Below are 115,998 nucleotides of genomic sequence, written 5' to 3'. Positions count from 1 at the left end.
GTCCCTTCTACCTGCTGATGCCCTGCAGTGAGTGGGGGGCCAACACATGTCTCACCCATGGCTACTGTTGACACCCCTCTACTGTATCACTTTCACACACATCTCATTTTCTACTCTTTTGGGGGTTGAGGGTTCTCTCCCAAACAATGTTATAGTTCCTAAGACTATTTTCAAAAGGGGCCTGGCTGACTCTTTTTCCTATAGCCCTGTTGCTCAAGAAGCCAGGGACAAGCAGGGTCAAAGGGCACCCATAGGGCCCTACCTAGAATCCTAACCAAAAGTGCCTCTCCCCCCAGCATCACAAGGTCTAGGACAAGGGCCTCCAGTCTTTTCAACCTCATGGGGACTTTCTTCTCTACTTTATCAACTCCCTGATGGAGGGGAGGGGGCGATCTCTTCATCCACCTGGGGGATGTGCTCCAGGAGCCAATCACCCACTCCAAAGGCCACAAGGCCACCCTGTACAATATGCGCCAATACAGCCTGGGCCTACCAGAGCTGTCAGGTAAGCAAATGAGTCCCCCCAGGGATGCAATAAAGCGGCATTATAACAACCCCAAAAGACGACATACATGAAAAAATAATGTGTACTATTAAAGGCCTTATGAATAAAAATGATTAGTCTTCTTTGACTGACAAACTTTTTTCTCCACAATATGATCTTGAAGTGTAAATAACCAGGGAGAAAGGAGATACTGTGGTTTCCACTTAGACTCGCTTGCCAGTAAATGACTGATAACAGAAGCCTTGTAGAGGGTGGTTTATGGCAAAGCTTAAGGAAGAAATAGTAGGCCTCCCTGGTACCTCAAGGGAGGGGGTGGGAAGAGGGGCTTATGGGGAGTTCACAAAAGCTGAGTAGCTTCATGGTTTGTCAGAAGCTCAGAAGCCCCACCTCAAAGAGGGCAGAGCAATGAGGGCAACTGAACAAGGGGTGGGCCTGCTGAGGGAAGTCCTGCCCCTCACCACACAAGACAGGGCATCTGTGAGGGACAGGCCCACTCAGTTTGGTGGGGATAGGTTTTGGAACCAGGATGCTTCCTCAGGGCAGACCACCATCAGGCAGGGAAGTTACACAGAGGATTCAATCTCCAGAACAAAACCCACAGTGTAGGCTCCCAAACCCTGCTGCCTGTTGGCTCCCAGCCCTGTCTTCTTTGATAATAACATCAGCGGAGCCAGGGCTGGCCAACACTGTTCCAGGGCAGCCCCCGGCTCCTGGAATGAGGCCTCCTCTCTCTCCTCCTCTGAGGCTGCCATTCAGGTGACATTTGCTCTTAGCTTTTACACTCCGCAGTAGGCACTGAGAAGGGTACAGTCTGCTGCCTAGCGGGGAAGGCAGGGCTGGGGGACACAGAAGGGGAGAAGGCCATCTGTCCCAGCATACAGCATTGTAAGACAGGTATGCTGAGGACATGGCCACAGCTGTCCTGACTCCTCTGAAACCAAAGAGGGGAGCAGTCTTCTGGGGCTGACACTTGAGTCACCCAGGCCCTGGGGAGGCCAGCTGCTCCCTCAGCCCCCACAGCAGACCCTCAGTCAGGCCCAAATCCACTCCACATTAATCTGCATTCACATAATTTCAGGGTCAGCGTACTGACTAAACAACACCGTAAAAGTCAACTTTTGGTGCCCGCTTGGTGCTGAATTGAGTTTTACAGTGTGATGGGTTTTCCATTCAGACTGGTCTAGATGACGGTCCCTTTAAGCAAATTCTGGAACCCTCTGAGCACCAAACACCTTGAAACGAGAAAACAAACCCATCTAACTGCATTGATGGAAGGAATTGGAATGGTTATAAAGTGCCAAATGCAGTATCTAGCAAGGAGAGAGACATACAATGGATATCAGTTCCCCTTCTCCATCCCCTCCTCAATCCACAAGTTCTACTTTCCCTATAGGAAAGGAGCCACCCATCCTTCCATCCATCCACCCACCATGTATTTATATTACATCATGTATTGAGCACCTTCCACATACAAACCACTGCAAGTTGCCACAGAAGTAAATGTAGGGATGTACCATCTAAAGGCAAAAATTAAACATTAAGGCCAGACGTAAATAACTTGGCAGAAAGGGAAGAGTGTCATGAGGGAGGTACAGAAAAAGTGCTGGGAGATGAAACATTCCCAGGCCTCTCTTCAAGCTCCAATAGAAAGCAATTGGCAGGATTACATATTGTTTAATAAAACACTTCTTTCTCTAATGGAGACCACCAGGACAGGTTTTTCCCCCCCTTTTTTTTCCCTTGCCAAGGAAGAAGCCTCGAATTCTAATTATCCTAACCTGAGCAATGGCTTTGTCTTGCTTTTCATTTTACTCTTTTCATCTCTTAGTTGCTCCACTGAGGACAATGTACACAGCCCAGATTCCTTCCAAGATCTTAATTGAACCCTCCATGAGGGATTCTGAAACCAGCAAAATGAGCTAAATGAGAAGGTGATGGATATGTTAAAGACAGCTGCCTCAGGCCTGATGGTCCCTCCACAGCAGGGCGCAAGTGAGTGGGTGGGTGAAGGGTGGCTCAGCATCAGCAGCCAACCTCCACCCCCTTAGACACCTCTCCCCACAAAGGGAGTCTGGCCCATACCTAAGTCCTCAACCCCAGGAAGAATTAGAGAGAAAGTATCTTGCTATAAAAGTGCCCAGTAAACAGCCTGGAGATGCATTTCTCAAACATGAAAGAGGAAAATGTGACAAATTTTGTTGCCACAGTGAGAAAGAAGGACCCATCAGCATGATAAATCAAACACTCAGAAATCTCAGCAGACCACTACTCACCCTGCAGGTGGAATCTGAGTGCAAGATCTCTACAAAGACGCTGAGGAGCCAACATGGCCGCCAACCCTGCCAGCCAAGCACGTTTGGGCAAAGTCCTCCAGCTCTCAAATCTCTGTGTCCTGCTTGGTGCAGGGGGAGTGCAGCGGCTGGTTTCATTCTGACAGTGCTCTTCGGTGAGCACTCAGGGGCAGGAGGTATGGGGGGAAGCCATCCTTCCATCACTCAGCTCAGTGACCTCTAGCAAGTAACTTCCCTTTTCAGAGCCTCCATTTCTGCATCCGCATCAATTATAGGCTTGTGTGCAGAGTGCATGGCGCAGACTGGGTGCTCATTGGCTTTAGTTCCTTTCCTCTAGACCTTTATTGTCCACGCTCAGTTCCCCTCAGCCTAGGTCAGGGTCTCCCTGGGTCCCCCAGCTAAGGCCTTGAGTAACACCTCTGATGCCTTACACTGATTTCCACTTGGAAACCAACACAGGCTCAGTAGCTTTTGGCTTCTAGAAAGTGATTTTCCCAAACCCTTCCTCATTTCACTACACCACCAGCCAGAAATTCACACTCCCAATCAGCATTCCTTTACAAGATTTCAGAATCATTTTTCCAGCTCTGGCCTTTGTGAGTTCAGGGATTTTAGCTCTTTGTGTCCCGACACAAAGACACTTTTTTTCTTCCCCATTAGAGGCCATCATTGCTCATACAGGTCCTTTGTGGGAATGAGAAGGAGGCGGCCCTCCGAGCAGACAAAGCCTGGGCCAGGGCACAGTGCAGCCAAGGCTGGCATACATCCCACTCAGCCACCAGCTGGCCGCCCTGAAGCAAGGCACAGAGCACAGCAGAGCCCTGCTCCTGTTCCTTCCATTTCCTCCTTCTCCTCCTGCTCCTCCTCTTCCCCGTCACTGCCACCACCGCCGCCACCACCACCAGTCAGCAGCAGCTGATTGTTACTGAGGGCTTGAGACCAGCAGACACTGCTCAGTTTTTCTCCTGCCATATCTCTTCAAATCCTTGCCTCCTGTAAGGAAGTGTATGGACATGCTGTTCTCAGCCCAGCACCCCTTCTTCACTCCTTTGGGTCAACATGCTCCCCATTTCCTCTAGGGAACATGTCCTCCCCAAGGCAGGGAAAGGGGTGAAGCTAGACAGCAGGAGCCAGCCCAGGCAAAGCTGAGAGCAGGAAGCAGCTAGGCCTGGGCACAAAGGGAAGACTGAATTGTGTGTGGTAAGGAGAACTGGCCTGAGACATTCAGAGTGGTGAAAGTGCTCCAGGAACTCGGTCCTTCGGCTGCCTGGATGAGTAGGGAGCATTTGGGGCCAGAACAGCAGAGATCTGGAAGCTCCACAAGAGGAACCAGAGAGGGTAAAAGCTACATGTGGAGTGGAAGCAACTCAGCTTCAGGCCAAGGAGGTTGGGACTTTTCTTGCTTGGCCATTGGGCTGCCAGGGCCCAGGTGGGATATACAAGAGGACATCTTAAAGCTAATAAGAAGCTGAGTCCCCAGGGCTCCCAGGAAGTGGTTCCCTCTCTGAGCTGTCACCTGGGACCTCACCAAGTGTGACTACAGAACCTGGGCAGGAGTCATCATGGGACTAGCTCCAGGGGGCACTGTGATGCCCCTATAAGCTCACTAAATGTTCCCACTCATGTAGATGGAATTGCCCTCTAATCCCTGAGAGACTTGGAGGGAGGGCTGCCTGGGAAACCATGAGGCCAGCTGAGGACAAATAGGAGTCTACTTCATGTAAGAAGGAACCAAGAGACAGGCATGGATTGATTTCAAGCAGTCTAAAAGACAGTGTCCTCAAGAAAGCCACAGATATCTACTAAGAAAAGTCAGAAGAAAAAAGAAACGGCCTCAAAAAAACAAAAACAAAAAACAAAACCAAACCTATGAGGTGACCCTGGGCTGGGCTTCTGGGCTTCTGTCAGCAAGATTCTGGGAAGGCAGGAATTTGGCCAATGACTGTGTAAATCCCAAACCGGCCATTCTTCCCCTGGAGTTTGCTCTCCGGTTAGGTGTCCTTGAAGCACGATTTCTTCCCCAAGGGGAGGACGGTATTTACAGCACTGCCCTTTAGAAATATGACACAACTCCTAGAAAAAAGAAACTGTTCTTTCTTCCAGCTCATTTATGTTCTGGCTCCTCAGTTCTCTACACCAAGCGAAAAACTGGTGGGGGTGTGTGGGAGAGAAAAGGATCATCTTAATAAGTATTATCGTCTTCCAAAAGTCTATAAACAAGGTATAAGAACAGTAATTACCACTTAGACCTGGTGCTCAAAAATCAGTCCAGGTGCATTATTTCCAGCTAACTTAATCAATCCCAAGATGAGCGGAGGAGAGAAACAATTTCTGAATACGTAAAAATGTATTATCCATTTCTGTCTTCTTAGCGACCCTGTGGGATGAGGCTTTGCCTTGAATTCAGTGTTTGATGGAGTTCTGTGGTGGGAGGCGCCGCCTAAGGGTCAGGAGGCCCACCATCCAGGAAGCTCCGCCACCAACCAGCCATGAGACCCGGGGCCCATCACCCCAACTCTGCATGCTGGCTTCAACACTCTACCAGTCTGTTCTATGCAGGGTCATTTTGTTCCAGCCAAGCTGATGTCCAAGTCCTCCACAACCCTTCATGACAGCCCAGAGGGTGAGGTATATACACTGGGGCACACCAGAGTCCAGGCTCAAAGGTGTCAATAATAATCCAGGTCCCCCCAGAGTTCACACTCCGTGCATAGGTGTTTCCTAAAAACGTACTCTATGCCTACTGTGTTCAGAACTGGGGTCAAGACAGACAAAGTCCTGAGTTTGTAGGTTAGTTGGATTCAGTGGAAACAGGATTACGGAACAGAGTGGAGTCCAAAGAAGTTATTACATGGGAAAGAGAAGGAAAGAACTGAAGCCAAATGATGCTTTGAGAGGAAATAAATATTAAAGTAAAGGTGGGGCTACGAAGATGGTGGGCAGAAGCAGAAACATAAACACCAAATTAAAAATCCCTTGCCATGCCCAAAATGCACTTTACAGAATGAATTTTGCTCAATTGCCCTTTGGGGGGGGGTGGGCGGCAAACAGCTAAAAGACGGCATTTCCCAGCCCCCTCAGCGTGGGCATGCGACTCAGTTCCAGCCGAGAAGATGCTAGTGAAAGCAGTGCGTACAAATTCCATGTTTCCTTAAAGCTAGGAAGAACATCCTTACAAGCTCTTCCTTCCTGCTGCTTGAAATGTGGGTGCAATGGCTGGAGCCCTGGTCGTATCTTGGGCCATGAGGGGACCTTGAGAAGAGAAGCTGCACACGGCGGAGAAACAAGCTCAAGGGATCCAGGGTCCCTGATGTCCGCAGAGCCACCTACATTTACCTAGACTTCCTACCTCTGAATTTCTTTTACATGAAAGAAAGTTTTTAAAACCTTATAGTTTTAAAAGTTTTAAAAACTACATCGTTTTTAAAAAAGAAATTGTTGGGGCGCCTGGGTCGCGCAGTCGGTTAAGCGTCCGACTTCAGCCAGGTCACGATCTTGCGGTCCGTGAGTTCGAGCCCCGCGTCAGGCTCTGGGCTGATGGCTCAGAGCCTGGAGCCTGTTTCCGATTCTGTGTCTCCCTCTCTCTCTGCCCCTCCCCCGTTCATGCTTTGTCTCTCTCTGTCCCCCCCAAAAATAAATAAAACGTTGAAAAAAAAATTTTTTTTAATAAAAAAGAAATTGGATTATCATGAGGTTTATAATAGAAAACTGCAGTCCCTTTCTCAGTACTGCCCTGTTCATTGTCCAGAGGTAGCCACTCTCAGCTCCTGGAATCTGGTGGCATTTGTCTCCACATTTTATAATAACATGCTTACACTGCTACTTCTTTATTTTGCAACTTTAGACATTATCTTACAGAAAGCGTGGCGGATTTATGCTCTTAAAATATATGGGTTTTTTTTTTTTTTTACTATTTTTCTTAAATTGCTTGTTTATTATAACTGAGCAAAATTCATAGTTGAAGTGGGCAGTATTCTATCATATTTACTTTTTTAAAATTGAGTCTTGATGTCTCCAGAGTTGATAATCCAAGCCGCATTGCTTCTTTTTCTTTGTTGCTATTATTAATTGAAACCCATACTCCTCCACTATACTCAGACTCAGCAGGTCCACCCTTCCAGGGATTCCTGTCGCCCAGCTGATTGGTGTCTGGATTTGCTTCAAGCTACTATTTTTCCTTATTTTTTTAAATGTTTTTTTAAATTTATTTTTGAGAAAAAGTGGGAGAAAGAGAGAGAGGCAGACATAGAATCCAAAGCAGGCGACGTGGGGCTCAAACACATGAACTGTCAGATCATGACCTGAGGGGAAGTCAGACGCTTAACCAACTGAGCGACCACGCACCCCTCAAGCTACTATTTTTCAATCATGAAGGTTACTTAAGTCAGAGCCAATTCCAAAGGTTACAGCCTGCTTTATCTCCTCACCCCCCACTCTCCCCAAAGCCTGGACTTAAGCTCATGGAGACTTGGAGGTGCTGTTTTGATCCAGACACCTCGCCTTTCCTTTCACAGGTAACCAGACATCCTCCCTCATTCTACCTTAGAATTCACTGGGTCTTTTTTCTTTGTGTCTGATTCTAGTGAAGGGACCTCCAGAAGAGTTTCAGGGAAAAACATCATCAATGAATATTTCTACTCGACATACTTGGATGTTAAGATCACAGCTAGTCATAGAAAATAAAGCAGCCACGTGTGCCATTGCTGATGAGAGAATGGCCAGCTAGATTAGAAGCGTGGTGCTTAGAGAGAGAAGGATGAGGACAAGGACCACCTCAGGGTAGCTATTTGGATGCCAGCATAGACAAGCTGCAACAGAGGCTTGAGTCCTTTTTTAGCAGGTATGCAAAAATAATTTCATATCATCAGGAAATACTAGACCGCCCTAGAGGACACAAACTGGTGACCCTTGGACAAAGTCAGACCTACACACATATTCTCTTGGCCAGCAGTGTTTCTAAAGTTTTGAATGCTTTCACATTGGACGTTCACCATCACCGGGCTACCCTCCATACCCTGCACCTGCCTGGCCCTGGTGTGGCCATTTGACTCTAACAATGCAACCCCTTAAAACACAGAAGGGGGGGGGGAGGGTGGGAATCCAAGGTGGGGCGGTTTCAAGTCACGCAGCTAAGTGGTGAAGCAGGGACTAAGCAACCCAAACAGCCTTCCTGATATACCACACTGCCGCTCACTGTAACTCAGCCACATGTCCTGGCCTGTGCAGGCTTAGTCATCAGTTTACTCACTAGGAACATATTTAGAGCACAGCGATTGAGAGAACCTCCAGGGTTATTCCCCATAGGCGGGATAAAACATTCCTGGCTCAAGAAGGAACATACATAACCTCCAAGTCAAGTGATCAGAACATTTGAGGGCACCAGCTTCAGTGTCCTGCTATAAACACTGCTGACTTTTCATTTCATCCTCCCATTTTGCAAGCTTCTGGCTGATCATCTCTTTTCATTTAAACAATCTTTTGTCCAGAGTACAATGCAATCACTTAATTAGATGTCAGTATTTGGTGACCGGTAAACTTCTGAAAGAATGTAGCTTCTTAGCTTCTCGGCATCCTTTGGGTTAATAAGCCCCTGAGAGTCACCTTGTAGTAGCCAGAAACCAGGTGGGCAGCAGGGCCTCAGTGCTTGGACACCTCTTATTGTGTCTGCAGCAGCCCAGAGAGAAGCCTTCCACAGGAATGTCAGCTTCCACAACAGAATTAGAAATACCTAACATCTGCACCACACCTCCCTCTATTTTCCTTAACTCCTGTTCCATTGCCTACACCACTCATTTTGACACTAAATAATATTTAGAAAGATTAAATTTATCACATGTGTGCCTTTCAGATTCCTAACTATATTTTAAGGCTCTAAATGGAAAGGGGGAAAAGCACAGATTTTGGAGACACGTGTACTCCTGGGGTGCAAATCCCGGCTCTGCCACTTACTGGCTGTGTGACCGAGACAAGTCACCATACCTCCGAGCCTAGGTGTCCTCTGTGGAGTGCAGACTGAAGTGTTGACCTTTAAGAGCTTTGAGAGGAACCCAGCACAGTACCTTGTCCTTTTCAGATACTCACAAAGTATTCAATGTGGCCAAATTGTTCATCCATGTTGTAATACTAAGGATTCAATGTGTAAGGTCACTTTCATGATTGATTTGGCTGAGCCACACAATGTTTAACAATAAAATATCCCATGAAAATTGATACTGAATAGGAAGTCCTGATCATTATGTGAAGAGAGGATGGATAAAATACAACTCACTGGTTGGACAGTGCATATTAAGTTTTCAGATCAGCGGCTGAACTGAAAATAGTTGCACTGTCTTAGATTTAACTATGCTTAATTTGGTCTTAAACTACTTCCATTCAAGACTATTTGTAAAATCAAACTAACTGCTAGTTACGTGTCACCAAAATTCTAGGAAATAAACACACTAGTAATAGTATGATAATACAGGTTAATTGCTATGGTTACATTTACTGGTTGGTTCTGAACACCAAGGAATTCACTGCCATTGTTCTTTCTTTAGAACTAATTAAGTGTCCACTGACAGAATATTCCTTCCTTCTAAATTTAACCATTTAAAGGAGTTTATAGTTTCTCTTTACCTCTTTGAGGTGAACCAAAGGAAACAGCAGGTCTTCTATTCACCAAGTCTAGAAATAAGATCAGGATGGTCCAGTGAAGGCTGTCCAACATCTCATATTGTTCATGCCACTGCTGAATTTCCCACATAGCTGGATGAAAGATGTGTGTGGGCACTTCTGTTGGACAAACCACAAGCCAAAGCAAAAATATGCTAACATACATTGAATTTGGACCATGTTCTGAATGTTGTCTGACACCATGAAACACTGCTTCCAGGGACGCGGGGAAGCTGTTGTGTCAAAGGCAAGGCGAGGGCTCCCCATTTCCCTCTTCAGAGAAAGGGAGGCATCGCTACCAGCAATGTGACGTTTTCTACAAGGGACTACTTTCTCCGTGACACCCAAGCAAGAGAATTATCACAGACATCTGAAGGCAAAATGGGTAAATTCTGAAGCAGAATTAAGAGAAAGCAGCAGCTCTATCTATCAAGGAAAAGTGGAGTGGGGAGAACATCAGGCAGAAAACTATTATTTTAATTTGGGCTCCACTTCCAGTTTTAGCCTAAAACTATACGTACCATTCTGGGCATTTTCATCCCCGTCCCCAGCCACACCCTACCCCCTTAACCCAAACACACCCGCCTAGGAAGGCAATGATACATTTCCTTACAAAATCTTCTTTACTCATTTCTTCTTCTTCATAAGCTGATTAGCGGTGTTTAATTTATTTCAGATCAGGAACTGGTTTTTCTTCTGACTGTTCGGCGCACCATTTTGATCAACAGAATGTAGCTAACGAGCTTAAAAGAGCCACTCAATACTGAATCAGCAGCTCATACCATATGCTGTGGGTAAAAACATACTTCCCAAAAAAGCTAAATGCAGAAAGACCAAGGATAGAAGATGCATTTAATACTTAAGGAGTCTAACAGGATGTGCTTAGTATGTGGAACATTGAGATTTTAAGGGGAAAAAGTTATTCTTTAAATATATCTATCCTAAAACATCTTTCTTCTGTTCTGTTACAATTTTTATCCTCAAAACAGTATTTTAGGGAAAGAAATCAAATTAATTACAAAAACAATTGCATCTTGGATGGATTCTTAGTGCTAACTTTTAAAAAATGCAAAAATCATGGATTTTCTCAGAAACGTGGTTATGTGGCCAACAGATTTCATTTGGTAACAGTATGGCTGAGTTCTAAATCTTGGAAAATATATATTCGGCTTTACTCTGGTATTATCCAAGTTCATGTCTGAGGGAGGAAAAACCAAACCACATTACAATTAAAAATTTTAAGTGCAACTCTCTTTTGCTTTACATCCACCATTCCAAAAGGAAGGGGACTCTAATAGAAGGCCTGGTTGCTTCATTAGCATATTCATGTAATAAGCTCAGCTTAAGTCTGAAATATCTTAAAGGGCTCTATTATGTGTTTTTCATTTTCAAAAACATCTTACAACTAAACACTAAATCTCTTTTAGAGAAATGAAAGCAGCCTGATTTATCGGAGTTCAATAGACTCCGTTTTCTTAGCATCAACACCCCCCCTCCCTCCATTTCTTGTAGGGCTAACAACTAAAACCATGGGCTGATTTCCATTTTATGCATGTTTCTGTGTAGCAACCTAAAAACACTTTCAGGGCTAACTAGGGGGTGAAATATTTCACTGGAATTTTAGAATTGCTTTTGAATTATATAAAAGTCTTCCACTTGGAAATGACTAAATGCTTTTGTCACCAATAAAAATTTCCACGTTTAAATTTTTCCTCTAAGTTCACCTTCTTTCTAAGCTTCTGGGATCCAGAAAAAAAAAAAAAAGAAAAAAGAAAACTGATAGAACTCATTCTAAACTATCGATGATGAAAAAGAGCATGGTAAATTAAAATGAGCATTTTAAAGGGCCCACTGGCCTTAAATTTTCATTTGTTCTCACACCAAACATAATGGCAGTTTAACAAGAATTCTAAAGCAAGCACCTGTATAACCACCACCCAGGTGACAGAACGGCATAGCACTCTGGAAGCCCTATAGGAGCTGTCTTCCCATCGGCACCTGGGTCTCCAGAGACAACTACTCTCCCGACTTACATATTCAATGTTCTCAGCCTCTATGGATAGACAGTATTTTACCTATTTTTCACCTTCATATGAATGGGGAAAAACTATTATTCCTTATCTCTCATTATTTTGCTTACTGTTAAGATTCCGTCCATGTCATTTCCATAGCTGGGTTGTTTCCAGTTAGGGTCCATCACAAACATTCTTGTATACTCATCGTAGTACACGCACAAGCATTTCTAGAGTATTCACCTAGGAGGAGAACTGCTGGGTCACATGCATATTTTCAGCTGTACTAGAGAATTATTCCCACCAGCAGCGTTGTCCCACATCCTCACCAACAGTTGGCACTGTCACACTTTGAATGACTGTCAATCTGGTAGACAGGAAGGGGGAATACAGCAGTTTTCATTTTTCTACATGGTGAATGAAGAACCTTTCATGTATGGACCATTTATATTTCTCTTGGGTGAAGTGTCTGGATTTTTTTTAAACCAAGTTTTATGGAGGTAAAATTCACAAAGCATACAATGCACCCATTTGAAGTATACGATTCAATGGCTTTTGGTATAGTCACATATGTGCAACCACCACCAATTGTAGAACATTTTCACTTCAAAAGGAAACTATACCCTTTAGCTATCATATCACCTCCCTAGCTACCCATTTTCTGCGCACCAGCCCTGTGTAACTGCTAAACCCCTCTTTCCGTGGTATTCTACATTCATATGAATGGAATGATGTAATACATAAACTCTTGTGCCTGGCTTCATCAACTCATATCCATCCAAGGCTCATCCAAGTTGTAACATGTATCATTTTCATTCCTTTTATGGCCAAATAATATTCCACTGTATAGATATCCCACATTTTTTATGTTTATTAATTCATCCATTGGCCCTGGCTAATTGGGGTGCTTCTACTTTTTGGCTATTATGAACAATCCCTGCTAATAAACTTTGTGTACAAGTTTTTGTGTGGACATGTTTATTTCTATTGTATATATACCTAGGGATGTTAAAATGCTGAGTCATACAGTAACTGAGAAAATGCCAGACTGTTTTCCAAAGGGACCGCACCATTTACACTTTCTCAGTGTGTGAGAATTCCACTCCCTCATCAAAGTGTGCTATATGACTTTTGATTTTAGCTATCCTAATGGGTGGGAAGTGGTAGCACACTGTGGCTTTGATTTGCATTTTTCTGATGATACCCTGCATCTTTTCATGTGCTTATTGGCCATGTGCATAACTTAGTTGGAAAAAATATCTCTTCAGATCCTTTGGCTTTTAACTGGATTATCTTTTTGTTATTGAGATGTATTAAGACGTTTTTAGGTGAAGTAAGACAGACCCATTCTGTCAATCTGGGTTTTCACCCTGACTGTAGGTTCTTGAGCATACCTTTATCCAGTCCAAAATGGTATCCTCGGACTTCCTTTCTAAGAAAGCTTTTGCCCTCCTTCCCTAACTCATTCTCTGGTGTTTTAGTCTTTTGCTCCTCTCTCATTATCCTTGTTCCCCTTTCTCTTTCATCCCACTGTGCAAAAACATTATCCATCTAAAACCTGGCTTAGCAGGAAAGATCCACAGGAGAGCACGGAGGACAAAGGATAAGTTAAGAAACATACACTACCATCTTAAGTGTCTACTAGAGAGACAGGAGACTTGGCAGTGCTTTGATAGTCATGGAAACCACTACTAGGGAGAACTGCGAATAGAATTTGGTTGGGAAAGGAGGTAGTTCTGAGTAGAGCTCTGAAGAAGCCCCCCTTACCTCATGGGGGTTGGTAAGAACCACAAAAACCACAGCTAAAAGGAAAAAAAGAAAACTCCACCACCGGCTTTTTTCCAAGTGTGGCCGCCTTCCACTCAGCTCAGTGCCTGACACATGATGTGTCTGAATCCTTGAGGAGCAACCTTTGCAGGTGACCGTGCTTATGCTATCCCTGTCACCTCGAGCAACTTAAACTGCACCTCCTGCACTGGGGATAGGATCCAGGTGAGCGTAGCCACCAATGCCTCCTTCAATCCTTGTGCCACTGGACCCGGCAGCCCAGGAGCCCCACCAGCCACCACTGCTGCTGCCATCTTTCTTCCACTCAGCCTGCCAGCCCCAAGGCCGGACCTGCCCCTGAGCGATGGCTCCTGCACGACCGACTCTGTAATAAGACTCTTAAGTGCTCATGTTCTTAGTAACCGTATAGTAGTGCTTTATATATTCTGGTAATAAATCTTTTGATATCTTATGTAGTACCAACATATTCTCCCATCATGGATCTAAGTCTTTTCACTTTGTGATGACTTTTAATGAAAAAAAGTGCTTAGTTTCAATACAGCTGAGTGGGTGGTGTTGTGACTTAAGAAATCTTTCCCAAAGCCAAGATCATGAAAATATACTTCCCTATATTATTTTCTGTAGAACTACAAAACTAAACACTAAAAGCTTTGCAGTTTTGCTTGTACATTTAGATAAAAAAAATTCACTGGAGTTTATTTTCATATATGGAGTAGAGATCCAGTTTCACTTTGTTCTTTATATGGATACCCCATCATCCAATCACTATTTATTGAAAAGATGGTCCTCCCATCCCCCCCACCCATATTCAGCAAGCTAGCCACTGACTCTTAACCACTCCACCTCTTTCCTGTAAAATAAGGAAATAAGGAATTTGTAACAAATTCCTTGGCTAATGTGTATCCAGCTACCCTAGCTCCTGCCAACAAACAGACACTCTGGAGAATCAAGGGAAATAATTTCCATGGTTCCTTCTAGTTTGAAGATCCTTTACTTTTACAAAGTCTTTGGGTGCTACTTGTTTCTTCCATACCATTTGGGAATAAACACATATAGAAGCCCTATTACAGGGGCGCCTGTGTGACTCAGTTGGTTAAACATCAGACTCTTGATCTTGGCTCAGGTCATGATCTCACAGTTTGTGAGTTCAAGCCCTGTGTGGGGCTCTGCGCTGACAGTGTGGAGCCTACTTGGGTCTCTCTCTCTCTGACCCCCCCCCACACTCTCACTCTCTCTCTCAAAAACATAAATAAATGTTTAAATAGAAAGTCTTATTACAAAGAAATATAACACATATCAAATTTCACAAACTACATGATTTTATTTATAAAATTCCACACTGACTACTATTGCCCATGTCCATTTATGTATTCCTCAGTTACAGCTCTCATTCTTCAAAATAAAGATCTTTGAAATTGTACTCAAAGTATTACTAAATATTTTATTAAGGTGATATCCCATGGGCATCAAATTGCCAACACTATGAAAAAAAGGGTTAGTATAAAAACAATACAAAAGTATTACAGACCGTAGCTTATCAATATTATCTTCGTTCCTTTGATGGGATTTCCTCATGTAGTAACTTTGATTCGTGAAATGATTTCATTTACAAAACTATTATTCTTTGCTATTACCTCAGCTTTCAGCTGTTTTAACTTTTTTGTGATGTTTTCTTCTGACATTTCAGTAAAAGGCACTTGCTTCACCTTGGATAAAAATTCTTGAATAATTTTTTCACCTTGCTGAAAGACATATGAATGATCCATTAGTCTTTAAAATGTCTTTTTAAAAAGTCACATTGAACTGTAATGAATTGTTTCTTTAAATTTCAATCTAAACACACCACCCGATATTCAAAGAATATTCTTTAAACTACAAGTGTGCACTATCTAGAATACACACAAAGGCCTTAGTTGAGCATATTTCTTAATAGCAAGTTATTAAAAGACATTTATAAATATCTTTTCAGCTGCTAATGAAAGGGGCTGAATATTTTAATAGTTTCCAAATCCCTCACCTTTTATAATCGATGCATAAACAGTCTTCTGGGAGAAAAAGAACTCAAGGTTTATAAATACTGTAGGGCATAAATAGTCACTGAAAATTCAGTACTCATACACATACAGAATTTTAAAATCAGTATTATTTTACTGGCCATTTATTGCCATTCTAAAAAACATGGCTGTTACTTGCCATGTCATTTGTGGGCAAATCCCTTAACCCACATTCCTCATCCATAAAATGGGATGATAATATTACCAACCTCCACAGGGCTGTTAGGAGAAATGGAGAGTGAATATGCGTGCTTAGAAGTGCCTAGAACAATGCCTGGCAAAGGTAAGTACTATGTAAATGTTTATCATCACATATGAAGCAGAACTAAAAAGCCTGTTTTTCATACAGGGAGCTAGTTGGTGATAAGTACCTTAAGGGTTGAAAGGTAGATATTCAAATGGTAAGAAATGAAGAAATATTTCTCTATTAAATAACAAGTGCACTTTTTCAAGTAAAGATAAAATCTAGACTGAGCATCTTCTTTAGCTTAAAATTTTTTCAAAAAAGTGTAATTAATATTATCAAAAGTACATGGTTTCTGTTCTAATTGGAAACCAGGAATTACATAAAGGAACCTATGTAACCCCAGATCACCACTAGGTGTGCTGGTGACACCAAGACCATTTCACAGCAACCTTCCACACTTAAAACTGGCAACGAGATAGAATACGTTTCTCTTGCCAGTATAGGTACAACAGATGAAACTAGGCCTTTTCAACGCTTAAAAGTCATACACAATAATCTACTGTAACAATTATCTATGCTTCAATAAAGAACACCACCAAAAACTCACTGGTTAAAGCTAAAGACATGACAAGAAGTTCACAATGTATAAGTACAGTAAATGCTGCCAGGACCTAGCAGTGAATTAAGATTCTTTTATTTTCATTACTGCAGAGAACCCTTTAACGTCTAAAAAATACACTGGGCACATACTTGTACCTTCCTGTGCTAGTATCTAAATTTCACCCATCACTTAGAGATAAGGCCTAACTTAAGATGAACTTCTCCCATGAGAACTGAAACATTCTGCCCACAAAGAGCTTTCCAGAATAAACATTTGTCATATACCACTTAATTAATCTCTATGACATATTTTTCTTTTTAAGATTAAAAAAAATTTTTTTCATGTTTATGAGAGAGAGAGAGAGAGAGAGAGAGAGAGAGAGCGCGCGAGAGCACACGAGCATGAGTGGGGGAGAGGCAGAGAGAGAGGAAGACAGAACCTGAAGCAGGCTCCAGACTCCGAGCTGTCAGCACAGAGCTGGACACAGGGCTCAAACTTGCAAACCATGAGATCATGATCTGAACCAAAGTCGGATGCTCAACTGACTGAGCCACCTGGGCACCCCTAAGATTTTATTTTTAAGTAATCTCTACACCCAACATAGGGCCTGAACTTACAAACCTGAGATCAAGACTCACATTCTCTACCAACTGAGCCAGCCAGGAACCCTATGACATATTCATTATTCTTATCTCCCCAGCCAGATTCTAAACAACTGGAAGGCAGAAACTATGTTTCTTTCTTTGTTATCATCTTAACTAAGCACTGAGTAAATATGCAAATAACTGGATTTGATCTATTTGTTTATGAAGTAATCAAAAAAGTGCTCAGACATCTTTTACTCCTTTGAATTACTTACTTCAAACCTAGACTAGGGGTGGCTCAGTCAGTTAAGCCTCCAACTCTTGATCTCAGTCAGGATCATAAGTTCAAGCAAGCACACACACACATACACACACACACACACCAAACTTTTAAAGGGGGCGCCTGGGTGGCTGAGTCTTGTTAAGCATCCAACTCTTGATTTCAGCTCAGGTTATGATCTCAGGGTCCTGAGACGGAGCCTGTGTTGGGCTCCGCACTGGGCTGGAGCCTGCTTGAGATTCTCTTTCCCTCTCCCTCTGCCCCTCCCCAGCTTGTGCATACATGTGCACTCTCTCTCTCTCTAAACAAACACACACCTAGACTAATATTCCTGTCGTCATAGGTTTTAAATCTGGTACTTTGAAATGCTCTCCTTTGGTCATGCACATAGTGTAGAAAGAAAAATAATAGAGATGAATGAAGTCTTTGCCATGCAAAGAAATCTAAGTGAATGATCAACAAATAAATATTAGAATCACATAGGGAAGAAATAACTCATCTTGGTGACCTGACAGATATAATACAGGATTAAATAATTACAAAAACAATCTGACAAACCTCTCTTTCCAGATAGCACCTCTTTGCTGCTGGTTCCATTTCACCATAGTCTTGTGATTTTCCAATATTCTGAAACTCCTCTAGTTCCAGGGCTTTTTGTTTAGCACACTCTATTACATGCCTAGGGAAATTTGCAAGCTCTGCAACATGAATCCCGAAACTTTGGTCACAGACACCTATGAAATTTGGGGATCGTGAGGAACAGGGTAGAAAAAGACAGCAATTAATGTAAAGAGAACTTATCCATCTCACCCTGTAATTAGGAAGCTTAATTTTGTATTTCAAATACATTAGCCAAATGTTTCAGAGTAACTTAGATGAAGGAATTTTAATTAGGCCTTAATGGAAAGTAACTAGGACTTGGCACAAAATGTTATATTCTATCCTTAACAAATGTAGTAGGAAAAATTTCAGGGAAAAAAAGGTTGGTAAGAACCCTCAAAGGTCTACACAAATATCAGATTCTGAAGAAAAATTAATCAATTCAATCTTCCTGAGGTCTTCTCATTTCATAAGTGAGGAACTAAATAAAGTATTAAGAAAAAAAAAAAGATAAATGTGCATCACTAATTAAGAGCATTTAATTCAAAATATACAGACTTATTACTCAATGGTCTATCCTCTAGATCTCCCTACATCATTTTCTAGAGATAAGGACTTCAGAAAATTGGCTAGATAAATATAAATATTTACAATACTGGTCTTAGAAAAGTTACTTACCATTCTTACATAGTCTTATTCTGATTCTAAACTACTGCAAACACATGACTACTGATTCTAAACTACTGCAAAAATTCCAAAAAACGGAATTTTTGACCCAAGTCACTAGTAAATTTATTGATTAGGTAGCTTATCTTCATCCCCATTTGCAGAAAATAAACTGACTTAAGACATTCCTTCCGGGGGCGCCTGGGTGGCGCAGTCGGTTAAGCGTCCGACTTCAGCCAGGTCACGATCTCGCGGTCCGTGAGTTCGAGCCCCGCGTCAGGCTCTGGGCTGATGGCTCAGAGCCTGGAGCCTGTTTCCCATTCTGTGTCTCCCTCTCTCTCTGCCCCTCCCCCGCTCATGCTCTGTCTCTCTCTGTCCCAAAAAATAAATAAACGTTGAAAAAAAAAAAATTAAAAAAAAAAAAGACATTCCTTCCAGACGTTTAATACAAGTGATGCTCGCAGACAGTTAAGATGGAGATTCCATTTTTGCCTCAACTATAAAATTTTTTTGCCTAGTTACATTATCTCTGACGTTCTGGGGCTGGAGATGGATTGGATGGGTTTATTCCTATCATCTCCTCACATCATCTGGTCTTTTAAAATTCTGAACCCCTTTCTTTATCACACAAAACACAAAACGAAACCTCAATTTCATGCTAAATTCCAGGTCCAACTAAAAGTATCTTTATTTTTTATCAATAATAACTCAAAAGGATTCCCAATGAAGCATAAGCAACAAAGAATAAAAGAACCAAAAATATATCTCACTTATGTGCAACCCACTGATGCAGGAAAATGTGTTCCTGGAAAATCAGAAAGTCATCTGAAAAAACGATTCCAATGATTGGTGAAATGTTTAGGCAGCATGTTAATCTCATCAACCCTGTAAGCTCATTAGCTGCCAGACCCACAAATGACAAACTCTTCTGAAAGGATGAAATGCTAACAAATAAGTCATTTTGTATGTGAGAACTACCAACAATTTCAGGATTTGTGGAAACCCTACCTTTAAATGAACCTGTTCATGTAACACACTCTTTAGGGGCACCTGGGTGGCTCAGTTGGTTAAGCGTCCAATGCTTGATCTTGGTTCAGGTCATGATCTCACAGCTGGTGAGATTAAGCCCCGAGTAGGCTTCTGTGCTGACAGCACAGAGCCTGCTTGGGATTCTCTCTACCTCTCTGTTCCTCTCCCCCCGCTCCCGCCCCCATCTCTCAAAGTGAAGAAATAAACTTAAAAAAAAAAAAAAAATACAATTAGATAATTATAATATAATAAATAGTTTGTTAAAAAGCCTTGGAACTTCAAAGCTTATTATTGTCATTAGCCGTAGGTAATCCGATAAGAAATCATGCTGCCATGATAGAGATAGTACAAAACCCTCTGTGATAATGTTGAAGAGTTATTCTTTCTGCAACTGTGTTATGATGAATGTCTACTATGAGACACAGAAATATAAATAATGTACCACATCCTTGTACCCAGATTATGAATTCAAAGGTAAATGTGTTCTGTACAAATATCAACAATTCATACTTAGAATAAGGCAATCACTGATGATGTCAAGGGTAGTAAGTTTCTCACTGTCACACCTGAATCTACGGTACACTAGCAGTACACACTCACCTTTCTTCACCTGATACAGCATAGTTAAGGTCTCATCGGTAGTTAGTGCTGTGACATGTAGGTTATTAACAGTTGGTATCTGATTGGCCAAGGCAGTAAGTTCATGAAAATGTGTTGCAAACATGCAAAAAGCACCAATCTTTGTTGCAATGTACTCTGATATAGCCCAGGCTAATCCAAATCCATCGTAAGTAGAGGTTCCTCTTCCCAGTTCATCTATGATTATTAAAGAATCTTTGGTTGCAGACCTGAAACACATAATTAATGAAAACTCCCCGTTATATAGTATGTGGTAATTCCAAAAAAAAAAAAAAATTAAGGCAATGTAATAGGAAAGATGCGCCACACACATAACAGATTATCTTAATATATAAAAAATTTAACAGTGAATAAAAAGCACTGAAACTTAAAAAAATGGGCATGGCCATAAATAAACAACTATGGAAAAGGAAACAGTGAATATTTTTTAAATTACCAATCTCACTAGCAGTAATCAATTTCCAAATAAATCAGCTATCATTCATTTCTTGCCAATCAAATCAACCAAGATTTTAGAGATTAATACCACAAGAGGATGGGAAAAGGCTGTCAGCATATGGACACCTGCATGTACGCACAGCTGGTGGTCATGTAAATTCCTGTGCCTGCTGCAGCCCTACCAATCAGACATTAGCATTCTTTCTTTTCTCATTTTTAACTAGATGTAAGGAGGGGAATTTTTTTCCCTCAATCAGAGAATGTAACAGTTCTTCATGTGCTTACTGGTCATTTATTTTTCTGTGAATTGCCACTGGCATCTTTTGCTTATTTCTTTAATTTTTAAATTACAAATATTAGCTTACTGACTAATTACTATACCAAATATTTGTACCACCTCTCTAATCATCAATAGTAATTTCCTAGGGATCTACTATATGTGATGTACTTTAGAAGATACTAAGAAACAGAAGGCACAGCTTCCCTACCTTTAAAGAAGCACCTAAAAGTGAAACAAAGAGATTTTAGTAACCTCTAAAATAAAAAATCTAATAAAGTTAAAGGCATGTTGAAGAGTTCACAGAAGAAATATCCATGACCTGAGGCTTATGTGACAAGGAAAGACATCAGAGAAGTAGAATGTCTGTCACTAAGGCCTTTAAAGATTGGAAAGGACATGGGTAAACACTCCACATAATTTTGAACAGCACAAGCAAAAGCATAGTAGTGGCAGAGGTTATAAGGTGAACAACTGCCAGAAATCTTAAGAAGACAAATTTAAAAATCAAAGCTTTCCCCAACTATTACCAATCACCCTTTAAGACAAAAGTTCACAAGAAAACTATTAAACTAAATGAAGGTTCTCAGATGTTTTATAGATGAATCTGCAGATGCACTTCTCACAGGACAGGGACATTCATTTTCATTTTGAGGGGACTGGGAAATTCACTCACCTGAGAATAGAAGCAGTTTCTAGCATTTCAGCCATGAATGTGGAGACTCCTTTCAACTGACTGTCGCCAGCCCCTACTCGGGCTAAGATGCAGTCCACAATGGACACTTCTGCTGACTCACATGGCACAAAACACCCAATCTGGGCCATGAGAACTATCACCCCAGTTTGGCGAATATATGTTGATTTACCTCCCATATTAGGGCCTATAAAATAAATTACATCGAAAAGCAAGATCATTAAATTTATTTCTGCGAATAAATTTTTAGTCTTCAACTGCACATTTATGACTAATCACCTAGGTCATATGACATGGCATATAAGCAGCAGAACCACCAACTACCTAAGTAATGGTATTTTCTCTTCAGTCAAACCTACACTGCACCCTTCATCAAGAGGACCCATGAAAAATACACCTTACCTGTAATTTGCCTAGAAAAACCATAGATTTTCTCACAGCTCACAGAACCGCCTACGTGATAATTTGATGTCATCCAGAGAAGTAGTACACACCTAAATGATTAACTAAACACTATAACTCATTAATAAACAAGGCTATTAGTGAATGGATTAGTATGGTCAAATCTTTCAAATTACTTAAACTCCACAATAAAGCCCTAAGAAACAACCCCATTTTCTGCAAAAGTACAATTTCTTTGTTTGGGTTAGATTGTATTGACAACTTGAAAATCTGTTTGGGGAACTAGAATATTATCACTGACTATTCCCCCAATATATTTGTCCAAAGACTCCCACCCATCCTCCACTTCTGTTTTCTAGAATCTGGTTAAGATGTAAAAACACTTTAGTTTGAAACATGCTACATTAGTCTATAAGCAAACTTTTCTCAAATTTCACATGAATATAGTCCCATGTCTTTAAAAGAACTGCTACCTTAAGCTGAGGTCATTCAGCAGTCCATTCTACTTGACCTTCAATGACCTCTGGCTAACGGTAATCTTTAGGTTGAAGGGATGTTCTTTTTTTTAAGTAGGCTTCACGCCCAGAGTGGAGTCTAATGTGGGGCTTGAAGGCATAACTGTGAGATCAAGACCTGAGCTGAGATCAAGAGTCAGACGCTTAACTGACTGAGACACCTAGGCACTCCGGAAAATTCATTTTTAAATACACTAATAAACCCCTTGGAACAAAAGTTTTATATAAAGATGACATTCTCTCATACGGGCCTCCCCCTCCTTCCAAATCTTCCCTGTAACCCAAATGTGAATATATTACTAACCAGTATGATTAATGTTGTTTTTCTAACATCAAGGATTAGAATTTGCTTCATCAGTCTTAAATATTTCCACTCCAAAATAAAAAAAAGGAAACATTACCCACCCCACCCCCAAAAAGCCCATAAATTAGATGTTTTTTGGGGTTTTTTTTGTTTTACCAGTAATGATGTGGAACATCTGTTTATCTTTTTCAAAGTGAACATCATTAGGAATAAATGCAACTTCATCTTGAACTTCAACACAAGCATGTCTGGATGCTTTCAACGTAATTCTTCCTTGTCCTTTCTCCAGAATGACCGGTCGTACATATGGAACAGGTGCTCCATTTGACACATGTGCAAAGCTGACAACAGCATCTAGCTGAGCTAATACATCATTGAGTGTCTGCATTGGTTCTACATAACCTGTATAAAAACAGAAAATGAGCATAGGAATACTGAAAAAAAAAATACACATAAACAGCCACAGAAATATGTTTAACTTCCCTATTTGGGAACTTAAAATCCATTTTCTAATTTATATACTTAAAATATTAACAGAAGTTTGCCATGCTAAATTTGAAAGGAATACCTAAAACCTCACGAGTTTAAAACGTATTACTACATCTTCCCCTAGTATGAACGGATTTCAAAAATAGAATGTGATGCCTTCCCGTACCGAAATCCATTAAAATTAAAAAGCACACAGCTGCTTATCTTAGGAAACATACAAATACTAGGTTTAAAATATAATAATGTGACCATCAAGGCCTGTGCATGTATAAACTTGACCATATAACTGTTACTTGAGTTTTTTCTTCCCACCAGTACCACATGCAGTTGAAATTTAGCATAATTTAGATCCCTAATTGTCACTTAAAACACTTTCAATGAGATTCTCCTCTCCAAGAACATTAATACTAAAAGCTATTATGTACACTAAAAAGTCCCTGACACATGCCAGGCAATGCATGTTTAAGCAATAAAAATGGTCAAAACTTATAGAATAGGTTCTAAATTTTAATAGCTTGGAGGAGTTGGTGTAACATAACACACACACATTATGTAGAACTATCACACGGGCATCGGTGTGTCAAAAGCTTCAAAGGACATTCAAGAGAATAGTGTTTTAGAAAAACATTTATGAGTTTAATCAAATGGCAGGATATATAATTCATCTTTGATTCCCTTGTTTCCCATAAAAGTGATAAAATGTTTTGAAAATAAAAATTAACTTATGAATGGTTGAATACAAATAACTCTTACTGTTTCACCATTTTCAAATTTATTCCGTTTTACCTAACATGTACTTCTTTTAAAAAAAGAAACAGCTCACACTATTCTATAATGTAGGAACAAGAACCTGTGAAATTACTTAAATATTAACGGAGTACTTACTGTAATTACTTTAAAAAAGGAAAACCGAAGCCTCTTATTTAAGCCTATACTTGGTATCTTACATCATCTGGCTCTTAACAGCATTACCTTTTCTGGTGTAATAGCCAAGATAGAAAACTACAAAAATGATCCATTACATTTTAAAATAAAAATAATGCATATATTAGACAAGAAAAGGCTTCATTTAAATTCAAGGTAACTCTAAATAAAAAAAACCTTCCATTTAAATGTTTAAAGCTAGCAGCTTTAACCTAGTAGGTGCTTGATGAATAGGAGCTAGTAATTTTTTTTTTTTTTTAAGGAAGTGTGAATATATAGTATTTACAGCATCCTTAAAAACGCAATCTAGACTCAGGAATGTAATTCAACTGAGACTGTCATGCCACGATTATCTGATACTGCCAAGCAAAAATGTAATCTTTACAAATCTCACTCACCTCAACACCAATATATAAAGTGTATTAGAACCCTTTAAGCTTTATATTTCTGATTTACTATGAAAATTGCTAATAGTAAAATAATTTACAGAATTATATAAACACACAGTTTTCAAATGACTGTTTACTCCTAAATAATTCAGCATGAAAACAAGGACATCCTCCCACTTACTCAGAATACACACCCAAGAAATAGGACACCAATACCGTATTATTTCCTTTTAAACTTCGCCAATTTGTCTCAAGGTTCTTGATAGCTATTCCCTACCTCCAACTCCTAGTCCTGGGTCCAATCAAGGACTGTTTACTGCATTTGCTTGCCGTGTCTCTTTAATCTAGATAGAACAGATCCTGCCCATTCCTTTTTTGCTTCCACGACACACACATTTTTAAAGAGTACAGGCCTTAAAAGTAGTGTCTCACAAATCTAAATTTATCTAAGTTTTTCCCTTCTCATTCATTATCACGTTAAACATTTTTGTCAAGAATACCTCATGGGCAGTACCGTGCTCTTCCCTCTACATCACATCAGGAAGCATTATTTATGATGTCATTTGTCCCATTATTGATGATGCCAACTTTGATCACTTGTTTGAAGCAGTTCTTTGGTTATCTTTTTGAAAGGTACAATAAAGGTGTCCGTGATGACAGGCAAAGCCTTCCAGTTTAACATATCAGCCCTACCCTGTGCTAACCACACATTCATTCCGTACTACAGGCAATACCAGTGTCACGTCATGCAGTCTGCTCAACAGTGCCCTCTAGAATAAACTCTGGAAATCTGCAAAACGGCACACAAAACCCAAAAGAAGGTTTCTTGCCTCATGTGTAATTTCTATTTGTTTTTCAGTGGTACTTATTTCCAAAACTTAGAGCATGAACCCATTGATAATCTAACATTATTAGTGCCTTGTAGCCCTTGGTGTTTCTTTTCCTTGTTACAATAAATTTGTGCTCTAAAAACAAAAAAACAAACAAAACAATAAATTGCACTTTTATGTATATCTGTTTTTCAGGCTGTTCCCATTGCATTCCTTAGCCTGCACTAACTTATCTTTCTACTTACAAGAGTAACTTCCAGCTACTTGTCCCACCACAATACCTATAAAATACTTATACGCAGTCTAACATAATACAGTCACAACATTTAACAGCTGTTAAAAAAACCACTTTTCAAACATCCTGATGTTTCTATTACTAAAAACCAGATTATATTCAGAACAGTTAATGTACTGGTCTATTCAATTTACCTGAAGAAATATTGACAATTTCTTTAACAATTGCATCCTGGGCTTCCTCATACTCAGTTTTATTTTTGGTATACTCTTCATTGAGAGAAGTCAGTTTACTGCAAATCAAGATAATGATATTATTAAAAATATCAAAACATCTACTGGAGGTAATACGTACTACATAAAATATATACAGAGTATCTATCCTCTAAAGAACCAAAACAATAATTAAAATGAAAATGTGAGTAGAAAATGGGCAACTCATTAGGAGAAGATGTGGCTGGAATTCACTATGTTAACATTTACGCTGTTTAGAAGAGCCCTTCTTTTGATACTGAAGGCTGTCAAAGTAAGGAAAATGTTTTGAAAACCAAATCTCATTGAGTTAAGAAAAAATGAAACTATAGGTTGAAATAAAGTGAAGAAAGATAATAAAGTGAAGGAAAAACATTCACTAATGTCAAAGGAAGGGAAGGACATTGAAAACAAAAAGACAATGAGGTGCCTGAGGGGCTCAGTCGGTTAAGCATCCGACTCTCAGTTTCGGTTCAGGTCATGATCTCACGGTTTCGTGAGTTCAAGACCCACATTGGCCTCTGCGCTGAAAGCACAGAGCCTGTTTGAGATCCTTTCTCTCTCTCTCTCTCTCTCTCTCTCTCTGCGCCCCATCCCTACTCATGCTGCCTCTCTCTCAAAACAAATAAATAAACTTAAAAACAAAAAAACAAGATGGGGGGCACAGAAAAGACAAAAAGGGGGAAGCATTCACTAGATGAAGGAGGGCATCAACCAAGGCAGTAATTGTGAAGTTGATGGATTAGCCAATGGCATAATACACATACACAGCTCAAGAACAGTGCACAGGCAAGGAGCAGCAGCAGACCATGAAACAGGCAAAGAGAAAGAATTAAAGGAAGAAAAACAAGAGGCAAAGATATTATAAAAGTGAGACCACTATGTGAAGGAAGAGTAGCAAGAGAGGAAAGTGGAGGGGGCCAGGGACAAGACTGTGCAGGTTACAATACAAGTTCCAGATTTTTCTGGATGGCAGACAGACACTGGAAGTTTTTAAGAAGGAAAATCATAGAGGCGCCTGGGTGGCTCAGTTGGACTTCAGCTCAGGTCATGATCTTGTGGTTTGTGAGTTGTCAGCGCAGAGCCGGCTTCAGATCCTCGGTCTCCCTCTCTCTCTGTACCTCCCCCACATTCACTCTCTCTCTCTCAAAAATAAATAAACATTACAAAAAAAAAGGAAGAAGGAAAATTATATGATCAAAGACTCAGATACACAGCAACGTTTCATTTGTTGACCAAAATGAATTAATAAATTTTCCACAACTTTTGGAATAAATGCAATCAGTTCTATCTCTTCTACATATATTATAAATTAATCAATGGTGTGCTTCAAAGACGGTTATAACACCCCACAAGTTCTGCCTTATCTAAGCCAAAATATACATATATATTTCTTGAGTCAGGGATAGTTTACTGGAAAAACAACTACTACTAAATTTAGCGACAGAAGATCTAGGAGTGAGTATCTAATGTTGCTAGCTGTCTAACCCTGGGAAATTGGGAGTTTCAGCTTCATGTAAAAAATGAGAGAAATAAACCTATTTATTTCAGAATTGTAATGAGAAATCTAACAGATGGATTGTTTTCATTCCTGGGGTGTCTGAACACCTAGAATAATGTCTGCACATAAGAGGCACTCAAAGACTTGCTAAATAAATGGATAAAAGGGGATCACATATACAAAAACTACTTGTAAAGTACAGGGACTATTGAAGAGGGGTGGGTGTTAGGCTGCCATAAATTCTAATATAGTATAGAAGGAAAAAGATAAATGCCCCCACCCAAGTAATGGAAGATTTATTTTCTTTATGAAAACAAATTTTTTTAAGTTTATTTTTGAGAGAGAGACACAGAGAGCAAGCGTGGGGGAGGGGCAGAGAGAGACGGAGAGAGAAAGAATCCAGAGCAGGCTATGCCCTGTTAGCACAGAGCCCAACACGGGGCTCAAACTCACAAACCGTGAGATCATGACCTGAGCTGAAACCAAGAGTTGGACACTTAACCGACTGATCTATCCAGGAGCTCCACAGAAGATTTATTTTAAAATAATTCTTTTTTCACCCATACATAATTTGCCTCAGAAACTTAACATCAGTAAAGGAAAAGAAAAACTCGCAAAATCTTTTGTCCATGTTTATTTTTGAGAGAGAGACAGAGAGAACGAGCAGGGGAGGAGCAGAGAGAGAGGGAGACACAGAATCTGAAGCAGGCTCCAGGATCTGAGCTATTAGCACAGAACCTGACATGGGGCCCGAAGCCACGAACCACAAGATCATGACCTGAGCCTAAGTCAAACGCTTAACTGCCTGAGCCACCCAGGCGTCCCCAGAAAGAGAAATTTTTTAAAAAGCAATAATCTAATGAGTGACCTTGCTAAGGCTGGTAGGCATCTCCCTAAACTAATTTATAGATCCAATTGATATAGCAGAATTTTTTTTAATTGGTAAATTATAGCAAAGTTTTCTTAGAAAAACCAAACATGAAAATAACTATAAAGCAGAGATATGATGGGGAACTAACTCTAACAGATATGGAAGTATAGTATAAATAACTGTAATATAATGAATCTATTTCATATTGACAACAGAATTATGGGACAGACATGTGAAAGAATCTTAAAAACAGATCCAAAGTGTCCCTTCAGTCAATGAGGAAGAGAAGAGTTATTTAACACGGGGGTGTTGGAACACCTGACTAGGCACTTATAAGAAAATAATGTTTCACTCTTACCTTATGCTTTGTATCAATTAATAAGGTAAAACTTCCTTATCATACAGCATTCACGTTTCACAGAACAATTTAGTTCCATGGAACTACTGAAGACTTAATATTAAGTAATATAAATACAAACCTGTTGGTAAATTTAACACCATTCTTCTGGATATCTACTGTACTGAAGTTTTTATTGTTACGAAGGACTTTTTCTTCCTTACACGTTACACGGAAGTAATAACCAAACTGTGCACTGGAATCCAGTTTAATCTGTTTGCCAGGATCCAAGCCTTCAGGATAAGGAAATAAAGAAAAAGTATGTTACAGACGTCTAGAGCCATTTTTTAATAAAATGTTTAAAATAATTAACTCTAAATGGTGAAAAACATACTTTTATGGCAAGACAGTATAGCGGAAATTATTAAGATTAACTGGGAAAGAGTCAAACTTCACTTCATTCAAAAACTACATGAATGAAGGCTGTCTATAAAATCCTTAAACTCTTGCATTAATGTTATTAGCTTCTGATGTCGAAGTGCTTTCTGGGTATACCCATCCGAAGGTGCAGAGTACAGCAGTGGGCTAAGATATGGCCCCTTCCCTTGGAGAGTTCTGCACCAGGGTTCTTTACTTCACTAAAGCATTTCTCTGGAACTATTATAAAGGATGATTAAAGTGAACAAATACACTTTCCAAACAAAAACTTAAGACTCTTGACAATGAAACTCTAGAAAAACTATAACATGTATTTTCTGTTAAGGGTAGGAAACTTCACAAAATAAGCAATTATCAATCAGCTAGAGTTTGTACACCTAAGAATTTTAAGTTTCTCTAAGTCTGTCCTCATCATCTTGCACATCGATGTGATCTTAAGAGTACAAACCAGAAGAGAGATCATACCTACAAATTTAACTGCTAAAGCATGGCTATGAAATATCAGTAGCAGCAAACAACTAAAGACAGACCTCACTGGACTGGGGAGGAAATCACTGTCCTGGAGAGGAAAGAGACTGTAGAAAAAATGTAGACAGCGCTATGAAACGAGAAGTAAAGTAAGGCAAAGATTCTTTACCTAGGGTCTAGTCCATACATGAATTCTCCATGGAAACTATTTGCAAAACTTTTTGTATATGTAGGTATGGACATATTTCAGGAAAGAGGATTCATAACTTTCATCAGATTCTTCAAAAGTTTAAGTATTACTGCTCAAGGGGTCTTCTAATATGCTGATTTATTTATTCATTTAACATAAATGTGAGAGATGCTCAAAGCAAAGAGGTTTACAAATTCAGAACAAATCTGTGTGAATAGTCTGAGACTAATTGGGGGAATTAATAATCTGGTAGGGAAGGCAGCCATTAAAAAAAAAAAAAAGCTGAAGTTACTGAAGTAGTAGGGAACCTCAAAGCCAAATCAACGAACTATTCCTAGTAGAATTAGGCTTGTAGTGGAGGTGACATTTAATGCAGATCCTGTTTAAAGGAAATGATGCAAGGGACTCTTGGTTGAACTGTCTGGAAGGAATGTGGGATCATCCTTGGGTTAGCAGTTAGTAAGAGAGAAGTCTGGAAGAGGGTGTGGCTCTGAATGCAAAGTATTCCTGTATGTTAACCTGAAGTGTTTGTAATTTTACTGTGCAGAAGAAAGGCCTGGCAATTTAAACAAGGAACTGGCAAGATCCACTGTGTCCTCCTGGGAAGTAATTCCGGCACCAGTGTGGATACTGTATAGACAAAAACCTCCAATGAACCCTTCTTACCTAGATCTCTTGCTGCACTTACTAATGTTGACTGCATCTTCTTTTCCAAGTCATCCATTATTTCTCTTAATTCACTCAGATTAGGATCAAATGAAGGTTTTACAAGGAATTCATGGTTTTCCACCTACGGACAGAACAAAGAGCAGCATTTTTTTTTTAATGTTTGTTTATTCTTTGAGACAGAGAAGCAGAGAGAGAGAGAGAGACAGAATCTGAAGCAGGCTCCAGACTGAGCTGTCAGCACAGAGGCCGACGCGGGACTGGAACTCACAAACCAAATGTGGGATCATGACCTTAGCTGAAGTTGGAAGCTTAACCAACTAAGCTATCTAGGCGCTATCTAGGTGCCCCGAGAATAGCCCCAAGAATAGCTACATTTTATAAAAGATGGGTAAAGAATCCCAATGTATTTTATTTTCTTTCATTTAAATGTCACTGTGTTTTGAGTTAAACTTATGTTTTAAGTTACTCAGCCAATACTTTAAAGAGTTTCTATTTATTAGGAGATGTAAAATCCTGTTTATAAGGAGCTTATAGAGCTCTAGATGTCCAAAAGTTACTTGGATGAAAAAATGCAGTGCTTCTTTCACTAGCAGCATTCAGTATTTTTAATTACAGTTCCCCCTAAACAATGTTCACTACATTCTTCCTAAACATTACTAAACAATGTTCAATGTTCATAGCCTATAACAGAATGTGTAGTTTTTACCCAAACCAAGGATGCATCTTAAGATCTCAAAGTTTACAAAAAAAACTATAGAATTTTATTTCTTAAAATGGTAAGTTCAGGGGCGCCTGGGTGGCGCAGTCGGTTAAGCGTCCGGCTTCAGCCAGGTCACGATCTTGCGGTCCGTGAGTTCGAGCCCCACGTCAGGCTCTGGGCTGATGGCTCAGAGCCTGGAGGCTGTTTCCAATTCTGTGTCTCCCTCTCTCTCTGCCCCTCCCCCATTCATGCTCTGTCTCTCTCTGTCCCAAAAATAAATAAACGTTTAAAAAAAAAAAAAAAGGTAAGTTCATCAAAATCTCTCAAGTACTTTGTTTCCCCTAAATTCTTATCAATAACAGCCAGCAAGAAATCATAATGAAAGACAGATCTCACTTACAATGGCAAATGTATACACAAGGTATTTAGAAACAAAGTCTTAATTATATAAGACTTTTATGTTAAACTCATAATTTACTTATTTATATATTTTTGAGGGAGGGAGGGAGGGAGGGAGGGAGGGAGAGAGAGAGAGCGCGCGCGAGCAAGGACACCCATGCAGATTCACAAGTTGGGGAAGGGCAAGGGGAGAGAGAATCTTAAGCAGGCTCCATGCCCAGCACAGAGTCTGACTTCGGGCTATGATCTCACGACCATAAGATCATGACCTGAGTCGAAATAAAGAGTCCAACATTCAATGGACTGAGCCACCCAGATGCCCTATATAGGACTTTTATTTTTTTATTTTTGTTTATTTAGTTTTGAGAGAGAGGGAGAGCAAGCGGGGAGGGGCAGAGAGGGAGGGAGGGAGAGAATCCCAAGCAGACCTCGCACAATCAGCGCAAAGCCCGACATGGGGCCCAAACCAACCAACCTCAAGATCATGACCTAAGCCGAAATCAAAAGTTGTACACTTAACCCACTGAGCCACCCACACACCCCACTATAGAGGACTTATATATATATATAAACTGCTTATTGGAATATTTAAAACGATTGGTAAGCAAAAAGGTAAACTATGAAAAGAGGAAACTAAATCAAACATTAGCATTTCCTCATTCCTAGTGACAGTCCAATAGGAATCCCTTTTTGAAACTAAATGACTAAAAACCAGAGACAATTAGAATATTTTTAAAAATGAATGAAGCATATCCTTACAGCCATTAAGAACTATTAAAAAGGATTAGGGGAGGAGTGTGTGGCTGGCTCAGTTGGGGAAGCATGCAACTCCTGATCTCTGGGTTGTAAATTCAAGCCCCACGTTGGCTATAGACATTACTTAAAAATAAAATCTTAAAAAAAAAATTTAGGGGCGCTTGACTGGCTTGGTCAGTACAGCATGCGACTCCTATTCAAGCCCCACAATGGGTATAGAGCCTACTTGAAGACAAGGAGATATTCTTTTTTTTTTTTTTAACATTTATTTATATTTGACAGACAGAGTAGGCACACACATGGGGGAGTGGCAGAGAGAGGGAGACAGAGGATCCAAAGCAGGCGCTGTGAGTGCAGAGCTGGAACTCATGAACCATGAGATCATGACCTGAGACGAAATCAAGGGTCGGCTGCTTAACCAACTGAGTCACCCAGGTGTCCCAAGGAGATTTATTTTAATTTAGCAAACAAATTGGGTGCGGGGTTGGCGGAGTGCCTGGGTGGCTCAGTTGGTTGAGCATCCAACTCTTGATTTTGACTCAGGTCATGATCCCAGGGTCCTGGCATCAGAACCGTGGGTTGTCAGGCTCAGTACAAAGTGTGGAGCCTACTTAAGATTCTCTCTGTGTCCCTCTCTCTCCCCCTGACCCTCTTCCCCACATTCTCTCTCTCTCTAAAAAAACAAAACACCTTAGTACATGGGGTTAATATAATTTCTTTCCAATTAATGAGAACACGCCTTCCTCACATACCAAAGGCAAACACAAGAAAAAGGAATTAAAATTACAAAAAGCTAACCAAAAAAGTTAGCTTAATTTCTCAGTTTATCACATAAATTCACATAAATTTCTCAATTGAAACTGATAAGAGATTTAATTATATTTATAAAAAAATGTAAAAATAGAAAGGTTAAACACTTTCTTTTATAAAGGAACTTGGTTTTGCATGTATGAGAAAAATATCAAGGTCATTCAATGGGCAAATATGAAAACATACAACTCACAAATGAGAAAGTAAGTAGTAAAATAAGTAGTAAACTAAACCACAGGAAAATGCTAAAGCTCAACAGTAAAAGATATGAATATTTAAGCAACCTTAAGATCTTATTCTACAGCTATTTTTTTTTAAAGAAAAATATTACCATCAAATACTAATGAGGCTACAGTGAAATTAGTGTACTCATTCATTTCTGGTGAGAACCTAAGTTGTTATAACCTTTAGAAAAAAAGCAATATTCAACAAGATTCAGAGATATTTGTTACACCCTTTGACACAGCAATTCTACTCCCAGGAATTCAACCTAAGGAATAATGCAACAGATGCAAAGCCACACAGGGATGAATAAGATCTCTGCAGATTTATCTGTTACAGCAGAACCCAGAAATGATAAAACATCACAATATTTGCACAATGGTACCTCAGTAATATTATACAGTTTATTCAAACAGACAGTGAAGATGATGCAGAAACAAGAACTGAGAGGATAATTTCAGGGAAAATAATGCAACAAGGGTGGATTGACATAGCTAAAGAATTTGCCTCTTCCAATGAACTTAAAAAGAAGTGACGCAGAGCCAAATCATATTCCTTTCCTCACCCCCACCTTCCAGAAGCCCATTCATTGGTAAATTAACCCTGAGGATCATCACTAGTAATCCCAAATCTGGAGAGAAGAAAGTTGAATGGGTATCCTTCCATTTTCCTTCCTCGGGAAGGGGAAATACTGTTGTGAAAGCACTGCTGAGGAGACTGGAGTGAAACAGGGAAAGTGAATGACCGGGTCCTAATGCACTAAAACACTCTAGGCCAACACTCCAAACAGGGTACCCTTCAGCAAGACATCACCCCTCCCAAACAATCTGGGATATTAAAATATACCACCAAACTCAGTATTCTAACCCAGAACCAAGACATATGACCTTTAGTCTCTAGTTGTCTTTCCAACAACATCACCCACCTATCACCAGGAAAACCCACACACTCATTACATCAGACTACACAAAAAAGATGGAGGAAAAGAAACCCAGGCTTGGAACTCCAAAATGGGAAGATGAAATTCAGAAAAAAGATCAAAGAACAAAGAAAGAAAGATCCTCATACTATCATTTAAATATGAATAAACAATATACCAGAGAAGAGAAGAGATACCTTTGAATCAAATTACCTGTACCAGGGGCACCTGGGTGGCTCAGTCAGTTAAGCATCTGTTAAGCATCCAACTCTTGATTTTGGTTCAGGTCATGATCTCCCGGTTCTGAAGTTTGAGCCCAGTGTCAGGGTCTGCACTGACAACATGGAGCCTGCTTGGGATTCTCTCCCTCTCTCTCCATCCCTCCCCTGCTTGCACTCTCTCTCAAAATTAATAAATACACTTAAAAAAGAAAAGTGTTCCTGGCTTAATTACAATGTGGGACATATGGCAAAAGCAAAAGGGCAAATTTTATATGGCGGGTGGTGTATAATCTCCACAGACAGAACGCAAATAGATGAGAATTCGTTATCTAAATATACATAACAGGGGCATAAGAGTCTGACTCTTGATTTCAGCTCAGGTCATGTTCTCAAGGTTCAGGGGATTGAGCCCCACGCTGGGCTCTATACTGACAGCACTGAGCCTGCTTCATATTCTTTCTCTTTCCTCTCTTTCTCTGCCCCTCCCCCACTCTCTCTAAATAAATAAATAAACATTTAAAATAAACAATGGACAAGGAGAGAAGCCACCAACAGTGAGAGTAAAAACACAAAAAACAAAACAAAACAAACAAAAAAAACCTCTGCAGAAACAAGGAGCAGATTTAAACCAAGAAATTTTTGACACGGAATGTTAAGTATATTAAAATGTTGGGGCGCTTGGGTGGCTCAGTTAAGCGACCGACTTCGGCTCAGGTCATGATCTCGCGGGTTCATGGATTCGAGCCCCACATCGGGCTCTGTGCGAACAGCTCAAAGCTTGGAGCTTGCTTCGGATTCTGTGTCTCCCTCTCTCCCCTTCCCCAACTTGTGCGCTCTCTCTCTCACTCTAAAAAATAAATAAACATTAAAAAAATGTTTTTAAGTATATTAAAGTGTTTAAAGTAATATAATAGAGAATGGAACACATGAGCAAAGAACAAAATATTTAAAAAAAAAAAAAGGTCTAGGCAGAGTTAGAAATGAACCAAATAACTTTTATAAATAAAAAATGTAATCACTGAAAAAAAAAACCCTATGGACTGGTTAAACATCATATCAGAGCTGAAGAGACACTCAGTGAATTGGAACATCTGAAATAATCACAAAGAGAGCAGCACAGACACATGGCAGAAAAAAAAAAATGTGAAAGTGTAACATATGTCCAAACACAGTTTTAGGAGAAGAGAATGAAGGAGCACAACATTCAAAGAGGTAATGATTGATAATTTCCCAAAATTGATAAAAGACATGAATTCTCTGATTAAGAAAACACAGTAAATCCAAACAGGAAAAAGAAAAAGAAATCCACTTTTGGACACGGAGCAGTTAAAGGAATCAGTATCTGGAACCAAGACTTCTAAACAATAATAATGCAAGCCAAAGGACAGCACAATACAATCTCATAGATATTAAGGAAAAATAACTGTTAATCTTCAACCTGGAATGTATACCCACAAAAAATATCCTTCAAGAACATGGGTGAAATACACATTTTCAAACAAACAAAACCTGACTAACAGACTGCCAATAAAAGAACTCCTAAAGAATATTCAGGAAGAAGGAATCAATAGCTAAGAAACTGGTAAGCATATGGGCAAATCTAAATTTAACACTGACTGTATAGAATGGAAATTTAAGGGGGGGAAAAGACAGAACTAAAATACCAGCCAATAATGAAGAAAAATATATTCTGATCTCAGATATCCTAAGGTCCTAGTATTTGTGGGGTTAAGTGAGAAGATACTGACAGACTTTGAGTTATGTATACACATTTTGTAAAAATTTGTGAATAAATTCCAAACCAGTGCATGTGTGGTAGGATGGGGGAGGGGCTACAAGGAAAGGCGAAATGGAATTTTAAAAGCCCAATCAATATACAAGAAAGAAAGAGCAATAAGGAGAACCAGGAAGAATAGGAATCACAAAATAATGTAGAAATAAATCCAGGTTGCCACTTAAAAAAGATCATGAGGGGCGCGTGGGTGGTGCAGTCGGTTAAGCGTCCGACTTCAGCCAGGTCATGATCTCGCGGTCCGTGAGTTCCAGCCCCGCGTCAGGCTCTGGGCTGATGGCTCAGAGCCTGGAGCCCGTTTCCGATTCTGTGTCTCCCTCTCTCTCTGCCCCTCCCCCGTTCATGCTCTGTCTCTCTCTGTCCCAAAAATAAATAAACGTTGAAAAAAAAAAAAAAAAAAGATCATGAAATGTGTGCCTGGGTGGCTCAGTCAGTTGAGTATCTGACTTCAGCTCAGGTCATGATCTTGCAGTTTGTGAGTTCAAGCCTCGCATCAGGCTCTGTGCTGACAGCTCGAAGCATGGAGCCCACTTCGGATTCTGTCTCCCCCCCTCTCTCTGCCCCTCCCCCACTTGTGCTCTGTCTCTCCCTCTCTCAAAAATAAACATTAAAAAATTGTTTAAGATGAAAATAAATTTAAAATAAATAAAATCCAGCTATAAGCTTTCTAACCATAAAGACTCACAAAGGACAGAAAAATATATACCATGTAAAAAAACTAAAAAGGAGGACTCTGGCATAGCCCTTTACTACCAGACAAACTATATCTAAGGCAAAAAGCATTACTAAGGATACTGTCTCTAAAGAATGATGAAGGCTCAGTTCACCACAAAGAAACTATAGCTTTGTGTCTTAAAAACATATGAAGCAAAAATGGACTGAACTATAAGAAATCCACACTTCTCTTAGTAACTCAGCAGATCAAAAATTAGCAAGCATACAGACAATGTGAACAAAACAACTAAAGCCCTATCTAACCTAATAGACATATAGAAAACTCTGCAACCAAAATTAGGGAGCACAAGTGATCCTCAAGTACACTGAGAACTTTTATGAAACTGATATGTACTAAAAGCTTACAAATTAAAAAACATATATTCCTAAAAAAATGATAATGGGAATAAAATTCTTAAAACTGAGTAAGAGATTTTACCTTTAAAATTTATGGGATACATTCAGCTAAATATATAGAAAAAAAAGTGTAATCTTAAATGCTTACTGAAAAAGTCTGGAAAAACAGTGAACACTAAATTAAAGTAAAAAAAGTAGATAGAAAAAATGCATAAGAACTGAAATAATGAAACAAAAAAAGCAATGACACAAAAGAGGATTTAAAAAAAATCACAAGTTGGGTGCTTGAGTGGCTGAGTCAGTTAAGAGACAGATTCTTTATTTCTGAGCAGGTCTTGATCTTAGGGTCATTGGGCTACACACAGGGAGTGAAGCCTACTTTAAAAAAATTAATACAAAATAAAAATTAAAAGTCATAAGATGATTCTCTTAAAAAACAAACTATGGAAGGGAGGAAATGTTGGGGGAGGCACAAATTATATTAAAAATAAACAGGGAATGGGGTGCCTGGGTGGCTCAGTCGGTTAAGCATCTGTCTTCGGCTCAGGTCATGATCTCGCAGTCCGTGAGTTTGAGCCCCGCGTGGGGCTCTGTGCTGACAGCTCGGAGCCTGGAGCCTGTTTCGGATTCTGTGTCTCCCTCTCTCTGACCCTCCCCCGTTCATGCTCTGTCTCTCTCTGTCTCAAAAATAAATAAACATTAAAAAAAAAAATTAAAAAAAAAAAAAAGCAAATCACTACAAACAACTTGTGGCAAGTAGAAAACCCAGAAAGAAGTATTTATTTCCTAGAAAAAGGGTCTAGTGTCCAGAATATATATAGAACTCTTACAACTCAAACACAAAAAGACAACCCAATTTCAAATTGAGCAAAGGATCTGATCAGACATTTTCCTAAAGATTACAAATAAATGGGCACCAAACATATGAAAAGATGCCCGACATCATTAGCCACCAGGGAAATGAAAATCAAAACCATAATGGCAGCACCTGGGTGGCTCAGTTGGTTGAGTGTCCGGCTTCACCTTGGGTCACGATCTCTTGGTTCATGGGTTTGTGGCCCACGTCAGGCTCTATGCTGACACAGTTCGGAGCCTAGACCCTGCTTTGGATTCTGTGTCTTCTTCTCTCTCTGCCCCTCCCCTACTCCCACTCTGTCTCTGTCTCTGTCTCTCTCTCAAAAATAAATAAACCTTAAAAAACAAAAACAATATCACTTCACACCCACTTTTTTATTTTTTTTTAATTTTTTTTTCAACGTTTTTTATTTATTTTTGGGACAGAGAGAGACAGAGCATGAACGGGGGAGGGGCAGAGAGAGAGGGAGACACAGAATCGGAAGCGGGCTCCAGGCTCCGAGCCATCAGCCCAGAGCCTGACGCGGGGCTCGAACTCACGGACCGCGAGATCATGACCTGGCTGAAGTCGGACGCTTAACTGACTGCACCACCCAGGCGCCCCATTCACACCCACTATTAAGACAACACCCCAAAAAACAGAAAATAATAATTATTAGCAGCAACGTGAAGAAACTGGATTCCTCCTATATTGCTGATGGGAATGTTAAATGGTGCAGACACTTTAGAAAACAATTTAGTGATTCCCAAAAAGTTAAACATAAAATTACCATATGACTCAGCATTTCTATTCCTAAATATATACCTAAAAGAACTGAAAACAGATACTCAAATACTCGTACATGACTGCTCATGAAAGTCCTAATCATAATAGCCAAGAGTTAAAAACAACTTAAAGGTCCACCAACAAACAAAAAGCAGAAACAGACCCATAACTACAAAGAACTGATAACTGCCAGAAAGGAGGGGTGTCCGGGATGGGCAAAATGAGTAGAGGGGAGTAGGAGGTACAGGCTTCCAGTTATGGAACGAATAACTCACAGGGATGACAAAAAGTGCAGCTTAGGAAATACAGTTAATGGTATTGTAATAGCACTGTATGGTAAGCATAGCATTACCCACTGAGTTGTATGCTTGAAATTAATATTAACATAGTGTGTCAACTATAGTTTAATCAAAATATAAAAATAGAAAACAGAAAACAAGGATAACTATAAGCAAAAAATGTCAACACGTATTTAGAATTAAATCTAGGTAGGAGAATATGAATACTTCCCTTTAAAAAAATTTTGTTTACTGTTTTATTTATTTTTGAGAGAGAGCAAGAGCAAGCAGGGGAGGTGCAGGGAGAAAATCAGAAGCAGGCTCCAGGCTCTGAGCTGCCAGTACAGAGCCCAACATGGGGCTCAAACTCATGGACCGTGAGATCATGACCTGAGCCGAAGTTGGATGCTCAACCAACTGAGCCACCCAGGCGCCCCATGAATACTTCCTTTATATATATATTACATGTATATTTATTTCCAAGAACAAAAAAATTGAATCACTTATATACTATTAGTATCTTTACAGCTTACATATACAATAATCATTTAGTTGTAGTATGATCATGGAACTGTGGCCTTTTAAAAACTATTTCAATTTTTTCTGTCCCAGTATTGTCAATAAAAATTTATCTAGGGGTGCCAGGGTGGCTCAGTCGGTTAAGCATCTGACTCTTGATTTCAGCTCAGGTCATGATCTCACAGTTCATGAGTTCAAGCCACAGGTCGGGCTCTGTGCTGGCAGCACAGAACCTGCTTGGGATTCTCTCTATCCTCTTAAAATAAATAAATACACTTTAAAAAAGTTATCTAATATTACTACTTTTCCAATAATAGAAGATATACCAATAGTAAGTGTATGTGAAAACTAATATTCAACTCACACCACTGTTGTTTAACATAGTTTTGGAAGTCTTAACCTCAGCAATCAAACAAAATGAAATAAAAGGTATCCAAAGTGGCAAAGAAGAAGTCAAAACTTTCACTTTTTGCAGATGACATGATACTCTACATAGAAAACCCAAAAGACTCCACCAAAAAACTGCTAGAACTGATCCATGAATTCAGCAAAGCCGCAGGATATAAAATCAATGTACAAAAACTGGCTGCATTTCTATACACCAATAATGAAGCAACATAAAAAGATATCAAGAGGGGCGCCTGGGTGGCTCAGTCGGTTAAGTGTTTGACTTCTGCTCAGGTCATGATCTCGCAGTTTTTGAGTTCAAGCCCTACGTCTGGCTCTGTGCTGACAGCTCAGAGCCTGGAGGCTGCTTGGGATTCTGTGTCTCCCTCTCTTTGCCCCTCCCTGACTCATGCTGGGTCTCTGTCTCTCTCAAAATAAATAATCATTTAAAAAAGAAAAAGATATCAAGGAATCAATACCATTTACAATTGCACCGAAAACCATAAAATACCTAGGAATAAACCTAACCAAGGAAGTTAAAGATCTGTATGCTGAAAACTATAGAAAACTTATGAAAGAAATTGAAAAGGACACAAAGAAATGGAAAAACATTCCATGCTCATGGATTGGAAGAACAAATATTGTTAAAATGTCAATACTACCCAAAGCAATCTACACATTCAATGCAATCCTAATCAAAGTAGTACCAGCATTCTTAGAGCTAGAACAAACAAACCTAAATTTGTATGGAACCACAAAAGACCCGAATAGCCAAAGTAATGTTGAAAAAAAAAACCAAAGCTGGAAGCATCACAATCCTGAGCTTTAGCCCATACTACAAAGCTATAATCATCAAGACAGCATGGTACTGGCACATAAAAAGACACATAGACCAATGGACCAGAATACAGAATGCAGAATTGGGTCCACATACAAATATATGGCCAACTAATCTCTGACAAAACAGGAAAGAGTATTCAGTGGAAAAAAGATACTCTCTTTAGCAAATGGTGCTGGGAGAACTGGACAGCAACATGCAAAAGAATGAAACTGACCACTTTCTTACACCATATACAAAAATAAACTCGAAATGGATGACAGACCTAAATGTGAGACAGGGAACAGTAAAAGCCTAGGGGAGAAAACAGGCAGCAACCTCTTTGACCTTGGCCACAGCAAATGCCGGAAAGCAAGGAAAATAAAAGCAAAAATGAACTATTGGGACCTCATCAAGATAAGAAGCTTCTGCATTGCAAAGGAAAACAATCAGCAAAATTATAAGGCAACCAATGGAATGGGAGAAGATATTTGCAAATGACATATCAGATAAAGGGTCAGTATCTAAAATCTAGGAAGAACACCAAACTCAACATGCAAAAAAAAAAAAAAAAAAAAAATAGGGAAGAAATGGGCAGAGGACATGAATAGACACTTTTCAAAAGAAGACATCCAGATGGCCAAGAGACACATGAAAAGACACTCAACATCACTCATCATCAGGGAAATATAAATCAAAACCACAATGAGATAGATACTACCTCACACTGGTCACAGTGGCTAAAATTAACAACTCAGGAAACTACAGATGTTCGTAAGGATGTGGAAAAAGGGGAACCCTCTTGCACTGTCAGTAGCAATGCAAACTGGTATAGCCACTCTGGAAAACAGTGTGGAGGTTCCTCAAAAAATTAAAAACAGAATTACCCTATGACTCAGCAATAGCAGTACTAAGAATTTATCTAAAGGATACAGGAGTGCTAATTCACAGGGGCACATGTACCCCAATGTTGACAGCAGTGCTGTCAATTATGGAAAGAGCCCAAATGTCCATCAACTGATGGATAAAGAAGATGTGGTATATGTAAACAATGGAATACGATTCAACAATGAAAAAGAATGATATCTTGCCATTTGCAACAACATGGATGGAACTGGAGGGTATTATGCTAAGTGAAATAAGTCAGTCAGAGAAGACAGATATCATGTTTTCATTCATTGATATGTGGAATTTGAGAAACTTAACAGAAGACCATGGGGGAAGGGAAGGAAAAACAATAGTTACAAACAGAGAGGGAGGCAAACCATAAGACACTCTTACATAGAGTTTCTTCCCCAGAGAAGAAACTGAGGGTTGACTGGAGGTGGGGGAAGGTGGCGGAAAGGGGAAAATGGGTGATGGGCACTGAGGAGGGCATGTGTTGGGATGAGCACTGGGTGTTGTATGTAAGTGATGAATCATGGGAATCTATTCTGAAAGCCAAGAGCACACTGTATACTCTATAAGTTAGCTAACTTGACAATAAATTATATTTTAAAAAAAGAAAACTAATATTCAAAGATGAAATACCCAAATATAGTATAAAATGAATTTTAAAATTTAATACATTTCATTGAATCATCCAATCTAACTGAAATTGTTTACTTTTTTGTGAAAAATCATTGCCATTTTGAACCTTGTCCTGGGGGTGGTAGAGATACATTTATATGTACTTCAGAAATAGAAAATCTTTCCATAAGATATATGGAAAGTAGACACAAAAATACCTTAAGTATTACATACGAAGCTAAGCCTAGAAAAAAAAAAGAAATAATGCAACTACTCATATAAATGACTGTTCCCTTCGGGGCGCCTGGGTGGCTCAGTCGACTGAGTGTCCGACTTTGGCTCAGGTCATGATCTCACAGTTCGTGGGTTTGACCCCCACATCAGGCTCTGTGCTGACCGCTTGCTCAGAGCCTGGAGCCTGCTTCAGATTCTGTGTCTCCTACTCTCTCTGCTCCTCCCCCATTCACGCTTTGTCTCACTCTGGTTCTCAAAAATAAATAAATGTTTAAAAAAAATTTTTTTAAATAAATAAATAAATAAATAAATAAATGACTGTTCCCTTCATCACATGAGCTCCTAAGTGCACAGCTGGAAAACATGAGGAAAGCTTTCAGGAATCATACATGAAATGATTGCTATCCTCTGAGGTTTGCTCAAAGTAGTTCTGAGTCACGTAATTTAAATGCCTAAATTCACTACAAATATCTACAATGACAGTGAAGGGTTGAATTCACTTTATAACCCCGAGCTAAGTTTAAAGGTTTGTAACTGAGAATAAAGAAGATATTGTATCAGGTCAATTCCCTAGAGAATCCAGAGAAGGTTTTAAGTAGGAATTGTATTTATTTAAAAGACAGCATCACACCATAAAACATGAAAGCCTTCAGTTACAGGACCCTATCTTAACAGACAAGGCTGGTTGTCTACACAACAGTCATTCATTCCCTCCTTCCCCTTCCCAGTAGAGCTTTCATTTTGTTTACCTGCAACAGAGGGATAACCCACCCCTAGCTATCTTAGGCCCATCGTCACATTTTAGGATCTCTGGCCAAAAGCACTGCTTAAATGGTCCCATCAAAACAAACTGCAGGACTCTTCCTAGGAATGTTACGTGAATTACTACTGGTAGATACTCAACGCAGGGCCAAAAGAGGAACTTGCGTTAGGTTAGTATTAAAATCACAAAAGATAGACGAGATCAAGAAATTAGGTCCTTTGCATGGTATTATTGAGCTGGTGGATAAGCAACTCTAAATTAAAGCCTACCCTATCTCTAGACTTTCAATTTCATGAGCCAGGGTGTAGTGAGTTTTAGGTTATGTGAAAAATAAAGAGTCCTAACTAATACTAAGTTTAACCTCAGATAATCTACTGGGGGCAGGGAGGAAATCCACAGCTCACTTATTGACACAGTACTTAACAGTGAAGGGGGGTTCAGAATATGTTATAGTGGCATAAAAATTATTCCAAGATGAAAGCATCTGAGAATAGACTTTTGTTTCTGCACTCTCTTATCTCCCTAAAAACAGAGGCTCCCAAAAGAACTAATTTGTTGTTAAATCCCCTCCCAGGGAGTTTCATAACCAAGGAAGTAAAAATTATCATATCCTCAATCTATTCTCTCAAGGGCTCATTAATCACTTGTAAAAGTCATTTGTTTTCCTGGAAGTACCCTTTCTCCCTCTCCCATTCCCCTACTAAGATAATACATAAGCCCCAAATTCTAATAGCCTCCTTGAGTCACATTTTTCTGTGAACCCAAAAATCTGTTCTCTTGCTAATAATCTGTTTATCAGTTTAACTAGCAGACTTCCAAACAATGAACCAAAGAAAGCAGGAAAAAAAAAAGTTTTTTCTCCCCCATAAAATTAACTACTTTCAGATTAAGAAATCAAGTTTTGTCATAATCTTAAGTGACAGCAATAAAATTAGGACAAAGGACCTCTCCTTTCCCAGGCTTTATCAATATAATTACACTGCTTGCCTTCCTAAAATCTCCTCTTCCCAGACACAAAATCTTACAACACTCTAATCCCATAGCACCATTCAAAAATTGACACTAAAAAGTGGCGCCTGGGTGGCCCAACCAGTTAAGGGTCCAACTCTTAATTTGGCTTAAGTCATGATCCCAGGGTCGTGGGACTGAGCCCCGAGTTGAGGTCAGGCTCCACGTTGGGAGTGGAGTCTGCTTAAGATTCTCTCTTTCCCTCTCCCTCTCTCTTAAAAAAAAAAAAAAAAAATCTAAAAAACTATTTTATACAATCACAGTAAGGTCTAAATTAACAGATATGTATCAAGTGTTTCAGATAAAAGTACATCTTAACCCACAATAAGGAAGATGGAGCTGGAAGAAGCACATTAGGCTGTTAACACTGTTCATCTGAAGAGGGAAGAATGGTCACTTTCGCCTCTATACTTCTTCATATAGTTTTGTTTCGCTTGCTTTTGATTTTTTGGTGTTTTTTTGAGAGAGAGAAAGAGAGGGAGATGGAGTGAATGGGACAGAATCCTATGCAGTCTTCATGCCTAGTGCAGAGCCCTAATCAGGGCTTGATCTCACAACTCTGAGATCATGACCTGGGCTGAAATCAAGACTTGGACACTTAACCGACTGAGCCACCCAGGCGCCCCGTTCCACTTGCCTAACAGATGTGTTATCTTTATTAAGTAGAAAAGCTTCAAATAAAGAAAATACTTTAAAAATTTACATCTTGGTATTTTGGTACATCATCATTTGTGAGGGAATGTTTTGGCTTATTTGCTGTCAAGCAGCTATGTATCTCAAGGGCTGGACCTATGCAGTCAGAATATTGTATGAAGGGAGGGAAGGAGAGCAAGAAAGAGGAGAGGGAGGGAGAGAGGGAATAAATCAAAAGGCAAAATATGAACCAAAAGTATCCAACATTTAAAAAAATTTTTTTAAATAACATTTATTCATTTTTGAGAGACAGAGAGACAGAGCACAATCAGCAGAGGGACAGAGAGAGAAGGAGACAGAATCCGAAGCACGCTCCAGGCTCTGAGCTGTCAGCACAGAGCCTGACGTGGGGCTCAAACTCACAGACAGCAAGATCATGACCTGAGCTAAAGTCAGATGCTCAACTGAATGAGCCACCCAGGTGCCCCAAAAGTATCCAACATTTTATCATCCTGCTGCTTCTTGTAATTATCATAGTAGTGGCCCACATCTTGAGTATAAGGAAAACAAACAGCTCATTGCCGGAGACAGCTTTTAAAACTGTCCAAGAGCAGGAGAGGAAGACAGGTCCTAAAAGGCAGGCCTCCACATCTACTGGACAGGTTGTCAGTGTGATGACCCAGATAAAAAGATAGCTGCACAGGGTTTTCAATAGAAGATCTGTACTTTGACAGAGGGGCTACAAATTTTAAGAAACTCGAACATTCTCAATTTATATACACCAACTTTTGGCCAGATAATGCCCAGTGATTGCCCAAGAGCGCAGCCTTTGCAGTAGGATGCAAATTGGTGAAAGGAAATCGCACACTTATCTCACTTTGAGATGAGATTACACTCCTAATTTATTAGGAGTAATTTATTTTATTAGCAAGTAGTTCTCAAAGTGTGATCCCCAGACAGGCAGCATCATTTGGGTACATGTTAGAAATGCAAATTTTCAGGAATGCAAACTGATACAGCTACTCTGAAGAACTGTATAGGTTCCTCAAAAAAATTAAAAATAGAGCTGCCCTACCTACGACCCAGCAATTGCACTACTAGACATTTATTCAAAGGACACAAAAATGCTGATTCAAAGGGGCACATGCATCCCAATTTTATAATAGCACTATCAACAATAGCCAAAGTATAGAAAGAGCCCAAATGTCCATTGACTGATGAATGGTTAAAGAAGATGTGATATGTATATACACTAGAGTATTACTCAGCCATAAAAAAAAAAATGAAATCTTGGGGCACCTGGTGTCTCAGTTGGTTAAGCATCCGACTTCAGCTCAGGTCATGATCTCACGGTTCGTGAGTTCAAGCCCTGCATCAGGCCCTGTTGCTGACAGCTCAAAGCCTAGAGCCTACTTCAGATTCTGTGTCTCCCTCTCTCTCTCTGCCCCTCCCCTTCTCACTCTCTCTTTCTCTCAAAAATAAACATTAAAAATATTTTTTTTAAAGAATGAAAATTTTCCATTTGCAACAACGTGGATGGAACTGGAGTATATTATGCTAAGCAAAATAAGTCAGTCAGAGAAAGACAAATATCATAGGATTTCACTCATATGTGGAATTTAAGAAACAAAACAGATGAACACAAGAGTAGGAAACAAGATGGGGTGCCTGGGTGGCTCAGTCGGTTAAGCGGCCGACTTTGGCTCAGGTCATGATCTCACGGTCCATGAGTTCGAGCCGCGCGTCGGGCTCTGTGCTGACAGCTCAGAGCCTGGAGCCTGTTTCAGATTCTGTGTCTCCCTCTCTCTGACTCTCCCCCGTTCATGCTCTGTCTCTGTCTCAAAAATAAATAAACGTTAAAAAAATTAAAAAAAAAAAAAAAGAGTAGGAAACAAGAAAAACAAAATAAAAGCAGAGAAGGAGGCCAACCATAAGAGACTGTTAAATACAGAGAACAAACTGAGGGTGGCTGGAGGGATGTTTGGTGGGGGGGGGGGATGAGCTAAATGAATGATAGGCATTAAGGAGGGCACCTGTTGGGATGAGCACTGGGTGATATATGTAAGTGACAAATCACTAAATTCTACTCCTGAAACCATTACTACACTTTATGTTAACTAACTTGTATTTAAAAAGAAAACGAAAAAGAAAGGGAAAAAAGAAAAAGAGAAAGAAAAAGAAAAAAGAGAAATGTGAATTTTTCACCCCACCCCGGACCAAAAGAATCTGATTCTGGGGATGAAGCTCAGCAACCTGTTTCAACAAACCCACCAAGTGGTTCTGATACATGCTTAAGCTTGAGACCCACAATATTAAAGCATGGCAACTTTTAGAAGAATAAAGCTGGCCACAAAGGGCAAAATCAACGGCAGCATTTCATCAGAACTAAGCTGTGGTGACAATGAGGGGCTCTAGATTCCTGCCTCCCCACATCCCTAAGCTAGTAAGAGTTTTTGTTAACCTCCAAGAACTATGCCTCTACAAGCTTTCATTTAAACATCGTTTACAAATATCCAACCCCACCCAATCACCGGGAAGGCCACATCTTCCGCTTGGGAGGCAGTGGTATTTCGGGATTAGATGTTTCTTAGCAGTATTTCTGCCTCCCATTGATCTGAAAGTTGCACACCTTAAATCATTCCACTCATAGCAACATTACAGAGGTAACAATAGCTAAAATGCAAGTTTTCCCAAATGAGGGGTAAACAATGCAAGTCTTTTGGCTGTTTAGGCCCATCACTGACAAAACAGTCCCAGAAAAGTGAAGCATTTACACCTATATATACATATTCATGTACTTCTAAAATCCAAAGAACACAGAGTAAATGAGGTTTAACTTCTTTAAACCTCAGTTAACAATTCAATAAAAACAAAATAAATCGACATCACATGGGACAAACAATTCAAATCCAGTTATTAAGAACGCAAAGAATCTAACAATTTGCAAACCGAACTGTTACCTTAATATGAATAATATCAGAGCACATATTCCCTGCATGATCATTTTTGACAGGAAATGTAGTGTAGAAAATATTTTAAATATTATTTTTAATGTCACAAAATTGGAAAACACTGCATTCAGTGGCCCCATAATAAATTTGTTCTATAAATAAACTTTTAACAGTAAAAATTACCATTTCATAAATTTTGCTTTCAAATTCATTTTCATAAAAGGTATCTTCAACTACTTCAAAAACTATTCCTATTTTATACTTATATATATAAATTACTATTTAACATTGTTAAAGACCCGAGGTACAGGTCACTTATAATCTAAAAGCTCTCCTCAACTAATTAGAAATTTGGAACTAAACAGTATTTAAACTACAGTTAACTTTTTAGTTATATCAACAGCTACTTAGGAGACACACGTATAATCTAACCTCTTCTCCCAAAGACTTTCCTACATGGAAAATAAACAAAAGAGAAGTTGCCTTCTCTTATGTTCCACATCTACATTTATCCTCTTCTCTTTTCCAGAGACTATCTCCCTTCTCTCTTGAAATTAAAGCAAAATTTAGATTGCCTATGTGAAATCTTTTATTTGTGAGATTTCCTTTAACAAAGCCAGTTGTGCCCAATATTCATTGCCTCTGTTAATCTTTCTTCGTCCACTAAAACAATTCTTAAAAAAAACAAAAACAAAAACAAACTTTCCTCATCACTTAATCTTACATCCACTGTCTCAAAGGTGCCTTACAGGGGCGCCTGGGTGGCGCAGTCGGTTAAGCGTCCGACTTCAGCCAGGTCACGATCTCGCGGTCCATGAGTTCGAGCCCCGCGTCCAGCTCTGGGCTGATGGCTCGGAGCCTGGAGCCTGTTTCCGATTCTGTGTCTCCCTCTCTCTCTGCCCCTCGCCCGTTCATGCTCTGTCTCTCTCTGTCCCAAAAAAAAAAAAAAAAAAAAAAAAAAAAAAGGTGCCTTACAAAGGCACCTGGGTGGCTCAGTCGGTAAGCATCCGACTTCGGCTCAGGTCATGATCTCACAGCTTGTGAGTTTCGAGCCCTGCATCAGGCTCTGTGCTGACAGCTCAGAGCCTGGAGCTTGCTTTGGATTCTGTGTCTCCCTCTCTCTCTCTCTGCCCCTCACCCGCTCACAATCTGTCTCTCTCTCCTTCAAAAAGAAACAAACATTAAAAAAAAAAAAAAAAGAGTACATTACATACCTGATCCATATCTAATGTTGTTTCTATCATTTCCTGAAACTTGGAGAAATCAGAACGAAGATCAATAAGAGGAGTCACAAAAACTGCCAAGAGTAATCTCTGGTGTTTTCCTAAAAGAAAGCAAAAAATAATAAAACGTTCTTATCTACAAATTTTTTTAATGTTTATTTATTTTTGAGAAAAAGAGAGAGGGAGACACAGAAGGCAAAGCAGGCTCTAGGCTAAGCTGTCAGCAGAGCCCAACACAGGGCTAGAACCCACGAACCACGAAATCATGACCCGAGCTGAAGTCAGATGGCTAACCGAATGAGCCACCCAAGCGCCCCAAAATGGTCCCATTTTTAAAACTTCGTCTAAGATAACAAACAGCATTTGATCCAAAAAGCGCAAATAGTGCAGCGGGTCTCCAAAGTTACTATTTACTCCTGTAAATTTAAGTCAAATGTGTTAAGTATTTATTTTATAGAAAGGGAAATGATCTGGCTCTCTAAGCTTCCTACTAATAAAACACTACCTTCCCTGCCTGTCTGTAATCTCCTTCATCAAGAGCACTAGAGATGCAGAAACATGACATTAATTACAACTAAATGAATTGCATTTCTTCGTAGATTTAATAACCCAAAGCCAAAGTCGTTAAAATGTCTCTAACTTACCTTATATCCCTAATTTCCATTAATAATACAGTGTTCCAATTAACAGAGGTTAAATCAGGTCAAGTATTTACACTGGCACTTTACTTGATGCTATTTAAGAGCACATGCTGGGGAATTACAGAAGGAGTAAGTGAAGCAACAAAGTGTATAGTGTGAAAGGCCTGAGTACAGACCTGGGTGCCAATCCCAACTCTGTTATCTCCTGGCTCTGTGATCTACAGCATGTTCTCTGAGCCCCTTTCCCTTATCTATTACGATAGGAGTAATGACAATAGCTACCCAGAAGAGGAATAAATGAGATAAGGCTACACAACACTTAACATAATGCTTGACACTTAACAGAAGCCCAGCTATAATTGGTTACCTTGCAAGGATTTTTTTTTTCTGATCTCCAATAAATTCTTTTACAAGAATTCTGCAAGTGATCTCTAGCATACTGCATTTTGCTCCAACCTTTTCTAGAAATATCAGTAGCTCTTGATTGAGAAAATGATGAAAAGCTACTATGAAGTCAGCAAAATTGTTTTAAGAATTCATGTTTTATTAATCACAACAGCATCTACACACATTTAGAAAATAGTACCTATGTGTGAAACATTATTTAGACAGTCTATAACCAACACTTTGCCCACATAATGTCTGTTGTGCTTCAACGCCTGGTTCTTTATTCTGAATTAGCTCATATGCTATTGGTAAATAGGGGAATGATGGAAGCAAAGTGTGGAGGTGGCACTGGTTCACAAATCATCTTTTTCCCATCCCATTAATGTTTTGAAATGATCAAGGCAAGCGTCACACAATGGAAGAGTAAACTTAGCAACCTATGAAGACCTCAGAGTAGCTGGCTTAATGGCCAGTGTACTTGTCATTATGCTAAGATACACGGAAAAGCAGAGAATACACGAGAAGCACAAAAACATCTGCTGGTGTTTACTAGAATTTTTATTAATTCTTTACCCTGGTTCAGATTTTTAACTTTTGTGAAAATGACCTTTATTAGAAGCAAATGCCCTCACAGGGCATCTCAAAGGAGGTGACAAGAACGCTAGACTTTAACGCTGCAAAGAGTCACATGATGCTGCTGCTGGGTACAAATGCAATGGAGACTTCTGTAGGCAACTGTTTTATTAAAGTTTACTACTGCTTCTGTTAACAATTTTTTTATGTTCATTTATTTGAAAGCATGCATGTGCACAAATAGGGGAGGGGCAGAGATGGGGAGAGGGAGAATGACAAACAGGCTCCATGCTGTCACTGCAGAGCCTGATGCGGGGCTCGATCCCATGAACCACAAGGTCATGACCTGAGCCCAATTCAAGAGTTGGACGCTTAACCAACTGAGCCACCCAGATGCCCAATTAGTAATATTAAAATTTTTTTCATGTATTTTGAGGTCCACCTTAACTCTATTTTTTCTATAAGTTCTGTTATGTTTTCTAATACGACTTTGAAATAAAATATGCCAAGAATAAACATGTGGTATTATTACAGAAATATCTGTATAAACTTCAGAACCTGTCATCCTCAACATGTCATCTAGTCCCTCAAGCATATAGGCCCACCTTACTGCAGCTCTTCTCAGAGTCAATAGGCCCCTTCTGAGCTCACTGGCTCCCTATCCTGCAAACTTTCACTAACATCTTGAATTCTTTCCCCTACCTATATTTTGTACTAAGCCCCAGGCACTGATTTCCAACTGAGTTTTTTTTTCCCCCCAACTGGTTATATTTTAATTAAATTAATTAAATTTACTAAGCTATAATTCACATAGCAAGCAATTCTCCATTTTAAAGGGTACAATCAATGGTTTTTATTTATTCACAGATTTGTGGGACCACTGCCAATTGATTTTTGAACTCTGTCACTGCCCTCCAAAACACTGGGAACCCATACCCATTAGCAGTAACTTTCAGTTCCCCTCCAACCTCCTGCCACTCCTCCAAGTCCAGGCAATCCACTTTTGGTATATAGATTTGCCTATTCTGGCTATTTCACATAAATGGATATGATATTGTGACTGCCTTTTTTTCAGTTAGTTTTCAAGGTTCATCCATGCTGCACCATGCATCAGTACTTCATTCCTTTTTATTGACAAATATATTCCATTACATAAAAATAGCACATTTTATTTATCCATTCATCTAGTGATGGGCATCAATTGGTTTTTTATAAACTCCATTTTTCACTAGTTACCACAGTCTAGAAAGCCCTATACAATATTCTAGGGTCTTAACACAAGGACTACAGACCCTTGAAATAAAATACTGCATAAACATAGAAAAGAAATAAATTCCACCTTTATTTTCTCTAACGTCTAACTGGTATCTGGCATTAACTTTCATTACTAATGTAGGCAATAAACCACCATTAAAGATGTTAGAACTTCACTCCAATCATGTTATTTAATGCATTAATAAAAAGGACTTATTTCTTTGTCAGGAATTTGTTTTAGGGGTGCCTAGGTGGCTCAGCTGGTTAAGCAACTGACTCTTGATTTTGGCTTGGGTCATTATCTCATGGATTAAATCCTGCATTTGGCTCTGCACCGATAGCACACAGCCTGCTTGGGATTCTCTCCCTCCCTCTCTGCCCCCTCCTCACTGGTGCATGCTCTCTCTCTTACTCTAGCTCTCAAATTAAAGTTAAAAATTTTTGTTTTATATTTGGATGACAATATTTCAATATAACTGGGTTTCTTTTGCAACTCTATGTGTTTCATTTAATGCATTTAAAAACATTATTTTGAAGAAGGGTTCATAGGCTTTATTTAGGGTCCACAGCACAAAAAAATTAAAAACCTCAGCTAGATCTTACCTCTCTGGCATCTACTCCTAACATGGCCCTTATTCTCTATCTCTGTGCTTGACCACTCTAGCTCTCCTTCACTCCATCAACAATTCAAGCCTTAGACACTTGTACTGGCTGGTCCCACTAGCCTCCCCCTATATCTTACCAGCTGGCAACTTCTTATCATACAAGTTCCACCTTAGAAGCAATTCGAGAGGTTATCCTTGACCAAAAGACCTAGTGTTTCCCCTGGACCCAGCCAAGTCACTCTATCCTATCAATATAATATGCTTTCTTTATTGTATTATTACTATTTAAATTCTTGCTCGTTGATTTATTGTCTATCTCCCTCTAATCTTCCACTATTACTGACCCTCCATAAGAACAGGGATCTTATCTGCCATATCTACTATTGTACCTCCTAGGATAAGGCCTGGCACAAATTAATCATCTGTTGAATGACTTACTGAAGGAAGGAAGGGCCTGATAAGGCAATCAATCACTGGTTGGTTATTGATTTATTTATTTAGACTGAATGAGCAAGGGAGGGGCAGAAAGAGGGAGAGAGAGAATCCCAAGCAGGCTCTGCACTGACAGCACAGAACCCCACAAGGGGCTCAAACTCACAAACCGCAAGATTACGACCTGAGCCGAAAACAAGAGTCAGACGCTTAACCAACTGAGACACCTAGGTGCCCCTGGTCATTAGTTTTGATACACACAACACTCATCTAGCAAGGATACCAGAGATGACACAAAGAAATAACTGTTAGCTTCGTAAGTACATCAAAATGTGAAATATTTAAGAAATTACATCATTAAATAATTTCTGTAGGAACACTAGATTTGCTGCCAGCCACCAAAAGATTTTAATTTCTTGGAGTTGCTGACACCATACACAAAAATAAACTCAAAATGGATTAAAGACCTAACTGTGAGACATGAAACAAGAAAATTCCTAGAAGAAAACATAGGCAGTAATTTGTGACACTGGCCATAGCAACTTTTTCCTAGATATGTCTCCTAAGACAAGGAAAACAAAAGCAAAAATCAACTATTAGGGCTACACCAAAATAAAAAGCTTTTGCAGTGAAGAAAACCATCAACAAAACAAAATGGCAACCTACTGAATGAGACAAAATATTTGCAAATGATATATTCGTTAAGGGAATAATATCCAAAATATATAAAGAACTTACACAACTCAAGACCAAATAAACAATCAGATTAAACTGGTCAGAGGATCTGAATAGACATTTTTCCAAAGGAGACAGATGGTCAAGAGACACATGAAATGATACTCAACATTATTAATCATCAGGGAAATACAAATCAAAACCACAACGAGAAATCACCTTACACCTGCTGAATAGCTAGAATAAAAAAGATAAAAAATAAATGTTGGCAAGGATATGGAGAAAAAGGAATCTTCATGCATTATCGGTGGGAATGCAAACTGGTGCAGCCACTGTGGAAAACAGTATGGAGGTTCCTTAAAAAATTAAAAACAAATATTGTATGGTTCAGTAATTCCACTACTGGTCATTTTTTACCCAAAGAAAACAAAAACACTAATTTGAAAAGATATACCCATCCCTATGTTTACTGCAACATTATTTTAAGTTTTATTTATTTATTTTTGAGAGAGAGAGAGAGAGAGAGAGAGAGAGAGAGAGCGCGAGCAAGCACACAGCAGGGGAGGGGCAGAGAAAAAGAGAGAGAAAAGGAGATACAGAATCTGAAGCAGCGTCCTGGCTCCCAGCTGTCAGCACCGAGCCCGATGCAGGGCCTGAACGCACAAAATTGAGATCATGACGTGAGCTGAAGGCCACTCAACCGACTTGAGCAACCCAGGCACCCGTACAGCATTATTTACAATAGCCAAGATATGGAAGCAATGTTAAGTGTCCACTGATAGATGAATGAATGAAGATGTGGTATGATGTACACACACACACACGCACACACACACGCACACACACACACACAAACACTGGAGTATCAGTCGTAAAAAAAAAAAAGGGATGAGATCTTGCCAATTGTGACAACATGGATGGATCTAGAGGGTATCATGTTAAGTGAAATAAGTCAGACTGAGAAAGACAAGTATTTTATGATTTCACTTATATTTGGGATCTAAAAAACAAAACAAACAAATAAGCAAAAAGGAGAAACAGACACATAAATACAGAAAACTGATAGCTGCCAGAAGGGTAAGGGGTAGAGAAATGGGTAAAATGGGTGAAGGGGATTAGGAGATACAGGGTTCCAGTTATGGAATGTATAAGTCACAGGGATGAAATGTACAGCATACGGAATATAGTCGACGGTATTACAATAGTATTTACGATGACAGGCGGCAGCTACACTTTTGAGTATAGCATAAAATACAGAGTTGTTGAATTACTATGCTGTATACCTGAAACTCATGTACCACTGTGTCAACTGTACTCAAAAAAATTTTAAGTGAAATAAAGAAAGACTATCTAATCTCAAGTTAAATGAGCAAATAACACTAAAAATCAAAACAAACTACAGGACAGTTCTGGACAGCACATAGGAGGTACCTCCTTACACATGCCCTTGTGACACTATCCTCAGATCCATGCCTGGCCCTAGTCACAGGTCATCTAAATCAGACTGTTCAAATAGTCCATGACTGAGAAACTCAACCTAAAATCTATATTAATTATGAAGTTAGCCTATTCTATCAAATATTTTGGTAAATGGTAATAAAAAGACCTGAGTTTTGATTAACAAAGATTTAAACAATTTATTCTATGCCTACATTTCCTTGACTAATTGTACACAAATTCTTTGTATTATCAATTCTAAACTAGAAGTTTTATTAAGCATAATTAAACTTTATCTGATCCCTTTAATAGATTTATGAAATAGATTTAAAAGTCCAGGTAAGTGGAATAAATACTAGTAAGATACTGCTAATGAAAGTTTAAGTATTCACACAAATATAAGGCTGGAGCCAATAAATTACCAAATTAAACAAAAAAGCCAAGCGCAGGTGAATCATGGTAAAATGTCTAAGTAATCAGATAGCTCTGAATGACGACCTCTGGCACATGGCCATTCCCGCTCTTCTTTCACTGCTATCAGCACTGGTCAGCACTCTACAGTACGGGCCTCTCATCCTTCCTCATGCCCCACCCCCTTCCTTCACTCATCTTCTCTTGTCAGCTTCTCCAGCCACGTCATCCCTTTTGTTTAAGCACAGCCACCTGTCTCAGTCCCCCCACATGCAAGTAATACCTTCTCTGACACCATCCTCATTCTCCTTTATGACTACTGTCATTTTGACAAAATAGTACTTTTCTATATTGACTTTTTCTTCTGATTTCATGGATTATTTATGAGTATCATTTTATACTTGTGCTAGTCCCTATGAGATCAAAAGAAACCTATTGGTCTCTGCCCCCAGTTCCTGGCACAGAGCTCCTATAAACCTTGTAATTTCCTAAGTGGTTTTTTTTTTTTTTAATATTTGTTTATTTTTGAGAGAGAAAGAGAGCAGGTGATCACGGGGCAGAGAGGAGGGAGACAGAGAATCTCATTTGGGGCTCGAACTTACAAACCATGAGATCATCATATGGGGCAAAATCAAGAATCAGACAACCAATGGAATCACCCAGGAGCCCCCATAATTTCCTAAGTGTTAAGAGCACTAGGAGCATCTCTTGTACTAAAAGGGTGACTCTAGGGGCACCTATCAGGGTCATGAGTTTGAGCCTCACATTGGGGTAAAGTTTACTTAAAAAAAATAAATAAAAATAAAAATAAAAATAAAGGTGGGCTCCTGGATGAAGGCTGGTTAACAGACAGACAAAACCATGACTAGAAGCTCTAGATGTTCATCTGTATCCTCTAATGAAACTGGTAAATATGGTTCCCTGATTTCTGTGAGCTGCTCTAGCAAATCAGGAGCCCCTGGGTGGCTCGGTCGGTTAAGTGTCTGACTTTGGTCCAGGTCATGATCTCACAGTTCATGAGTTCAAGCCCTACACCAGGCTCCCTTCTGTCAGGGGGAGCCTACTTTGGGTCCTCTGTCTCCCTCTCTCTGCCCCTTGAACACTCGTACTCACTCTCTCAAAAATAAATGAACATTAAAAAAAAAAAAATCCAAGGAGGTTATCACAGGAATCTTTAATCTATAGTCAGTTGGTCTGGTGTCTTGTGGGACTATACCCTTAACCTTGGAATCTGGTGTTATTTCCAGGGAGACAATATCAGAGCTGAGTTACACTGTAGGACACACAGCTGGTGTCACAAAAAATTGTTTGGTGTGGAGGGAAAAGTTCCAAACATCTGGTGACTAGAAGTGCAGTGTTCTGTATGAGAGATATAGGAAAACGACTCACAGGAGAAAAACTGAGTTTTCCTTTACAGTCCCAACTTCATAAGATTATTTTTCCTTTCTCTCACCCATCACTTATTATAGCAATTTTCTCATTTAATCTTTTGGTATCTATTCTTGGGCTAAGAGTCATATTACCCTTGTATTTCTGTCCCTCCATCAAATTACTTCCACCCAGATCCCACTAAACATTTGCAACAAAATATACTAACCACTAAAATACACTAACTAATCACCATAACAGAAAGCAAACAGTGTTGGTGAGGATGCAAAGAAGTTTTCTTCTAAATCCTGTGACTGGAACCATAAATGAGTACTACCTTCTTGGAAAAGTAATCTGTCAGTATAAAATTACTTGCTGTTAAAAGGCAGACCAGAGGACTTCTTCCTATAAGTTACAGGAAGCAATTAACGTGTTCTGAAGGGGAAGAAATGACATGATCAAATGAGATGAGCTAGAAAAGATAACTATGGTTTCATTGAGGAGGATGCACAGAGCAGGGGAGGAAAAATAGCAAATGTGAAAATTTTAAGAAGTATATTAAACAGAAACAGATGATTAATTGGATACAGGAAGAGGGAAAAGTTATGCACCTCAGCATAAGTGCTGTTATAATAAAATTTATCAATAAAATCATCTGGATACTTATAGGAGCTGCTTTAAGCACTATCAGAAATTTGCCGTAAATGCACAATATTATTTAGATTTTGCCTCAACTTTTTAATTTTAAAAGATACAAGGGGGCACATGGGTGGCTCAGTTGGTTAACTGTCCGATGTTGGCTCAGGTCATGATCTCATGGTTTGTGAGTTCAAGCCCCATGTTAGGTTCTATGCTGACAGCTCAGAGCCTGGAGCCTGTTTCAGATTCTTTGTCTCCCTCTCTTCTCTCTCTCTCTGCCCCTCCCCTGACCATGCTCTGTCTCTCCCCCTCCCTTTCTCTCAAAACTTAAACATTAGGGGCGCCTGGGTGGCGCAGTCGGTTAAGCGTCCGACTTCAGCTCAGGTCACGATCTCGCGGTCCGTGAGTTCAAGCCCCGCGTCGGGCTCTGGGCTGATGGCTCAGAGCCTGGAGCCTGTTTCCAATTCTGTGTCTTCCTCTCTCTCTGCCCCTCCCCCGTTCATGCTCTGTCTCTCTCTGTCTCAAAAATAAATAAACGTTAAAAAAAAAATTGGTTAAATAACTTTGCTTTTGAAAAAAAAAAAAAAAAAACTTAAACATTAAAAAAAAAAAAAGAAAAAAAAAGATACAAGGAAGAAGGGAAGCCAAGTATATTTTTCAAATAACTATTTCTTACAGGAGAAAGATGATTTAGAGTAGAGCTTCTATCACTCAATCCAAGTCAGCTTTGTAGACTGTTGCTGCCCTCTGCTGTCTCAGAATTTACTTTTATTTTTTTTTTTAGGAATAACATTAATATAACTTTAAACCTAGACTTAATCAAAAACAAAAACATCACAAGGTGATAGGAGAACATACTCAATTTCTAGCAATATACTCACATACTTAAAAATTTTTTTTAAGTCATGACTCTGCTTTTAAAAATAGTGAATTTGGTTCATTTTACTCATAAGTTGGCCTCAGTTTTGGCTCTCTCCATGAAATCAGTAAACTAGGACCTATGTTAAACTCATCAAAATGTCATTCTGTTATTTTGTTTTGTAAGATTTTATTTTTAAGCAATCTCTATACCCAACAATCGGCTCAAACCATAACCCCAAGATCAATAGTTGCATGCTCCACCGACTGACCCAACCAGGCACCTCCATTCTGTTGGGGGTTTTTTTTTAGAGAAAACTCAGATTAGTTAAGTTCCTAATGACTAGGGCACACCTGGAGTATCCAATATTCCATGTTATAGAAAGAAAAGAACGTGGCCCTTGGTACCACAATATCTGGAATAGTCTTCCTCCCCTAATATTCTCTAGGCTAGGTGACTTAAATACTTTAAAGCAGACATCAGTTGCCAAAGTGGATAATGTGAAGCATTTGATTTAGATAATGTTACGATCTCTCAAAGGTCTATATAACCTAAGTGTAGCCCCAAAAAAGTAGGAAATTACTGACCTGTTGCAAAACTCTCCTTGACTACATGAAGCCCCATATATGCAGGAGGAAGAGAGCCAAGCTACTCTCAAGACCAATTCCTAACTTCTGTGCTTATCCCAGGCAATGAAAAAGATTCACCAAAGAATGGGCACAAGAGTATTTCTTACCCTTTCTCTTGGAGGGGGAGGAGTAGTTTATATATGCTTTTGAATAGCTGATGAAAATTACAGATCTTTTCCCAGAAAAGACACATACACAAAATCTTGTATGAAATGTCAAGACACTTCTAAGAATTCATTCAAAACTCCCAGCTTTAAAGTTCCTGGTATTGAACGAAAAAAGTGCCAAAAACCGAACTGGGGTGGGAGGAGTCTTAAGGGAAAGGCAAAACATAGAAGGACCCAGCAATTCTACTGCTGCGTATATATCCAAAAGTAACAAAATCATTATCTGAAAGAGATATCTGCACTTCCTTGTTCACTGCAGTAGACTTACAACTAACAAGATACAGAAATAATCTAAGGGTCTACTGATGGATAAACGTATAAAGAATGGGGCACCTGTGTGGCTCAGTCGGTTAAGCATCTGACCAGCTCAGGTCATGATCTCACCGTGTGTGAGTTCTAGCCCCGGGTCAGGCTCTGTGCTGACAGCTCAGAGCCTTAGAGTCTGCTTCAAATTCTGTTGTCTCCCTCTCTCTCTGCCCCTCCCCCAACTCAAGTTCTGTCTCTCAAAAATGGATAAACGTTAAAAATAATTTTTTTAATGGATAAAGAAAATGTGGTGTATATATACAATGGAATATTACTCAGCCATTAAAAAAAAAAGGAAATACTGGGGGGCCTGGGTGGCTCAGTTGGTTAAGCAACCAACTCTTGATTTCAGCTCAGGTCATGATCTCACAGTTCATGAGTTCGAGCCCCATACTGGGCTCCATGCTGACAGAGCCTGCTTGGGATTCTCTCTCTCCCCTTCTCTCTCTGCCCTACCCTGCTCACTTGCACTCTCTCAAAGTAAATAAAAATACTTTTAAAATGTTTTAAATTTTTTAAAAAAATAAAATAAATCCTGCCACTTGTGATAACATGGTGGGCACTTTGCTAAGTGAAGTAAGTCAGACAGAGAAAGTCAAATACTGTATGATCTCACTTATATGTGGAATCTAATTAAAACTGAACTCAGAAACAGAAAATAGTAGGCATCTGACTCTTGGTTGCAGCTTAGGTCATGATCTCTTGTTTGTGAGATCAAGCCCTGTGTTGGGCTCTGCAGTGACAACACAGAACCTGCTTGGGATTCTCTTTCTCCCTCTCTCTCTGCTCCTCCCCCCCCTACTCTCTCTCAAAATGCTCCTCCCCCCCTACTCTCTCTCAAAATAAACTTAGAAAAGAAAAAAAGAGGGGCATCTAAGTGGCTTGGTCAGTTAAGCATCCGACTTCAGCTCAGGTTATGATCTCACGGTTCATGAGTTCAAGCTCTGCATCAGACAGATCCTCTGTCCGCCCCCACTTTCTGCCCCTCCCCCACTCATGTGTGCTCTCTCTCAAAAATAAACATTTAAAAGTGAAAGAAAGAAAGAGGAGTGCCTGGGTGTCTCAATCAGTTAAGCGTCCAACTTCGGCTCAGGTCATGATCTCACAGCTCGTGGGTTTGAGCCCTATGTCAGGCTCTGTGCTGACAGCCTACTTCAGATTCTGTGTATCCCTCTCTCTCTGCCCCTTCACTGTTCACACTCTTTTTCTCCTTCAAAAATAAATAAATAAATAATAAAAATGAAAGAAAGAAAGAAAGAAAGAAAGAGAAAAGAAAAGAAAAGAAAAGAAAAGAAAAGAAAAGAAAAGAAAAGAAAAGAAAAGAAAAGAAAAGAATGGTGGTTGCCAGCAGCTAGGGTGGGGAAAAGGGGGAAGGGGGTCTAAAGGTACAAACTTCCAGTTGTAAGATTTAAGTTCTGGAGATGTAAGTACATCATGGTGACTTACAGTTAAAAATACTGTACTGTATATTTGAAAGCTGCTAAGAGATTAGATCTTAAAAGTTCTCATTGCAAGAAAAGAATTGTAACTATGTGAGGTGACAGATATTAACTAAACTTACTGTGGTAACTACTTTCCAATACGTACGTATATCAAATCATGTTGCACACCTAAGCCTATAAAGTGTTATATGTCAGTTACAGCTCAATAAAACTAGAAGGAAAAAAATTGTCAAACTCAGCATTTAAAGCTGGTGTGATAAGGACTGGACTGTGCTGGCTGGATTTAGCAATAGTAAGTAACTTAGCAAATGCCATTTCAGTGCTGTGGTCAGGGCTGAAAGGCAGCTGAGCAAATGGAAGATGGAAATGTAGGCTTTCAGAATCTTGACTAGGAATGGAAAGCAAAAAAGAGGTGTAGGTACAAGAAGAGTACAGGAATAAGGATTTTTTTTTATTTTTATTTTTTTTTTTACTATGGGAAGGAAAAGATGTAAGGTTCAAAATAGCTACAAGTGGTTAAGAGTGAATTAACTGTTTACAGAGCCTACCCCCATGATAATCTGATTATCATAGCCCTAATACTGGTCAATCCCCTTGTGCTTCCAATGGGTCCTATTGGAATGGGGCCAGAGGATATGGAATCAGAAAAGCACAGCACTATAAAAGATATTCTTTTAATGGACGAGGAAACTGAAACACAGGGAAGGTAAATGGCTGCCTAAGCCACACTAAAGGAATGCAGAAACAGGAAAGATAAAGACCCATTTCCTTTAATTCCACATTAGTGGAACAAAATGCAAGGGCATTTAAGTCTCATCAGTCTGCGGAGGAGCCTTGGCTTGAGTGGGAATACTTCTTCCACAGTGGTACTTTAAAATAAGCAGCACTTAGGTATCTTCTACACTTTAAGGGAAAAGGTCATCATGAAATTTAAATTAAATCTATGCTTATTTTATAGCTTGTCATCATAGAGTTGAATTTTTCAAGTCTGTCTGCAGAAAAAGCTTTCTCATAATACTGAATAGTTTAACAGTTCTAAGGGATGGTGATTTTTAACTCTAAAATTTAAAATGCTTTATGTATGAGACATATAACTTCATAATCACTGAACTGTTGTAGAAATTTAGGATTCACTTAAAAGTTAAAAACTACACTTGTAAGAGCAAAATGATTTTATCCATACTATATCAGTATGTAAAACTTTGTTCACTTCATTCTGGTAACTTCACTGTGACATCACCTGTTAGAGATCATCAAAACTTTTCGTCTTAACTTGATTTTATAGGTATGCTGGAAAGGTTCACTCCAGCAAGCCTGGAATTAGCCTGAACGGTTTTCTTAAAGTTCCTTTATGGCAATGTTCCCTGGTCAAGGCATCAAACATATCCTGTTGTTCTGTAATCATAGATCTGAGGAAATTCAAGATTGTTTGTTCAGCTTGTCAGCACTGTTTTTGATTGATGATTTGCAAGAGTCTCAATGAGGCCTCCTTGCACTGGAAGGTTCTGCTATACAGGCTAGTTATAGAACAGGAAAATGCCCACAAGATCAGGAAAATGTATGAAAAGTCCAGCAAGAGGCAACCTGGCTCTTGGTTTCAGCTCAGGTCATGATCTCAGTTTCATGAGTTTGAGCCCCACATATGGCTCTGCACTGACAGTTCGGAGTCTGCTTGAGATTCTCCCTCTCTCTCCACCCCCCCCCCATTTGTACTCTCTCTCTCTCTCTCTCTCTCTCTCTCTCTCTCAGAATAAACTTAAAAAAAAAAAAAAAAGTCTAGCAAGACTCCATTTTAAGCTCCCTAGCTCCAAGGTGTTCTGCATACATTGGTGGTTCCTAATGTGAGAGAAAAGTGCACCTCACCAAGGACCTTTGAAAAGGAAGGACAATAGGAGCCTACAACTGACCTCCCTGGACCCCTGCTGTGAAACTTTGGCTGTGATACATTATCCTTACGTTAGTGCTGCTGCTAGACTGCACTCCTTTCCTTCAATAAACTGTAGATTTGAAAGCAATGTCATTTTGGGCCCTTGAGTCTTCTATGGCAACTGAGCCCTGCTAGTCCAATAAACCCACTTACTCTGACATTCACTTGTAAAAAGCAAAAATTATAAGTTGTCTCATGATTCCGGACTTCTGCAACATAGCTACAGGTCAATACAAACCTGTTACTAGAAAAACCTGAAGTGAGTTACCAGACCCAATTTTGTAAGGACAGTACATTTGCTAAGTATATTGAGAGTGAAGGAAAACAATAACAAAATCATTGTTACCTTCATATTTTTCCAGAGCCCGAATAACATTAGGGAGTTGATTTATACCCTGATAGAGTCGGTAACAATCTTGTAAGTTTGCTGCCTGTCTTTGAAATTTCTTGGCAAGTCGGTTAAGATCTGGAAATCGACGAAGTAAATCCTCTTGTAAACTCTGCCTCAATTCTGCATCTTCTACAAAAGCTTCCACTAAATTTAGTCTGAAATAAATTACATTAGAATTAATGTTAAATATTTTGGCTTAAAATTAAAATCTGTCTACTACATACATAAGAATCAACTAAATTAATTCAAAAATTCCACACAGGAAGCTTGAATCTATTCTGAAATGTAAACTTCCTAGGATGGAAAGCTCCATAATAGAAAATGTAAGCAGTTTCTGATTAGTTAATAACCAAATTAATGTTTAGTTAAGTAGTAGTATCAGAAGATATAACACATACCCATTTCATTTGCCTTTCATCGAATTGCCATTTTTTAAGCAGAAGAATTTCATTATTGGGATATCGTTGTTACTGACACATCAGTGAACATGTAAACAATAATCTTCAATAAAACAGAATTACAATTCAAGAATGTTGCCAAATCCAATACTTATTCTATCAGAAGGTCTTATAAATTTTCAGAATGCATTCTAAAATTACCTTTTGACAGTACAAAGCCCCAAATTTCTAATTAAAAAGCAAATAAGTTTATTGCTTCCCCAAGTCAATAAATAAAATCTTGGTGTGTTCTAAGAACTATAAAACATGCAGCTCATATTACTTTTGCAATGTATTGTAATCCGTGGCTTTCCATTTTCTTCCCTGTAACTCACAGCAAGAAATGTTTTTACATCATGATCCAGCATATGCATGCATAGATATCGTAGGAGGCATAACACGCCACCTCAAAACATGCTACTTTAGTGTCCTTAAGGACTGTTTTGAGCTGACAACAATTAAGAAGCAGAAAGAAAAGCTCTCTGCCTTCTCCCCATTTGCCTAAAAGCAGGACATAATTTACAGATGTCCTCTCTTCTCTCTTTACCAGAAAGGACAAAAGTTAACCACAACTTTAGATCCTTATCAGCCTGGAAACGGTACCGAGGAATCCACACACCAAATTTTACTTACTAGCCTTTATCTATCATTAGTTTCCCATCACTTCGCCTTAGGAACTCAAAATTCTTCTCCTCTGTCTAGTCTCTTTGAAAATTTATTGTTCCTTTTTGCTAAGATGCTATATATGCCCAAGTTCTAATCAACCCCGAGTCACTCATCTGAGTGCTCCTGCGTATAAGCATAAATTTCAGTGTGTTTTTCTCTTGTTAATCTGTCTTTTGTCAGTCTAATTTATAGGGTCTCTGCCAGAGAACCTAGAGGGTAGTAGGAAAAAAGAAATTTTTCTTACCTACAATATATAATTAAAATAGGTCTGGGATGCCTGGGTGGCTCAGTCAGTTAAGTGTCTGACTTTGGCTTAGGTCATGATCTCATGGTTTGAGAGTTGGAGACCCACACTGGGCTCTGTGCTGACAGCTCAGAGCCTGGACCCTGCTTCAGATTCTTTGTCTCCCTGTCTCTGCTCCTCTGCTCATGCGCTGTCTCTTCCCTCTCTCTCTCTCAAAAATAAATAAACATTAAAATAAACAAATAAATAAACAGGCATGCCTGAGTGGCTCAGTTGGTTAAGTGTCCAACTCTTGGTTGGCTCTTGGCTCAGGTCATGATCTCACAGTTTCATAAGTTAGAGCTCCACATCAGGCTCTGTACTGATGGCAGGGAGCCTGATTGGGATTCTCTCTCTCTGCCCCTCTCCCGCTCACACTGTCTCTGTCTCTCTCAAAAATAAATAAACTATTAAAAATAAATACATAAACAAGTTTCACAAATAATACTTACTCCTACTATATGTAATGGACTCATTTTTCTCTTATATTTAATTTGTCAAAAATACTAGTTTTCACCCAATGCACTAATTTCATAACCCACCACTGGGTCACAACGTGCAGTTTGAAAAACTATGTTGTAGAGGTTATTGCAACAACACATATTTCAGTATAGCCAAAAGGTAAATTTGAGTAATCAAAGGTAGAGAAGGGGCACCTGCCTGGCTCAGTCGGTAGAACATGCAACTCTTGATATCAGGGTGGTGAATTCAAGCCCCACATTCGATGTGGAGCCTACAAAAAAAGGTAAGGAAAATAGCCATGGGTATAACAGATGGTCCTAGGTGCAGAAGGCTATCAATGAGCAACCATTTTCCTTATATTTGTAAACTATATGAGCAGTAAATTAACCCTCAAATTACATAAGGACAGAGAAAGGAAACAAATCAGCTTTCTAAATTTCTTAAGTATTTACTTAACTCTCCATCACCATTTATAATTCCTCTACCACCAAAATGCTCATCCAGCATATTATATGAGGGGAAAATTATGCTGCCCCCACAGTAATCACATGATGACCACATATATTTAAAGCAAGATTTCTGAACCTCAACAATACTGACATTTAAGCTAGACAATTCCTTGTTGTGAGAGGGCTCTTCTGAGCTCTTTAATAGCATCTCTGAGTTCTACACACTACACTCTCCAGTGACAACCCAAAATGTCTCCAGGCACTGCCACATGTTCCCTTGTGGGGAAAGTGCCCCAGGTTGAGAACCACTGGTTTAAACTTGAATAAAAGTTCACTTTTTAAAAGATGAAAATTAACAGAAAAATAACTGAAACTCTATAGAATGCCAAGATAATATCTAGGCAGCTGGCAGCAGATATACGTGCTATGGCAAATTGGCAAATGTCAAATTAGTGGGGGGAAAAATCTGCTACCAAGCCGGTATTATACTGTGTACTAGTCACTGGGGCTCTAAGTACTTACTACTCCAGAAAAGATTTCTATGGTTGTACTCTAAATTTAAAAGACAAACCAGAAATTGAACAGTCAAGTCCCATAATCCAATGAAACAAACATGGGCCTTCCTACCTAAGCCTCTGGCTCTAACTGAGCATCTCCAAGGCTGGTCTAAGATCACCAGCATGGAAGTTACTTAGAAGTGGATAGTACAATATTCCTGGGGGTGGGACTCAGCAGTGAAATTTCTACGAGCTTCTTATGCACCAACAGTTTGATAAAGCCTCAGTTTTAACAATCACAAGAAATCTCTGAGTTCTCATGATAAAGCAGGGAAAGCAGTGTTAAGAGGGTGAGGAAAGGATAAAAGAAACCTGATGCTTGGCTGACCCACCCTTCATCTTTCTTTTTCTTTTGTTTTCCCAAGACTCTCATATCCTTAGGCTACTCTCAGGTAAATGTTAAGAATCCACAGAGAAGATATTTCTGATTAAGAATCTTCCCATGCTGGGGCACCTAGGTGGTTCAGTCCGTTAAGCGACAGACTTCGGCTCAGGTCATGATCTCACGGTTCATGAGTTCGAGCCCTGCATCAGGACTCTGTGCTGGCAATTTAGAGCCTGGAGCCTGCTTCAGATTCTGTGTCTCCCACTCTCTGTCTGCCCCTCTCCTGCTCACTCTCTCTCTCAAAAATCAACATTAAAAAAAAAAAAAAAAGAGTTTTCCCATGCTTCTTTCTTATTCCAACTATTTTATCACTGTTTCCTCTCAAACTCACCAGGGAATGGGTCTTACGTCATCAACACCACCTTTTGGCCCATACCACCATCTTCCAGTAATCTGCCAAAATGACCAACACAAAGGGCAAGAGGGGCACCTGCTATGTTCTGTAGGCCTTTTAGAAAACAGAGATGGTCCTTTAGCCACATACATGCACATGTACAAGAGATGATAATGACACTGCAGACATCAAGGGAATGGCACTGTTCAAAAAGGAACGCCCCACAAATGTTACCATGGCAAAACTGGAAGAGTCTCCAGTGTCATCCAGCATGCTGTTAACAATGTTGTAAACAAACAGGGGCAAGATTCTTGCCAAGACAACTAGTGTACATATTGAGCATATTAAGCATTCAGCTTCCTGAAGCCTGTGAAATAAAATGATCAGAGGAAAAAAGGAAGCCAAGAGAAAGATACATGGGTCCAAATGAAGCACCAACCTGCTGCACACAGAAAAGTTTGTAAGAACTAATGGAAAAGAGCCTGAACTGCTGGAACCCATTCCCTATGAATTCATGGTATGACAGAAGAATCAAGAAAGAAAGAAAGAAAGGAAGGAAGGAAGGAAGGAAGGAAGGAAGGAAGGAAGGAAGGGAAAGAAAGACAGACCACCCTCTAGACTGTAAAAATGTTTCTCTTCATTGAGTATAAGTGTGGTATCCCCTCCTCCCAAAGAAATATTTAAAGCAACCTTTGTGTCCTTAAAAAATAAATAACAGTTTAAGAACATTAAATTTCAGTAAGAATATTAAGAAGTTGAACAGTACAGGAATGAAACCACTTCTGAAACATATAGTACAGGCAATATACACCACCCCCTCAGTTTCTGGCCCAGGTATCATTAAAAGCCCAATAAATTACTAGTTTCACAAGTCTGTTCAGTACACCATTTCAGAAATAATTACAGTGTCAGTTTATGTTCTGGCTAATAAAGTTTTTAAAAAGGACTGCTCTGCTAATGTTTCTATGACAATGCCACTCTTAGAGAATCACGATTTTAGAAGCTCCAAAGTTACTGTTGGCATAACATAGTATACCTGTCAATCCTCAATAAAATTACTCAGCTATACACAATTTGACACATTAATTTGCAAACTGACTGGAATAAAGACAATTTTTTAGGGTAAAATTCGGACAGAATAAATCATGAAATTAATCATGAAATGTTTTCGTATGTTAAAATCCACATTCTGTCCTTTCTTTAAAACTAGCATTTCTGATCTTTCGTTGTAAAAATAGTCGACTAGAATTTCACGACAGCATATTTATATGGCTGAGGACAAATTTGGTATGGTTAAATGCAGCGAGAGCCACTCATCTGATGCATATTCTGGTAGGCCTGAGAAGATTAAAAAAGAAAGAGTATGGCAAGATATAAAGAGAGGAAATGCTTTTAAGGAATATTCAATCTAGTGGAGAAGGACATGCTCCATCTTACAGTTAGTGCTGAGTAACAACTGAGATACAAAATGCAATGCAATGTGATGCGGATAAGTAAGTAAGGATTCCTATGGGAGCTAGGAAACTTCACTTTGGGGTATTTCATTTGCCTGTATTTTGAAAAGTTGGGATTTACAGAGCTAAGACTTGGGGGAGACGACTTGGGATGGGAGGCCACAGCAGAGACTTGAAGGAAGAAAAGTACAGGATGCACTGGAAAACTGAAGCAGAGAAGAAATAGGAAAAAACTATGTCCAGAGGTAAAATGAAAAGGTTGGCTTTGGAAAGGAAAAAGCACTATCTCTTCTTTTAAGAGCCATGGAGTAAAGACTGAAAATACAGATATATTTTGAGATTACAAGGATTAAGGAGGAGATCATCTGTTCAGAGGCAGAAGGCAGCTGAAGGCTTTCAAGGAAAGTAAAAAATTGGGGGTTGGTCACTGTAACTTGTCATGTAGTAAAATAAGAGGAGACATGCTCCAGGCCTGGGCCAGAGGACAACGCAAAATGCTACGGGACCCTGGGCCAGGTGGACCATGGATGGGATAGAAGTGACCTTGGAGCAGCACTTCAAGGAAACAGTGAAGAATCCATCCACTGTTGGAAGTCCTGTGCACAGGTTCACAAGGACTTAATCTGGGCTGCCATGGGACCCTGTCAGATGAACATGCTGGGGTGCTATCTATTTTAGCCCAACAAGTAGCAAGCTAACCTCAGACCCCACTGATACTCCTGTGGTGCGTCTAGAATCAGATAATGGGAACATTATGATCCAAAAACAGGACAGGATCACAGTGGCAGTCACAAAATGGCCTCTTGACATCTCACGTCAGTTTTCCAGCAGACTGTCATAGAGGCTCGATTCTACCTACGTTAATGATCTTGTAGAACTATTCAAGTTCCAGTAGTTAGACCATTTATTTGGTATGCATTAGGCACTTTTCTATTAATTTTAGAATTTTAAGCTGCTTTTTGACACTCAATGGACTGACTTATCAAGATATTAGTAAGAAAGGATCATGTTTTAAAGCAGGAGGTCCAAGTCACTTTGTACACAGAATTTTGATATGTTTAATAAATCTGGTCAGAGGAAGAAAAAAAGTAAGAATTGAGTAGCAATGAAAGCCAGCAACTCTTAATTGAGAAAGACAGCTAAGGAGAGAGGCCAGCATGACAAAGGGCCAATGGAGCACAAGAAATTCTATGGTGCCTTTGAAAGCACTGGAAAGGCAGTGCCTTTGTGGTGCAGGCTGAATTGGAGGCAAATGAACTTCAAAGGGCTGAGCAGATCAGCTCAGAGCAGAATAAAGCCTTGCCACTAAACCTGATTTAGAAGCAAAGAAAATAATGGTGGGAAAGCAATGGAATGTAAGCCCTCCGGCTCTTCCTTAGAGGTTAGAGCAATGCTTCACCATTATAACGAAACTACACTCACTGTATGACCTCCAAACCACTGTTTCCACAAAATATGGACTATTAACTAGTTTGCCCTGGCACAAAAATATAACCTGGAAAGAAGTCTAGGGACCTTAGGAGTACACTGTCTCAAAAAGCATGATATACTATCACCTAAGCATCCCCACGGCTTATCTAAATTTACAGGACCAATACTTTTATTCAGAGACTTAAGTTTCTAATAAGACTGTTACATTGATCATACTAAATTTTATATAAAAAGAAGTAATTCAATTTTAAATTAGAAGGCAGTAAGAATACCATATTTAATATAAACAAAATTTTTCATCAGCAATTTAATTTTTTTTTAAGTTTATTTGAGAGAGAGAGAAAGCACAAGCAGGGGAGGAGTAAAGAGGGGGAGAGAGAGAATCCCAAGCAGGCTCTGCACCATCAGTATAGAGCCCAATGCAGGCCTGGAATTCACCAACCTTGAGATCATGATGCGAACTGAAACCAAGAGTCAGATGCTTAACGGACTGAGCCACCCAGGTTCCCCCATCAGCAATTTCTTAGGAGTGAACTATTTCATATGCTCACTATCATGTATTCAATGTTCTTTAGAGAATTCTAACTTGAAAACTACCAAGACTTCATATGAATCTATGGAAAGACAAAAACCAAAAACCTAGAAGATTAAGAGCAACAGTCCTAGTATATGAGCAAACGTGAGGACTCTGGGACATATCAGAAAACAAGTGATGGGACACCTGGGTGGCTCAGTCAGTTAAGCATCCGAACTTGATCTTGGCTCAGGTCATGATCTCACAGTTCTTGAGATCAAGCCCCGGGTCAGGCTCTGCACTATCAGTGCAGTGCAGAGCCTGCTTAGGATTCTCTGTCCTCTCTGCCTTTCCCCTGTACACATGCATGCCCTCTCTCTGTCAAAATAAACTTAAAAAAAAAAAAAAAAGAAAAGAAAACAAGTGGAAAAAATAGTAATATGAATAGTTCTTTTTTTAATTCAAGTATTTTTAATTTATGTACAAAGAGCTAGCTAGCACTAGGGTAGGTATCCTGAACATCTGCAGTAAGATGGGTACCGTGGATGACACACTCAAGGAAGTTCACTTAACCCAACTTAATGAAGCCAGTATCCTTTACATACTGATGGAAACACTACTGGCACATATTGAGGCCGTATTTCTGGACTGTATCAGGCAGGTTTATGCAAATGTGGCAAGGAGAATCCTGGCTGAATTTTTTCTATATATACACTTCTGTGTTTTTTTAAAGTAAATTCTGTCCACAATGTGGGGCTAGTACTCACTACTCTGAGATCAAGAGTTGAACACTCTACCAACTGAGCCAGCTAGGCATCCCTGGCCAATTTTTTTTAGATGACTCCAGTAGGATGACCCTTCTTGCTCTCTCAGAAGCAACAAGGCAAAAGATGGCAGTTATTATAACTCCTAATTTGTTAGATAAAGTACAAAAAAGAAGAAACACCTAGATACTCACTCCTAAAAGGTAATAACTTATCATTCTCACTGGAGATAAAAAGTATTTAAGCCATTAGCTAAAAATAAGCAGCATTTGTAGTCTCTGTGCAAGTAGGTTTTAGTGAATGGAAACATGAGCATGACAACATATAAAGCAATTCCATGGATTTAATTTAAATAAAAACCAAAATAATATGCTTCCTTTCTGGTGTTAAAATCCAATTTGGATCAAATTAAATACCATTGATAGAAGCAATAAATACAGTATAGCAATTAAGTGCAAGGGCTCTGGAGTCAGGCCAGCCTGGCTTTAAAACCAATCCCACCACATCAGAGCTGATGAATAGCAGATGCTTAGCAAAGTGCCAGACACAAAGTAGATACCAGTCTTATCATCCTCCTTCTCCTAAGAGCTTGGTAATAACCTAAAAGTAATCCCATTTTCATCATTATTCCTGAACCTATCAACTGGGCTACTGTCCTTGATAAGATGTATGCACCAAACTCAGATCTTATCACATCTGTCCCTACCTCTCCTCTAATGAAAAAAGAAAAATGAAAACTTTTCCTTCCTTAACAGAATTCACCCAACAGCAACAAAATTTTAAAAAATTTTTAACGTTTATTTATTTTTGAGAGACAGAACATGAGCAGGAGAGGGGCAGGGAGAGAAGGAGACACAGAATCCAAAGCAGGCTCCAGACTCTGACCTATCAGCAGAGCCCAATGCAGAGCTCAAACCCAACAACCCCGAGATCATAATCCGAGCCACAGTCAGACGCTCAACCAACTGAGGCACCCAGGTGCCCCTAAAATGAACTCTTGGGGCACCTGGCTGGCTCAATCAGTAGAGCATACAACTCTTGATCTCAGGGTCATGAGTTCAAGCCCCATGCTGGGGGTAGAGTTTATTAAAAAATAAAATAAAATGTATTTAAAAAAGAAAATTAAATAAACTCTTCACTTACAGACTTCCACTACTTACTCTTTTGTGAATCATCCCATAACAATGTTGACAGTAAGAAACAGAAAATTTGATTTTACTGTTACCCTGAAGAGATCAATCCTACATGCTCAGAGAAGGGGGTAATGAATTCGCCCTGAGAACCCTGAAGGTGTAAACTAGGAAGCCAGAGGTATCGCAGCAGACAGAACTGAGAAAGGGAAATAAAACAAGGGGACTGTCCAAATAAGAACCTGTATAAGGAGTATAACTTTCTCCTCCTAATCTGTGAATTTCAGCATTTGGTCTTGAAAACCAAGGGCTTTTATACTTGCTGGCAAACAAAAAATTTCTCACCAAGATGAAAAGGAGAAAATATTTCTTCTCACCTTACAGGTACAGAAAAATAGATCATATTCTGACTCATAAAGGCATCCTTGCAAATCCTATTTCTTTTTTTTTTTTTTAATTTTTTTTTTCAACGTTTATTTATTTTTGGGACAGAGAGAAACAGAGCATGAACGGGGGACGGGCAGAGAGAGAGGGAGACACAGAATCGGAAACGGGCTCCAGGCTCTGAGCCATCAGCCCAGAGCCTGACGCGGGGCTCGAACTCACGGACCGCGAGATCGTGACCTGGCTGAAGTCGGATGCTTAACCAACTGCGCCACCCAAGCGCCCCTCCTATTTCTAATTAATAAGCCTTATAGACTACCAGATTTTGGAAATTATTGCTATGTGCTGTGAAGAAACCTTTATCCTCTAAAAAAATCTAATTTTCATATCTTCTAAAGTAATTTGTTACTGTGGTAAATAATATAAAAATGACATCTCAGGTTTCAGAAGAGTCTTAATACATACGTGCTCTAGTTGTTAAGCCAGAAGGGGACAAGTGTCACTTGCTCTGTTCACAGGAGACCAAGGTTAAAAATATAACCAATGACCTAGCGCTTGAGAGTTAAATTACCTAATTTTTCTAAAAAAACAAAACAAAACACTAAAAGATGAGAGACAATAGCATAAAATTTTGCTTGTTTATAGAAAGACTCTCCATTAAATGATACTCAAAAGCTGATTAAGACTGATTGTTCCCAGGGCAACGATGGCAACTCACATACAGTACAGTAAGAAATGTGTCCCTTGAGCTGTCGAACATAGAGGCCCTGAGAAAGAGATCCCAGGGAACTGGGGGACAAGAGGAGAATTACCACTGTGTAACCTTCTGTTCTGTTTGAATCTTGAAACGTATACATGTTATTACTTATTCACAAATAATTAAAATTAAAAACTGTAAACCGCTTTAATTACTTGCGATTATCTAATCCTTCCTATTTCTTATTTTAAGTTACTAAATCCCACTCTTCTTCCCAGTAAACCTGACTTCAGAAAGTCACCATAGCATCTCAACTTCTGCATTTCCTTGTTTTTTGTCTGTCTGTTTTTTAAGCAGTCTCCATGCCCAGTGTGGGGCCTGAAGTCACAACCCTGAAATCAAGAGTCACATGTTCTACCAACTGAACCAGCCAGATACCCCTCAACTTTGGCATTTTCAATAAAATACCAGCACGTCCACAAACCACTAACCTCCTGAGTTATTTTTATTGTAATGCTCTTTGAATCCACAGGATTAACACTCAGTTTGGTAATTATTTACAGGGTGTCTTATGATACCGATCAACTATTTTATGTATGTCTGGCAATGTCCCAAATAGTCAAAAGATCATTATGCTTTTGTATATTATCAGCATTCAGTAGGTATTCAACAAATTCTTGAATGATTTGACATCGTAGCCATAAAAAAATTGAATCTTTTACCCATTCTGGCAGTGTCACTTAATTTGCCAAATGGAAAACATTAGGTACAAAATAAGGCCATTAGAAATAACCTAACTATTGGGACATCTAGGTGGCCCAGTCAGTTGAGCATCCAGCTCTTGATTTCATCTCAGGTCATGATCCCAGGGTCATGGGATCAGCCCTGCCATCAGGCTCTGTGCTGAGTGTGGAGCCTGCTTGAGATTCTCTCTCTCCCTCCCTCTGCCAATTTCCCCTGCTGACTCTCTCTAAAAAAATAAAAATAAATGCATTAAAAAAAAGAACTTAATTATGGATAAAGGTAAAATAAAGTACATCTTGTCAATAAAATATTGTGTACTTAGTAAAAACTAAAAATGTTGATTGAATGAGGGGTGTCTGGGTGGCTCAGTCAGTTAAGCAACCGACTCTTGGTTTTGGCTCAGGTTGATCTCACAGTTCACAAGATATAGCCCAGTACTGTGCTATGCACTAACAGTATGAGCCTGCTTCGGATTCTCTCTCCTCCTCTCTCTGCCCCTCCCCGCTCACACTCTCTCCTCTCTCAAAGTAAATAAATAAACTTCAAAAAAAAAAAAAGAATGTTGAATGAGAAAATAAAACAGCAACAGTAAAAAATGCTTATGAAAATTGACGTATAAGTGGGAAAAATTGGGGCACATAACTATATTAAGATTTACAACTATGTTTAAAAAAAAAGATTAATACAAGAGTGCATCATCTAAAATGACTCCATTTAGGGGTGCCTGGGTGGCTCAGTTGGTTAAGTATCTGACTTCAGCTCAGATCATGATCTCGCGGTTTGTGAGTTCGAGCCTCACGGCGGACTCTAGGCTGATAGCTCCAAGCCTGGAGCCTGCTTCAGATTCAGTGTTTCCCTCTCTCTCTCTGTCGCCACCCCCCTTGTGCTCTGTCTCTCTCAAAAAATAAACATTAAAAAAAAAGTCATTTAAAATGCCTCCATTTATATAAAGTTCAAAAAACAGGCAAAACGAATTAATCTATGATGTTAGAAGGACAGTGATTACTTCGAAGTGAGGAGGGGTAGTAACTAGCAGGAGATTCCAGGAGAGTCACTAGGATGCTACTTATGTTGTTTCTTGATTTGACTGTTGTTACACTGATGTGTTCACTTTGTGAAAATCCACCAAGCTGCAACACTTAGCATTTATATTCTTATGTATACTTCTTTTAAAGTCTTATAACCCATATATAAAACAAAAGATAAAAATAAAATATACCCAAATGTTAATCATATTCAAGTAGCAGAATTATAGAACCTTTCATTTTTTCAATTAAAGTGACTTTCTGAAATAAATGTTTAGGTTGCCTTAAAACCCTTTCCAAAATAATTAAGAGGAAGTGCTTCCTATGTGCTACACCCTCATCAAAGCACTTTATATATACTAAATTATCCAATCTTCATAACAACCCTACAAAATAGGTGTGTCATTACTGTCATTTTAAAAGGGAAGAAACTGCAACACAGAGGTTGAGTAACTGTCCCAAGATAACACAGCTAATAAGCGCTAGAGACGTAACTTGCATCAAGGTACTCACGCTCCTAAGTTTATGTTCTGAAACACTATCCATCCATCTCTCTGATAAAACTTTACTTTTTTATAGTGAAAAAAAAAAATAGTAAAATAAGTTATCAAATCAATCTAAATCATTACTACTCTTATCACTATGTAGCTAGCTCTCTGTGCAGTCACATGCAAAAATACAGGAGCAAATTTGCATATTAGAGTAAATGGCATAATCCTGTGGAGTAATTAGAAGTTACCCAAAGCTTACAGAAGTGTACATTAGTAATATACCTCTCTTCTATTCTGTTCTTATCCATGAGAGGCTGCTTAATCCACTGGTTAACCAGTCTTTGTCCTTGAGGGGTTTTGCATTTATTTAGCAATGCAGCCAGAGACTGAGAGCCAGTGGTATCTTCAACAGAACCCTAGTAAACAAAAAACAAAAAAGAATAGCATGCTCATTAGTGAAAACTTTACTGTGCTACGAAAAATAATTAAATAATTTTGGGAACAAGAACACTTATATTCTTCAGATATTAAATGAGAAATTTGCACAGAAGTTCCTCTTCCTCAGCCGGCTTACTGTCAGGCTGGGGGTCAGTCTATACTACAGCACCTGAGTATTTTGAATCCACATGGTCAAAGTGGAGGCTTCAAGATGCCATCTCACATTTAGCCTATTTCCATTCTTTTATGATGTCCAAAGTGTTGTGACTCATTATGTCATCCTAACTCCTCTCTGGAGAACTGGGACTAACGGCCAGACCAAGCCCATTAAAGTCTTGAGTAAAGCAAACCAGTGATCAATTGCACATGAGAGGCCCCCAGTTGTGTGAAAGTGTAGCCTGTGTCTCATGGTGCTTTAGAATGTGTGCATGTGTGTATAAATGCATGATACATACTCATATGTATTGCTATGGCCATATGTTGAAGGCCAACATAATTGGTAGACAGAGTCCATTAGAGGAAATGAAACAGTTGTCTTGGTGGCTATTAAAGTAAGATGTGCAGGAGCGTCTGGGTGGCTCAGTCAGTTGGACATCTAACTCTGGGTTTCAGCTCAGGTCACGAGCTCATGGTTCGTGAGTTTGAGCCTCATATCAGGCTCTGCGCTGCCAGTGCAGAGCCTGTTTGGGATTCCCTCTCCCCTCCTCCCCGTTTGTGTACATTCTCCCTCTCTCTCAAAATAAATAAACTTAATAAAAAGGTTTCTGGGGAGCGCCTGGGGGGCTCAGTCAGTTAAGCGTGCAACTCTTGGTTTAGGCTCAAGTCATGATCTCACAGTTAGAACCCCACATCAGGCTCTGCACAGTGTGGAGCCTGCTTGGGATTCTCACCTCCCAACCCCCACCCCTATCCAACTCATGCTCTCTTGCCTCTCTCTTTCAAAATAAACTTAAAAAAAAATATTTTTTAATTTATTTAAGTAAAATGTGTATAAAATAATTTTTTCTTAAAACAAAAAGCTCCTTGGGGCGCCTGGGTGGCTCAGTCGGTCGGGCGACTGACTTCGGCTCAGGTCATGATCTCACAGTCCGTGAGTTCGAGCCCCGCGTCGGGCTCTGTGCTCACAGCTCAGAGCCTGGAGCCTGTATCAGATTCTGTGTCTCCCTCTCTCTCTGACCCTCCCCCGTTCATGCAGGTCTGTCTCTCTCTGTCTCAAAAATAAATAAACGTAAAAAATAAAAATAAATAAAAATAAATAAAAAAAAAAAGCTCCTCTTCCTAAAATCAAACTTTCAACCTATTAATCTAGATTTTTCTGCTGTGTATTTTCCCCCAAACCAAAATTACTTTGTAATTACTGTAGTTTTAGACGTAAAACTTCCTAAAATTAATTTTTTAAGAACTGCTATTAATATAATAAAATTATTCATAAAGCCAGGACAAATACTATTTATATAGCTTGCACCTAGAAAAATATAGTAATTTAAAGCTGCATGTCTACATATAATATTTCAAAATATTTAAGCTCCTTAATAATATTCCTCAGCATAGAATAAAGGAAACATTTTTTAAGCATTAAGTTTTTTAAGACATGTTATTTTTTACCTGGAAAAGGTTAAGGGCTCTGACTGCTGCAATATCCAACCTCATGTACTGACTGAAGTCAAAAGTAGTCAGTTCAAACTGTCCAAAGTTTGAATCATCTGATAAGAGTTCTAAAAACTTGATTACTGCAGACAATGATGAAGCTGCAACCTAAGATTAAGAATTAAAAAAAAAAAAATTTTTAATTAAAGATTCTAGGGGTGCAGCTGGTTGAGTGTCCCAACTTCGGCTCAGGTTATGATCCCACAGTTTGTGGATTTGAGCCCTGCACCGGGCTCTGTGCTGACAGCTTAGAGCCTAGAGCCTGCTTTGGATTCTGTCTCCCTCACTCTCTATAGAGTATATATAAAAACATATATAAACAAATCCTAGAGGTATTTAAAAAACAAATGGCAAAATGAAAATAAATTCTGAACACTATCATTTCCCTTTGTGTTCCTTCTCAATCCAAACCAAGAAAATCAGACAAAGTTTAAATAAATCTCTTAAGGTTAAAAAATGAGTTTTAGAAAGTGAAAATTTACTGTTAGAATAGTATTATTTATAATAGCCAAAAGTAGAAATGACTGAAATGCCTATCAAGAGTAAAATGAATGAAGTTTGGCATGTTCACCCCTATGGAATACTACACAACCAAAGATATAAGCACAATCAACTGTGACACATGACAATATGGGTAAAACTTACAAACAATACTGAACAAAAGAAACCAGGCACAAAAGAATATAAACCATATGATTCCACTAATGTAAACTACAAAAACAGGCCAAACTAGTCTATGCTAGCAGAGGTAAGAACGATGGTTACCCTTGAGGTAATGACTGAAAGGAAGCCTAAAAAAGGTCTGAGGTCCTGATACTCTATTCTGCTTCACAGGTGCTGGTTATCTGGGGATTTGCAATTCATGAAAATTCAGTTATACACTTAGGATATATGTACTTTCCTACATGTATATTTAAATAATAAAAAATTTAAATAATCTGTTATTATTGTAACATAAGTAGTTCAGGACATCAAACCAATAGCCCAACGACAAATCCTACATATTAAAATGTATTTGATACTAGACTTGTGAAATGTACCTGCTTTCCCTAACTGAAAACAGTCATCTACCTGTCCTTGACAAACTCCAGCACTGCACTTCCTGCAGTGTCATCAGGAAGCACAGATAAAAACTTTTTGTAGCCCTAAAAGCTTCTTCACATTTTCAAGAGGTAAGTTTCTAATACCAGTATTACTGCTCATACATACTGGCTTTTGATTATGTTACACACACAAAAAGTAAAAGAATTACGGAGTTTATAGGAATTAAACTATTACATGATAAGCAATAACCACAAAATCATGACAGTCATTAACAGTCCCAGTTCATTCTAGTTTGAAATCTACTTTGGGAATTCTAAGTTTAACAGCTTGTCCTGTCTTTTTAAGTATACAACAGAATTTTCCATGTTACTTATCAGTGACCCACAAATATCCTGTCAAGAGCTTCCAATATTTTACCATAAAAATACATCTCAAGCCACACCGACCTTGAAAATTTGAACAAAGAAACACATCAACCACTGAAAATCCCATAAAAGTTACATTGTTTCCATATTCATTTCTACCACTACACATACATAATCTGCCGATTTTTTAGCCAAACTGTTTAAATGTAGTATTTATTATGCATTATGTGCTATATACATATATATACTTTCACTTTTATTCCTGATCTCCCCAACAATCCTATAAGACCTATTATGTATTTAACAAATAATGAAACTGCCTCTCAGAAAGATAAAGTAATTGAGGCTCCTGGGTGGCTCAGTTGATTAGGCTTCAGCTCAGGTCATGATCTCATGGTTCATGGGTTTGAGCCACGTGTCAGGCTCTGTGCTGACAGCTCAGAGCCTGGAGCCTGCTTCCGATTCTGTGTCTCCCTCTCTCTCTGCCCCACTCCTGCTTATGTTCTGTCTCTGTCTCTCAAAAATGAATAAACATTTAAAAAACTTAAAAAAAAAGAAAGATGAAGTAATTTATTAAAGACTCTACAACTTGTACATTATAAAGCTCTGAAAGGTCTTTTTCCCCCCTACAACCACTATGCTATCTCATCCACTTAAGTGACATTAATCAGGCTCTTTCCTGTGAAATCAATAAAACTCTTTCTTGGTCCAAGGATATATGTTATGTAAATATAATGCAATTATATTTAAGGTTATGTTTCAGTTTTTCTACTCATTTCCTCAAGTTTTTCAAAAGTTTATGGGGCGCCTGGGTGGCTCAGTCGGTTGAGCGTCCGACTTCGGCTCAGGTCACGATCTCGCGGTTCGTGAGTTCGAGCCCCGCGTCGGGCTCTGGGCTGATGGCTCAGAGCCTGGAGCCTGCTTCCGATTCTGTGTCTCCCTCTCTCTCTGCCCCTCCCCCGTTCATGCTCTGTCTCTCTCTGTCCCAAAAATAAACGTTGAAAAAAAAAAATTAAAAAAAAAAAAAAGTTTAATCACAGTAAAAATAAGCTTAATTAATATCAGTGATTCACAGTTAACACTTTGGAGAGATATGAAAGAAGTAGCTTTCCAAAAGCCATGATTATAATTTAAGAGTAAATTCACATTATAATCCACATACCTGATTCTCCATTTCTGGCAAGACAGCACTATTCATCTGCTCTCCCTTTTTGCCTTTCAACAACCGGTTGAGGTCCTGATAAATATCTTTTGTAAAAAAGTCACCTCTTTTTCTTTCTGTGATCAGAATTCCTCCTCTCTGAATAACCTATTTTACAAAAAATAATTTAAATTACTTTGAGGAAAATAAAAAAAGAAATGAGAAAAAATCATATCACTGACAAGTATAGTAAGAACAACTTAAATTATTGACCCACATTAAGTTTCTATACAATGTGCAAGACACTGGGAAGACATACATACTAACACATATTTTTAAAATCTATAAACTAAGTTGTCATGTAATTTAAAAGTATGTTCATATAAAGGTTTTTAAAAATAGCACCCCCACCCCAAAAATAGTCCCAATAGTAAAAACCTCTTAACAGAATAATACTTGTGGAAAGTTGTTTAGATACTATCTATGCTAACAATGCCCATTATATATTTCCTATTTCCCAAGCAGTTCTTATGGTATCTGAAGCCCACAAAAAGAAAAGAATCCTTCAAGGATACAATATCCCTTAAATACCTAAATAAATCATATACTTACACAAACAGTATAATCAAACAGTATAATCAGAATTTTCTAAAAAGACTCAATGAAATAAGAGGCTAAAGGTCCCACTTAAACTATCTTAAACTGAAGATCTGCATCTTATTTATTTGATAAATCCATGCTAAATACAGTAATAAATTGGTTTTTTTTAAGTGGACCTCAATCACCTCCCCTCACAACTGTGAAAGCATTCCTTTCATCAGCTGTGATCCCTTCAAGATGGCATTCTGTTACTCTTTCAGGGAGGGAGGGAGGGAGGGAGGGAGGGAGGGAGGAAGGATCTGAAGTAAAACAAGAAACAACTTGTTCTACAATCCTCTTAAATATACAAAGTTTCTGTGAAAGATAAACATCAAGATAATCCTCAATATAAAACATTACTGTAATTAAATACAAAAATATTTGACTTTTAAATTATTTTTTTTCTTAAATAAAATAGCATGTTAATTAGAACCTTTCCTAGGCTTAGGTTCTCCATCACTAGACTTGATTCCCTTACCTGCCTCAGCTTTCCCATGTCTCCAGCAGTCTCTCCTCCTGGTAAAACACATTCCTTTGGTCCAATCTGAATTAGGAGAGCCTCCAGATTGGAGAACTGATCGTTATCAGGGAACTCACAAAGTCCTAGCTTCCTCTGTATGGAGTCAACATACCCAACACCGACCTGTCTTTGGCCATCAACTGTAGATATTTTAACACCCACAACACCAATGGAAGCTGACATATCGTTGTTACCAAAGAGAATGTCTTCAAACTGAGAAAGATTACCTGGAGAAGCCTTAACAAAAATAAAGAAAAATTTGAAGAATTGTTGAATGCACTTAAAAAATTTCATAGCAAACAAGAGTTACCCAAAAAAATTGTTCCTAACAATATATTCCAATTACTGTTGGAAAAAAAATTGCTTATAACAATATATTCCAATTACTATTACCTTATTTTCTATAAAGTATCCTCCCTAGTTTTCCAATTATTTTCAGGACACTTGGGCAAAAAAGACTTTCAGTTTGAAATCTGACAGCTGGAGGGGCGCCTAAGTCATTCAGTCAGTTAGGCATCCAACTCTTAATCTCTGCTCAGGTCTTAAGCTCAGGGTTTTGAGTTCAAGCCCCACATTGGGCTCTGCACCAGGTATGAAGCCTACTTGAAATTTGGCAGCTGGATTTATACACACACAATAATTAAGATATCCAAATTGATAATCCTGTCAATTGTAAACTTAAATTTCTACATCCTGCCAAAATGCCTACCTATTGGTTGCACATTGTATTTTCTCTGACTAGCTATACCACATAGGAGAGCAGTATTATTAGCTACAAATACTGACCTTGGAAAGTTAATTCTCTATCAATATATTTATCTGTAAAATGTAGAGACTGTTCTACATCAGTCATTTCAAAATAAAGGATCCTTGGCCTATTTTCAATATTTCAAAAAGATTAGAAATCTCTCTGTAAGACTGCACAAGTCAACTAAAGGGTCAAGTTTCTTCACTTTTGTGTCAAGTCAGTGGGTGACACTACATATTTCAACCTGATCAGAAGCTGATAGGAAGCCGTTAACATGAGGCATTTTCTGAGACAACTGACCACCCATGGTATTAAACAGGAGAGTCACCAAGAGTCCAAGGACCATGGTGACAGCCAAACTTAAGCAACCAATAGCCTTCAATAGTTCAATAGTTGTTTTTTTTTTAAACATTTATTCATTTTTGAGAGACAGAGAGCACGAGCAGAAGAGGGGCAGAGAGAAAGGGAGACACAGGATCTGAAGCAGGCTCCATGCTCTGAGCTGTCAGCAGAGAGCGTGATGTGGGGCTCAAAGTCACGAACCATGAGATCAGGACCTGAGCCGAAGCCGGACACTTAACCAACTGAGCCACTCAGATGCCCCAACAGTTCTTGAAGGACTTTAGCATCATAATCATGATAATCATTGATTTTTCCATAAAATGACTCTAAATATCCTGTAACTATGGATTGTTGATTAAAATCTGGATCAAAAATGAAAAGGAAGGGGATGCCTGGGTGGCTCAGTCGGTTGAACATTTGACTCTTGATTTTGGCTTAGGTCATGATCACAAGGTCAAGATCAAGCCCCATATCGGGAGCCATGCTGAGTGTGGAGACTGCTTGGGATTCTTTCTCTCTCTATCTCTGCCTCCTCCCCTGCTAGAACTCTCTCTCCCTCACTCTCTAAAATAAAAAAAAAATCAATTAAAAAAATGAAATGGAGGGCTGGGTGCCTGCCTAGCTCGGTGAGTAGAGCATGTGATTCTTGATCTTGGGGTTGTGGTTTGAGCCCCATATTGGGTGTAGAGATTACTTTGAAATAAAATGTTTAATTTTTTAAAAAATGAAATGGAAAAACAGTGTTATCTTGCATTCAAATTTTAAAAGCACTGATTCAATTGCAAATGTAAACATCATATTTTTACATACATTTTTCAGATTTGCACATACAGGTTACAAAGCACACCTTTAAACTTTCAAAAGGGAATAGTAGCTAATAAAATTGGGTTCTTAAGGGTCCTTCAAAATAAGACTGTTAATCTATAAACTAGATTGTATCCAAGATCGTTTCCCACTCTGTACATACCATTGAGAACATGGGAAAGAAATCAATCATAAGAGACCAACTACTTTAAATATCACTAATATTTACAATAGAATCAAAAAGCTAAAAAATGTCTGGGGCAACTGAGTGGTTCAGTTGGTTAGGTGTCCGACCTCAGCTCAGGTCATGATCTCACAATCCGTAGGTTCGAGCCCTGCATCGAGCTCTGTGCTGACAGCTCAGAGCCTGGAGCCTGCTTCAGATTCTGTGTCTCCCTCTCTTTCTGCCCCTCCCCTGCTCATGCTCTGTCACTCTCTGTCTCAAAAATAAATAAAAACATTTAAAAAAAATTTTTTTTAAGCTAAAAAATGTCATGATAAATCAGTTTTTGCAGCTTTAGATCTGAACTTCTTAAAATGTCAGGATTAAGATACCACCTTTTTAACCTGATAGACATATATTTGAAAAAATCTCCCCCTGACTTAAAAGGTAGGAGTTAAAGTGAATTCATCTTGAAGGATTCTGACAGGACACAGAGGAGTGAGGTATGATGGGATGATAATCATGGTAACCTCTTAAATTTAGGATTCTACATTTTGGTGTTATTACTAATTGAGTTCTGTGAAAAATGAAAAAACATCACTTTGTGGTACCTCAATTTTCTACTAAAATCTTTCAAGACACAGACTAAAACTCTTAGTAAAAGCCCTACTTTTCTCAGTAAAACAAAAATGAAAATTCCCAGAAAACTCCATAATGTAGAATGCTAAATTCTCCCAGATATAATCTTCAGTAAATACAGACATACTTACAAAGGCAGGTGGGGGAAGGAGGACACAGTATGGAACATAGACTGAATGTTATATTTGAGGTAGTACCAAGATCAGATGTTTAGATATTCTATTAAACCTCACAAGAAAAAACTCACAGGACTTTCAAGTTGGAAAACATCATTAAAAACCTTCTAATTTTACTGTTTATGGAGAAACAGATACAGGAGATGGTTGAGAAATGCACCATGGACACCCAGAAGGGCAGAGGAGAAAAGAAATGAAATATGCTGACTATAAGCCCAAAGCACTGTCTCCCTTACCACACATTTATTCCCTTTCAAGAATAAATTGTAACTCCCCAACATTTTAACCATTCGTTGCAGTATTTATTGAGAACCTACTCTGCAGGTTACAGAACCTGCAGTTGAACAACCAAAAACAGGACCTTACAGAATGGCAATGAAGACAGTCATTATATAAAATAAAATAGTGCTATCTCCATGAAGGCACAGAAGCATGCATGTCAATAGTCCTTTCCAGGAAAAAAAAAAAAAGAAATAAGCCTTTCCAGGGACACCAAAAAATGATCATCATTAAACAAAGTCCCTGACTTACAAAAATTATAAACTTAATGGAAGAGAAAGGCACATACAAAGATACAAACATGTTACAGATGTGCAGGAGATATATGGGATACAGTAAATCTGGACGTTATTACTTTAAAAACAGTAAAATCAAATCTGTCTAATGCTGGCACTCAACTTTATGTAAAATCTATTTTATTATTTAGGTTTCAGGAATACTGACAATGCTCAGAGTATTCATACTCATAATAACGATTTAGTGAATTTCAAAGTTGCTATTAAACTGTGATTTTAAAAACCATATGCTAAAGAATATTAGTTTCTCAAATATTTTATTATCACAACCTGGTTAAAATATTAAAGCACACAGAATTCCCTCACATCTTTATTTTTTCTACTCTTAAAAATAACCAAATTAAAAAGGAAGATAATTACCTTAAATGCCAAATACCAGTCATTCTCCTTCGAGGCCTTATTTCCAGCTCTATTCTTATAAACTTCAACTCTATACTGACGAACTAGAAGAAGATCTTTTACAAAAGACTCAAAATTCATTTTACTAAGCACAACACTCTCCAGAGTCTTTGTTCCTAAAGAAAAATATTAAAAATACATGTTACAGATTTAAGGATTTAAAGTAGTAACACAATGGTTCCCCCAAGCCACATTCTTCTCTCAGTAATTCATTTCTTCAATAAACTGTTTATCAAGCCCTTATTACATATCTGAAGGACTTTGGTAGTTGAAGGGTATAAAATGAACAGATATGGCTCTTCTGCTTTCATGGAACCTACACATCAAAATAAAAAATTAAGAAAGATAAAAGAATAAGTAAATACATATATAGATAAACTTACTTGTCCTTTCTTATAATTAGTTTCTCAGAGGTCTGAATAGAGTTCTATAATTACATGGGGCGCCTGGGTGGCTCAGCTGGTTGAGCAGCCAATTCTTGGTTTGGGCTCAGATCGTGGTCTCGTGGTTTGTGGGTTTGAGCCCCGCGTTGTGCTCTGTGTGCTGATAGTACAGAGCGTGCTTGGGATTCTCCTTCTGTGTCCCTCCCCCACTAGCTCTCTTTCTCTCAAAATAAATAAACATTAAAAACAAAGAGTCTTATAACTATATCGTATTTGTATGAAATTAAACTTTTCCGAAAAGGTCCATAAAAACAAATTAGTCATTATTCATTGCAAAATGTTCTAGGTAACACAGATCAAAACTCAAAGGTTCGAAAAAGTACAGCAAGGTGGGAATGCAAACTGGTGCAGTCATTCTGGAAAACAGTATGGTGGTTCCTCAAAAAATTAAGAATAGAACTACTCTTTGACCCAACAATTGCACTACTAGGTATTTACCCAAAGGATACAGGAATGCTAATTCAAAGGGGCACACACACCCCCAATGTTTATAGCAGCACTATCAACAACAGCCTAAGTATGGAAAAGGGCCCAAAGGTCCATCAACTGATGAATGGACAAAGATAACGTGGTATACGTACACAATGGAGTACTACTCGGCAATCAAAAAGTAGGAAATCTTGACATTGGCAACAATGTGGATGGAAGTAGAGTTTTGCTAAGTGAAATAAGCCAGTCAGAGAAAGACAAAAATCATATGATTTCACTAATGTGTGGAATTTAAGATACAAAACGGATGAACATAAGAAAAGGGAGGCAAAAATAATATAAAAAACAGAGAGGGAGACAAACCATAACAGACTCTTAAATACAGAGAACTGAGGGTTGCTTGAGGGGTGTTGGGTGAGGGGATGGGCTAAATGGGCATTAAGGAGGGCACCTGGGATGAGCACTGAGCGTTAGACGTAAGTGATGAATTACTAAATTCTATTCCTGAAATCATTATTACACTATTTTAACTAACTTGGTTTAAATTTTAAAAAAAGGAAAAAAAAGTACAGCAAAAAGGAGACTTCCCTTTCACACTGATCCCCTACACATAGAGTTCAGCCAAGTACCATCAGTTTATAAAATATATTCCCAGTGTGCCTGGGTGACTCAGTGGGTTAAGAGTCCAGTTTCAGGGGCGCCTGGGTGGCTCCGTCAGTTAAGCATCCGACTTCGGCTCAGGTCATGATCTCACAGTCTGTGAGTTCAAGCCCCGCGTCGGGCTCTGAGCTGAGCGCTCAGAGCCTGGAGCCTGCTTCCGATTCTGTGTCTCCCTCTTTCTCTGTCCCTCCCCCACTCATGCTCTGTCTCTCTCCTTCTCTCAAAAATAAATAAACGTAAAAAAAAAATATATATATATATGAAGAGAGTCTCAAAATTTAAAAAAAAAAAAAAAAAAAAAAGAGTCCAGTTTCAGCTCAGGTCATGATCTCATGGTTTGTGGGTTTGAGCCCCGCGTCAGGCTCTGTGCTGACAGCTCAGAGCCTAGAGCCTGCTTCAGATTCTGTGTCTCCCTCTCTCTGTGCCTCCCCGTTCACACTGTCTCTCTCAAAAATAAACATTAATTTTTTTTTAATATATTTCCAAACACAGGCCATGCATACACAAACATTACTTTGTTCCTCTCTTACATCAATGGTTGCAAACTACAAACAGTGCTCTGTATCTTGGCCTTTTTTTTTAACCTAATATATTTTGGAGATTGTTCCATCACTACATAATCCGCTTCTTTCTGTTTATAGCTACAAACATTCCATTGACTCTGAGGATGTACTATAATTTAGTCTCTTACTGATGAACATATAGGTTGTTTCCAGTCTCTATTACAATGCTGTATGAATAATCTTGTACATGCTTCACTCTCCAATATGAGTACATCTGTAAGGTAAAGCCCCAAAACTGGATTTTATCAAAGAATACAGTGATTTTGATAAATATTGCCAGACTATTCCCTTTGGTTGGCTGTGTAAATTAACACTATCATCCATAAAGTATGAGTGCCTTTATTTCCCCTATCCAAGCAACACAGAGTTTTCAAACTTTCTGGTCTTCATCTCAGATTACTGGTTCTGAGCTAGGAATAATCTTGCTTCTCTAGCAGACATTTGCCAAAGCCTGGGGACATTTGGGTTGTCAACTGAGGGAGGGAGGACAGCAGAGTACTAATGAAATCGCATGGGTAAGGCAGGGGTGCTGTTAAACTTGCACAGGATACAGGGGCACCTGGGTGGCTCAGTTGGTTAGGCATCCAACCTCAGCTCAGGTCATGATCTCCCATGATCTGCACCGACAGGTAAGAGCCTGGAGCCTACTTCGGGTTCTGTGTCTCCCTCTCTCTCTCTCTGCCCCTCCCCTGTTCACACTCGGTCTCTCTCTCAAAAATAAAAATATTTTTTAAAAAATTTTAACATGCACAGGATAGCGCCTCACAACAATAATTACTCAGTCCAAAATACCAATAGTGCCAAGGTTAAGAACTCTTACTAGAAAAGTGTCCCACCTTAGTTTTGATTTGCAATTGTCAATTTCTTACAAAATTAATAAAATCACTCACACCATCAAATTGAATAAAAATTCAATTTTCTTATAATAACAGGTAATACCAGTGATAATACCACTTAAAAGTATTTAAGGGACCCCCTGGGTGGCTTAGTCAGTTGAGCATCCGATTCTTGATTCCAGCTCAGGTCAATATCCCAGAGGCCCCAGAGGGATCAAACCCTGCATTAAGCTCCACACTGAGCATGGAGCCTGCTTAAAATTCTCTCCTTCTCCCTTTGCTCCCTCCCCTGCTCTCTCTCTCTCTCTCTCAAATAAAAACTAAAAAGTAAGTAATTCAGAATAGGGATGCCTGGGTGGCTCAGTCAGTTGAGCATCCAACTCTTAATTTAGGTTCAGGTCATGATCTCACGGTTCATGAGTTCGACTCCTGCATCTAGCACTCAGTTCTTAGCAGAGCCCACTTCAGATCTTCTGTACCACCCCCCTCTGCCCCCCCCAACTTGTGCTGTCTCTCCCTCCCTCTCTCTTTTTTTTTTTTAATTTTTTTTTCAACGTTTATTTATTTTTGGGACAGAGAGAGACAGAGCATGAACGGGGGAGGGGCAGAGAGAGAGGGAGACACAGAATCGGAAACAGGCTCCAGGCTCCGAGCCATCAGCCCAGAGCCTGATGCGGGGCTCGAACTCACGGACCGCGAGATCGTGACCTGGCTGAAATCGGACGCTTAACCGACTGCGCCACCCAGGCGCCCCTAAATAAGCATTTTTTTAAATTTCTTTTAAATAATAGATCATGTCAAGTATAAATATCAAATACAATTAAGCATGAAGATTAAATGACATAATTCAACTGTTTTGTACACCTAAACACAGCTAATATTCCCAACATTTCTTCATTAGTTGTAAGTACTAGTATTAGTTATAAGTTATTAGTATAAGAATCCCCACTGTCTGCCACCCTCAAAAAGGGCTCAAATCTTGCCTAAGGTTCTTCCCTAGAACATTCCTCGTGATCTCATCCAGGACTGACAAACAAGTATTTACAGGGACCAGGCCAGGTATCAAATGAGCAAAGGAAGCCAAAGGAAGAGAACAACAGAGCTGACATGACAAGTGGCTTCAAAAGAGATCATACAGAGTGGTGGGAACAGTGACAAAACAAGGAAAGCACATGAGAGTAAAGGAGGAATCTGGAACACATCAGAGAGCAGCCACTCAGCTCCAAACCCACTGCTTTGCTGCGGGGATATTCACACTCAGAGTTTTCAACTGGGCAGACTTTTCAAAAGCAGCTCAAAATATGATTTTTTTTCATGAAATGTCCCAATGTTTAAAATACAGGCAATCAGTTCAAACGTACAGCAAAACACTATTTAGGCCACCAGTCTTCAACTCAGTCACATTTTTCTTAGACTTGAATAGATTGCTGTTTCTCTAGCTTGCATTTAGAAAGCAAGTTGCATGAAAATTATGTTTACTCTATACTCCCATTCAACAACGCCTGTACTCACACTTCCCAGAGGCATCCTCCAAAACGAAGGCCTCCAGCCTGCAACAGACTCACATCTCCCAACTAACACTCACTCACGATGAGAACCTGAGTGGAATGGTAGGTCCCATTTAAATTATTTCCTGGTTTTGCCTAGCACTCATTCCACTTTGCCCAAAACTCTCTGGTGTTTTGTGTTTTTAATTTTCTTTTTAACATTTATTCGTTTTTGAGAGACAGAGAGAGACAGAATGCAGGTGGCGGAGGGGCAGAGAGAGAGGGAGACACAGAATCAGAAGCGGGCTCCAGGCTCCAGGCTGTCAGCACAGAGCCCGATGTGGGGCTCGAACTCACGGACCCGTGAGATCATGACACAAGCTGAAGGACACTTAACTGACTGAGCCACCCAGGCACCCCTCTCTTTTTTTTTTTAAGTTTGTTTATTTTGAGAGAGAGAGAATGAGTGGGGGGAGGGCAGAGAGAGAGAGAGAGAGAGAGAGAGAGAGAGAGAGAGAGAGAATCCCAAGCAGGCTCCATGCTGTCAACAGAGCCCAACCATGGGGCTCAATCCCACCAACCAGAAGACAATGAGCTGAGCCAAAATCAAGAGCCAGACCCTCAAATGACTGAGCCACCCAGGTGCCCCCCCTCTCATTTTTAATACTAAAAGTCCCATGTTCCAGGAGCCCTCTCAATCCCAAGAAAACTAGAATGATTGGTCACCCTACCAACCCATCCAGTTGAATTCCACATGAGTAATATTATTCATGATGAAACATCATTAAAATAAGGAAAAAAATTTTGCTCAAGGAAAGCACTGGCATAAAAATCACAGAGGAATTTCTCCCAAAGACACTTATAAACACCACTGTGAAGATTATCAGCAACTTCCAATAAATACAATGAATTTAAAAAATACTGCTTTTCAAATCTTCCTTTACAATTTAGAAGGCAAAATGTAAAGTCTAACTCAGCAAAAATAATTCTAAGAGAGGGAAAAAAAATCATCAGTCTGACAAAATTCTGAAACAGCTCTTAAATCATCAACCCAGTACGATGTGTCAGCAGAACTGTCTGGCCAGTACAGGGTTTTTAAAGCATCTGAAATTGAATGCTATCACCAGATGAACAAGCACTCTCAGATCCACAAGCCCCACCACTCCCTATTACATTCAACTACTTTGCACATCAATGTTATCTACTTGGCTCTGGGTAGAAGAAATCCGGTCAAGTCTTTCAACCTCTTTCAACCGACAAATTCAACAGAACACAGGTTCACAACAGTGGTAATTTCTTAAGAGTGGGTGGGGTGAAGAGACAAATGAGGTAATTCCCCTCCCCCCATGGCCTCCCCTACCTCCATTGCTAAGGTACAGAAGGGCTGCCCAACTGCCAAGGTTATCCTCCAAAAATACTTACTATTTCTCTCAAAGGAGTTTTTGTGACATACTGGGTGGCAGTGCATTTTAAGTCTTATTTACTGACAGGCATCTAAAATACAGCTACTTGGGGTGCCTGGGTGGCTCACTCGGTTAAACATCTGACTTCAGCTCAGGTCATGATCTCCTAGTTCGTGAGTTTGAATCCCGTGTCAGGCTCTGTGCTGACAGCTCAGAGCCTGATGCCTGCTTCGGATTCTGTGTCTCCCTCTCTCTCTCTGCCCCTCCCCTGCTCACGCTTTTGCTTTCTCTCTCTCAAAATAAACAAATAAACATTGTAAAAAAATAAAATAAACACAACTAATCAGATGGGAGGTAAAACTGACCTCCTTGCATGAAATAAGGGACAGAAAGCTACCCAGCCTCCACCTGGGATACAGCAGAAGGAACAGCGTCATGTTCATACAAGATTCTTCTCTTCAGGAATAATTTGGAGCCCCCAACCTCATTCAGCTGACAATTACCATGTGTCTGCTACACGTGGGCACTGTGCCAGGTGCTGGGGTTCAGAGGAAGACACTGGTTAAAACACAGTTCCTGCCCTCTAGGAGCTTTCAGTCTACTGGGATAGATGGGCAATATGGTAGAATACCTGTCGTGTCTAGGGTAGGAAGAAAGCCTCAGGTCAGGGAACACCTAAGAGGCACAGCTAACCAGACCATCGTAACGTGGGAATCAAAAAAGACTTCCAAAAGGAGACGCTTTCTAAGCTGAGATCTGACAACAAAAGAGGCAAAAGGCTAAGTAATTTTCTTTTTCAGTGATTCAGATTCCTAATCTACAAATTGGGAGCTAGGTACTAACCCATCTCACAGGGCTTTATTACGATAATGTTATCACTAGATGTTGAAAATTAAAAGTAGCTAAGAAGATGCAACTAAGTCTAAATGCTAATAGAATGAACCAGACAGTAGAAAGAAAGGATCAACAGAAAGCCACATCTGAGAAGTGGGGATGGGATCCAGACCATAGCAAAAGGCCACCTCCTCACTGACACAACAGGGAAGGAAAGAAGGTACAGATGACATTAAAAAGTATAGGTTCAAGGGATGCCTGGGTGGCTCAGTAGCTTAAGCATCCAACTCTTGATTTAGGTTCAGGTCATGATCTTGTGGTTTGTGGGTCCGAGCCCGACATTGGGCTCTGCACTGTCAGTAGGATTCTCTGTCTCCCTCTCTCTGCACCTAACTCACTCATGTGTGCTCACTCTCTCAAAAATGAATAAAATTTTTTAAAAAGTATAGGTTCAGGAAATAACCCAAATGTCTGTGAACTAGCAAATGGATAAAAACAAGATACAGTATATCCATACAATGGATTATTATTTGGCAATAAAAAGAAATGAAGTACTAATAGCAGTGATGAATCTTGAAAATATTTCTAAGGGAAAGAAGCCAGTCATGAAAGACTACATATTTTATGGTTCCATTTTTATGAAATGTGCAGAATAAGCGAATCTAGAGAGAATGCAGGTTAGTGGTTGCCTAGGTTTGGGAGAACAGGAGAGGGTGGAAGGGGTGGGGAGTGACTGCTAATAGGTACAGGTTTATTTTGGGGGCTGACAAAAAATGTTTTATTTTTTTTTAATTTTTATTTATTTTTTTTTTTTAACGTTTTTATTTTTGAGACAGAGAGAGATAGAGCATGAACAGGGGAGGGGCAGAGAGAGAGGGAGACACAGAATCTGAAACAGGCTCCAGGCTCTGAGCTGTCAGCACAGAGCCCGACGCGGGGCTCGAACTCATGGACCGTGAGATCATGACCTTAGCCGAAATCAGATGCTTAACCGACCGAGCCACCCAGGCGCCCCCAAAAAATGTTTTAAAATTTACTATGGAAGCACCTGGCTGGCTCAGTCAGTAGAGCAGACGACTCTTGATTTCAGTCTTGAGTTCGAGTCCCATGTTGGGTCCATACATTACTTTAGAAAGTAAATATAAATAAATAAAACGTGCCATGTGTAATGGCTTATTACAAAAACCACGGATTTGTAAAAATAAAAGCAATCTGAACCGTTTACTTTAAGTGTGTAAATCATATTGTATATTAATAATATCTCAACAAATCTGTTTTACCTAAAGTATAGGTTTAAGGGCAGGAAATTGAGGGACTTCTCGTCTAAGGATTTCTATTTTCTCTAGTCAGAAACAAGTTCAACTGCTCAATAATATGGGAAAAGGTCACAGGGTCCAAGATTTGTAGAGTGCAAGTACACGTGGTCCTCATCATGCCTTACAGTTCTGCAATAAGCAATAATGCCTAGAAACATAACTAACCTTAACTTGATCAGGTTTCCAGGTGGAACAGAGAAACAAAGAAAAAGGTTTTTTTTAACCCTTTAACATTATGCATAGTATTAAATTGAAGGAAAATTCCTCCTAAGAAACAAGTATTGGCAGCCTTACACCAACGATGACACATTATTGGGAGGCCTATGTGGCTCAGTCAGTTAAGCATCTGACTCTAGATTTTGGCTCAGGTCATGATCTCACAGTTCATGAGTTCGAGCCCCACATCAGGCTCTGTGCTGGCAGTGCAGAGCCTGCTTGGTATTCTCTCTCCTCTTTCTGCCCCTCCCTTGCTTACATGCATGCGCTCTCTCTCTCTCTCTCTCTCTCTCAAAATAAATAAATAAACTTAAAAAAAAAAAAATCAAGGGGCATCTGGGTGGCTCAGTCAGTTAATTATCTGACTCTTGGTTTAGGCTCAGGTCATGATCTCACAGTTCATGAGTCCGAGCCCCATTTTGGGCTCTGGGCTGACAGTATGGAGTCTGTTTGGGATTCTCTCTGCCTCTCCCCCCAAAAAATTATTAAAAAAATTTTTTTTGAAGTTTATTTATTTTGAGACCCAGAGAGCCTCAAAATAAATAAACTTCAAAAAAATTTTTAATAATAAATAAAACATTATTTAAAAAGATCTTCAGTTACACTGCATCCTGCATAGTGAAAACTGCAAGACATCAGCTTTGAAGATCTACAGTACATTTTTGCTTTTGAGTCCCTCCCTCTTCCAGTTATTTCAGCCGATTTCTAGTAACAAATGATTGATCTTTTTGTAACTATTATCCTACACAAACATATATTAGGACAATCATTTACCTAAAATGTGTATTTGGCATAAATGTCTAACATAAGAACTAGATCCTTAGGAATAACACATTTACTTGCTAATCTCTGAAAAGTTAAATTCACCTGTTTTTAAAGTTTGTTTATTTATTTAGAGAGAGACCATGCACAGGCACACAATCAGGAGAGGTCAGAGAGAAGGAGGGAGAGAATCCCAAGCAGGCTCCATGCTGTCAGTGCAGAACCAGATGCGGGGCTCAATCCCAAAAACCCATGGCATGGGATCATGACCTGAGCAGAAACCAAGAGTCAGACACTTAACCAAACTGAGCCACCCAGGGGCCCCAAGTTAAATTCACCCTTAATGCCATTCTCAGCATGACTAAGAGGAGATGACAGTCTAGGTTACTCTATTCTTAGAAATGTGCCCAGTAAACACATTTCAACCTTCAAGAGCAATAAAAGGAAAATTTTTGTTTTTTAAAAGCCTACACTCCAGTATAAAAGATTCCTGGATATTTATACTAAACTTCCTTCCCAATAAATGGGTATAATGCTTAATATCCATTATTCCTTTCATAATCTAAAATAGAAAAACTATTAGAATCATTAACAGGTGCATAGAAAAATCAGTGATTCAATGTAGACAAACATACAAGTATGTTTAGAACTTTTTACATCATTTTAAATGCTTAAACTATTCTCCACTGCATAATACAAAAATAAGAGAGTTAAGTGCACTAGCCTGGAAAAACTTTAAAACTGGAAAGCAACTTAGACCACCGTTAACTATGAAGCCATCCATAATGATCTCTGGCTGGTCTTCATTGATCCCAACACCTCTACTCTTGCCCCTTCTAACAACCCCCACCCTACAGCCAAATGATCCAACATATCACTTCACCTTTTACTTAAGTCATCCAACTTCTCAGGGACCTACAGCATAAAATTCCAACAACTCAGTACAACATAAAGAGCCTTTCATCATCTGATCCCATCCACCTGAGCCACCCTCCTCAGGGTTTTCTGCTCTAGCAACAGCAATCTGCCTCTTTTCAGATCCTCTCCGCTGCAAACACCCGGTCCTTCAAGACTCAAGTGAAATTCAGCTTCTCATGCAGTGCTTCTGAGGTCTCCAATCTTTGGCATTCCTGCCTCTTTGTTTCTTCAACTTGCTACGGAGCACACCTCCACAATTTTTCTCAGTGAATTGTTATTTCTGCCTTGCTCTCCACCAGAAAGATCTCTGTGAAGGCAGGGATGCCGTCTTTCCCAGTGTCCATAACCCTGCGTGATACAGCAGCACTCAACAAATTTTTGTCTAAGGAATAAAACATCCTTTTTGTCAATAACATCCCATCTGCATGTGACAAAAGTAGCACTAGAAGCTACGACTCCTCACTCCTGCCAGAATGCTCTTTCCATCATCAGAATGGAGCCAGGCAGCAAAGATCAACACACAACATCTAGAACATACAGCTCACATAGGGTGTGAAGTTTGTATGTAGCCTTAGAGGGAGAGATGATGCTGGAGATGTGGGGCTGGGATTACAGAGGACATGGAGTGACGAACTGAGGCACAGACATACGTAACTAGCCCAAGGTCACACAGCTATTAAGTGGAGGATCGCGACTTGAATCCAGGCAATCTGGCTCGAAGCGAGGTTCTGACCACTTGGCAACAGTTACTGCCCATCAACAGTAACCCATTCCAGATCCCTGCACTGCGTGTGGGCAAAATCACACTGGTGACATAAAACGGTTTCCCAGACCACCTTCTATTTTAAATCTCACTCCTGGTCGGGAGTTGCGAGAAGATCCACAGAGCCAAGGCGGGGCGGGGGGCAGACACCCACGCGACTGCAGGGGATCAAGAAAGAACAATGTATTAAAACGCCTCGCCCAACGCCTGGCAGGCGGGACGCTCTCTCCGTGTCCGTTCTCCCTGTGTCCGTTGTTAGTTCAGGTCTAGGGCCGCTGCAGAGGGACAGACTCAGGACGGAGGCAGGGCAGGGGCGGGTGGCGCCCCACTTGGCCAAGCAGCGGCCGCAGAAAGCGCCATCCCCGGGAAGCACCGACGTCTCCGCCCCCGTGCCTCCTCGCCCAAGAGTCGCACGCCGCCCATTGCCTGAGAGGAGCCCCCTCCGCGGGGTCCCCCGGGCCCGCACCGTCCCCGCCCTCACCTGGCGGCCCTATGTACTTGACCACCCCCTGGGTCTTGAACACTTCTCGGGCGGCCAGCAGCGCGTCCTCGTGGTGCGCCGTGTAGAAGTCGCCCCGGTCGAAGAGGCGCACCGTGGTGGTCGGCTTCTCCGGCATGGTCTGGAAGAAGCGCACGAAGCCGATCTCGGCCGCGCTCTCCAGCTGCAGCGTCTCCTTCGGCAGCACCGCCATTTCGGAGCCGCTCCACCGCCTGCCAGAAAAAAACTGCGCGACCCCGCACCCGCTAAGCTGTTTCCCGCCTCCCTTCCCTCCCTCCCGTGCGACGTCCGGCCTCTGCGGAGTCACCCAATCAGCACCGAGCGCTGCATTTCGGTGGGTGGGAGTCCGCCGCGGCAGCCAATCACAAACGGACGCGGCCCAGCTTCCCGCGCACGCTGGCAACTGTCTACTGCGCATGCTTGAGCCTAGGTCGCGCGCCGACCCTGGCAGACAGCCTTCGTTAAAAGATTTTAGGTCCTCGAGACTTTTTCTGCTGCATCCGAAAGGAATCCAGGGGGATAGATAACTAGGGAAGGCGGCCGGGTGGGACGTTTTGGCTCTCTTGAGTTTATTATGAACCCGGAAGTATGAGTGAGATCAGAAAGAAACTTGAAAACAAGGAAAAACTAGCCTTTCTTCCCGTCCTAATATATATTTTTTTTAACTGCACCCCTCTCTGAGCAGGGAGTAATGCTTAGAATCGTTGAATCATTATATTGTACACTTGTAACTAACGTAACACTGGAGTTATACTGAAATTAAAAAATAAAATCACCCCCTTTCCCTGTCTCCCTTTTCCTTTTTAAGCAAACTGCCAACATCAAGATTACAGGTTTCTTCCGCAACCTCCTTATTGTTCTATATTAGCCATATTCTTTCTCGTTTCTCCTTGACTGATTCATTCATTTAAAAACATATTTATGTGGCCTTCTATGTGCCAGCCTCTTCTAGAATCTGAGGATCACTAGAAATGGAAAGAGAAAAAACCACTGCCTTTGTTCAGTTTGTATTCTCATGAATGAATTCAGATGATATATTAAGTAAATGTATAGTAAGAAAATTATTAGAAGATAACTGTATAGGTGGAAAATAAAGATAGGGTGAAATTTTTTTTTAATGTTGAGCAAAGATCTGAAGGAGGTCAGAACGCATCCTGCACAGTTACCTGCTTTAGGAAAGGTATCCTGCTGGGGCGCCTGGGTGGCGCAGTCGGTTAAGCGTCCGACTTCAGCCAGGTCACGATCTCCTGGTTCGTGAGTTCGAGCCCCGCGTCGGGCTCTGGGCTGATGGCTCAGAGCCTGGAGCCTGTTTCCCATTCTGTGTCTCCCTCTCTCTCTGCCCCTCCCCTGTTCATGCTCTGCCTCTCTCTGTCCCAAAAATAAAAAAAATAAAAAAAAAAAAGGAAAGGTATCCTGCTCTCCTGTTTGGCTCACTCTTTACCCAAGGAAGCAGCTCCAACCCTGATTCAACTGCAGAATTACTCCAGGGGCTTTTCAAAGATATAGCTGGGCCACACCCACATACAAAAGCTTGGAATTTATGAAGGTGGGTTTTCGGATCCTTTTAAAAACATCCTTGGGTATTCCCGACAATCAGTTTTGAAACCAGTGGCCTACAGTTAAAATTCAAATATCTTGGAAAACAGAAAAGTTTGGATCCTCTGCTAATTTTCCCACAGACTTAACATCTCCCTCAGCCTGCAGTGCTCTCGCCTCTCACCCCAGGTCTGTTATCTGGGCCAGTAAATTCCTCTTCCAGGGCGCCTGGCTGGCACAGTCCGTAGAGCCCGAGACTCTTGACCTCTGGGTCCTGAGTTCAAGCCCCACGTTGGGCACAGAGCTTACTTAATAATTAAATTTCCTTTACCTTTCAAGGGTTGTGGCTTCAACACAAATTTTTCTCTCTGCTCCAGAATGGCCCTTTCCTGTCCGTGTAGCAAACTCCCAGTCATCATTTTGTCTTCCATCCCAAATGTCTCCTCAGTCCAACCTGCCCAGTTTCTGCAGGTGTCGTCAGTTGCGTTATCTTCTGGAGTACCTACCACCTTATTCATATTATAACAATATTTTCTGCATTGTTTTATAATACCTGTTCACTTCTTTTACTAAACACCTGGAAAGGACACCAATGAGTTTTTATAGTTAATGATAACGACTAATGTTCATCACCATTCACTGACAGGTGTTTTCTTATTTTTACATGTGTTAACTCTTTTAATCTTTGAAACACAAGGTATTAGGTACTATTGTTATTCTTATTTTACAATGAAGCAATGGAAACTTGGAGATGTGAAGTATCTGGCCCAAGATTACAGAGCTGGTAGTAATACAGTTCTGTCTTGTTCCAAATTCTGTATGCTTAACCGTCTGTGTGCCATAAGGCCTGGCACCTATTGGGTATGCACTGTCAACAATAGCCAAAGTATGGAAAGAGCCTGAATGTCCATCGATGGATGAATGGATAAAGAAGATGTGGTATATAGATACAACGGAGTATTACTCGGCAATCAAAAAGAATGAAATCTTGCCATTTGCAACTACATGGATGGAACTGGAGGGTATTATGCTAAGTGAAATTAGAGAAAGACAAATGTCATATGACTTCACTCATATGAGGACTTTAAGAGACAAAACAGATGACCATAAGGGAAGGGAAACAAAAATAATATAAAAACAGGGAGGGGGATAAAACAGAAGAGACTCATAAATATGGAGGACAAACAGAGGGTTACTGGAAGGGGGTGTGGGAGGGGGGATGGGCTAAATGGGTAAGGGGCATTAAGGAATCTACTCCTGAAATCATTGTTGCACTACATGCTAACTAATTTGGATATAAATTTTAAAAAATAAAATTGAAAAAAATAAAAATTGAAAAAATCCACTCTAGATTGTGAGCTAAAGCCCTATTTCAGAATATTTGTACAGTTTAGGGGTGAAGCACCATGCTAATCAAGATGGATCTCCAAAGCGTGAGCCTTCTAAACACCATAACTGTGGTGGTTGCTCCTGGGCAGGGGAAGTTTTACCAGCAGTTCTGAAAAAGATAATGTGTTTGAAACCTGAGTTTTGTAGTCTGATGTCTTTAGCCATTCTTTTTGAGACATTATTACCATTTCTTTGTTTCTTTTTTAAGTGTATTTATTTATTTTGAGAGAAAGAAAGTTCAGGTAGAGTAGAGAGAGAGAGGGAGACAGAGAGAATCCCAAGCAGGGTCTGCACTGTCAGCACAGAGTCCTATGTGGGGCTTTAACTCATGAACTGTAAATTCATGACCTGAGCTGAAGTTGGACATTCAACTGACTGAGCCACCCAGGCACCCATTAAAACCATTTCTGAGAGACTATAATGGGCATAAAGTCCAGAAAATTCCTCCAGAGGACTATCAGCCTCGGCAGAGGACAGTGACTTTTAACAAAACATAGAAGATACCTAATGATCCTTTGCTTTGTATCCAGGCTAATAACAATGATCCTAACATGCTTTTTTCCTACAAAATGTCTTTTTTTTTTAAACTTTATTTATTTTTGAGAGAGAGAGAGAGAGCATACACCAGGGGAGGGGCAGAGATAGAGGGGGACAGAGGATCCGAAGCAGGTCCTGTGCTGACAGAAGAGAGCCAGATGTGGGGCTTGAACCCACTGACTGAGAGACCATGACCTAAGCCAAAGTTAAATGTTTAACCGACTGAGCCACCCAGACATTCCCCTACAAAATGTCTTTGAGAAGAGGATCGAGCTCAGACTCACAACCCCGAGATCAAGAGTTGCATGTTCTTCCCACTGAGCCAGCCAGGTGCCCCAAGAAGTGGGTTCTTTAAATTAACCTGTTTAAACACAAGCTTGAAATAAAACTTGGACACGCACTTGTAATGAATTTGTCTAAGAGTTTGTCTTAAAAGCATCTTTTTATTTATTTTTTTAATCTTGTTTTTAATGTTTATTATTTACTTTTGAGAGGCTGCAAATGGGAGGGGCAGGGAGAGGAGACACAGAATCTCAAGCAGGCTCCAGGCTCTGAGCTGTCAGCACGGAGCCCGACGTGGGGCTCAAACTCACGAACCCTGAAATCATGACCTGAGCCAAAGTTAAAGTTGGACGCTTAGCCAACTGAACCACCCAGGCGCCCCAAGAGCATCTTTTTTTTTTTTTAAGTCATGTGCATGGATTCAATGTTGTTGGAGCTCAGTGCAGTCTGCCCCAAGATATGCCACAGTGGAATGTTGATTGCTTTAAATTGAAGTTACTGAAAAAGCAGCAATGCAAGAAGGGCCTCTTGACCCTTTATCTCCCTGAATGCAGGAAATAAGTCTCCCATGTGAAAGGTGCCCCCCACATCACCTGGAGACTGAGAGTAGCATCCGTATCACCAGAGGTGGGAATTCAGGGCTGAAGAAGCCTATATAAACAAATCTTGTCGTTTTTACTAATTTACTTCCCCAGCCCAAATTCTGGTTAGAATTCCTTTACTAATTGAAACTCCCAAACATGTTTTCTTTGTCCTGTCAATTCCTCACAGATTTATGTTTCTTTGTCTAAAATGTATAAACACTGCATACATTTGTCATTTCCTTTGGTCTCAGTTTTTTTATTGAACCTCTGTGCCCATGTAATTTTGTTTTTTTCTTCTGTTAATCTGTGTCAATTATTAATCCGACCAGAAGAACTTCTGAGAATAAAGAAAGTAATTTCCTTCTCCCCAACAATATTTATGATAAATTTCTAAAGTTATGTCAAATAGTGGCATCTTACAGAAATTTCATGTTTTCCAGTCCTACATAGGAAACTATGCATTTCTAAAAATAACTGGCAAGAGAACTTTCACACAAATATAACTGGAAGACATGACATGACTGATAGGGTGCAAAAAATCATGACCCCAACATGTTTTTTTAATTTTCTCATATATTTTCCAAATTCACAATAATGACTATTTTCTTTTTACAGTCAGAATAAGTGTTGGGTAAAAAAGCATATGTACTAACAAAGAGGCTCATTAAAGAAATAATAATTACTATTTTAAAACAACCAAGTATAGAAAAGTATTGTGTACGTTAAGGTGCTTTAACCTTAAAAGTAAATTATTATTGTTAATTTAACAATTGAGAGAGAGAGGGAGACACAGAGAGAGGGAGACATCTTCAGAGCAGTCTGATGAATGAATAAATATGGCATAGCCATGCAACTCGATATTATTTGGTAATAAAAGTAGTGACTGCTTCGGAGCAACTGATGAATGTATATATAAAATATGGTATAGCCATGTAATTCGCTATTGCAGGGCTCAAACCCATGAATTGGAGATCATGACCTGAGCCGAAGTTGGCCACTCAACCAACTGAGCCACCCAGGTGCCCCTGGAGCATGTGACTCTTGATATCAAGATCATGAGTTCAAGCCTCACATTGTGTGTGGAACCTATTTAAAAAATAATAATAAAGCATATGATTATATTATCAGGAGTTGTATAACCATCACCACAATCTAACTTTAGAACGTTTTGTTGCTTCAAAAAAAAATGGTATCGGGGCGCCTGGGTGGCTCAGTCGGTTGAGCATCCGACTTCAGCTCAGGTCACGATCTCGCGCTCCGTGAGTTCGAGCCCCGCGTTGGGCTCTGGGCTGATGGCTCAGAGCCTGGAGCCTGCTTCCGATTCTGTGTCTCCCTCTCTCTCTGCCCCTCCCCGTTCATGTGCTGTCTCTCTCTGTCTCAAAAAATAAATAAACGTTAAAAAAAAATTAAAAAAAAAAAAACAAATTCAGTGAATATCTTTAAAAAAAAAAAGGTATCTTATTGTGGTTGTGATTTAGATTTTCATTCCCCTAATGACTACCGATATTAAGCACCTTTTCATGTTTTCTGAATGTTCTTCTGAGAAAACATTTGCAGATCATATATCCAAAGGGACTTGTATCCAGAATATATAAAGAAATCTTACATTTCAATAATAAAATGATAAATAAACCAATTTAAAAGTGGACAAAGAACCCAAAGAAGTCACTGGTTTTGGAGAAAACTCTTTGGTTAGTTACTGTGGAGAACAGAAGCTCTATGGATTGAAGAGTTCATTCTGAAAGCAAGATGTGCTTGTTGTTTTTAAGAAGTTTGATGGGGTACCTGGCTGGCTCAGTCAGTAGGGCATGTGACTCTTGATTGTGGACTTGTGAGTTCAAGCCCCACATTTTGTGTAGAGATTACTTAAAAATAAAATCTTTTATTTTTTTATTTATTTTTTTAATTTTTTTTTTTCAACGTTTATTTTTGGGACAGAGAGAGACAGAGCATGAACGGGAGAGGGGCAGAGAGAGAGGGAGACACAGAATCGGAAACAGGCTCCAGGCTCTGAGCCATCAGCCCAGAGCCCGAAGCGGGGCTTGAACTCATGGACCGCGAGATCGTGACCTGGCTGAAGTCGGACGCTCAACCGACTGCGCCACCCAGGCGCCCCAAAAATAAAATCTTTTAAAAAGTTTGATAAAAAACAGACACAAAGAGTTAGACAAAATGAGGACACAGAGGCATATATCCCAAATGAAAAAACAGTACCAAGTAACAGCAAGAGACCTAAGTGAAATGAAAACAAGTAATAATGCCTGATAGAAAATTTAAAGTAATGATCATAAAGATACTCACTGGATTTAAGAGGGACTTCAATGACATCCTTAACAAAGAGATAAAAAGAACAAATCAGAGATGAAGAACACAATAAATGAAGTAAAAAATACACTAATAGAATAAATAATAAACTAGAAGAAGCAGAAGAATGAGACCTGGAGGACAGAGTAATGAAAAGTAATCAAGTTAAGTAGGTGAGAGAAAAAAAAAATTAAGCAATATGAGAATAGACTTAAGGAACTCAGTGACACCATCAAGTGTAATAACATTTGCATTATAGAGATCCCAGAAGAAAAGAAAGAAAATGGGGCAGAAAACTTACTTGAAGAAATAATAGCTGAAAACTTCTCAAAACTGGGGAAGGAAACAGAAATCCAGAACCAGGAGGCACAGAGAACCCCTAACAAAATCAACGCAAGGAGGTCCAAACTAAGACACATAGTAATTAAAGTAGCAAAAATTAATGGTAAACAGAGAATTTTAAAAGCAGCAAGAGCAGGGGCACCTTGGTGGTTCAGTCAGTTGGTCTGACTTTGGCTCAGGTCATGATCTCACAGTTTGTGGGTTTGAGCTCCACATTAGGCTCTCTGCTGTCAACAAAGAGCCCACTTCGAATCCTCTGTCCCAGTTGCTCTCCCCCCCCCCACTCATTCTCTCTCTCTCTCTCTCAAAAATAAATAAACGTTAAAAAGCAGCAAGAGAAAAGAAAACAGTTACATACATGACCCATAACGCTGTCAGCTGAGTTTTCAGCAGAAACTTTGCAGGCCAGGAGTGGCATGATATATTCAAAGTGTTGAAAGAAAAAAAATTCTGCAGCCAAGGGGTGCCTGTCTGGCTCAGCCAATTAAGTGTCCTACTCTTGATTTTGTCTTGGGTCATTATGTCATGGTTTGTGAGTTCCAGCCCCACATCGGGCTCTGTGCTGACAGAGGATTCTTGGGCTTGCTTGGGATTCTCTCTCTCTCTCTCTCTCTCTCTCTGCCCCTCGCTGACTCATGCTGTCTTTCTCTATCTCTCTCTCTCAAAAAAAAAAAATCTGCAGGCAAGAATACTGTATTCAGCAGCACTATCATTCACATAGAAGGAGAGATAAAGAGTTTTCCAGAGGAAGAAAAATTAAAGAAATTCAGGACCACTAAACTAGCTCTACAAGAAATATTAAAGGGGACTCTTTGAGTGGAAAGACCATAAGTAAAAGTAAGAAAAGTAGGGAGCACAAAAGCAGTAAAAATAAGTATATCCATCTCACAACATAAAAGGATATAAAATATGACACCATATACCCAAAAGGTGGGGAGAAGAGGAGTAAAGAATGGGTTCAAACTTAAGCTACCATCAACTTAATATAGACTGCTCTATGCAGAAGATGTTACATATAAACCTAATCAATCAAAAACCCAGTTATAGGGTGGCTCAGTTGGTTAGGCATCCGACTTCAGCTCAGGTCATAATCTCACAGTCTGTAGGTTTGAGTCCTGTGTCCAGCTCTGTGCTGACAGCTCAGAGCCTGGAACCTGCTTCAGATTATGTGTTTCCCTCTCTCTCTGCCTCTCCCCCAATCATGCTCTCTCTCTCTCTCTCTCTCTCTGTCTTTCAAAGATGAATAAGTGTTAAAAAAATTTTAAAAACCAAAAACCCAGTTATAGATCTGCAAGAAAATAAAGAGAAAGGAATCCAAGTATATCACTAAAGAAAGCCAATTAATCATGAGAAGAGAGCAACTGAAGAAAGGAACAGAGAAGAACTACAAAAACAACCATAAAACAAGTAACAAAATGGCAATAAATCCATACTTAATCAATGATTACTTTGAATGTAAATGGACTAAATGCTCCAATCAAAAGACATAAGGCAACAGAATAGATTTAAAAATAATAATAATAAGACCTATCTATATGCTGCCTATAAAACTCATTTCAGACGTAAGGCACATGTACATTGAAAGTGAAGGGATGGAGAAGCATTTGTTATGCAACCAGAAGTGAAAAGAAAACCAGGGTAGCAATATTTATATCAGACAAAATAGACTGTAAAACAAAGACTGTAACAAGAGACAAAGAATAATACTATATAATCATAAACAGAACAATCCAACAAAAAGATACAAAACTATACACATTTATGCACCCAACTTGAAAGCACCCAAATACAGAAAGCAGTTAATAATGAACATAAAGTAATTGATAGTAATACAACAATAGTGGGGGCTTTAACACCCCACTTACATCAATAGACAGCTCATCCAAACAGAAAATCAACAAGGAAACAGTGGCTTTGAATGACACATTGGACAGATGGATTTCAAGATATATTCAGAACACCCCATCCTAAAACAGCAGAATACACATTCTTTTCAAGTGCACATGGAACATTCTCTAGAATGGATCACATTTTAAGCCACAAAACAAACCTGAACAAATTCAAGATTGAAGCCATACCATGCATCTCTTCTAACCACAACACTAGAAATCAACCACAAAATGAAACTAGAAATCAACCACAAGAAAAAAATCTGGAAAGAAGACAAATACAAGTAATCTACTATTACCCAAAGCAATTAACAAATTTAATGCAATCCCTATCAAAATATCAACAGCATTTTTTTCAGAACTAGAACAAACAATCATGAAATTTGTATAGAACCACAAAAGACCCTGAATAGCCAAAGCAATCTTGAAAAAGAAAAACAAAGCTGGAGGTATCACAATTCCAGATTTCAAGTTATACTACAAAGCTATAGTAATCAAAACGGTATGGTATTTGCACAAAATACACATTGATCATTGGAACAGAATAGAAAGTCCAGAAATGAACCCATGATTGTATGGTCACTCTTCGATAAAGAGGCAAGAATATGCAATGGGAAAAAGTCTCTTCAACAAATGGTGTTGGGAAAACTGGAGATGCAAAAGAATGAAACTGGACCAATACCTTACACCATACACAAAATAAACTCAAGATGGATTAAGGACCTAAATGTGACACCTGAAACCACAAAAATCCTAGAAGAGAGTATAGACAGTAATTTCTCTGACATGGGCTGTAACAGCATTTTTCTAGATATGTCTCCTCAGCCAAGGAAAACAAAAGCAAAAATAAACTATCAGGACTACATCAAACTAAAAAGCTTATGCACAGCAAAGGAAACTACCAACAAAACTAAAAGACAATCTACTGAATAGGAGAAGATGCAAATGATATCCAATAAAAGGTTAGTATCCAAAATATATAAACAACTTAAATAACTCAACACCAAAAAACCCAAAGAATCCAATTTAAAATTGGGCAGAAGACATGAACAGACATTTCTCCAAAGAAGACATTCAGATGGCCAACAGACGTAGGAAAAGATGTTCAACATCACTCATCATCAGGGAAATGCAAATCAAAACAGTGAGATATCACCTCACACCTGTCAGAATGGCTCAAATCAAAAACACAAGAAACAAGTGTTAGCAAGGATGTGAAGAAGAAAGGAACCCATAAGCACTGTTGGTGGGACTGCAAACTGGTGCAAATACTGTGGAAGACAGTTATGGTTTTTCAAAAAATTAGAAATAGAAGTACCCGGTCTATGGCCATACCACCCTGAACATGCCCAATCTCGTCTGATCTCAGAAGGTAAGCAGGGTTGGGCCTGGTTAGTACTTGGATAGGAGAAATAGAACTACCCTACAATCCAGTAATCACACTACTACCCTCAAAATACAAAAACACTATTCAAAAGGATGTATACACCCTTATGTTTATCACATTACCAACAATAGCCAAATTATGGAAACAGCCCAAGTGTCCATCAACTGATGAATGGATAAAGAAATGGTGGGTATGTATATGTATGTATACACACACACACACACACACACACACAATGGAATATTAGCAATACAAAAGAATAAAATCTTGCCATTTGCAACAACACGGATGGATCCAGAGTATGCTAGGTGAAATAAGTCAATCAGAGAAAGACAAATACCCTATGATTTCACTTAAGTGTGAAATTTCATAAACAAAACAAATGATCAAAGCAGAAAAAAAGAAACAAACCAAAAAACAGACTCTTAACTTTAGATCACAAACAGATGGTTACCAGAGGGGAGGGAGTGGGGGGATGAATGAAATAGGTGACAGGGATTAAGAGTACACTTATTGTGGGGTGCCTGGCTGGCTCAGTTGGAGGAGCATGTAACTCTTGATGTCGGGGTCCTGAGTTTGAGCCCCATGCTGGGTATGGAGATAACCTAAAAATAAAGAGTACACTTACTGTGGTGAGCACTGAGTAATAGGATTATTTTACACCTGAAACTAATATAAAGTTGTACGTTGACTATACTGAAATTAAAATTTTAAAACATTTTAAAAAATTAGAAGTTTGATATGAAAGAGAGAAGGAATGGTAGCTTTTTAGGGAGGTCAGTGGGAATGTTTAGAGGGCTTGGGGGCCATGTTTCAGGATGACAGAAAAGAGTTGTGAAATTATGTTGTATCTATTATTTTTTTTTCAACGTTTTTTATTTATTTTTGGGACAGAGAGAGACAGAGCATGAACGGGGGAGGGGCAGAGAGAGAGGGAGACACAGAATTGGAAACAGGCTCCAGGCTCTGAGCCATCAGCCCAGAGCCTGACGCGGGGCTCGAACTCACGGACCGCGAGATGGTGACCTGGTTGAAGTCGGACGCTTAACCGACGGCACCACCTAGGCGCCCATGTTGTATCTATTATTAACTGTTATATTTGTTGAGGAGAAACTTTCATCTACCCTGTTAGGTTCAGTTCTTGGGAGTGTGTGAATTAAATCGACAGAAGGCAGATTAACAGAAGAAAAGGCACAGTTTTTAAATAGATCACATCCACAGTAGAAAATACTAAGGCTAAATCCTGGATCAGTACTTCAGAGTCAGTAGAAGATGAAAACAACCAGGGGAGACTCATGCCAGTTCTGCCAAAGAAGAAAATCTGTAAGCAACATACTGAGGTAGGAAATGGGACAGTCATAGTGATAAGCTGTGGAGGAATCGCATGATTAAACACTGGGGAAAAAAGGCCATTGGCAATTAGTAGTCAGTGTTGTCTTTAGAAATGTAGCTTCAAAAGAGGACAGACACTTGAAGGCATGGGATTGAAGAATGTGCCTTGATTACTGCCTCTTCCATGCAAATTCACCCTTTTGCCTTCTGTGTAAAAATGCACCTGAAGCTTTGTCAGTACAGGGTGCAGGACACACAGTGCAAGAAAAAGGGGGAGTGCGTTCCCCTTGCAACACCTGCTGTTTCCCCAGTTTGCAGAGCCCAGGGCTTCTCCAGCTCCTCAGCTTCCCTGAGCACCTGCTCCCACACCCAAATGACAAAAAGCAGCTTTAAGGGCACACGGGTGGCTCAGTCGGTTAAGCGTTGGACTCTTGATTTTGGCTCAGGTCATGATCTCATGATTGTGAGATTGAGCCCTGTCTCCGAGCTGGGCATGGAGCCTGCTTAAAATTCTCTCCCTCTCTGGGGCGCCTGGGTGGCGCAGTCGGTTAAGCGTCCGACTTCAGCCAGGTCACGGTCTCGCCGCCCGTGAGTTCGAGCCCCGCGTCGGGCTCTGGGCTGATGGCTCGGAGCCTGGAGCCTGTTTCCGATTCTGTGTCTCCCTCTCTCTCTGCCCCTCCCCCGTTCATGCTCTGTCTCTCTCTGTCCCCAAAATAAATAAAACGTTGAAAAAAAAAAATTAAAAAAAAAAAAAATTCTCTCCCTCTCTACTGCTTGTGCTCTTTCGGGGGGCAGGGGGCGGGGGGAGGCAGCTTTACGGAGTGCCTTTGGTGTCTAATAGGACATGTTCCTATGAACAGTTTTTCCCCAGCACCCTAAAGCAGGGGTTCAGCAAACTTTTTGTTAAGGGCCAGAATGAATATTTTAAGCTTTGCCAGCCAGTGGGTCCAACGCTACTCTTCTGCCGTAGTACAAAACAGCCACACACAATAAATGAACATAGCTATGCTCCAATAGAACTTTATTTACAGACACTGACATTTTTACCATGTAACTTTCACATACTAGGAAATATTCAATCCTTTAAAAATGCAGAAGCCATTCTTATTTCCCAGGCTATATAAAAACAGGTGGTAGGCCAGGCTGCAGGCTGGTTTGAGGACTCCTGTCCTAGAGGGCATTATTTCCAGCAAGTTCCTGAGGACTCCTGTCCTAGAGGGCATTATTTCCAGCAAGTTCCATGGGGCAGATTTTCAGTAAGTCCCTCCAGGGTAGCATCATAGCAACTTCCCTGCTCTTCAGTGAGCTGCACTGCCCTCTCCCACAGGGTCCAGATCTCAGCCCGGGGAGTGGGGCTTAGGCAAAGTAGAGATTCTCTTCTTTGGGTGCTCTGTCTCAGGCCTGGGGGTAATGGCTGCTCCTTATTATCTATTCCCTTCTTGCTACTCACTGTATCAATTTCTATTGCTGCATAATACATTACCACAAATTTAGCATTTTAAGACAATAAACACATTATCAGTTTCCACGGGTCAGGAGTTTAGGCATCACATAAGTGGGTCCTTTTCTCGGTCTCAAGACTGCGGTAATGTTGGCCAGGGCTGTGATCTCATCTGGAGCTGGGGTCCTCTTCCAAGCTCAGTGATTGTTGGCAGAATTCAGTTCTTGTGGTTGTGGGACTGAGGCCCTCCTCTCAGCCCGCTGTTTCCTGATAGGTGACCCTCTCCACCACATGGCAGTTTGCTTTAAGGCTAATGGGAGAGCTCATCTATAGTTTCTACTTCTTGTCTCCTACCTTCAGGCACTCTTTTGTAATCTCTCTTTCAATACAGTCAAGCTTTAGGGATCTCAATCACATCTACATCTAAAATCCCCTCACCTTCGCCATAAAATGTAACTTAATCTTGGGAGTGACTGCTCATCATATTCACAGGCCCCGCCCACACTCTAGGGGAGAGGATTATTTGGGCATGTACATCAGGGATAAGTAATCTTGGGGGCCATCCTAGAAGTCTGCCTACTACAGAAGGGATAAAAATCGTTGGTAAATGTTCAATCTAGCTTTTACATTTTCTTTAATGCTGTTCTCTTCATAGTGTTTTTAAAAATTTCCTATCAAAAGCAAAATTTCAGGATACTCTTAACTCACACAAAATGTGTCTTACTGTAATTATTTGTCATGTAAGATGTTGAATGTCTGGTGCTTTAATGCAACCAACCATAGCATTCATGGTTCACAACATTATCCACCAATTCTGCCCTAAAGTGTGTTTGTCAAAATGCCAATTTGTTTAAAACAGAAACTTAGATTCATTCAGAATAAAACTGATTTTTCTGTGTAGAAGTTACACAGAGATTATACACTTTATACTGAATACACATAATTATAAATACTCCTATAAAACTCCAATTTGCAGTTAGCATTCTGAGCATTTCTTAACCTGTTATCTTATTTGTATACTATGAAATTTGATTCTGTATGATTCAAACAAAGTTAGGAAATTTAGTTTAAAATGTTTTATTTCAGTTTGTAAAAAAAAAATTTGTATGTACAAGACTCAAAGTAAACAGAAAGGCAGCGTTCAATCACAAATGGATGAGACACTAGTCATTAAATCTCTACTGTGAAGCATATTTAAGGTACACACTTCAATGTTAGGCAGAAACAATTTTAACTCTGCAGTCCAAGTTCTGAGTTTTGTATCAGATCTGCATAAATAAGACACTTGTGGTCAAATTTTAAGATTAGTAAAGTCAATTTGAAGCTGCTTATATATTGAGTACAGGTTTCACTATTACAAACAGATGTTAACTAACAAAACAATAGTCCTCAAAGATCTCTTTGTCCCATGTCTGTACATTTGTAATGTTTGCTAACTTCCCTTCTTGTAGTTACTCTTCAAATTATAGTCATTATGCATTGAGTTCCCTATGCATCTCACCCATCTCCTTTATCTGAAATAGAGGAAAAAAAGAGAAAACAAATTTAAATAATTTTCCAGTCTTTTGTTCATCCTTAAAATAGTTACAAAAAAAAAAAAAAAAAGAGGAAAGCAAGATGATTCTCTCCACGTTTATGAGCTCCATTTGGAAAAAGAAAAAATGTACTACAAGGAAGCATGCACTGAATGCACGACCCAAACTACTATTTGGAGGTAAGACGGCCAAAGTGATGGGGAAGTAGCAGGTGAGTTAGATCTTTAAGAATGGATAAGGTCTTTATTAAATGGATGCCATTTTTACATCCAGTAAGAAACAATATATTTTCTTTTTACGAGGAAATTGAAGCTCAGAATTGACTTGTCACAGATCACACAATTAGTTACAAGCAGAACTGAGACAAGATGAATGGAAACTACGACCACTGGCAAACATTCTGCTGTGTGCCAAGCAGTGGACCAACACTGTATACAGACTACTGTGTTTAATCCTACAATGGGTCTGTACATATATCCTCATTTTACAGATAAGGAAACATGGAGGCTTAAAGAAGTTAAATAACTTGCCCAGCTAACAAGTAATCAAACCCACATCTATATTGCTCTTGACCACAACACTACATTGTCATTCCAACTTTGTTATGCTTCAGTTCAGGGAGAGTCTGTCCCCCAGACCTGTGGTCACCAAACCAGGTAAGCCAGATGGTCAACTATGGTTTAGGAAAAAAAAAAAGCTGCAACTTTCTAGTTCTATTCAATTTTTTTTCAATACTCTTTTACATTTCTGTGTTTCTTGGTAGAAGATTAGCAAAATGCACATACACAATTACAAATAAATGCTTAAATATATAAAAATCAGTGGGTATACTGAAAATGTTATTGACAGAGTTCAGGAACAAGTGTGGTTCACATCCGACTCCAAGCAACTGACACGCTAACAATCTCACACTTTGTCTTCACACTAATGTAGGTGACTAGTTAGCATGGAAGAGACTCATTAGGACATGTATTAAGCTCTTTTTAAATAATTATTTCACTGGAATAAAAGCAATAACTCAGGTCATCAGCCACATTAAGTTTCTGTAATGTGAATCCACAGAGTACGCCTCTGAAAGATTCCATTAAAAGTTGACACTTTAGGGGCGCCTGGGTGGCGCAGTCGGTTAAGCGTCCGACTTCAGCCAGGTCACCATCTCGCGGTCCGTGAGTTCGAGCCCCGCGTCAGGCTCTGGGCTGATGGCTCAGAGCCTGGAGCCTGTTTCCGATTCTGTGTCTCCCTCTCTCTCTGCCCCTCCCCCGTTCATGCTCTGTCTCAAAAATAAATAAACGTTGAAAAAAATAAAAAAAAAAAATATTCATGTGTAGGCCCCACCCTTAAAAAAAAAAAAAGTTGACACTTTGTCAAACAAAAATTGCAGGTTTCCTATCCCACTATGCATTGAGGCAGAATTCAATATCAGCTGGTCTGCCATGGAACTCATGAAGGAGAATTTAAGGAAACATTGAAAGACTGTCCCTTAAGGACTATACTATGAAGGGGCTCCAGTATAATGGAGTCCTATCAGTGTCTAGGTAGGTATAGTGATTATCAGGAGTAAGAGATTTAAAAAGGGGCCTTTTTATTAAGTAATCCGTTTACCTCAGCCTTCTCATACTTTGCCATTCTGTTCTTTCTGGAGATAACCTGAATGGAAGAAAAATTGACACATAAGATGTTTTTAATGAACATTATTCCTATCTGAACAAATTTAATTTTAAAATCTACAGATATTATTTCTTAAATTAAAATTTTCCTACTAAACTAAAAAAAACAAAAGCCTATACTTACCATGACGAGACGTAAGTAATATACAGAATTAAAGAGGTTTTTAAAAAATGTTTATTTATTTTTGAGAGAAGGACAGTATACTATGTGCGCACGAGCAGAGAAGGGGCAAAGAGAAAGAGGGAGACAGAGAATCCCAAGTAGGCTCTATGCTGTCAGTGCAGAGCCCTATGCATGGCTTGAACTCACAAACTGTGAGATCATGATCCAAGCCGAAGTCAGACACTTAACTGACTGAGCCACTCAGGTGCCCCTAATATACAGAATTGTTGCATCATTATTTTATATACCAGAAACTAATATAACACTGTTTATTATACTTCAATTAAAAAAAAAAAAACTTTGAGCCCAGCCCCCACCAAAATCTTCTGGAACAATAACAAAAAGCCTACAACAACCAGTTAAACAAACCAAAACAAAACAAAACAAACAAAACAAAACAAAAAAACGCATTGAGAAAACAACAATCTTTAATAATAAAATCTAACGGCCTGTTACGCATTCTTCCACATTTTGCTCCATCCTAATACAAACATACACAAAACCATACATGAGTTTTGGGAAAGGGGGCAGTCTAAAAAAATGGGATCATACAGTATCATTTCCCTCTTTGCACAGCCTATATCAACATCATAGGAACCTTCCGATGAGCAAAAGCTATAAATTGCACTCATTCTTTTTAACAGCTTTATTCCATAACATAGATGTTCCACAATCTCCTCATCCATTTTCCTACAGGGGTGCACTCAAATTGTTTCCAGATTCACCCTTACGAGCAACAGTGCAATACATAACCTATACTGTCCTTCCTAGTACCTGTGCTTTCATTTCTATAGGACAATTTGATTTCTAGGATTCTCTCGTGTTTATTTCCCATCTGGATTTCTTCTGTGAATCATCTATCTGTGCCGTTTGCTATTCTTGATTTAATTTTCTCCTCTAAGAATTCATATATTATGCATAACTATCTTTTTTGTTTTATGCATCATGGGTATTTCCCCCCAGCATATCATGGCTATTTTTCACTTTATAATATCTTTGCCATAAAAAATGTTTAATTTCAACTTAGTCAAATATGTAACTTTTCATTCATGGACTCTAGATTTCTTGCCTTGCTTGGTTTCCTTTACCACAAGGTTGTACAAACATTTCCTAAATTAATTTTGAGGCTTGTTCTATTTTTCAACATTTGTTACTATAATCCATTGGGAATTTGTTTGAACATGGGCACCCTGCTCCATAATGTACCATTCCCAGAGTTGGGCAATATGGCCTGCCCTGGGAGGGTGAAATAGAAATTCAACTTTTGTTTTCGTCCAGATGGATAGCCAAGTATGATGATTCCACTGAACTGAAAATTTAAGTTTTCACATACCCTCAAATCTATTTCTGAATTATGCTATGTTGTTAAGATTTCTTAATGCTGAGCATCCTTGTATTTCTAGAATAAATCCTGTCCAGGTGGTACCTTCTTCTGCTGAGGCACTGCTAAATTAAATTTGCTAATCTTTTGTTTAGAATCGTTCCTCATATTTACCACTTTTAACCCTTTCCATGCTAACTTTAATAATTGGTGTTCTGTTGTTTCATTTCATTGAACGGTTTGGGAGTTCAGGTATTTTGCACTGATGCTGGCAGGGCTGTTGGACTGTTTGTAGCAAGAGAACTAAAGGACATTTGCTGCTTGATGGCAACGTAACTGACCCGTGCGGTGCTCAGCTATGAGCTTTTCTCAGATTAGTATCCTTTCTTACTTCATAAAGTGACTGTTTTATAAAAAAGGGCCAGATGCAAGAGATTCATTCACTATAGAGCATTATAAAAACTGAAGATTTTGCTTCATTAATATGTTCTAAAATATGGAGATAGTTCTCTCACGTTGTCACCTTTTCTTGAAAAAATATGCCTTCAAATGGCTGGGTGGCTCAGTTGGTTGAGCCTCTGACTCTTGATTTTGGCTCAGGTCATCATCCAGGGTCATGGGATCAAGGCCTGCACTGGGCTCTTCACTGACAGTGCAAAGCCTGCTCAGGATTCTCTCTTTCTGCCCCCTCTCTCTCTTCCCCACTCCTGCACATTCTCTCTCTCTCTAAAATAAAATAAAATATGGGGCGCCTGGGTGGCGCAGTCGGTTAAGCGTCCGACTTCAGTCAGGTCACCATCTCGCGGTCCGTGAGTTCGAGCCCCGCATCAGGCTCTGGGCTGATGGCTCGGAGCCTGGAGCCTGTTTCTGATTCTGTGTCTCCCTCTCTCTCTGCCCCTCCCCCGTTCATGCTCTGTCTCTCTCTGTCCCAAAAATAAACGTTGAAAAAAAAAAAATTAAAATAAAATAAAGAAAAAAAGAAAAAAAGAAAGTGGACTTGTTCTACACTCACCAGCACAACGATTCCAGCAATAATTGCAAGTGTCACAACTACAATGACAGCAATAATACCAGCTTGCAGACCCTGCATTGAAAATTCAGGTGGTTTTTCATCAACATAGTAAATTGCAGTTCGCCCGGGATCCAGATCCAATTGCTCCCCGTTTACTCTCAGATCCATTTTATTGGAATGGAACAAGGATTCGTCTTTAACCTATATTTAGAAGGAGAAAAGCAATTTAAAATATTTAAGAAAACCTACCATGGCCACATAGAATTAGATGCCAATTATACATGGAAAGAACTGCTGTCAAGGGTCTTTTTGGTTTCAGCGGTAACAATCGCATATGCTGAAACTTCAAAAAAACTGTTTATTGTGGCAAATTTTCAAATACACATGAAAGTAGAAAGAACAACATAACGAAATCCCATGTACCTATCATCTGGAGTCAACAATATAAACAAATGGCCAACCTTACTTAATCCATTCTTCCTTCTCTCTTTCCTCCCTTCCCCCTCCCCCTGGGCCAGATTACTTTGAAGCAAATCCCAGGTTTCATCAGAAAATGGCTCAGTGTAGGGGTGCCTGGGTGGCTCAGTAGGTTAAGCATCTGTCTTCGGCTCAGGTCATGATCTCACAGTTTGTGAGTTCGAGCCCCTAGTTGGACTCTGTGCCGAGAGCTCAGAGTCTGGAGCCTGCTTCAGATTCTGTGTCCCCCTCTCTCTCAGCTCCTCCCATGCTCATGCTCTGTCTCTCTCTCAAAAAGAAATAAATATTAAAAAATATTTTTTAATAAAAAAACATAGCTCACTATGTTAATTTATTTTTTTGATAACACATTAAAGTCAAAACAAACTATTTTAATCACACTAGTTACATAGCACTTCTTATATCACCTCTTGTTCATAGACATTATAATGGAGAAGAGGCTATCCACATAAACTAAGTAACTACCAAAGATACAACAGGTAAGAATTATGAGAGAAGATATTCTCTCATACACAACAAACAGGTCAGAAAGGTGTTTGCAGAAGGTGCAAGGCAGAGATGAGGATGTTATTAATTGCAGCACAAGAATCAGGTGGAGAACAGAGGTGTGGTTGATATGTAAGTGAAGAAAAAGATAACGAAAGAAGGGGCACCTGGGTGGGTGGCTCAGTCAGTTAAGTGTCTGACTTAATTTTAGCTCAGGCCATGAGCTCCAGTTTGTAAGATTGAGCCCTATGTC

The 115,998-nt window shown here is 39.5% G+C and overlaps 2 protein-coding genes and 1 pseudogene across 2 annotated transcripts in view; 1 reads left to right on the top strand and 2 right to left on the bottom strand.

The window, feature by feature from the left end:
• Positions 1-14,543: 14,543 nt before the first annotated feature.
• MSH2 (mutS homolog 2) lies at positions 14,544-96,366 on the bottom strand. Its single transcript, XM_043603330.1, has 16 exons — positions 96,044-96,366; positions 84,894-85,048; positions 81,045-81,323; positions 79,949-80,095; positions 77,336-77,485; positions 75,575-75,708; positions 63,041-63,240; positions 48,934-49,043; positions 30,107-30,230; positions 28,487-28,637; positions 25,579-25,676; positions 22,674-22,919; positions 21,279-21,483; positions 19,849-20,096; positions 17,512-17,687; positions 14,544-14,989 (listed from the first exon to the last, which is right to left on the bottom strand). Exons 1-16 carry the CDS (start codon positions 96,252-96,254, stop codon positions 14,819-14,821), a joined length of 2,805 nt encoding a protein of 934 aa, XP_043459265.1. The 5' UTR covers positions 96,255-96,366; the 3' UTR covers positions 14,544-14,818.
• Positions 68,521-68,953, top strand: LOC122466884 (annotated as a pseudogene).
• Positions 96,367-108,649: 12,283 nt separating the features above from the next.
• The window catches only part of EPCAM (epithelial cell adhesion molecule), a 14,699-nt gene continuing 7,350 nt past the window's right edge, over positions 108,650-115,998 (bottom strand). The window contains exons 7-9 of the mRNA XM_043603329.1: positions 114,783-114,983; positions 112,222-112,266; positions 108,650-110,598 (exon numbers count right to left, since the gene is read on the bottom strand). Of these exons, the coding sequence (XP_043459264.1) occupies positions 110,557-110,598; positions 112,222-112,266; positions 114,783-114,983 (288 nt within the window). The 3' untranslated portion in view covers positions 108,650-110,556. The remainder of the gene's footprint in view (positions 110,599-112,221; positions 112,267-114,782; positions 114,984-115,998) is intronic.

This window comes from Prionailurus bengalensis, chromosome A3 (assembly GCF_016509475.1).
Source record: "Prionailurus bengalensis isolate Pbe53 chromosome A3, Fcat_Pben_1.1_paternal_pri, whole genome shotgun sequence".
NCBI lineage: Eukaryota > Metazoa > Chordata > Mammalia > Carnivora > Felidae > Prionailurus > Prionailurus bengalensis.
This window is presented reverse-complemented; position numbering and strand designations above follow the sequence as displayed.

What these genes read in the sequence shown, in the direction of transcription:
- MSH2 (XM_043603330.1), bottom strand. Translation starts at nt 96,254, where the DNA reads ATGGCGGTGCTGCCGAAGGAGACGCTGCAGCTGGAGAGCGCGGCCGAG. An exon ending in ACATGGGAAAGCTGAGGCAG is followed by an intron (nt 80,096 to 81,044) that starts GTAAGGGAATCA and finishes TTTGTAAAATAG; the next exon opens with GTTATTCAGAGAGGAGGAAT. An exon ending in AATTGTCAATATTTCTTCAG is followed by an intron (nt 22,920 to 25,578) that starts GTAAATTGAATA and finishes GTTTTTATACAG; the next exon opens with GTTATGTAGAACCAATGCAG.